At 36.6% G+C, this 144,179-nt stretch overlaps 6 protein-coding genes across 9 annotated transcripts; all 6 read right to left on the bottom strand.

The window, feature by feature from the left end:
• Nucleotides 1–2,771: 2,771 nt before the first annotated feature.
• On the bottom strand, nt 2,772–4,521 carry LOC145139519 (mitochondrial import inner membrane translocase subunit TIM10-like). The gene is made up of 6 exons (XM_079073316.1): nt 4,436–4,521; nt 3,677–3,757; nt 3,494–3,546; nt 3,286–3,324; nt 3,124–3,193; nt 2,772–3,019 (listed from the first exon to the last, which is right to left on the bottom strand). The coding sequence occupies exons 2-6, from the start codon at nt 3,719–3,721 to the stop codon at nt 2,969–2,971; spliced, it is 258 nt and encodes an 85-aa protein (XP_078929442.1). The 5' UTR covers nt 3,722–3,757; nt 4,436–4,521; the 3' UTR covers nt 2,772–2,968.
• Nucleotides 4,522–12,588: 8,067 nt separating this feature from the next.
• Nucleotides 12,589–23,967, bottom strand: LOC145139175 (uncharacterized). Its single transcript, XM_079073095.1, has 4 exons — nt 23,857–23,967; nt 13,265–13,818; nt 13,103–13,196; nt 12,589–12,763 (listed from the first exon to the last, which is right to left on the bottom strand). The coding sequence occupies exons 1-4, from the start codon at nt 23,965–23,967 to the stop codon at nt 12,704–12,706; spliced, it is 819 nt and encodes a 272-aa protein (XP_078929221.1). The 3' UTR covers nt 12,589–12,703.
• Nucleotides 23,968–40,061: 16,094 nt separating this feature from the next.
• On the bottom strand, nt 40,062–40,859 carry LOC145141238 (uncharacterized). The gene is made up of 3 exons (XM_079074544.1): nt 40,755–40,859; nt 40,351–40,677; nt 40,062–40,276 (listed from the first exon to the last, which is right to left on the bottom strand). Exons 1-3 carry the CDS (start codon nt 40,807–40,809, stop codon nt 40,092–40,094), a joined length of 567 nt encoding a protein of 188 aa, XP_078930670.1. The 5' UTR covers nt 40,810–40,859; the 3' UTR covers nt 40,062–40,091.
• A 13,224-nt stretch (nt 40,860–54,083) lies between these two features.
• Nucleotides 54,084–55,306, bottom strand: LOC145136083 (uncharacterized). Its single transcript, XM_079070277.1, has 3 exons — nt 54,968–55,306; nt 54,675–54,717; nt 54,084–54,431 (listed from the first exon to the last, which is right to left on the bottom strand). Exons 1-3 carry the CDS (start codon nt 55,235–55,237, stop codon nt 54,289–54,291), a joined length of 456 nt encoding a protein of 151 aa, XP_078926403.1. The 5' UTR covers nt 55,238–55,306; the 3' UTR covers nt 54,084–54,288.
• Nucleotides 55,307–60,639: 5,333 nt separating this feature from the next.
• Nucleotides 60,640–62,850, bottom strand: LOC145138059 (tubulin beta-1 chain-like). The gene is made up of 3 exons (XM_079072208.1): nt 62,351–62,850; nt 61,581–61,850; nt 60,640–61,506 (listed from the first exon to the last, which is right to left on the bottom strand). Exons 1-3 carry the CDS (start codon nt 62,742–62,744, stop codon nt 60,830–60,832), a joined length of 1,341 nt encoding a protein of 446 aa, XP_078928334.1. The 5' UTR covers nt 62,745–62,850; the 3' UTR covers nt 60,640–60,829.
• Nucleotides 62,851–112,967: 50,117 nt separating this feature from the next.
• On the bottom strand, nt 112,968–121,673 carry LOC145138846 (uncharacterized). Of its 4 annotated transcripts, none has more exons than XM_079072861.1 (8): nt 121,494–121,672; nt 120,243–120,517; nt 119,942–120,163; nt 116,815–119,859; nt 116,542–116,726; nt 116,316–116,458; nt 115,540–115,629; nt 112,968–113,176 (listed from the first exon to the last, which is right to left on the bottom strand). In XM_079072861.1, exons 2-6 carry the CDS (start codon nt 120,447–120,449, stop codon nt 116,380–116,382), a joined length of 3,738 nt encoding a protein of 1,245 aa, XP_078928987.1. In that variant the 5' UTR covers nt 120,450–120,517; nt 121,494–121,672; the 3' UTR covers nt 112,968–113,176; nt 115,540–115,629; nt 116,316–116,379. The 4 variants fall into 4 exon arrangements, with proteins under 4 accessions (XP_078928987.1, XP_078928986.1, XP_078928988.1 ...); XM_079072860.1 differs by having other exon boundaries at nt 112,968–115,366; XM_079072862.1 differs by lacking the exon at nt 112,968–113,176 and having other exon boundaries at nt 115,399–115,591; nt 121,494–121,673.
• Between the last annotated feature and the right edge of the window lie 22,506 nt (nt 121,674–144,179).

Here is a 144,179-nt window from a genome sequence, read left to right on the forward strand (position 1 = left end):
GAAAAAAAATGTCAAGTTCATAAGTTTTATCGAGTCTAGATTTGTCTTGTCCCGTCAAGTATCACCAAGGCAGCATTGGACAACCACAATTGCCATGTATTCAAAGTACTAGAGAGCACACAAATCAGTGAACGACTAAAAAAGGTTCTTTAAGTGGTGCCAGTTTGGGTATTTTTTCAAAAATCATTGGAGCGAGAAAAAAAATTAAAAATTTAAAAAAAAAAAAAAAAGAACTTAAAATAAGTTTAAAAAAAATTAAAGGAATTACCAGTGTAAAAAAGTGTTGACCAGAGGCTAGTTTGATACCAAAGAAAAGGATCAAAAATATGAGGGACCCCAAATGTAAACCTTTGAAACTTAAACGGATGGAGAGGTGAATGTAATTCCCTTAAAGTAAAAGGGTCCAATTTATAAATTCTAAGAAATTGAGAAAATGGGATCGTGACTGATTTAACGACAAGTTGGAGCCATAGTAACGTTTGTTAGTTGTTACTTTAGTCGACAAATTAGGCAAAATTTTATAAAGTTTTCTAAGATGTAGACAAAAAATGCAAGCTACGATTGTTAGGAAAAGGCTTAAGGAGTGATTCGTTCATCCTTTTTGACAGGCCACCAGTGGGAACCGGAATGGGGACACCGGACACATACATCGATTCTCCAAAATTAAAGGAAAAAAAATATGATTACGGGAAAGATTTGTAATGAATTTGAAAATGATTCCAGATGAATTGGTAGAAAAATGAGAATGATTTCAAATGTACCCAAAAAAAAAAAGATCGAATGTTTTTGTCTAAATCTATGTATCTCACGTTTTTTATAATGACATATATCCATGTAACCAAGTGAAATAGTAGCAGGATAGAGTACTAGCATGGAAGCTTGAAATAAAGATACATGTGCTATGCTTATGTTTATCGTACGGGGAAAATGACTTAAAAAGAAGTTTCAAAAATGTACAAAAAAGACCATTGTTTTTTTAAGTATACAAAATACCATTAAAAAATATTTTTTATACACAAAATACCAATGAAGTATACATGTGTTCAAATAAAGTCTTGTGGGTAACCTGTTACTGCAGGTAACAGAAAAATGTCTTAAAAAGGTAACAAACTTTCAAATTTGTTCAAAAAATACCATTATTTTTTTAGTATAAAAAATATCATTGAAATTTCCAAAATGTTAAAAAAAATCATTGTTGTTTTTTCAGAGCACCTTTTGTTAACTTCGTTGTTTCCGGATTATATAGAACATAGTCATCGGAGATTAGTCACCGTCGTACCAGTTCACACCAGTTGTGTCTAAATCCATATTTAGGAATTCTCATGACATAACGTCACACTCGTTTCTCCTTTGTGTCTCTCTTGTACCGCAACACTAATGAACGGCTAACCTTGATGTATAATATGTGCATCTATATAACGTATATATGTTTTAGGTTTGAGTCAATCGGGAAGCAAGAATGTTTAACTAATGTTATTACCCACTTACTTCTCTTGTTACCACAAGAACGATCGAGTGAAGGAATGAAAGAGATTTGCACAATTGTTGTGAACTGATATGACGGTTCATGATCCCCGGTAATTGTGTTCTATATAATCTGACAACAACACAGTTAACAAAAAGTGTGATATTTTTTAAACATTTTGCAACTTCGTTACACTTTTAAGTCATTTTCTCATTTACCTGAAGTACCTGGTTACCACAATGTTTTAGTTGAACATATGTGTACTTCGTTGGAATTCTGTGTACAAATAGTAACATTAATGGTATTTTTTGTACTAAAAAAACAACAATGGTATTTTTTGAACACTTGGAAACCGGGTAACCTACAATAGCCGGTAAAATGGTATTTTGTGTACTAAAAAAAAACAATGGTCTTTTTTGTACATTTTTGAAACTTCGTTACCTTTTTAAGTCATTTTCCCTATCGTTTGTAACCCATGTTTTTAGTATTATGAATGTAAAATAATGTGTATTCAAACTTGGGCATTTGTAAGTTATGAAATAAGATCGTAACAATGTTTTATTAAATACATAAATTTGTACTGTAAAAATATCATCTGTCGGGTTTTTTTCGCCTTTAAAAAAAACATATGTTATTTGTTTGATTTTATAATTATATAAAAACTATAAGTTAATGTGTAAATATTTAAGTGAGACTCATTTATAAACATGGAAAATGTTTATAAAATATAAAAGTTTATAAATTGCTGATATGACATGAGAAATGATAGCTTGACAATATTTTGGACCTTTAAACATCATTGGAGATGTTGTGGTCATTTTTATGAATATCCCACCCAAATGAAAACACTTACGATGAGAGATAACATAAACTAAAACATTGCAATTTGTAAGCATACAAAAAATACTTTAGAGTTCTTACAAAACTGTAGCTTTTGTCTCTAAATTATTGTCAAGGGTAAACTTTGAGAATTTATATTTAAAGTTTTAATTTCTAGTCGCTACATGACCTACTTTGCATGTTTTATCTTTCTCTTAAGATTATGTTTTGAAAACTAGCTTAAAATTTAGTTTTTAGTTTATAAGCAAACTTATCAATAAACTGGTCAAGCTAACATATCAATAAACTATCTTATAAGCTACTTTATAAACTACATTACAATAAACTGCTTTTATAGTTTTATCAAACACTACATTACAATAATTCATATATCAAATTTTAACAAATATATCTACCTCCCACAAAAATTTCTAAGAAACATTTGTTCCTTAAAAGTTAAAAGCATTAGATGTGAAAGAAAATGAAGCATATAAAATTCATGGCATTGGTTCACTCAGAAATATTCTGAAAATACTCCAAAATTATTTCAGGGTTTTGAACAACTTAGTTTATCTATATGATTTCATCAATCATCAAAACAAAAATTCTGGTCCTTTGAGTTTGACTACAAATCTAAAGAATCCTTGACTATTATAATTATTATTAAAAAACAAAGTTGAAGATTCACATTGGTGGTCTCCCAGAACCAAGTAGTTGGCCTACAAGATTTGTGACCTGAAGATAAATGAGAGAGCATGTTACACATTCACATATGTTTAAAATATATTTGTTTGCATTATGATTATAAATCTTGAATAAAATGTTTGAAGAAATGTTACCTGCCAATATTTTGAAACACAACGATCAATGCAGCTGTTTTCACCCATGTTTAACTCAGACTCTTTGTACCTAAAACAAAACAATTAAGCTATTCAAAATCACATCTTTGAAACACCATATTTTGAATTAATCTTGATTGTTGTGAAGAGAAGAGATGATACCTTTTCTCAACACATTTAGCAAAACATGTATGAGTTAGCCTGCATCAAATCATACATATGTGTTAAATATAAAACTTGCATAACATGGGAAATGGAAGAGATACATTATAGAGTGTTGTTTAATTAATAGAAAGGTCTAAAATCTTGATGTCAAGGCATGATGAATTTTAAACACATTACAAAATAATCCAAAAATGAAGGTTCTTACTTGTTAAACAATTCAACCCTGTACTCCATCTCCTTCTCTGCCATTCCAAAGATCTATACATCAAGAAAAACAAAATAAGGTAATTACAACCTAATCTTTAGAGACAAGAAAACAAATGGAGATGCAATGTATTTTTTTCTTTCAGACCAATGAATTACTAAAAACAAATCAAATGGAGTTTACCTGTTCCTTGTCTAATGCAACGGGCATCTCATTATTTGCAGCCATTGTAGGTTGAGTGGAGATGAAGAAACTAACAATAACCTGCAAAATTTAAAATACAGATTATAAGTGTTTGAAAAGTATCAGACCAATTAGCAAGTATTTTCACATAAGAAAATGAAACCACAACATAATTTCTGTTCTATGGATTCAGAAAAATGTTATTAGCAACCATACTTGATACAATGCATTAGACAAATAAGTGTGTATGATCAACAACTCCCTAAATCAGTATTTAAACTATGACAAACTTGGAAGATTTACAAAAAGGGATACTTCTGGTAAGGGTAAACATCAGACTACTTTTTGTTATGTCAAATAATCCAATTATGCATATTAACCAATCAATCACGATCAAGAGCAAGAACAAAGTGAGAATTCAATCACTTCTCACTATCTCATTGGTAAGTATGGTTCAGATCCATTCAGAACCAAAAAAGACTCGATTCTTTCCAACAAAAAAGCATCCCGAAATCACATCCACTATAAATCAAGTTCGACTAATAAAACTATTGAAGAGAAAGAAAGGGATTTTTTTTCAGATTCTGATATCATGATATCAGAGAGGTCACAATAGCGATTGAAGAATAAAAAAAAAACCCTCCAGCGATGTCACGGTAGCTCTGTTTGGGGTCGACTTCAGAGGGGGTTGTTTAGTTCGAATGTATAAAATGCGATTAAAGAGAGATGGAGATAGAGATAGAGGTAGAGAGATATTACCTGCGATGAAACTCCTTGAACAACCCTGTGACGAAGTGGAGAAGACGCAATGGAGAGGTTGTCGGCTGAACGAGAATGAGAGGATGTCTAGGTTTACCTGATGAAGCGTATGGTAATATTTAGTGAGGGCAAAATCGTAATTGCCATTTTCCATTTTCCATATCAAGGAATTAATTTCAGTAGGACAGTGAAGGAATGAATTTTCCTTCGTTTGAAGGAAAAATATTTAATTTAGGACCTTCTCTTAAATTCCATTCCATTCCTACCAAAAAAGCAAGATTCATTTTCTCTTGAATTTCATTCCATTCCTGCCAAACAAACAACCCACGGAATTAGAATCCTTTTCCCTTAATTTCATTTCATTCTTGCCCAAACAAACAACCCTTAGGGTTTTAGTAAGGGAAAAGAATACCCAACTGTTTTCCTTTTGGTTTTTGATACTAGGCACAATAGTTTTCTTTTCAACAATATTGTCATAGTTCTTTCCGTTTTTTGCAATTCGGTCATTTTTAGATTTTTACATTTGTACTCGTACTATGGGCATTAGTACTTTAGTAGTGTAAATCTAGGCTCCAAATCAGGCTTGAAAGTTGAAATCGGTCCTTTCTCGTAAAGCAACCGATAAAAGTAGTGAGCTTTGATTAAACGAGGCTAACCTTTGAATAGGTCTTGCCCAAATAAACTGAATTGTAAATAATAATTGGGCCTAGAAACCGATCTCAAGCAGGGGCCAAAAAAATACATTTAGTTTTTATTTATAAAAATTAACTTGGACTGTTGATGTATTATTTTTTTCACTTGGACAATCTTATGTATATAAAATGATTTTTTTTACCCTTAATAATTATTTCTTTTAAATTTCTTTTATTTTGTTTATCTTTTAGATTAAAAAAATAAAATATGTATCACCCTCTTCCATTTCTCTTTCCCCATTTTCCTTCTACCTTCCTTGTAAACCAAAATACACTACATCATCGGTGATTGGAAACCACAATACATTATATTACCGACAAAAACCCAAGTATCAACATTGGTATTATCCCCATCGCTCTCATCCTTCTTTCTCCGACAAGACCAACCACTGCCCTAGCCACTATACAATGTGGTCAACTCCTAACCCTAGCAGCCGCTACCCACCGAACGATTAGATTTCGTCGGGATTCCGTTCGGGGAGTTACAAATCAAGAAGGCGACGAAGTATAGTACTTAGGTGAGGGGTTTCTTGAAGCTCGCAGGGAACGACATATATGGTATGAATGGGACAATAATGATGGTTTGAACGGGGCGACGATCTCCACTCTGTCATCGTGATATCCCTCTGTCTCTCTTGCCATCTTTCTCGGTATTGCATATGTACACGTACATGTGTGTGTGTTTTGTGATTCTTTTTTCTTTCTGATTAGTCAACATGAAGGTTTGAAATTAAAGGGGTGGGGAAAGTAAAAAGGAGGGTAGAGTAGTGGGCATGAAAAATAATAATAATAACATTAAACTAATTGCAAAATAAAAACACAATGGTATTATGGTCATTTCAGTTTTGGCATGAACTAAGTTCACAACAAAATCGTCTATCAGGGATGAAGCGTACAAGTTTAAACCAAAAGGGGGATAGTCCGAGTTAATTTTTGAAAGTAGAGACTAAACGTGTTTTTTTGGGCTTGCACGATGGATGATTCGTGTAATTTACTCTAGTTTTTGGGATTTGCAAATATAGGATTAGCTCACTTGGTAGATATTTTACCTCTCAGATTGGAGGTCCTTGGTTTTAATCTGGGCGTTTGTGGTTTCTACTAACTTGATAGTATTAACTTTTTATCATTAACTAGTCGTTCAAAAAAATAGTTTTTAGGATTTTGTTATAGATTTTGTTGTATGGTCTGCATTTTATACATAGATATTGGACATATATAATCCTATATAGTTTTGGAGTTTCGAACATATAATGAAATCCATGATTTTTGTAACATCCCAAAAATACGGTCCAAAAATTTTATTTTCAATTATTAAATAAACCATAGTTATCAAATCATCACATAAAATCATAAACCATTGTATCTCAAAACATCAAAATCATCTGTCAAATATATATTAGAGTGAAACATCCCAGGCTAAAAACATGGTGTGTGCACTGCAGTCATCCCGAGCTCTTCCCCCTTGCTACCGGAAGTACCTAAAACCAAAACTGAAAACTGTAAGCACGAAGCTTAGTGAGTCTCTCCAACATACCATACACATAATCATGCTACTTGGAGATACGGGCCTCGCCCACACTCAAGGAGATATGGGCCCCGCCCACACTCAACTAACTAGGAGATACATGCCCCGCCCACACTCAGCTGACTACGAGATACGGGCCCCGTCCACATTCGACTAAATACGTGATACGGGCCCCGCCCACACTCAGCTACTAAGCATACATAGAAGTATCACACAGACAACAAGTATAATCAAATATATCAATCAATCATATATCCATACTCAAATAATGCTTATGAGATACGGGCCTCTCCCACACTCAGCTATATATGAGATACGGTCCCCGCCCACACTCAGCTACTAATCATTACACATAACATATACGGGTCGGCCTTGGTGCCTTCGACCCGTCCAAACCAGGAGGAAACTCACCTCACAAAGCTGATTACGGAATCTCGCGGTAAGGAATCTCTAACCGTTGATCTAACGACTCCCCGACTATCATTATCACAATAACCGTTAGTCAAAATCCAATAATCCTTCTTAGGGTAAAATGACCATTTTACCCCTGGTCAAAGTTAACATTCTGGTCAAAGTCAACATTTTGGGTTAACTCAACTCGTCGAGTTCCATAAATCAGAAACCCTGAAATCGCGATCCAACTCGTCGAGTTTCTCCTATCAACAGAACCAGGACTTTCCAACTCCACCCGTCGAGTCCGTCCTAAACTCGTCGAGTTTTTCCTTCTACATGGTCGGGGCATTTCGACCCAACTCGTTGAGTTCCTTTATGAACTCGTCGAGTTCTTCAGTCTGATAAGCTATCTTAATAGATTAGGCTTCTATCCTTCATATTTAAGCTCCATACTTCATATACATACTGAAAATGTCCTCTTAAAGGTAAAGTTTCCAACTTTACCCGTTAATACCCTTCCTTAATGGGTTTAGCTCAAACCCTAACTCTTTAAGACCTAGATCTTGATCCAAAAGCCATTAATACTTCAAGCTAAGGCATATAAACTGAGATCTCGACCCTAGACACTACATGAACACGTAAAGTCTCTGACTTTCTCTCCATGCATGGCCTTTTGGAGCTTAAAAGGCCAAAATGACATCCTAAAGCTTGCATGGTGCTTCAATGGCCATAAAGTTTGCACCTTTATGCCATGAAAGCCCTTTAAGGTCCTAGATCTGGAAGTATACTCACTTGGGACGTCCATTTCCCTGAACCAAAAACCCAATAAAAGTGAAAATGAAGAGATCTAAGAAATCATTAAGAAAGTTTGAGACTTGCTTACCAAAAAGTGACGAGGATGGGGTGAAGTTTCTGGATCTACTCCCTCCTTCTTGAGTCCTCAAGCTTCTTCTTCTTCCACAAGCTTCAAATACACAAGTTTTCTCTCAAAAATGACTCGCAAGCTCACACAAGGCATTAGGGTTTCGAGATTTAGGGTTTGGGATATGGAGGTTGTAAATGAGGCCAACGTTTGGAGGTTAAGGTGTTTAAATAGGGTGCAAAACCCTGAAAATTAGGGTTTCACTCTGCCAGTCCTACTCGTCGAGTTGAGGCTCTCAACTTGTCGAGTAGACGTTACAACCCGCGTCCAATTCCATTCCTACTCGACGAGTTTGGGGCCTCTAACTCGTCGAGTTTAGATACAAAAGCAAATAAATCTTTAATTAAATACATGCCAGGAACTAGTCGTTACAATTTTGTCACAACTTCACCACTCGAATCCATGGTTGATCATATTAAGAAAGCACATAGTTTGAATTACCATTCATCTTTCTCTTGATATAATTTCCTTGAAATCATGACATTTACATTAAGATAGGAATGTACTTTGATATACTTTAAAACTGGCTTTACAATATTTTCAAGCATTAAAACACCACTGTAAGGAATCTTCATTAAATTTATAAACATATGGATGTTAATCAAAAAGAGTCAAGTTCTTTGCAACGATATGAAATGGACATGTTAACATTGAAGATTTGAAGTATTTAGGTAAGAGTATTGTTTTAATACTTGGGTATAAGTACTTAATTAAAAAGGTCAAGGTGTTTATATATGTTCAAAGTAATTATATGCTCAAGTATAAAGTAATTATATGCTCAAGTATGAACACTATTGAGAGTGTATACATAGGCTATCATAGTATATTGAAATGAAAGTCTTGATAACAATCTTTAGGTTGATTGTATAATTGATTGCAAGTAGATTATGGTATATAATGGTAGCAAGAAGAGGAAGATGTTTGAAGGACCATTGGAAATGTTATGGTTGGTTTAATATGGAGGGTTGAAATAAAACGTTAAGTTAGGATACGAATAGATGAAATTCACATCTTTTCAAATTGTTATTCTCTAGCAGAGAACGGAACAACATGTTCTTTATGAATATGGTACATATCTACAAAAGACATAATGTTCATTTTAGTATTTCTAGTATTAACAATTTATAATTCTATCATCTTTGTGTTTATAAAACATCAATTTATTAAAGTTTAAAATTCACATTAAAACTTATTAACACATGCAGCTGATCATATATATATATATATATATATATATATATATATATATATATATATATATATATATATATATATATATATATATATATATATATTAAAAGAGAAACTTGATGACATCATCTTCAACAATTAGGGTCATTCATTCTGTTTTCTTGATTAATTTCAACCCATTGGATCATTATGATGATGTCATCCTAAAATTAAATTAAATTAAATTAATATTGATTAAATTTGAAAGCTTGACTAACTGATTTAATGTTAACGTCATTTATAAAAGGAATCTATTCAATTCATTTTAAGCCTCATCATAATTTTTTAAAGTAAATTTCGTTCCTTCCTAATTAAAATCACATTCTTAGGTGATGTGCATAATTAAAATCATATGCTTCTGTTAGTACATTATATTTTCTTCAGACCATTTGCAGCATCACGTTCGAACAACATCACCCTTTGCAACATCACGTTCGTCATCCACGTTCCTTCTTTAATATGATGTGCTTAATTTTTATTAATTGTATTCGATTTTTTGATTCTCATTAGTGTTGTAGTTGATTGTGATCTTTGAATGCATGAATAACTTGATTATAAATGTTGGTATTAGTTTTTCAATCTTTTACTTTTGTCTTTTTAACCTTGCATTTGATGTTGCACTCTACATGTTTGATAAAATGTCCATGAGAAAAGCACAATGACTTTTGATTAACTGTATATATATGTGTGTGTGTCTTACTTAATTAATTTTTTCTAAGATTCTTTGGATTGCACGGTAGTTGATGATTGAAAACTACCATTTACCCTTTAGTGTTTTTAATTATCAATATTATATTGTTATTAATTTGACACATTTGCCCATAATTCTTGGTTTTTAACAGATTTAGTTAATAGCAATGTACTTTGCCTTTAATCAATAATATTTTAAATTGCAATTTCTAAATTTCTTTTGAGTTGTTGTAACTGTGTTCAGTGGATACAAAGTGCATTGTAATTTCTATTTTGTTTTTAACATATTTAGTTAATAGCAATGTGTGTATGCGGTTTTTTTTTATTTAAAAAGTCAAAATTCTTATTTCAACATTTTTTCCTAATTTGTCCCTGTCTTTGAAATGTCATATCTCGGTCATGAAAAACCCTATGACTTTATTTGAATAAATGAAATATTTGTCAATATTAGTTTAAATTAAGTAACCTTATTATGGAAGGAACGTTTAATTAGAATGTTTATGCTTATATAACAATATAATTAAGTAGCATTTTTAAATAATTGAAAAACATATAATAATGACAAGTGGAAAATAATTAATTCAAAAATACCAAAAATTGTCATACGGCAAAATGAATGAGAAAATGGCATGTGACAAAATGATTCATATTTATTAGGATATATTTTTTATGTTGCTTTAACTTCTTCTTTTTATTGTGTCAGATTTTTATAACTTTAAATGTATTTTTTATATGTTCCCCCGTACTTAAAATTTTATATTTTGACGACTTACGCATTTCCTTTATCAAATTCAAATTTTCTAAAATCGGATTACAATCGTAACTTACCAATTTAATCATCATTAATTTCATCTATAATTTCATCCAATTTAATTAAGTATTTTCCTTATATAAAATTTTTAATGATCACAATTTTTTCCCTCCAAAAATATTTCAATCATTTATTTCTTACGCGTTCCTTTATCAAATTTAAATTTGTATTTTCCTTATATCCATAAAAAAATATTTTGATAACTTATGTGTTTCCTTTATCAAATTTAAACTTTCCAAAATCGGATTCAATCGTAAGCTACCAATTTAATCATCATTAATTTCATGTATAACTTTACCCAATTTAAATTTGTATATCTCATATATAAATTTTTTTAATAATCCCGGTTTTTTCACTCCAAAAATATTTCAAGCATTTATTTTTAGATAATGTTGTCTAATTATAATTATTATTTTTCTCATATAAAATAATAAAATTTACCTATATATATATATATATATATATATATATATATATATATATATATATATATTGATTTTATAAGCAACATTAACACTAAAACAAAGTGATTAAATTTTTTTTTGTTAAACATACCAACCTACTTTGTTTTATCTTTATATAGTAACAATAAAATTTATAAATTTTCACAACAAATATACATATTTCGAATTTTGTCATAGCATTATACCTTACAAAATACAATTCCCTCCAAAATAATATTCGTCACATAATTTCATCCATAATTTCACTCAATCTAAATTTGTATTCTCCTTATATAAATTTTTTTAGTGATCCCGATTTTTTGCCTCCAAAAATATTTCAAACATTTATTTCTTAGATAATGTTTCCACATTATAATTATTACTTTCCTCATATAAAATAATAAAACTTACCAATATGCTTATATATTTATATTTAACTTTTATAAGAAACATTAACACTAAAATAAAGTTATGGATTCAAGTGACGATTCATCTTCTTCAAGAAAAAAAGTTAAATGTATTGTCCTTAATGTTTTACCCATCAATATTTCGTCAAATTACAATAATGTAATTATCTATGATTTTAAAGGTACTTGTATGTGACGGACAATGTCATTCAACTAATAAAATAAAAAATTGTTTACAAAGAGGTCCTTCAATGATTATAGATATTTATTGATTTCAATGTATCTTCTACAAATTTCAATAATATTAATAACCTTAATTTTTTTTAATAATTATTATGCAATATCTATAGACATTTGTATGTTTTTTTATGGGTTCTCTCGTGTTTAACACGGATTATAATCTAATATATATATATATATATATATATATATATATATATATATATATATATATATATATATATATATATAAAAGTTTGGAATGTAAAAGGTACCAATTGCATTACTAGTTTTACAAATTTTTATGATACTTGGGAAAATTAGTTTTTAGTTGGCGTGTTAAAAGGGTGTTTAGAAATGTTTATATTAATTGATAAACACTTTTTAAGTTATTAGTTTATGGTATGAAAATGAAGTTTTTTAAAAAATAAAAGAATTTTGGATTAGTTTATGCCGTGTCAAAAAGTTGATAAATATTTTTTTTGGCAAAATAACAAAACATTTAAAAAAAAAAAAAAAAGGTTCCTAAAGGTGTGGCTAAGAAGCTCATTTTTTTAACTATATATTTTATATTATTTGTATAAATGGCGTCAACATCTCATCCTCACATCGCCTAATAAAACCACAATCCAAACATCATTTTTTAACCATTAGAAAACTTCAAAGAAAGCAACGCAACGCAGTTCCCTATGACCAACTACTCCACAACTATTCTGGGTTGATCCAAGAAGCTGAATTCAATGCAACACGTTGAAGTGAAAGAGCCAGGAGATTACAAAGCCGAAAGTCATGCAACCTAGCATCACATTCACAATCCTTCGTCCATGCATAGAAGTAGAACTTCCATTTTCAGGATCAACGACTGAGGCTGATGATTCGGGAGGCTGAACTTCATCCTGATCACCATTGTTCCCTACCTGCACTATCGCCTCATAATCAACATTCTGCACCAAGGCACCGACATTGTGCACTATGGAGCCACAGATTTCGCATTTCCTGAATCATATATATTTAAAGTAACTCTATGTCAGCTTGAAAGATGAAGAAAAGCCGCATTTAGACTTCATTTTGTAACAGTTTTTGTCTCAATTTTTACTTCGCCAAAAAATTGGTTTTGACCATTTGTGGTCAAACGGTTTATTTAAATTCAAGATTTTTGAGTTAGACGTATATACTAAAATTTTCATTAAGAAAAACAAAGTAATTCTCCCTTGAATTATCTTGAAATCAAATGCAAAATATGATGAAAAAAATTTAAGATTTGACTGGAAAACTCAAAGTTCAGTCATGTGCTTGTACGGCACAATCTTAACTGCAGAGGTAGTTGTACCGTACAAGTCTTAATAGCAAATCAATAACACATATGATAGGATCTCGAAGAGCCCATGCTTTAGCCACATGCACACATGAATCAGACTCCATAAAATTCCTGAAAGAACACAACAGAAAAACACTGAATTTACTAAGAACGGAAGATAGAAAGATCTGAAAACTCACAAGTCTGCTTTGATCAGAAACCATGTCAGTGCACATTTTTTGTGAGCAGTAGCCAGATCGCCTTTGCAATCACACCCCAATTCCAAAGCCTCGCCGTTATCCTCCCCCACCTCTTCATCATCGCCACCTTCGAACTTCAGATGACAAATTCGGCATTGTTTTCCATCATTTTCAGATAAAACCAATTCACCACTCTCCAAATCAACTTCTTCGGAAATGGGTAGACTAGGGGTGTGATCGTACGAATAGATTCCGCAAGAGTACCCCACGGAGGAATGGAAATGCACCGGAGAATAGTCGTCGAAGGCAGTGAATGACAGGCTGCTAATGTAGTCGTTGAAGGCAGCTTCGTTTGTAACTTCAATTGGGATGCGACACTGGCGGTTGGAGCGACGACCTCTACGACGGCGATCCCAACCAACACCAACAAAACTACCTTCAACGCCGGCGCCGGTTATCTCCATGCCAGCCAAACTACCTATAGTTGGCATTTTCTCGATACGGATTTTGTACTCGGAAACAGCTTTTTCTCTCAATAAGGCGTGCCTGTGTGGCTGTGTGTAAATTTATAATTTTATATGGTGGGGTTGAAAATGGTGTCAGGTTCTTATCAGTGTTAGAAATGCATAGAACTCTTGTAGTCTAGTAGAAAAGGAAAAAAGAGATGTGGGCCCGAATTCTAACTTTTTGTTTTTTATATTATTATCATTATTTTAACTTTTCTCTTTAAATTTTTATTTTATATATATATATTTTTTCAGAAAACTACAATAAGTTTCAAAAACCGATAATCGTATTTAATTTAATCTTTTAACCGGTCAACAGGTTATCTAACTTTCAAAAATTATATTTTTTGCCCTGATTTCAAAATTTATTACAAATTTAGCTCAAAATTTACACTTTTGGCCCATATTTGGTCCAAAACTTATCCTTTTGCCCGAATTTTAAAATTTTGTTATGAATTCATCCTAACTTTAGTTTTTTTACAACTTTTTTTCTCAAAAAAAAAAATCCAAATATGTTTTTTCTTTATAAAATCATATTTATACAAAAAAAGAAACATAGTTTCACATAAAAAAAATCTTATATTTTCTATATAAAAACTTTTTAAAAAAAAAATCTTTTTTGTTTACGAAATACCTATTTATAAAAATAGATATTTACTAAGTACATAAATGTATCCAAATCTGTTTAATATATATATATATATATATATATATATATATATATATATATATATATATATGTACTTTACAAAAAAAAAATGTATGCATATCCATATTCCTGGGCACAAAACAAATTCTTTTATAAATACATTTGTATGCAAAACACATATTTATAAAAAAAAATGTATACAAACACCTATTTCATAATAAACATATACATTTTTTTTGTAAAAACATATTTATATACATCGAAATAAGTGTTTGTATACATTTCTTTGAAGGGTTTTGAGCAATTCTAACACTCTTAAGTGTACATGCAACCCTAGAAAACCTTGGATCTATGTTTGTCTAAGATACATGCAAAATACTTTTTTCCAAGGTTCATAAACCTATCTAGCATACATGGGAACATTATAATATAAAATATAGCTATAAATACATACCTTGTTGTTGTTATGATTCCTTGAAACCTTGAGAGCCTAGCACCCCAAGTGTGATGCCTCAAATGCTTCACACAACACCAAATGCTTTTGGAGTAGACTTGAGAGAAGTTGAACACTTGCAAAAATCGGCCTAGCCCTCTTTCTTTCTTGTGTAGCCGATTTTGGTGGATAGTATGTTCTTTATATAGTGTTGACACATCTAGGGTTACACCATGTAAACCCTAATGTGTCATGACTCTTCATTTCCATGACCCATGGGTTTGTAACTCCCATGGAGCCTCCATGTAGCATCCAATGGGTTTAACCCAACTTGATTATCCATGGAGCCTTTTAGCCCACTATATGAGTTATGGATGATTTACAAAATCAACCCATATATTTAATTAGTCACCATTTGATCACTTAATTAATTCTAGATTAATTCTTGATCAATACTAATTAAATAATACTATTAATATATTAGAACTTATAATATATTATTAAACCACAAGTGTAATATTTCTCTTATTTAGTCTATCCAATTGCATGGTGCCATGCAACCCAAATGGACCATGCCGGGTCGGGTCAAGTACATACCAGAAATAGTTATGGACTTAGACACCTTATCCAACAGTCTCCCACTTGGATAAGTCTAATAACTATAACTGCAAGTATGACTTCAGGAACCGATCGGCAATCGTAGCTCTTTTCAAGGTTTCTCGGAACTGAGAAGATGATGGTACGCCATTTCAGATAAGTGATCATATAATCCTCTGTTCTTGATATCAGCCGGACAAATACATGGAACAATGTCTTACTTTTGTCCAGCAGTTTGTTTCCCGATTTCCGATTTGTTTGACATAGAACTTAATTGAACACGTCAACTTAGTTCTGACCGGGCCCGGTACATGGGTCAAAACAAGATCATCGAGGGGCCCAGATATCGCTTCTAATCCAAGAAGGAACAGATAAACTGCGACTCATATGCTTGTTCTACTACTTGTTAAATTACACACAAACGCACGTTTTATAACATCGAGTTACCAATGCGTTTTCGCACGATCAATGCATAACTAACTCATAGTTAACAAGTCATATCTCTAGGTTTGAAGACTTATATGATATTACCGTCTCGCGATCACTTGAGATAAATTCCATGAAGTGATACCAGCGAGCGTGGGTTGAATCCAATACTCAGAACTTATGAGCACTCATGAGTGTTGAGGCCATGTCCAACACCTTAGACCTCTACAACCAACTCATTACAGTCTTAATTCATATCTACTTCCGATATATGACCGACTGTGGATAATTTGAATAATATGTAACAACATAAATATTCAGGAAGTCAAAACATGCAAAAGAAACAATAGTAAACGATCGACACAAGATAGCAACACTTTACTCATAAATAAAACACACCTCTTATTCATCATCAAATGTCACTTACACTTTACATATTTCAGAATTATCTAACTACTAAAACTAATATCATCCTTCAGACCTATGCTCCTTGCATGTTGGAGATGCTTAACCCTACCCAGTCCCTTCGTGAGGGGATCTGCCGGGTTCTCATCCGATGATACCCTCTTTGCCACGAGGAGTCCTTCTTCTATCCGATGTCTGATGAAATGGTATTTTCTGTCAATGTGTCTGGATCTCCCGTGATCCCTAGGTTCCTTTGCTAAGGCAACTGCACTTTCACTATCACAGAAAATCTATATGGGCTCCGTTATAGCTGGTACATCTCCAAGGTCTCCAATGAAGTTCTTTAGCCATATAGCCTCCTTTGCCGCCTCGCTTGCCGCTATATACTCTGATTCGCAAGTTGACTCAGCCACTGTCTCCTGCTTGGAACTTTTCCAAGAGATTGCTCCTCCATTTAAGGTAAAGACCCAGCCCGACTGAGAGCGAAAATTATCCCTATCAGTCTGGAAACTGGCATCACTATACCCTGCAACTCTCAAGTCATCACTCCCACCAAGGGTAAGGACCCAGTCCTTAGTCCTCTGCAGGTACTTGAGAATATTCTTTACCGCTGTCCAGTGAGCCTTACCAGGATTCCCCTGATACCTGCTAACCATGCTTAAAGCAAAGGCTACATCAGGACGAGTGCAAGTCATAGCATACATGATCGAGCCTACTGCAGAAGCATAAGGTACTCGACTCATTTCTGCTATCTCAACCTCTGTACTCGGGCTCTGAGTCTTACTCAGTCTAGTGTTACTCTGGATGGGTAACTCTCCTTTCTTGGAATCTTGCATGCTGAATCTCTTCAGCACCTTCTCCAAGTATGTACTCTGACTAAGCCCAATTAGTCTTTTACTCCGGTCTCTCAGAATCCTTATCCCTAGAATATAGGCAACTTCTCCAAGGTCCTTCATAGCGAAACACTTCCCAAGCCAGGACTTAACTTCCTGCAGAGTTGGGATGTCATTTCCTATGAGTAGTATGTCATCCACATACAGTACCAAAAAGCTAACTATACTCCCACTAGCCTTGACATATACACAGGATTCATCTTCACTCCTCGAAAAGCCAAACTCTTTGACTTTCTCATCAAAGCAAAGATTCCATCTGCGAGGTGCTTGCTTTAATCCATAAATGGATTTCTCAAGCTTACACACTCTATTAGGGTACTCTGTGCTGACAAAACCCTCTGGCTGATTCATGTAAACATCTTCAGCCAACTTTCCATTAAGGAAAGCGGTTTTGACATCCATTTGCCATATTTCATAGTCATGAAATGCAGCAATGGCTAACAATACCCTAATAGACTTAATCTTGGCTACTGGTGAAAAAGTCTCATCATAGTCAACTCCTTGAGTTTGAGAAAAGCCCTTTGCAACCAGTCGTGCCTTATAAGTGTGTACATTACCATCCATGTCGGTCTTCTTCTTGAAGATCCATTTGCACCCAACTGTCTTACGACCTGGCACATTGTCAACCAAATCCCAGACCTGATTGTCATACATGGATTGTATCTCGCTATCCATTGCCTCTTTCCATTTAGCAGACTCGAGGCCTGCCATGGCTTCCGCATAGCTGTTAGGTTCATCTAGACTTACCAGTGTCCCATCACTGATAAGTGTCTCACCTTCCGCAGTAATATGGAAACCATAGTAATGCTCAGGTGCATTCCTAACCCTTGTGGAACGCCTCAGAGGTACATATGGAGGTATAATTGGATCAACAGGAGTTTCCTCCTCAAGTTGACTGCTAGGGTTTGAGGTTCCTTCACCACTTGACTCTTGAAGTTCTTCAAGGTCAATTAGCCTCCCACTGTTTCCTTGGCTTATGAATTCTCTCTCTCGAAAGACAGCCCTCCTTGCTACAAAGACCACATTCTCACTAGGTCTGTAGAAGAGGTAACCAAAGGATTTTTGTGGGTAGCCGATGAAAATACACCTCTCACTTCGAGGTTCGAGCTTGTCGTGAGTCTCGCGTCTCACAAAAGCCTCGCAACCCCAAATCTTGATGTGGGCTAGACTAGGAACTTTTCCAATCCACATCTCGTGAGGTGTTTTTGCAACCTTCTTTGTAGGGACCAGATTAAGGATATGGGCGGCAGTCTCTAAGGCATACCCCTAAAATGAGATTGGTAGCGTAGCTCGACTCATCATGGAACGAACCATGTCCAACAGGGTTCGATTACGCCTCTCAGCTACACCATTCAACTGTGGTGTCCTGGGAGGTGTCAATTGTGAGACAACCCCACATTCCCTTAGATAGTCGAGGAACTTAGTACTAAGATACTCACCACCACAATCGGATCGAAGCATCTTAATGTTCCTGGCCAATTGATTCTCGACTTCCTGTTTAAACTCTTTAAACCTTTCAAAAGTCTCTGACTTATGCTTGATTAAGTAGACATATCCATATCTACTGTAATCATCAGTAAAAGTCAAATAATAACGATTAGCATCCCTTGTGGCATGTTTGAAGGGTCCACACACATCTGTGTGTATAAGATCCAACAAACCTTCACCCCTCTCACAAGAACCAGTGAAGGGTAACTCTGTCATTTTTCCAAGTAAGCATGATTCACAACTATCATCTTACTTTAAGTCAAATGATTCCAAAACTCCATCCTTTTGGAGTTGGCCTATGAGTTTCTTGCTTATATGTCCAAGACGACAATGCCATAATGATGCTTTATCCAAGTTATTATCATTAGAATCAATACACAACACATTATTTCCTAAATTATCTACAACAGACACAGCTTCATACACACCATCACAAGGTAATGCTTTAAAATAAAACACATTATTAAAGAAAGCATTTATTCCACCAATTTCATTATCAAAAGAAAAGGTAAAACCTTGTTTATACAAAGCATGAAAGGAAATAACATTTCTTGCCATTTCTGGCGAATAACAACATTTATTCAAATCTAAAGTAAACCCACTACTAAGCAACAAAGTATAAACTCCAATCTTGGTGACAGGTGAAACTTTCCTATTCCCCATGATCAAGTTTATCTTTCCATGCTCCACATTCTCACTTCTTCTTAGTCCCTGCAGTTCAGAACAAATATGAATACTGCAACCGGTATCAAGGACCCAAGAGTTAGAATATAGTGAATTATTAGATGAAATAGTGTAAATACCTGCATGGTTGGGTTTCACTTTCCCATCCTTCAAATCTTGTTGGTACTTTGGACAGTTACGCTTCCAGTGCGCCTTTTCGTGGCAGTAGAAGTATTCAGCCTCTTTGGGATCAGAAGAAGGTGTAACGAAACTTTTCTTGGTTCGGCTAGAAGAGGAGCCATCAAGAGTCTTACCCTTGGTACCCTTCGAAGGGGTCTTCCTCTTCTTACCTTTCCCTTTCCCGATTGCCAGGACAGTTGCGGAGTTTGGAGTAGGAGTAGAAGTGGTAACAACCGACTTACCTTTAAGACCTGATTCAGCGGTCTTAAGGAGTCCCTGAAGTTTGCTGAGGGTGACTTCTTCCTTGTTCATGTGGTATGTCATGCGGAATTGATCATAACACCATGGTAAGGAGTGCAAAATGATATCTATTGCTAACTCCTCTAGGAAGTTCACATTCAACTTCATCAGACGGTCCACATACCTTTGCATTTTCTGCATGTGGCCTGTGATGGGTTCACCATCTTTCATTCGGGTTGTTATCATGAAGGATATGATTTCATATCGCTCTTGACGAGCACTCTGATGGTAGCGGTCCATCAAATCCTGGTGCATCTCAAAAGGATAGTAGTCCTCATAGGACTTTTGGAGCTCAGCTGTCATGGTGGCCATCATGATGCATGCCACTTTTGTAGCATCTCTTTCATGTACCTCATATTCAGCAAGCTCTTCAGGAGTAGCAGTTGGCTCAGGCACCTTGAGCTCCTTGTCCAGAACATATTCCTTGTTCTCGTAACGAGTGACCATCCTGATGTTTCTGATCCAGTCAGTAAAGTTGGATCCATCAAAGATGACTCTCCCACAAAGGTTCATGAGAGAGAAGGAGCCAGTAGGGTTTGAGCCAGGAGTAGCATTGTTGGAAGACATCTGAAAAGAAGAAAACAAGTTTAGTTTAGAAATAGGGATAGTCCTTAACAAAACACCCAAACGTAATATTAAGGCTAGGATCCAATCACAATATATTATAGCTTAGAAGAGGGATGCCGTAATCCGAGCTATAACATATTTGAAAGGTAGGTGAATGACGATTCACCAATTTCCACCATGAAAACGAAATATAAATTATTAGGTTTTTATTTGGTTTTAGAAACTCCTAGATTCTTTGAGATTCACTGAACTTTTCAATGGCATGTTTCAATCTCGAGTGTGCCCTTCATGTTTTGTGACTGGGATACCGAGGATCACAAAACAAGGTGTGAAGTAACCATGCAAATTACTTGGTACCCTTAATGTTTTTTCACTTAATCGTTGTGCCGGTAAACCACACGCGCTCCTTCCGACCTCATGAAAAACCTTAAGTCACCTTTTGCCTACCTTGTTAAGTCCAACTTAGTGTGCCGGTAAACCACACACGCTCCACCAACGACTTAAACAAGGTGCAAAGTGTAATTTCATGGATTAGCACCTTATTCACATTTTTCCTAAAGTAACTAAGATTGGAAATTAAAGAAAAACATTTAGTTACTTTATAATAGTCATTATACTTTTAATGAGAATTTTAAGTCATTGTCCTACCCGTTCGGCTAACGACCCTCCACCAGTCAAGGAAGCGGTGGGTGAGAGTGGACACCCATTAAGCTGCCGTTTTATAGGCAACAACCTTATACCCCCCTTATAGACCAGCTTCGTGAATGAGGCCTACTTGCGGTAAAACGACTTGATCTTATATATATATATATATATATATATATATTATTAAACTTATAATATCATAAGTATAAGGGTTGAATTTTAACTTTTTAAAATTCTAGGGGTTGGAACTAAAGTTTATTAAGATGGCTTTACATGTTCCAAAACATGAGGGCAAGTTTTGTAACCTTACAAAACCTTTCAATTCATAACCTATGAGTTATTAAATGAAGACTCTTCATTTTTGTAACTTGTGTGTTCTTTTAATGGTATTAACACAAAGAGACTTTTGGTTATCCATAACTTGAGGACAAGTTATGGACTCCATTAAAACACATAAAGATCATGAATTCAGCATTAAACAAATTTAACATGTAATTCCTATGATCTATCAAGAACTCATAAGAACATGAATTAATCATATCAAAATTTCAAGAACATATGAACACATATAATCATGTAATTTTGATATTAGCCATTGTAAATGGATTAGAACAAACATTACACCATCTTAAACAAGTTTAATAACACCAAAACAGTTCAGGGTAATGTTTCTAGTCCATTTCCAGCAGCAAAAGTCGAAAAACTGCATTCTGAGGCTCCTACTCGTCGAGTGCACGAACCTACTCGACGAGTAGGATGAATTTGGTAATGAACTCGGCGAGTCCCCCCATGGACTCGGCGAGTTCATCATGCAGACAGCAAAAATTCGACTTTTTTTCACTATTTTGCATCAAGTATCAAACAAGCAAACCTGGCTCTGATACCACTGAAGGGTTTTAAGCAATTCTAACACTCCTAAGTGTACATGCAACCCTAGAAAACCTTGGATCTATGTTTGTCTAAGATACATGCAAAATACTTTTTTCCAAGGTTCATAAACCTATCTAGCATACATGGGAACATTATAATATAAAAGATAGCTAGAAATACATACCTTGTTGTTGTTATGATTCCTTGAAACCTTGAGAGCCTAGCACCCCAAGTGTGATGCCTCAAATGCTTCACACAACACCAAATGCTTTTGGAGTAGACTTGAGAGAAGTTGAACACTTGCAAAAATCGGCCTAGCCCTCTTTCTTTCTTGTGTAGCCGATTTTGGTGGATAGTATGTTCTTTATATAGTGTTGACACGTCTAGGGTTACACCATGTAAACCCTAATGTGTCATGACTCTTCATTTCCATGACCCATGGGTTTGTAACTCCCATGGAGCCTCCATGTAGCATCCAATGGGTTTAACCCAACTTGATTATCCATGGAGCCTTTTAGCCCACTATATGAGTTATGGATGATTTACAAAATCAACCCATACATTTAATTAGTCACCATTTGATCACTTAATTAATTCTAGATTAATTCTTGATCAATACTAATTAAATAATACTATTAATATATTAGAACTTATAATATATTATTAAACCACAAGTGTAATATTTCTCTTATTTAGTCTATCCAATTGCATGGTGTCATGTAACCCAAATGGACCATGCCGGGTCGGGTCAAGTACATACCAAAAATAGTTATGGACTTAGACACCTTATCCAACATTCTTTTGTAAAAACATATATATATATATATATATATATATATATATATATATATATTATATATATATATATATATATATATATATATATATATACATATATATATATATATATATATATATATATAGACACACACACGCATAATAAATGCATTTGTATTCAAACAAATGTGAAACTATATATATAATAAATGCATTTATATATATATATATATATATATATATATATATCTTTATACCTTAATAAGCATTTACAAGATTTTGCTTAATTTTAAGAGGTACACACCCAATTGCAATATGTACAAACCTGTTATGCAATAAACTGGTCAACAAAAATAAAATCGAGATCAAAGTTAAAACTGGATTGCTCTTGACCCGGTCCTGATTCCCTATCCCGTCCAACAACATCCAAATTATGTCGTCATTTTTTTAGCATGTTCGCCATTTATATAACCCTCCCCACCTCCTTCTTCTCCATTTCAAGATTTAAACCAAATTACATTCTCCTATCTCATCCAACCCCTCTTTATCCAACGAAACACCAGTCTAAAATCACAACCACTTTTCCTCTCTTCCTCGCACCCCACCACCGTTACCACGACCACCATTAAGCACCATTGGCACCAAATCAGCGACACCCACTATATCGCGACCATCACACTCCAGCATCGTCCTCCGCTAACCTGATTCTTTATCACTGTGATCGATTCCATGGAAAATGCATGATGTCTGCTTCTTTGAGGTCACAGTGAACATAAAAAGGGGTAACTTTGGAATTCTCCTCTCTCTCTCTCTCTCAATTGACTGATTCTATCTGTTTTCTAAATAAAGGCTCTTTTTTATGACAATACCTTAGGGTTTTGGTTTTCTACTTCAAATTTATGGAGACGGAGGTGGGATTTGACAGATTCATATTGATTTCCTCAACAAAACACCGATAGGGTTTGCAATCCCCACTGCCACAGTCTATTTCATCAAACGCCATACTAGATCGATTGTTTTTCAGGTAAGTCATATGCCACCATTATCTCTTTTGCGTTCTGGTTTGGCATCGACTTGCTTTTCTTCTTGTTGTGTTCAGTTTACTTGGATTGACCAAGGTACTCCTTAATGTTCATATTTGGGAACACTTTTCTATTATAGAATGAAGTTTGTTGTGTTTTTTTTGTGTTTACATGTCCCGAATATCGACTCCCACACATCGCATACGCTCTCTGGTTCCAACCTCCAGCCACTTCAGTGAGTTCCTCTTCTACTTCAAGAAATTCCTCTACAAGAGCCACCATTTCATCGCTTTCCTATGGCAGCAGCGCCGCCGGTAATTTATTAACCATCGCTCCAACCAGACTCCACGACACCATCATACCAGGTAGAGTATTATGCCTTAACTCCTTTGTGTTTAATTATTTTACATGGAACCTACTTTTGAGGCTTAATGCAATGATTTCAAGAAAGAAGATGGTTATTCTCCTAGCTATTCTCACGCTAATCTTTCTGAACTCAAGATTTTTTGTGAATGTATTTATGACTTTGGTGGTTTTGATCGTCAATTTAAGGTTTATGCATGTTAGGAAACTTTGATTACTGATTGAATATTGAATTAACACATTGTATTCTTTAATCTCCATCGAAACTGGCAGTTAGATCGGTACGATTTTGATTTTCCTCAAATACTTATTGCGAACAACTCTTATTTCTTCCGTTTTTCTTTAATTTATTTCATATCCTTTCAAAAAGGTTTGTGCGACCTAGAAAGGTCAGCAATTCTGCTAAACTCAATTGTCTCTTAATGGATGTATTATCAATTTTCAAATATGACTTCTTCTATAACAATCATTCAAGATTTCACACTTAATTGATTCAGGAATACAACTAAAGGATATGATTTGGAATGATCGGCTTCTCAAAATTCTTTATTTAGAACTTGAAGCGACTGATTGTGAGAAGACTTCCAAACTGGACGTTGGTGATTGATTGTTGGTAATATCATTTTGTTTTCAAATTAACCATTATCAATGTAATCTGGAGGAGATATTTTTTTACCAAAAATAATTCATTTTTATTAAGTTTGAATTTGAAACTCACCACCCATGTAGTGAAATCAATATTAATAAGCCTTGAAATTGGTGATGGCTTGGTTTTTATGGTCAATGTTCTTTGGTTTTGTAAAGGTAAACTACACATACAAACTGTTTGTTTAAGTGTGTGTGTGTGTGTGTGTGAAATATTTGCATTTGTTGTTTCTTGTAACACCCAAAATCAGAAAGGCCAAGAAAGGAAAGAAAACCCTAAGTCAAAGGGTCAACTCGTCGAGTCCATGGGTGAACTCGGCGAGTTGGAGCGGGACCCGTGTCGGGGTTTAAGTGACCAACTCGGCGAGTCAGGTCTGGGTTGGAAAACCCTAAATCTGGGACTTTGTGCACTATTTAAGCGTCTTATTCTCTCCATTAGGGTTCCTTGGAGCCTCTCTCATCCAGAAACTAAAACCCTCAGCCTCCATTGTTGCATATTCAAGTCTTTTGCCATTTTTGGGTGATTTGAAGGAGAAGGAAGGAAGGAATCTTTGGGGCTTCAAGGATTGGATTTAGATCCAGAGTTTGGGTCACCTTTCAGAGTTATTGAAGGTATCAAGTCGTTATTCTCACCCTTCTTCATCTAGTTTTCCCTTTGTTATGAGATTTGGGGCTTTTATGCCATGTCCTTGAACCATTTCGAGTTGGAGCCCAAATCTGAAGTTGCTACTTCAGATCTAAGTGTATTTTGGCCTAGAGAGTCATAAAGTATCAGTCTTGGGGGTGTAGGTGATGCATGGTTGTCTTAAACCCGAGTTTGGAGTGTTTTGGGCCTAGATCTCCTTAGCTACACGTAAAGTTTGCACCTTTACGTGAGGGATGGACTTTGGGAGTATGGATCTATGATTGGGAGCCCCTGCATGGCTCGAAAAGCCACTGAATGGATTAAGAACTGGAGCGACTCGGCGAGTCACATGGGTGGACTCGGCGAGTTGGATGAAGATAGGCAGGAACTCGACGAGTTGGAAGAACAACTCGGCGAGTCTGTTGAAGATGGTCTTGGACTCGGCGAGTCTGTTCTTGGACTCGGCGAGTCAAGTCGCAAAACCCCAAACCCTTCGAGTTAAGACTCGGATCAGTGAGTTGAGTGGGGACTCAGTGAGTTGGACAGGACAGAACTCGGAAATCGGTAGACTCGGCGAGTCAGGGGTTGACTCGGCGAGTCGAGTCGTGAATGAAAGGATTCTGAGCGCATGGACTCGGCGAGTCAGTAGGCAGACTCGGCGAGTAGGGTTGACCTGGAAGGTTGAATTTGACCAGGACTTTGACTTTGACCAGAGTAGACTTAGTTGACTTTCGGAGGACAGTTAGACTAAGTGTTATATTGATATTGGTAGCTCGGGGAGCTAGTGGAGCAGCAGTTCAGAGAGAGTGGACAGATAGCAGCCAGAGGGTTATCAGCAGCTTCAGCAACTTGAGGTGAGTTTCCCTTTGTGTGGATGGGTCTACGACCACAATGTCGGCCCATGTAGTTATGAGTAGGAAGACCCGGGGGTTAGCCCTAGGCACTGTTTGCTAGTATGATATTTGGGACCAAGGTCCATTGATAGCGGGCGGGAGCCTAGGAATGGTTTGCATGATAGAGTATACTTGTTGTCTGTGTGATACTTGTATGAGCCTGGTAGGGAGGTGAGTACGGGCGAGGTCCCGTATCTCACCAACAGCAGAGTGTGGACGGGGTTCCATATCTCATTAGTAGCAGAGCAGGGGCGAGGCCCAAGTTAGGAAAAGAGTGAGTGTGGGCTAGGCCCGTATCTCACTATCAGTAAGAGTGCGGACGGGGTTCCACGACTCATCAGTAGCGGGACAAGGGCGAGGCCCAAGATAGGCGAGGCCTTGGAATAGGATTCAGTAATATATGTTCAGTTATGTGTTGTGATATCTTTATGTGTTAGTATATGTTAGCGGGCGGGGCCCAGAGATAAGCAGGGCCTAAAAGAAACAGATCTGTATCCGAGCGGGGCTCGAAGCCAGGCGGGGCCTGTTGTAGCGGGTGAGGCCCGAGGTAGTGGGCGAGGCCCGAAGTAGCGGGCGTGGCCCAGTATTTGCAGTATGTGATTATTCAGGGTATGTGGTAGGTTGGGGAACTCACTAAGCTTCGTGCTTACGGTTTTCAGTTTTGGTTTCAGGTACTTCCGGTAGCGGAAGGAAGAGCTCGGGGTGATCGCATGACACACACCATAGATTAGACAGCTTGGGAATGTTTTACTCTGATAATGAAAATATGTTTTGAAATTAATACTCTGACTATGTTATGGATTGATAAATGTGTTTTAAGTAATGTTTTATCAAAGAAATTTTTAGCCTTGAAAATTGGGACGTTACATTTCTCTTTTGCAATCCTTGGCTATAATATATTTTACTTATTGTTCTTGTGTTATTCTTTATTTTAATTAATTAATGCTTATATTCTTGGACCAGGTTTGTGTGTGATTCCAATTATCCTATTTAGGTTAGTAACATATCCGTACTTGTGAATTCGTGGATTTAATTTATATTGTCTTTTGCTCCTAAATTAATAGATGACAATGATGATTTTCCAACGTATCTACAATTTAAGATTGTCGGTTGAGAAAAGGTATTCTAGGAATTGCGAATTCACCCTACCATGGAGTTGAAGAAGAGATTCTTTGAGGTGAAACTGTGGCTACTAATAGTGATTTTAACTAGAATTTTTTTTGGAAGTGGGATTCTTTATTGAACAACTAAAAGAATGTGGAATGCTATAAATTGTAAATTCTTTCCATTTTGCTTTATAATGTGATTCTTATATGTTTTTTTACACTTTTTGTGAAGGCCAAAAACGAGATTGTTATTGTAAGATATTGTAGTTGTTGGTGAATGTGTGTTTACCACAATGCTCAAACAGTTTTCTCAAACTAGAAAAAATATGCCAAAATACCACATACACCCTCTGTAAGTCAATACCAATCAATAAGAAATAAAAAAAAAAGATCTTTATGAAATATGTCATTTTAATTGAATGACAGCAACATACTTTAACTTATTTGAACATAATAACATTCTACTTTCACTCCTTTTTGTCACATTTTACTTTTATTTCTCCTTTGTTGGGATTATCCGTTGGAAAATTCACCAATTATAAATTATACAAATTAGCAACTACTTTTAAAAAATAATAATTTATAATTTGGTTTCAGGTGTTTTTTTGAAAATCAAGTACAAGAGATGAAATACATTGTTCTCTTTAATGAAAAAAAGGAGCAGCTTCCGGTAATATTTTTTTGGGTGTGTTTTTATCATTGAAGTTGGTTTGCATGTAAACCCCCCCCCCCCCCTTTCAACTTACATTTTTCATTTTTTTTGACATTTTTTTCCAATATGTTAAAATGTAGCACCAAATGAAAGAAATAGCAATGTAAATTCATTTTTTGTGTCTGCATATGTGTGTGATCAGATCTCTATGTGTGTGAGAGACCTTATCTTTATGTGCATGTGAACTGATTTGGGCAAGTATTATGAAGGTGTTTCATCTTATAATTTTTGACATGAACATTAATGTTATATTTTTTCGTATACGATGGCCTCATAACAAACTAATAATGAAATGCTTCACAATTTTCATATTTTAGGATATTTTTTTTGTAAAAACATAAGCTTATTATGGTTAACCAACATTTATAATTAACCAAAAACAACTATATATTTCAATTCCAAACCGAAACAAAAAACTTTTGTAAGTTGCATCACCTACCTTTCCTTAACACACGTAATACATTGTTCATCGGAAAATAATACATTTTTCGTCAGAATATATTGTGTCTTATTTTTAATATGACATGTTTCTTAAAAAAAACTAAATGTTGAATTGAAACTAATCATTGTTCTCCGGACTAATCGTCTCTAGAAACTAATTTATGAAAAAACTATTCACACCCGTCGTTTGGCGCGAATCCGATTACGTTTCGCGATGATAATCAATAAAGCTTAAAGACAAACAATTCCAAATATAGGAGTTTATCTTCCAGAACCGGTTTTCTCGCACGGCCAATTTTATGTGGCATTATCCAGAAGGATATTACGTGCAAATATGAAAGTATTTGTGATCACTGATGAACAATTAAACGGTAGTGAAGTCTGCAATGTAAGTGTGGTATATAAACAAGTATTGCATGATTAATAATGCACAATCAATCATGTTTTCATGTGCATTTGTAAAGAATCTCAACTTTTCATGCATTTTTAATTCTTATTGATTTCACTAGGATGACTCTTATTAATAATTGTTTATATGTAGTAAGCTATTTGCATAAAAGAACTAATCGTCTCTATAAACTTATTTGTAAAAACAATATGCACACCCGACGCTTGGCGCGGGTAAACGGCTAGTATATATATATATATATATATATATATATATATATATATATATATATATATATAAACATCTATTTATAATGTATGCATTTGTATTCAAACACGTTTTTATAAAAGAAACTAGGCGAATGCCTGTGCGTTGCGCAGAAACACCGGTATACTTGAAATCTTTACAAATATATGTTTTTTCTAAATACAACAATAACGTTGTTGTTAAATTTGATATAATAACTCGTATACTAAATTGATATAATATATTGATTATTTTGAATTACATGATAATATATACATTTATTATAACTGCATAATCTCAATCGTTTGAATGATTTCTATCTGCGAGTTACGCATAAATAAAATTAAATATAACATATGGTTTAATGTTATTTATAGTTGTTGTTATTGTTAATTAATTTTTAAAAAATTATTTGCTTAAAGTTTTAATTTCTATCATTATAATTATTTAAAACATCAAACACTGTTTTTTGATTTTAAAGATAACAATATAATCATTTATATAGAGTTATTTTTAACTATTGTTATTGTAAGTTATTTTAAGCTACTTATTTGAAAACTTTTAACGATTATAAAAATATACTTAGGAAATATTTTAGTTAAATTGATATTACAATTTAGTTTTTGCATTTTACTTTAACTATTCATAAAATATTCTTTGGGTTTTTTAAGTGTAAATGAAATTTATATTTGAGTTTACACTGTAATGTTATATTTAAATTAACAATTTAAGTATTTTGTCCAAACTGTTCAAAAGTTGTAGCTTTAAACTGATAATGGTTTACATACAACAACATATTAAATCTAATAAATTAAGTATTAATATGTTAGAAGTTAAAGACATAATTTTATAAGTATAAGTAAATATACTATTTTAATATTGAAATTTAGTTTATTTATGATTACACTTTAGGTTTAATATTTATTTAACTTTATTAACCAACTTATAATCATTATTAGAAAGACACTACAATTTATCACTTTTAACTATTTACAAAATATTATTTAGGTTGTATAAGTTAAACTAAAATTTATATTTAAGTTGACCATGTAATGTTATATTTAAAATAATAATTTAAGTATTTTATATAAATTGTTCAAAAGTTGTAGCTTTAAAATGATAATGGTAAACATTCAACAATATATTAAAACCAATAAATTATGTATAATATGTTAAAAGTTTAAAAACATAACTTTATAAGTAGAAGTAAAGATATTCTTTTAATATTGAAATTTAGTTTATATATGATTACACTTTAGGTTTGATATTTATTTAACCTTATTAACCAACTTATACTCATTATTAGAAATAAAATGAAAAGTCATGGGAGTTTCAAATGAATGTCGTGAAAGGAAAAATATTTCCTTTATAATATTAACTAGTAAGGTTGCATGGATCGGAAGGATTAATGTTAGTGATGGAAAATTACAAAACATACTATTATAAGTTTCATAAGAATTTTCATGAAACTTATTCAGCTTTATAGACCATTTTTTGACAACGAAAGGCATTCTCATAAAATCACAAATTCATCAAAAAAAATTTACAAAATCAATTTACCATGAAAAAATATCTCAAAAATATAATTTACTCTTGTTGTTTATTGCAGATTGACTCCTTGCTAAGAAATCATCCCAACTGAGTTGCCTCGGTTCGTTCTTTTCTTCAACAGTGAACTCAAAGTTTGGTTCCCTCCCACATATGAAAGCAGCTTTGCAAGAAACAAATATAAACAAATCGAATGTAAAAATGACAAAATTGCCCTTAACGATTGCTAAAATCAATGATTACCTGTCATACAAGCGAGCAGGGGCAGATGTTTATTAGGGTGAGAAGTAGTCCATATACTTTAATTTTATACAAGCGAATGTAAAAACAGCCCCCCCCCCCTTGATTTTTTGGTTAGAAGTAGGTACTATACATTAATTTAATACATATTAGGCCCAAAAATATAAAATTTTGGTTGTGGCCGCCCCTGCTCACCGATTTTTATACATATTATATTTTTGCCCCCCCCCCCAATCAATTGTTGAAGCTCCGCCCCTGCAAGCGAGCAGCTTCTTCTTGGGAGCTGACTGTGCCTAAATGGATTTGTTCCTTCATGAACTCCACCAAAAACATAAATGTCAAAATCATCAGAAAAAATTCCTTTTGCGTCTGTTTCAGATCATGTAAAGTGTTAAACTTCTTATATAATGCTTAAAAGATTCAATTTATACATAAGACTTTGTAAAAAAATTAAAAAAAAAAAAAAAAACTTGTCTGTAACAAAGATTGCTTTGACATTATGTCTTCATAAGCCTTGGTCAAAAGAGTACCGGAAATAAAGAGATTGGAGAATTTTAATATAATTAACAGATAATAAGATAGTGATGAAAATGCATGAATCACATTATGGTCAAAAGCCATGACAGTATTCTCATGTATCAACAAATCACCTATCATGTGGATAAGTTTAGCCATAGAAAATGCTTTCTGGAAACTTGATTGCACATACTCGTCTACTTTTCCCAGATTATCCTATGTTTGTATATATTTGTCTCTCTATTTAATCTACCAATGGAATTGCAATAGAAAAGAATGATCAAAATTATCATATTACTTGCGATTAAGGATATAAGAAGCATAACTTAAACATTAAAATTGAAAAAAAAAATCAGTTATATGTTTCTAAAAGCTGCAAACAACCTCTAAAATGAAATTTTGAATACAGAGAGCAATCAATGTTCCTAAATTTCTCTCTACAAATAATAAAACCTAATAAAATGAAGAGAAAATACTTACCAGATTCTCGATCAAACTGACACCATGGTTTGGCACGAAATTCAAGATTTGCAACTCCAATCCTACAAAAATGAAAATATATGAGTAAAAACATATAAACTTGACACAACCAGAATGCATATTCTATAAACAAATTTGGTTATCTATAACTTGCATACAAATGATTCATGAAGTATAGAGACCTTCATATGAGAATAATTAGTCATCTACACAAGAATCATAAAGTCAATAAATGTGTTAATTTGACGAAATCATGAACTGAATAAACCAACCCGCGTGTTTTAATGATTCGGAAATTTTAAAATTCAAGATTGTAAAAAGCGTAATTTCAAAAGAAAAATGAAGATGAAAATCAAGCTCTTGAAATCACTAAATTGTCACCTCTTTATCCATTCTTTTCAACAAAGAGTTGGTTTAATTAGGGAGAAGGTGGAAGAAGGGTACCAATAAGAGAAACATCATATAAAAGCAAATCAAAATTATTAACTTGGTTGTAGCAAACCCTCCATCGATATCGACTGATATATTCAGTTTACGTACCTGCAATTTGAAATTAGAAGAATAATTGAGCCTAAAACCCTCCAATAGCAAGTCACATGATAAAAAAGTTCCAATCAACTGCCTTTTTCTTTGCCTTAAAATCATACCCAAATCCGATCATTCTTAATTGGCAATCCTTGCAATCATGTTCTTGGGCATGACAGAGGAACATTAGTTGGCCCAGATATTTATCCCACGGTGAAGAAGGCGTGTGACCAAACCACCAACATCGATTAATCCCAATTTTGAAAACAAAAAACCATCAAATTAGAAAATTCCAACCCAAATAACACCTAAAACTGATTTCTTAGATATAACCTGCAATTTAAGTGGGAATAATCTTTTAGACCAACTTTTTATACACAATTTGCAAGAAATAGCAATTCATATAATCCACTGTGTAATTAGCCTAAGATCTCATAGGTTTGTTAATAAAATCTTATGCCTTGAAAGTTGAAACCCACATACTGCCTTTCTTAATCTTCACTTCTATTTGAACCACCGACGTGGTGAAGATGATCGAAGGAGGTCTTAATGTCGACCCCTTCCTTCAACTCAATGATTAAAATTAGGGGTAGAAATCGTACAAATCCAAGATAGAGAGTAAGGTTTAGAGAATGAAATCGAAAAACAAACCTATTTCAAGAGACACAACTGACTGAGTTAATAATATAACCGGTGGAACATAACTGTGACAACCCGAAATTTCTATCTTGTAAAGTCATTCAATTCAATCAAAAGTCAGACTTGTTTCTGCTATCTTTTAGCATTATTAAGAGTCTGTTTGACTGTTCTAAGCCCTAGTACATTCAAGGATTGGGTGTTAGGAAGTATCTACTAGAGTTCATTGTGCATCATTCAAGCCGGAAAACTCCACCACATGGAGTTTACGGCCGTAAACTAGAGCTTCCGGCCGTAAGCTCTTGTTTGGCCGTGAACTAGCCTCCTAAGTATGATTTTACTTCATTTTTCTTCACTTCTCACATCTTCAAGTCAAGAACACTCAATTCTCTCTCAAGTATCATCAAGAACACTTCCAATTCTCGTCAAATTTGTAAGTGATTCTTTCATTTATAAGTTGATATCCTTCTTGATCTAGTAAAACCCCATGATTTCATCCGTGAATTCATCTCTTTTAGGTTAGATCTTCAAGAACACCAAGAACACACACTAGTTCTTTGGGCCGTGAACACCCCTTTTAGCTTCCAAATCGTAAGTATCCTTTCCATATACTTGATATTCATTAGAAGCTCATGTTTAGCATACAAGAAACAACCATTTTAGCAAGAACATCAAGAGTTTACGGCCGTAAACCCTTGCATGGCCGTAAACCCTTCTCATGATCTCCCTTGGCGGTGAACATCTTTGGTCGTGAACATCTTTGGCCGTAAACATCTTTGGCCGTAAACATCATGGATCGTAAACACCTTTGGCCGTAAACACTTAAAGTGTGGCCGTGAACTCCCTTAACCCAATCATATGTGATTGATACACTCCATTGTGAGTGATTCCTAGTTCCTAGGGATGTTTCCAATACATGATCAGTTGTTATATACACTAATTATATATATATATATATATATATATATATATATGTCATTATATGCTTATTAGGATATGTTTGTGCTCGGGACTTCACTTGATACTTAGCATTCTATATCGATCTTACATTCGAAGCACTCACTACAGGTGAGTTCATACCCCTAACTTATCTTTTAAATGATTTTATGATGGGGGGGGGGAATACAAGTAGAAAACATTATAGTTATTGTATCAATCACATGTGATTAATAACTATAAAACAAGTAGATTTATTATGCCTCAAAACTGTGTTATCAAACAAACTATTTCAAAACATTTTATAAACTGACATCAAGTCATCTATAACCATTCAAATGGTTAAAACTCTTTCATATGATAAACTCTTTATCAAACTCTTTTAAACTTATATATTGTCAAAATCATGTCTATATAGATATAGTTATATAAATAAGGTTGAAAGGGCTTAGGACTGATAACTCGCTTTATTTCTTGTTCCTTGTTTGGTTGTGGACTTAGAGTATCGGTTGTTTGTCCGAGTGTCGTTTGAATCTTAGTTATATATTATGTATATGTGTATAGATATAAAAGTTCTTCCATCAGTTCAATACCTTTGGGTAGCAAAGGTGTACAAACATGATCAGTCATTCAAACAACATTACTAGTAAACTATAATAGGTATAGTTTAGAGGATTACTACTCACTATTTCTAGAACAATGAAACATACAAGAGACAGTTCATACATGAGTCAGTTCAAACATACTATAACGAGAAACAGAAAGAACATACTATACACTAGAACAGAGAGAACATACTATACACTAGAACAGAGAGAACATACTATACACTAGAACAGAGAGAACAAACTATACACTAGAACAGAGAGAACAAACTACAAAAATACAAGAACACTATAACATTAATGTGAGCCACTACTTCATGGCACGGCAATGTACTGATGTGTCACGTTTTGTAACCAGAGTCTCCTGGAGGGAGAGCGTGAATTTGTGTATAGATCTATACGGGATTGACCATCCTACACTTTGCTGCTAGATACAGTGGGACCTGCAGGTCTACGGGTGACGAATGTCATACCATTTCGACGTCTTTGATTGTCGTGTTTTACTAGTCAATCAAGTATGGTTATAATCTCATCACATTTTACCTTAATTAAATAATTGGTTTAAGGTAGTTAGTACATCTGTAGTCACTATATACAATACTATTGTACATCGTCATTTTCCCATTACATTCATATTGTGATCTTCTCACATAAACGGTAATGTAAATTATTTTCTGGTAATAATAGTCATTCTTGGGAAAAACACTCACTTTTACAAAAGAACAAACATACAGAACAGTCGGGTCTTGGTAGAAGACTACTTTAGTAGAAAATATAGGATTTTCTAGGAAGTATACAAACATTTACAACAAACACTTACAAACATTTACATCAAACATTTACAAACTCTTTCATCAAACTTATACAAACATTTGACACTAAAATACTTATGAACTCACCAGCTTAAATGCTGATCTACGCTTTCAAAATAACTTGTATTCTCAGGTCACCAGTAGACAGGTACTGATGACCAGGTTCTGAGAAGACAGAGCATATTCAAGACTCGTCTTTTATTTTGATATATATACTTTTGGTGTCTTACAAATACATTCATAACACACTTGTATTAAATTATATTATTAATGCAATGAATGATGTTGTTGCTTGTTTTACTATTGTGAATTGTTATGATACTGAACATGACGTCCTCCGCCCCCGAACGTTTCCGCCGTTCTGGTTTGGGGGTGTGACAATAACACAGAAAAGAAAGTCGATTGAGGGTTTGAAGCTTTAGAGGATAGCAAGCACGTGAAGTTCTTGAGCCTTCAGATCCTTAAAGCGACCTTGTCGGCGAATTTTCTTCTGGTTTCAATCCGTCTTCGCCATGGACCACCTTTCAGAGCAACGGAATAGAAGCGAGGGTAAGGATCCAGTGAGTTTAGGTTTGCAAAGAACGGAAAACTGAGGGTGAAGGATCTTTTGTAAGGGGAGATTATAGAGCGGGTAGGTTCCTAATTAAGGGGGACGGTGTTGCAGTGTTTTGTAACCGGTGGCGATCACACGTAGCAATTGATTTCAGATGAGTCGATGATTAACCTACAACTAACCTGATGAACAGTACCCAGGCTAAGGTATTGTTCATAAGAATGTTATGCTTTTATTATATATGTTAATAATAATAGTAATAATAATGATGAAAAGTTTCTCATTGCTTGATCAAAGGTTAAATGCATGCAAAACTTTCTCATTATTTGTAGTACAATGGACCACACAACAACCACCACAATGCACATGGAGTGGTGTGCACGATGGTTGTGGGTATGCATGGTGGCCATGAAAGGGTGGTGGATATGTATACAAGATGGTCTAAGATATCCAACTTTCAGTTTTATTATTTTAACAGATTATTGTTGTCGAAAAAATGATCAATCACCCAAACGGAAAAGACAATAAGTTTTTTTTAGTTAAATGTTTTCAAGTAGCTTAGTACTTATAAGAATTGACAAAAAAAAATTTTGATTTAAGATAAATATTTATTTTTAATCATGTTAATTTAATAATTTAAATATATTAAATTTCTTTACTTTTTTTAGTTTTAAAATCAAGTATTCAACTTCCAATATGATAGATCTAATTTATCGATTATATATGGTGTTAAACTAAAAAAAATCCAAATATTTGTAAAACATAAGTTATTTTTTATCAATATAATATAACTATAAAATATAGAATAAAATATCATATATTTAAATATCATTTTTTATATAACTAGAAAATGCTTCTTCCCGTTTCGCAGGGGACGTAGGCCTGAAGTCTACTTATGCCTGCTTTGTAGGTGTAATCTATAAATTTTCTATTAGACAGAGACCATTTTGCTAATGTTTTTAAAAACATGGACCAAAGAATAAACTATTTTAAAAAATTGACCATTTTTGTAATAAAAAAAATGTGTAATGACCTTTTCTGTAAGTTACAAGGTGAGATTTTGTAATTTATTTTCTATACATGGACCAAACTTGCCAACATACGAAAGTATTATGATCAAAGTCTAAATCCAAACGTAAAAAAAATGCACAATGACATTTTCTATAAAAAAAAATGCAGAATCACATTTACAACTACAATGACATCTTTTATAATTTATTTTCTACATAAAGACCAAATCTGTCAACATACAAAACTATTATGGGGAAAGTCTAAAACTAAAAAATATGTTATTCATAACGAAAATATTGTGGTCAAAGTCTAAAACCCTAACGTAAAAAAAAATACACAGAGACATTTTCTATAAATTACAAAGACAATTTTTATAATTTATTTTTCACACATTGACCAAACATGTCACCAAATGGCTCCTAACCTAGCATTATCAGATGTTGCCATCATTCCTTGAGGTTGAGCATTCAAGTCTCATCGTAGACATATACGAAATTAAAGAGTAGTTTAAGAATAAATTAGATTTGTCGTTAAAAAAAAATCAAACCTGTCAATATATGAAATTCTTATAGCCAAAGTCTAAAACCCAACAATATACTATTCATAGATCAATTGCTTTTTACTATATATAATAATAACCAAATATTGTCCAAAATTATTAGTTTATAACTAAATTAATATTAATGACAATTAAAAAAGCAAAAATTATATTTAACAAATATTTACATATAATTAAAAGTTTAGTTACTTAGTTGTACTCGGAAAAGTGAACTAAAAATAACTAAACTAATAGTTTTAAATCAGTTAATTTTAATAATAGTTAAAAATAACATTTAATAAGCGCTTACATTGTTTTATTCACGCACAATCTATACGTTTAGGGAATTGAGATTATTTAGTTCGAGATAAATATTTATCTTGAACCATGAGAATTTAACTTCTTTTATGGTGAATTACACTAATATAATTTGAGATAATGGTAATGTTTATATGAGATCATCATATTTTGGGAGATATGGGGACACAATCATAGTCAATCATTTTGGAGATAAAAAAAATATATTTTTAAAATGCAAAATAAATGAAAATTTTTGATTTTTTTTAAATATTATTTTCGTCATTTATATTATCAAAAATAAATAAAAATAAAAATGCCGTTTTTTTCAAAATATATGTGATATATTCTAAATTAATATTATACTGTAAATATTCAAATCGAATTTTTATAATGTTAGAATATTCTACTAGAATATTAAACTATTAATATTTAAAAAATTCTAATAGAATATTAGAATATTCTAACAAATCTAACAATTCTAGTTGAATATTAGAATATTTTAACATATCTATCAATTTTAGTAGAATATTAAAACATTCTAACATTCTAAAACTTCGATTTGATTATTTACAGTGTAATATTTTATTAGAATATTTCACGTATATTTCAAAAAAACAATAATTTTTTTTGGGATAAATTAAATAACGAAAATAATATTTTAAAAAAAGAATTTTCGGATTTTTCCTTTTATTTTGCATTTTACAATTTTTATTTTTACATTTTTTGATCTCCAAGGTGAGTAACTAAGATCGCGTCCTCATATCTCATAAAATTTACATGGTTTCAAATAAACCTATATATATATATATATATATATATATATATATATATATATATATATATATATATATATATATATATATAACACAAACGTTCACATACTTTGTAACACTTTCATACGATAAACATTTATAAAAAAAATTAATGGAGACAACCATACTTGCTAGTCTTAAACAGTGGCAAAGTTTTGCGAGCTATAAGTCTGTTACACGTAATATAACAAACCATTTCATTTTAGTAAGTGCGCTTATCAAAAACTTAATTTTGTTAGGCTAGTCGGTATTAGTACCAACAGAATGGAGGAGGTTGAGGGGGGCACCTCCTCCACGTCATGGTCATTCCAGTTAACATCACCCCGCCTAAACGTTGCATTAAATGGTGTGGAAATGGCAACGTGAAGGAATGCATGATGAAGGAATAATGTTACGATGGATATATAACTTTTAATGCAAAAGGTTCAACTTGACATAAAAATTAAAGTGGTGTGGTGGAGTGGTAGATATTTCCTAATAATTATAGAATGGTATGGAGATGACATAAAATGTGATATGACAAACAAAATGACATGAAATGTATGACTCATACTCATCAACCTTAGGACCATATAAAATTCAATTACAATCTCTTTAAAAGTCATCTAATATGCTTAGAATGACTATCATAGTACCTTTAATTAATTTTATTTTTTGTTTAAAAAATATATAATGAATGTTTTGGCAAATTGTGGATGTTAGGGTAATCTATGTATATTTTGACACACGAGTTCAACTCAAAACCCATGGGTAAGAATTTTTCAGTTATTGTATATATGTTCATCACATAAGTTGATGTTTTTTTACTAGGATTGGTATTATACGATCATAAAATATAATTATCGATAATATGAACAATCATTTAAGTATGTAAATAAACATTAATGTGAATCATACTATAATTAATACCATATATACCCGAGGTTGGTGGTTAAATCTTATTTCATATTGTCATATGGTGTCATGTTAAATATTTTTTTAAATCACAAGCTGCCATAAAATATTTGTTTTTTCATATATAACTTCATAAGCTGCCGCAATAGATGACTAATAATATATTCTCTATGGCAAACAAAAAAGTTATAAGTTCAAGTAATATATTGTAACAACAAATAATGCATGGCCTATAGTGAGATCACGTTATATACGTTTTCATATGGAACGCATGTCCTTTTAATCTCTTATTGGTTCTATTAAAGCTAGTTCAATAACCCATCAAAACACAACCCAAATGGAAAAAGATGTCAATGTGGTTCGATATTGCAAAATTGTTGCCCAAAACCCGACCCTCTTAATTATATGAAAAACATTATATATTTTAAAATAATAATAATAATAATAATAATAATAATAATAACTTCAAAAAACATGTAATTTATATAATCAAATATCTATATATGAAAGTTTTTGTTTGTACATACTATACAACCATTTCGTAAGCCAAAAGAAATTCATGACATAAATCAACAACACATTCATATGGAAGTAGGAGAATATGCGGCAGAATCAAATTTTTCATCAGAGGATGGAGCTTCTGCCATAGAGATCAAACCATCTACACAAGAAACGGGACCCGAGGCTGCTCCAGAACTTAGAAGTTGACTCATTGCACGACGAGGCATCTTCCTATGAACTTCACACAGGTTTTCGAGAAACACACCTGTAAATAATTAAGATCAATTAATAAGCTAATTCCTTGAGAAAAGTTTATGTAAAGGGAATTCAAAGACTTACCTTCTCCAATGGCCAAGTTGTGATATAGATCAACAATGTTGGCGCAGTTATCATAGCATGAACGTGAGCAAAGCCTGGCAATGAAACGAGGCTCAAGGAGGGAGTCAGAGGAGATTCCTACAGATTTCCTGTCAACTCCACATGCATTCGTGCACTCATCACTCTCGATCCAGTTGTTCATGTTCTTGACAACGATCTCTGAGGTCTTGCACTGGTATTCCATGTTTTCGTTGTGATTTATGTAATTCTCCAATATGCATCGTTTTCCTGAAGAAGCGATAGAGAAGGTGCACAATCCAACAGGTAATTCCTCGCAGATGATTTCACCTAATGAAAAGAAGATTCCATTAAGAAACGATTTGGAAATGATTGTCAGAAATAAATTAAGATGATAGTGGTTTTACCTAGAGCTCCCTGGAGAAGGAGTGGCGATAAAAGGAAGAGAATGATCAACGCCATTTAATTTATCTTTTCTTCTTATTTTTCCTTCGAAGAAAGTATTGAAAGTGTATGTGTTTGAATGACTTGATGAGTTATTGTAGGCTATAATATATACATGTACACATTGCAAAAAGATAACGGAGTCTTCTTGAGCTGATTTAGTGGTAAAAGAAACCCAAACATACAATTAATGGTTGATCCTTTTCATATTTACAAATACATTCAAACAGTAAATTAACGAGTAAAACGACAATGGAGACGTCTTTAAAGTTGATACGTAAATTGTTCTATTAAAGAGGTTGAATTATTATGTAATATAGTTTTTCTAATGATGCTTTTTGTATATTCATTATTTATAAAATTCAACAAATGAAAAAAAAAATACTTGTTGCTCAACCCCGACATTTTGATATTATTTATCCAATCTAATCTATTTTGTCACCTCAAAAGTATAATGCATGTGTTTTCATTTTTTTCGTGTTTATAACTTACTAATATATGTTAAACTAATTTCTAACTTGTTAATAACTTAATATCATAAAAAAAAAATTACGATAATTATCTATTTAGAATATTTCAGTAGCATGCATTTTTTTTATAACCACGTACCCATTATTCAACTATTTAATCTATATTTGTTTGTATCCTGTGATACTTTGTAGTCCACTACAAGAATAACAACGTTTAGAGACGACATCTATCCAGACGACATATGTCGTGGGCAAAAGTCGAGCTATACCGACGACGTGTCGTCGGGACAGCGTTTTCAAACATTGACCATATGTCTTTGATCAGAAAAGCTATGTCGACGACAAGTCGTCTGCATAGACTCAGCGGGAAGTGGCAAAAATATTAGCGGTATATCGAATATGTATGCCGACGACATGTCGTCAGGACGAGTAATTAAAAAAATATGTTCGATTTAATTATATTCCTTGTCGCAGAAAATCAAGACGTCATCGTTTTCGTCAACCTATGCCAACGACATGTGGTCGGTATAGGGTGTTTAAAAATTAATTTCGATTATTTTTTATCTGTGTTGCAGAAATGGAAGACGATGTCGTTTCGTCACCCTATGCCGACGACATGTCGTCTGAAAAAGGTGGGACCGATCCGCGTGAAAACCCTTTTTTAATTTTATTTTATTTTTTAATGACGTAAAGTGGAACGACGGCGTTTTCGTTTACCTATACCGATGACTTGTCGTCGGTATAGGGTTTCCCTGTAACAAAACAGGCATTCAGCGTTCATTTTGCAGTCGCCTGCAATTCCTTTTCCCTCTCAACCTTCGGTGACGCAGGGCGGTTTCCGGCCATTCCACTTCATCGGCGAGCTAAGTGTAAGGTTCTTAGTCCTTGATTTCTTCTTAATTTGTAATAGCTTGAGTTTTTACTCCGATTTTGGGAGATTTATTTCTGGTTGTTAGGGCCCTAAATCACAGTCTTCATCACCGCCGGTCGGCAACAACGTTCACCGCCGCCGTAGAAAACGATTTTCGGTGATTGAGCTATCTTTACCACCGATTTTGAGGTAAGTTTTTTGATTTTTTTCCTGCTTAAGACCACAGTTACGTGAACGCAGTTTATGATTTTTTTTTTTTCTTTTTTTTCTCTATTCAATACACCATGATATATACTTTTTCAGATTTTTTTTGGTTGATTGCTTATATATATATATATATATATATATATATATATATATATATATATATATATATATATATATGCATTTTGAGGTATGAAAGTGTATTTTGGCATGACAATGAAAATGAAGTTAGGCATGATTTGTTTATGCTCATTGTGGTGTATTGGCATGAAAATGAAATTAAGAATGATGTTTGATTTTGTATTTAGATGTATACATTTGTATGAAATTGAAATTTGATGTCTAAAATGTAAGGTGCTATAAGGTATGATTGTATGAAATTGGATGAAAATTGGGATTGTATGTTTGATTTTGATTTTGTATTTAGATGTCACTACAAATAAAATGACATTTAGTAGCACAGAAAAAGTGTCATTAAAAACCAAAAAAGTGCCACTAAAGCCTCCTAGACAATCAGCGGCACAAAAAAAATGCAACTAGAAGCGCTGTCACTAAAGGCCTTTAGTGGCACTTTTTGACCTTATTGGGTTTTAGTTGCACTATTTTTATGCCACTATTTAACTTCCAAAATAAATATTGTTTTTATGATTTCATAAACATTTTGTAACAAAAAATATTTTAATAAATTAGGTCCGATTTTTTTTTAATTTTAATGATATTATAAAATAATAATAAGATAACTAAGATAATAAATGAAAACATAATATCATTACATCATTTTAAACTTGTCTAAGAACAATATTCTCAATATATTTAAAATACAAGCGTTTTCTCAAAACTTTAATAAGTCTAAATGTTGTGCTAGTACTTAAACCATAATACTATAAAACTTGATATGTGTTGGGGAAGAAACATGAAACTTGATTGACCTCGAACTTTGTATAATTGCTCCTCTTGTTTATCAAACTTCTGATTTTACCTATCATATTAACCATAATACATCATATAAAAGAATATAGAAATATCACCGATAAACATAACATAAAAAGAAGTGTAGATCTTTTACATGAAATAGAAACAAGACATGCAAATACTAAAAGCCAAAAAAAATGAAACCATTATCTCCGATTCATAATTTAATAATAACAAATCGTTCACATACAAAAAATTTCCTCATTTTTGTAATTTTTTTTTATTTGATGTAGATGAAATTCTTAGTTTGGTGTTCTCTTTTGAACTTGTTATTTTTGCACTTTTACAGTATAGCTAAAAATACTTGTAATTTATGTCCTTGCAACATCTATGCTTCAAGCTCATCGAACGAACATGCAAATTATATATAAAAAAACTAAAAACAATTAAAACAATATTCATGGAGTGAAATTTGATGGCAAAAAAATACAAACCTTTGCCATCATTTTTAGCAAAAGCCTCTGCAGATTTCCTGTTTTGCCCTCCCACTGCCATCCGATATTCAAACATATGAAAATCAAATAAAACAAAAGAAATAGAAAGAAATACATAATTACCCCTCCTTACAACAAGTTGTCATACGATCAACATAACCACAACATTCGAGGATGAGTATAAATTCATAAATCGTTAATTTCTTTACATGAATTAGTATTCTAACTAAGAATATACATACATCAGGTGAGCAACATAAAAAGTAAATAAAATAAAGCATAACCAACATAAATTCAAACAAGTTCCACTACAAAAAAATCAACATCATTTCAAACATGTCCCATTAACAAAGAGTGCATCATTGAACTATTTAAACCTTTAATAATCAACAAAATTGGAACATTCCAAGCTTATATGTTTGTCAACTGGTATTAGAGCACCTACTAGACAGTCTCTTAGGATATTAGATTTTTTGAATAATAAGTTAACTAAGGGAAGCATATGTGGTATCGGAACCTAAATCTATAAGAACTATTGAAATCATATGACATATAACTTCAGAAGCTCAATAAGAAGTAATCAGGAAGCAGTTGATTTATAATCATATGACATATAACCTCAGAAGCTCGACACAACTACAATGACATATAATCAAGTTGATTGATTCCCACAACAAACAAGTAACTCAAATACGTTGCTTCATTCTCGTATGTAGGATCCAATTTTCAAAAAGAATACTCAAAATTGAACAGTAATTTGCTTCATAGAACTTGGAAGCACATCCCAAAAGCTGAAAGATTGAATGGTGCTACCTAATCTACAACATAAATCCTACATTAAAAAATAATGTAAGAAGCTAGAACTTAAATTCAGAATAAAAGGAGTATCTTATGGAATTATAGGGGATAAAACTTGAAACAAGATGCTAGTACCTTGTTATCAGAGGCGTAAACGAGAGTTGAAATAAGAAGCTAGTAACTTAAATCACGAGATCTCTACATAAAATCAAAATTGGAAGCATAGTAACAGACCCATATTCGCTTGTTTGGTTTCAATGAAACTAGAATAATCGAACAGATGACGGTCGATAGACGGGAAACTGATTGAACAATCGAACGACAACTTGGTTTTAGGCGGATGGATTGACAGACGCAGATTAGAGTGGACAACTTGGTTCAGTCGAACTAGAACAGTGGGGAGAAGCTGGATGCAGGGGAAGAGATGATAAACAATTGAACAAATGAAGTAGAATCGTGTATGATTATTGATTGTACTTGTGTTCTTTCTCTTAAGGCTTAGACTACCCCTAGCTCAATAGGAAAGGGGAGGCGTCATTTAGGGTTTAACAATTTGGAAAATGGGAAAAGCGGGAAATGAAAAAAAAAACGGAGGGAGGGAAAGGAGGTAAACGAAATTTTGGAAAAAAAATAGTATATTTGAAAAAGAAAAATAGAAAGATATGAGCATTAAATATTAAGTGTGTATATATCTGTATGTGATTTTCTTTGGAGTGTGTATACATCTATATTGTATGTCTAAAATGAAATGAAAATTGGAGTTGAATGTATTGTATACATGTATGATTATGTGATATTTAGGTATTTTAGTTTAATAGTTTGAGTGTATATAAGATGAAGTGATAAAGTTCTTAATTGATAAGTTATAGTTTTTGTATTTGGATGCTATTGTTTGTATTGTAAAGTGCTTAATATGGTTTCAAAGTGCTTAATTTTGTTAGTGACTTAATGTTGGTCATTACAACTTTAGAAAAATTAGGTTATTAATAGCAACGTACTTTTAGTATGTAACATCCCGAAAATACAGTCTAAAAATTTCGTTTTAAATCATTAATAAAACCATAATTATCTTTCATCATAAGTCGTGTATCTCAAGATCATCATAACATCTGTCAAATATATCAGAAGCTCATATAAATTATCAGAGTAAACTCCTAGGATAAGAAAATTGTGGTGTGTGCCATGCGATCATCCCGAGCCCTTCTCTTTGCTAGCTATAGAACCTGAAACCAAAACTGAAACTGTAAGCATGAAGCTTAGTGAGCTCCCCCAAACTACCACGTACCATACACATATCATATCACACATAAAACAACTATAGGACACCGCCCAGCTGCATCGGGACGAACCCGGCATCGGACTCCTGTCAGGCATCGGGCTCACCCCGGCATCCGACCACATCGGGGATCGGGCTCACCCTGGCATCGGGCTTACCCCGGCACATACACAGCATAGCATACATCATAAACACATAACATCATCACATAACCTGCATCGGGCTTGCCCGGCATCGGACCGAAGCCCGGAACGCATAACATATAACATACATACTAGCATACATCGGGCTTGCCCCGGAACACATAACACGTAACATATAAACTAACATACATCGGGCTTGCCCCGGAACACATAACACATAGCATAACATAACATACATCGGGCTTGCCCCGGCATCGGCCCGAAGCCCGGAACACATAACACATAACATAGAACATGCATGAATCACAAAGACATCACACATACATAACTACTTCTCAGGACCACCCCGGCATCGGACTGAAGTCCGGAACTACTAACATCTAAACGGGTCGGCATTGTGGCCTTAGACCCGTTCCTACTGGAGAGAAACTCACCTCGCACTACTGAAATCTAGCTGATACACTTCTGACTGCTACTGGAAATTCCCTGGCTGCTGATCCTTCGGCTCTCCAAACTATCAATACCAAAATAACACCTAGATCGTATCAGCAATCCTTCTTAGGGTAAAATGACCATTTCACCCCCTAGTCCAACATGGTCCATCTCTAAGGCCCAAAACCATAATATAAAAAGGCCCAACACTAGGTAGGCTTTCCAAGCCCACTAGTGGCCCACTAATGGCCCAATTTGCTAAATTGGGCCCAACTCCTCAAATGGGCTTTCCCACCCAAGCCCAAACTAGTCATTGGACCCTTAACTGACTCCTGGTGGCCCCTCACGGCCCAACATCTGCCAAGCCCAAGGAATGGCCCAAACCGAGGCCCAAAAACGTAAAGTCCATATATGGTGAGTACGCTGGGTGTACTCCTATGTACGCTAAGCGTACAAGCTAAATGGTGCGTACGCTGGGCGTACCTGCATGTACGCTCAACGTACTCCCATGTTAAGCCACTTTCCCATTAAGTGCTTAATACCTTAATCCAGAAGCTACAATCACAGATCCAAATCCTTTTCAACGTCTTAATCCATAAAGTCACTGACTTGGTGACTTTGTATGACCTTATTAAACCCAAACTCCAAAATAACATTTCATTCTCATAGAAATTCTCTTAACTAATGCATGAACCCAATAAGACATTCAAGATGGCAACTTTCTGCCTTAAGGAGTCATTTTTAACTGAGAGTGGCAACTCTAAGTCTAGAAATCGGGTTTTAACCATAAAGTTCTTTACTTGGGATCAAAAAGGACATTAAACCACACTATACTAGATCTAAGCATTCTTGAGGAAAGTTATGAACTTTATACCTCCAAAGAGTCCCAAATGATGATGTTATCCCAGATCTATGAGCTCAAGCTACCCAAAGTCCTTCTTTGCCACTTCTCCTTTCTTCTTCTAAGCTTAAAAACCACCAAGATGAGCTTCCCAAGGTCAAGATTACACAAGAATGAGGGGATGAGGCGTTCTAGGGTTTTTCTGAGTTTGGGGAGGCTGATAAGGAGGCTAGGGTTTTAGTCATAATGTTCTTTATATAGTGCTTGACCCTAAAATTAGGGTTTAGTACCACTGAGCGTACGTTGGGCGTACGTCTCCAGCACCCACGACCATTTACCATTTCTACGCTGGGCGTACTCACCCGCTTGCCACCTTTGCATGCATGGTCCTTTCTTGCCATCTTTCTCCATCAAGGGCCAATATTGCCAATAACTTCAAAGTGCTATAACTCCTTCAGTCTAAATCCATTTCCGACGAACTTTATATCAACGAAAAGGTGGCGAGAAGCCCTACGCTCCTATCTCCATACTCGAGCCTTAAAACCTTTCGAATAAAACCCGAGACCCACAAAAGACCGAATCGCTTATACCCTGGGCCTCCGAGACCACCACCGAAGTACCTTTCAAAACGGGGTGTTACATAGTAATTTTAAATTAATTATAAAATAAAGTTGAATTAATTTAAAAAAATCAATAAAAAGAAAATATTAAATTAATTGTAAAATAAAATTAAATTAGTTTTAAAATCAAATTAATATTAATTTTAAAATAAAATCAAAATAATTATAAAATCAAATTAAATTAGTTTTAAAATCAAATTAATATTAATATTAAAATAAAATCAAATTAATTATAAAATCAAATTAAATTAATTTAAAAAAAAAAACTAATAACAAAAAAGAAAATATTAAATTAATTATAAAATCAAATTAAGTTAATTTTAAAATAAATTTAAATTAATTATTAAGTCAAATTAATATTAATATTAAAATAAAATAAAACTAATTATAATATCAAATCAAATTAATTTAAAAAAATTAGGATCATCCAAGTATCGGTGTTAATGAGATAGATGTGGTGAATGACACTCGATCAAGCAATGCGCAAAAGGTAAAGAAAGTAGGTCCAAACTTCCATTTACGAGTTCTCACGGAAGTAGAACATATGCAGACAGACGACTTGATGAGGTAATTAAATTTAGTTGTATTATATAAAATTTTTATTAACTCTTATATAAATATATTAATTGTTTTTGGCTTATTATAGAGAGAAAAAGGACAAGACCCGCAACATATAAATGGTTGGAGACAGATGCGATTTAAAGAAAGTCGGGGTTGGTGTACACCGCAAGCAGAAGTAGTTTGGGTAAGTAATAAACAAAGTTAATAAGTTATTTGATAAATATGTTATTATTATTATTATAATTAGTTTAAGGTATATTATTATTATTTTAGTGTATAAATTTAGTTATTTGTTTTAATTAATCTATTTTTATTGTTCTCTTTATTTTAGGAAAACATTCAACGAGAGAAGATATTGATGCAATCCGAGCTCGGGGAGAACGAAAAGTTAAATGAAGAACAGTGTCTCGCTCGTTCCCTCGGTGAGAGACGCGGGCATTTCGCGGAGTTGGAAGGAAACCAAGCACCAACAATAATTTATTAACAAATTAACATACCAAACGTTCCAAAGCTTCTACATCTCAATCTTCAGATAATCCCCAAGTTTAATCATAACACTTTCGCGTCTGTCATTCCTAACTTCCAACCACAATTTCAGTTTAATCCCAATATGTTTTCACAAAATAACCCTGAAACAACCAATGACCTCGAGGAGGAGGAGGAGAATGATGGGAAAATACCTGGTATAGACATTATTTGGGGTTGAATTCCAAAATATAGACACAAAAAATTGAATTTTCGGGTATAGACATGGATTCCACGGAGGTAGCTCTGCGGAGCTCCGCGGAATGGCAAAATCGTAAATAAATGAGGAAATTCAAAAAAAAAAAACTCAAGATTCATTCCGCGGAGCTACAGTGGATTCCGCGGAGCTCCGCGGAGGTAGCTCCGAGGAATGGTTCTTCAGAAAAAAAAAATCACCTCCAATAATTCTTTTATGTAAAGATCTCCAATTAAAAGACCAATTTTTTTCCACCTCACATTCAATCCAAACATTGTCAAGAAAAATTCATACTATCATAATCTTTTCTTGAAAATAATTAGTTGGGGAATGAATATAAACCCCGAAGAATCGATTTAAAAAAAAAATTGAAGATCCATTACTCAGAGCTACCTCCGCGGAATGAGTTCATTCCTCGGAGGTAGCTCCGCAGAATGGATCTTGAGTTTTTTTTTTAATTCCCTCATTTATTTACGATTTTGCCATTCCCCAGAGCTAAAGTGGATTCCGCGGAGCTACCTCCGCGGAATCCATGTCTATACCCGGAAATTCAATTTTTTGTGTCTATATTTTGAAATTCAACCCCAAATAATGTCTATACCCAGTATTTTCCCGAAAATGATGATGAGGATGAGGATGAGGAGGAGGAGAACTAGAATGATAATGAGAACAATGTTTGTTAAAAAACTTGTTTTTTTTTTTTGTTATTTTGTTATGTGGTAGAATTTGAACTTAAATTTTAATGGTATATTATGTTTTTAAGTGTTTGATATTATTCTGCAAATATCCTGTTTGGATTTATTTTAAAAAACGGATTTAGTATATAGAACAAAAACTGTGAAAAATATCAAAAAATAAAAAAAGGTTATACCGACAACATGTCGTCGGTATAGCCTTTTAACTGTAAAAACCATTTTACCAATCCAGACGATAAGCCGTCGGGACTATTAGAATGGAAGTTGGCTGCACCTACTTTTGCCGACGGCAAGTCGTCGGTATTGCTTAGCCTTTTCCCGATGACAAGTCGTCTGTATTGCCCAGCTTTTCCAGACGACAAGTCGTCGGTATAGGGTCCAAATAAAACTTTTTCTTATTTCCTCGAAAATCAATCATGACGACCATTTAACGACAATATGTCGTCTGGATTGGTAACTTTATACCAACGACACTTGTCCCAACGACATTTTCGACTTTTACCGACGGAGCTATGCCGACGACTTTTTATAGACGAAATTTCGTTTGTATATCATTTACCGACGACATGTTGTCGGTACAGTGTCCAGAATCGTCGTCTGCATAGGACTCGATCCTTGTAGTGGTCGTGATACTTGAACCCTCAACTTTTGGTTGAGATACACATATCTATCAACTCCCGATACCCGTAGGCTAAACCATTTGGTTCAATAATATGCTCTTAATGTTGTCATCGATAATTTTGGATGATTGGAATTTACATGATTACCAAGTGGGATTTTAAGTTATGCTCGGAGGTGGATCACACATAGCACGACTAGTTTGATTCCAAACATGATCACGAATATTGGAGTCAAGGGAAACGGCCAAAAACCCAAATAGGTTTTCAAACTACGAGTATAATGGAAAAGTTGGACATGAGTGGAAAAATCTAAATTGATATTGAGTTTAGATTATGTCATTTGAAATCAAAAGGTGGAGTTAGCTCGTTGGTCCAGAATAATTAAATCTTATGCAAAAATGTTTCCCGGCAACTATAAACTGTCATTCGTGATGATCATTACTGGTATATATACATATGACGTCCCAGATTTTCTACATGTGCATATGAGCTTGCAAACCCTACAAAGTAGTGTTTGACTTGGCAATGATGTCCATCATATAATACTTCGCTCTCTAATTGTGATTCATTTTGTTACCAAAGCCATATCTTCTGGAACATAAATATTTTCAATGCAACTTTTGTACTATAAATGATCTTTTTGTCCCATCCATGATGTCAATAGTCTAAACCTCATTTATACCATCATTTGTTTTCTTATAGTACTTAACTTAATGCAATTATTATCAGAGCATCCACAATTCATTGGTCTTTATAGAGTTTAATGAATTGTTGCATCATCCATGGACTTTACTTTTTAACAACCACAACCCATTAAACAAATATTCAATCATAATCACCATTTAATTATCTCTATTGAATCCTTATTGAACAGTTGAATGATCATTCAACTCCACTTCATGTCATCACCCACACTCCATTAAGTACTCATTCAATCCTAGTTATCCTCTTATTCAACTCCTATACAACTTGAATTGTAGATACCCTCACAGATTGTAAAATATAACCTGTAATCATTTGTCACTCTTAGTCAAAAACAAAAATTCGTAGGTTGTGCATGGATATAGTATTTCTCTCATTTGATTGGCAGACCATATTCCATTTCATCAATGGATTGTGATAATATTCAACTTATTATCTTCTAAATCAATCATATCAAAGCAATCCTTTTTATTTTTATCATGTAGACCATCCTTTTCAACCTTGTTTGCACAATGATCACATTCATCTCCCGACATTTGGGAGTCACATAATAGGTTCATAAAATTATGATTGGCGATATTGTTCATTGTTTCCTCTAACTCCCTCTCCAGTTCAAAATCTAATGAAACATCACTATCGTGGTCACTCTCATTATATGAAAGGTCAGTGCTCACTCTCAGCTAATATTCCATTTCTTTGAACAAGATCCCATATTTACGCCCTCTATATGTAACAATCTAATGGTTCAAGACACAAACACCATGCAATGTGTGTAAGAATCGACATGCATTAACATTCTAAAACATAAATTAGGAGGAAAGCATTAAGATTCCAAAAAAGAGTTTATAATTAATTGATTATGCGCATTCAATCGCACCTTGAATACATTCCTTGGTTCCTTTGAAACCCTTTCTTTTTTGAAATTTGTCTATTTACACATTCAATGTCTTAAAAGATGGTTCAAGTTCCATGTCATTTAGTGAAATTTTGTATAAGCCAAGAAAATCGGTTAAACTTAAACCTAGGATTATAAGTGATAACAATTAATTTGAAAAACATATCTGAAGAATTTACGATTTAATTAAAAAAGAGTAGCTATGGTTATACTAAGACTAATCCCTAAACCAAACTACAATGTTTTTTTGCAACTTGCCACCAATAAATGAAGATATGAATAAATGGAATTTGGAAGCAGCTGACTTGTTATTCACATTTGTTGGAAAATTGTATAAGAAAAAGTTAGATTTTTGGACATTTCAAATGAATTTAATTCTTGTTAAAGAAAACATAATTGCGCTCACGTATATTGCAATTTTGTAGTTTTCATAAACATCCTTAACAGAATTCTGCATTCCAACTTTGGAAAGAGACATTTAGGGACACTTGTCATTTCAAATTTCAACACACCCCCTCTTCTTGTCAATAAAAGTCAAATAAGCAGTTCACAATATGCTGATCAAGGTCCGAAACAACGTATGCACCCCTCTTTTTATCTTAAATATGTTATTTTATATTTCCATGCCCATGTAAATGACTAAATTCTACTCTTCAAATGTATATATAAAGATAAATCCCACAAACATCAAATATAAAATTTCAAAGTCACCACCAATCTTTGTCTGTGTTTAACAAAAGAAAGACAACACATTTTCTTAGTTCATTCACCACACCAAAAATGAAATTGGTCCTATTCCTTGTTTTCACTCTCTTCCTGCAAGGAGCTTTTGGTAATTTCATCTTTATTTTACTTGTCATTTTTCCGGTTTATATATATAAAACAAAAAAAATTAATAATTTTTGCTTGTATAGGTGAAATTATATGTGAGGAATTACCAGTGGGAATGTGTTCTTTCTCTATTTCATCTTCTGGGAAGCGTTGTGTCTTGGAGAATTACGAGTCCAACAATGGTGGAATTGATTTCCAGTGTAAGACATCTGAGATTGTTGTGAAAGGGATGTGGGAATTAATTGAGAGCGATGATTGCATCAATGCATGTGGGGTTGATAGAAAAACGATTGGAATATCTTCAGATTCCCTCCTTGACCTTAAGTTGACTACCAAGATTTGCTCCACCGAATGTCACCAAAATTGCCCCAACATTGTTGATCTTTACTATAACTTGGCATTAGGTGAAGGTAACAACTAACAAACATTTCCTCTATTTAACAAATGCGATAATTGGACTTTATTTTGTCAATCAAGACAACAATATAATAAGTGAAAGAAAAACAATGATTTGTAATTATTTGTTATATATGATTCTTTAAAATTCCAGGAGTTTATTTGCCGGAATTATGCAACGTACAAAGGACAATGGCACGACGTGTGATGATGTCACAAGTTTTAAGCTCTGGAGAAGCTTCATCTCCATCCACGTACTCAGCTGCCAATGGTCCAATCTCCAGTGAATCATCAGGTGTTGATCATGCTGAAGCTCCCATGTAATTAGATTGAGAGAAGGAAAATAGTTTGTTTATTAATTATGTGACAAAAATATACCTGTACTCTTGTGTATGAGATGAGTTTTTTATGTTGTTTGTATCTATCAGTATTATTGTGAGACATTTTCGTAGATTTAATGATCTTGTGTATGAGATGAGTTTTTTATGTTGTTTGTATCTATCAGTATTATTGTGAGACATTTTCGTAAATTTATCATTAAATCGGCAGTTTATGATAAGTTTAGATTGGGGGTGGTAATATTAAATATGAGAATGGATAGATAAAGGGTAGTGAGTCTACTTTTAATACTTCAAATTGAATTATTATTACTTTTAACAAGAAAGAAATGTTTTGAATTAAAATCCATAGGTTCTAGAAATCATCACTCAAAGAACAAACATTATAGTAAGTAGTAACAAACATCACAACTAGCATAGAGCATACGACTTAAAGCATATAGATGTAGTAAAGAAATTAAAAATGTTTCAATGCCATCAAAAGCAAAGCTTGAGACTTTGATAAATACCAAATGTAGGAACATGAAAAAGAGGTTTAACATGCAACCTCATTGGTAGCAAAAGATTAAAGATAAAAATAAGATTTTTCAAGAAAAGGAAACATCAATTGCATCTAAGCTTGTGTGATTTATCTAAGAAAATGATCCTCTAAGTTGGCATAATAGGGTAACTAATAATCATGTGGCTTGATTTTGAACTTGTGTTTCTGATTGAGATTGTGGTGTGATGATTTGTTGAGTTTTATTTGAGTTAGGAATGTACTTCCAACAACGCTTGTGAACACCACTGATTTTCTTTGGAGCATCAGCAGCTGCTATACCTGCATAATCACCAATGTTTTAGCACCATCACTATCCTTAACTTTTTCACATTCAATTCAAATTGATATGATCAAGCATGTGATAATCCTTCTGTTTGAGTATTCAATTCAAATGTGAAGAACATGTATTGCATCTCATCACTATCCTTAACTTTTTCACATTCAACAAACCATCAAAACCAAAAACTCTAGTGCAAACTAGGAAAAAATCTAACAGTTACCGAAAGAGAATTCAGAACTCACCGTCTTTGTGAACAATTCCCCAAGCCTTCCCATGCTTACCATCCTGTAAAAAGAACAAATTTACAAACAGTTTGCAGAATTTTCAGTGAGAATAGAATAACATTTGAAATGCAAGATAAATTATATCGATTCTGCACAAGTGGAAGTGTAGCTCGTTGTTTGGAAGTAACTAACAACTCAAAAACCCTCTCAAAAAAGAAACCCCCAATGCATCACAACATACCAATAAACCTAAAATAGACACGATTTGAATCTGTTAGCGAGAGATAAGCGGAGAGAGGGGGGAGACAGACCTTGTAGAGATTGATCTTGGTGATCTGATAAGCGACGCCAGACCAGTGCGTCTTAGCCATTTGATAACCGATTCCCCAATTAGGAAGAAACTGGGCCACCTCAAACAAGTTCTTCTTCTTCTTTCTTTTCGATTTTGAAACTGATGTACTAGGGTTTGAAGCAGAAGGCGATGCAGAAGCAGGCGTAGATGTGCTCAAGGTTCTTCTGGTTAAGTTAAAAGACAACTGCTTCCATGAACTACCAATCGAAGCGATTGATCTGCTCGCCATGTTCAGGTGCTGGTTGCGGCCCCTTCGTTCTTCCCGTTCGGCGATTTCCCTTTTGATACCTTCATTCTCAATTGTTTGTTATATCCCTTGAAGTTTCTGCTAGTTGCATATTATACCTACAACTTTAATACTTTTAGTAATTTGGATCCCAAATATTATCTTTGCTTATTTAAGTCCCTCAAGTTTACTGTTTTGGACGGGCATCATCTTTACCATCTACTTCATCGTTCATACTAGGGGTGTGCGCGGTGCGGTTTGGTGCGGTTTAAAGCCAAAACCGCAAACCGCACCGCGCATGCGGTTTGAGTTATTTAGAAACCGCACCACGAACGTTCAAAACCGCATTCTGCGGTGCGGTTTGGTGCGGGCGGTTTATGCGGTTTACATGCGGTTTTGCGGTTTGAGTAATTATTTACTTTAAATTTAATGACAATAATATCATTGTCGTCACTAACGACTCACTAAGTGGTAATTAAAAATTTTGGTGGTCATTGAATTGTGGTCATTAACTACTTATGAATATACATAAGTTAAGAAAATATAATGACCATAAAATAATGGTCACTGAATGTTAGCTGAAAATGAAATTGAGATAAAAAAATATGGTCATTCCATTAAATTTTGCATTAAATTTTGGATTAATTAAGATTACATTTCAAAAACTTAAGATAATGCCATTAATTTAGGACTTATCAAATTATTTTCGAATATATATATATATATATATATATATATATATATATATATATATATATAATCATTAATTAATTTTATCAATGCGATGCGGTTTAAACCGCAATTTTGTAATCGTAAACCGCAAACCGCACCGCATAATGCGGTTTAACAAAAATACAAACCGCAATCCGCACCGCAAGTGTTTCAAACCGCATTATGCGGTGCGGTTTGGTGCGGTGCGGGCGGTTTATACGGTTTGTGCGGTTTATTGCACACCCCTAGTTCATACGTATAATTTTGCAACAAATTGCTGGTTTTTCAAAAAAAAAGTTAAAATTGGAACAAGAACCGCTCTCAATCGGTACTATACTTTAGGAGCTAGAATATCAAATGATGTTTCTATAAAGAGTAATATATTATGTATACGTGATGATTTTTAAATAAGGTTAATACTATAAAATGATAACCAATAATACTCAATTTTCTCCTTAGGTCGTTTATATTTTAATTGTAGTAAATAACACTCTATTTTCTTGGGTCCACATAACGCCACTAGCTGCATTTTAATCGGAAAATCTTGCGATATTAAATATGACGGTGGACACAATGTCATATCCACAGACATAAATAAACAAACCATGCCATATTGAATTTCACAATAGATGTCATGTAAAATTTAATATTAATTAACCCGGCTGAAATTTATTCCAATGATCCACTGAGAAACCGAAAAAATTACAATTGTCTATTGAATACGATTAAAAGAAAAATGAAACAAACATGGTTTTTTTAAACGTAGAATTGAATTAAAAACTAACAAGGAACTAGAAAAGATATTACAAAGACCAAATGGTAGTAATTGGGTTTTGCAACCAAGCTACCCAGTTAATGATAAGCTTAGAGCTCATAAGAGAAATCCAAAAAAAAAAAAAACGATTGTGTTAAAATGTAATCAGATATAAGAGCGTTTAAAGGCTTAACATCGTCAAACATCTAGGTGTTCATATGCTTCCACAATACCCACATAGTAGAAATCAAAATAGCAACAAGAGATTTTCATTTCAACACGGTAAGGTTGCATTGCTCCTCACATGCAAAAAGATCCGATAAACTGTAAAGATTTGGTTTATCAATATTCTACCATCTAGCGATTTGGTTCCAAATAGAATTAGCCACCAAACACAAGAAAAAAAGATGTTGAAGATCATCTACATGTAAATCACATAGGACACACAAAAGATTATCCACTTCGATTCCTTTCTTGTCCAAATTGTCTTTTGTTGGAATTTTATTAACGTGCAAACGTCAACCTAACACATCCATCTTAACATGAATCCAAGTATTCCATCACATGCGCAATTATTCAAAAATCGAATAAACTGAGAACTCGCCTGAACCATCAAAACTCCATTACCATCTATCACTTTGAGTGCTTAACATGAATTTATTCAAAAGCTCTCAAATACGTAAGACTCCCATCCCCAGTGCGCACTTCCTCCCATAAATGAGTAAGCTCCAAAACTCACTTTGAATGCTTAGCATGACTTGATTCAAAAGCTCTCAAATGCGTAAGACTCCCATCCCAATTACGCACTTCCTCCCGGAAATAAGTAAGCTCCAACACGCGTAAACTCTCATATCCATACCTGATTATAGGAAATCGAGTTTTTAAATTTGTATCTCCAAACCACACTTCCTTTCTGAAACATTTAAGACTCCCATCCCCAACCTTTTTAACGTGAAACTTATCAAGATCAATACCTTGTCTTTGAGATTATTGACGATCTAAGAATACCGTCCCACAATATTGAAGCATTTCCTTGAAAAACACATCTATTTAAATATCTATCATCCTCGTAAATAACCTTGATCACACATACCTATAGAACAGAGGGAGTATTCAAGAAAAGTCATTTCCATTTATAGGGCAGACGTAGGATTTCATAGTAGGTGTTGTTGACAGCATATTTTTTTACTTAGTGGCACAATAGTAGAAAAAATAAAAAATCAAAAAAATCAAAAAAATTTACACTACGTCCGAAAAAACAGGGGTTGTCGGTGCCACTATGAGCACCATAGTGGAACTGCCTTTGTCCATTTAGATTAAAGTATTTTATTAAACGCGAAAAGGCTGACAATACCAAGTACATCATCTTGTCTACTCGCCATCATTTTTTCCATTTAATTCAAGTGAGTTTTTGTTCACTAATTTTACCACTCACATAGAATTGATTTATGAGAGATTCCAACTTATTAATTATTTTTTTCGGAACACAAAAAATAGATAGATAAGTATGAGTGTTATTAGTTTAGATCTAACGAATTTAATGAATTACTCCTAAAGGATCACATCAAACTAGCGCTAGTTGATACGAGTTACTTTGGGAAAAAAAGGACTAAAGTCAAATTCATTTGGGCATTCTCCCGATTCAAAAAAATCAATTGGACCAAGTATGAGTTGTCGATCAAAACATATATGGATAGAACCTATAACGGGGGCTCGAAAAACAAGTAGTTTTTGTTGGGCTGTTATCCTTTTTTAGGCTCATTGGGATTCTTGTTGGTTGAAATATAGAGTTATCTTGGTAGAAATTTGATATCTTTATTTCCGTCTCAGGAAATAGTTTTTTCCACAATGAATTGTGATGTCTTTCTACGGAATTGTGGGTCTTTTTATTAGCTCCTATTTATGGTGCACAATTTCGTGGAATGTAGGTAGTGGTTATGATCGATTTTATAGAAAAGACGAAATAGTGTGTATCTTTTGTTGGGGATTTCCTGGAAAAAAAATCGTCGGGTCTTCCTCTGATTTCTTATAAAATATATTAAATCTTTTAGAATAGATGTGAAAGCAGGTATTTATGCTCGTCGTGTCCTTTATATGGATATCAAAGGCCAGGGAGCCATTCCATTGACTCAGACTGATGAGAATTTTACTCCACGGGAAATGGAACAAAAAGAAGTTGAATTGGCCTATTTCTTGTGTGTACCAATTGAAGTATTTTAAGAAATGAGTCGGAATGCTTTCTCAGCAGGAATGCAAAAACGCAAGAATGTTTTTTTCCATAACATAACTTAATTGAGGTTTCATCAGTTGATTGATTCGATTCAAAGCAAACATATATGAAACAAGTATCAAAAAAAACTATTTTGGGGATCTTTTAGATGTATCGAAATATGCATAACTCAATTCAATAAAAAAAAATCAGATCGAAATATCTCATAATAACCATTTAGAAATAAAAAAATTCCATATTTTTAACTTGTTGTAATTGAGACTTTAGAGATCATATATTGTAATTTTTTCGAAGCTTTTTTTATACTTTTTGTGCTCTTTATTTGAATCTCTTATAATGAAAATTAGCAAATTTATGTCGTTTTTTACCATTCATTTTTTACAATATTCTTCAAAAATTTCTCTCAATTATTCTATCCCTAACTACGCATAGTAAGTTCATTTTTTTCGAAATATTAGAGATTTTGTGCATTCATCGAAAGGTAATATGTGCTTCAGATTTGACCAATTGAGATATAAGTAAACATTATTTTTTTTATTATTTATCCATTCCAATTTTTCGTCTATTTCTATATTTTTTTCTAAATTCATAGGTTCGATAACTTGTAATAGAACTGAGGCGTGAAAGAAATATTAGATTATATAGAGTCGACAGAGAAATATTAGATTATATAGAGTCGACGAATGTGATGGGTTCATTAACAATTCAAAGATGAAAAAATGGAAGGAAAAAAAATCATTAACGCATCTTTTATATTTTGCATCTATAGTATTTTTGCCTCGGTGGATTTCTCTCTCGTTTCAAAAAAGTATGGAATCTTGGGTTACTAATTTGTGGAATATTAGGCAATCGGAACCTTTTTTGAATGATATTGAAGAAAATATATCTTTATATTATAAATATAAAATATAAATAATAATAACATGTACAAATAGTAAATCGAGGTACTCGTTTTGGTGCCTTTAGCAGCCCTATTTCCAATCGCAATGGCTTCTTTATTTCTTCATGTTCAAAAAAACAAAATTGTTTAGAGCCGATAGCACAAAAACCCATCTACTTTTTTTTTTTTCAAAACTGACACTTGTATCATAACACAAATTTCCCGGAAGATGTCTTAAAGCATGGCATCCTTCCCCCAACCGACAACATTTAAACTTCCAATATGGCTTTAAGCATAATGTATAATAATGGTTCATTCAAATCAGTCTGACTTTTTAGTTTACACATCGATCCATCTCATGTTTTATGTTTTTTAGTAGAAATCTTGCTGCGGTGTTGCCGTATGTGTGACTAGCCTTACATGTTTACATGTCAATCTCATTTGTTTTTATGATAACAAACATAAAACCTAAATCTTGTTAACTCGTCATTAATGTTTCATAATTTCAAGATAAATCAAGACTCAAACTATACACTAGACAAATTATGCTTCAATTTATCAATTGGTTTTTGCCTCCGGAAGGATGTTGGGTTGCATCATTTTGCTTGAGTTTATTTGAAAACAAAATCAACATTTATTGTCCATGTGGCAATAAGATACGTTTTCATTGAAGATTCACCATGGTGGCAGGGAACCCTGCAAGAATGTACAATGATTATGGTTCTTTGGCACTAGGAAACGACCAGGATGTGCTAGTAGTGCTTAATCTATCAAAGAAACGAATTCACACTTACACGACACATGAAGGGAGCAGGTTGAAAGGCAAAAGCTTACGCAAACATAACTCAAACCATATTCAACAGTAACCCAAGATTCTTTAGGTGGAACAAAAATCACCCAGTAATTCATAGCATAAACATCTGCTTTCTTTTAAATTGTTTCCACAGCTAACAACTAGAAATATCATAAATGGTAGTTGAGATTACAACCACATAATACACATTACCCACATAATACAGATTACGCCTCCTCTTCATACTCCTCTTCCTCCTCATACTCCCCCTCTTCATCAGCAGTCGCATCTTGATACTGCTGATACTCCGACACCAAATCATTCATATTACTCTCAGCCTCAGTAAACTCCATCTCATCCATACCTTCACCAGTGTACCAATGCAAGAAAGCCTTCCTCCTAAACATAGCAGTAAACTGTTCACTCACACGCCTAAACATCTCCTGAATGGAAGTTGAATTCCCAATGAAAGTAGACGCCATTTTCAACCCTGTTGGAGGGATATCACAAACAGTTGACTTCACATTGTTTGGGATCCACTCCACAAAGTATGAAGAGTTCTTGTTTTGAACATTTAGCATTTGCTCATCGACTTCTTTGGTGCTCATTTTACCACGGTAGATGGCGGAGGCTGTGAGGTAGCGGCCATGGCGGGGGTCGGCGGCGCACATCATGTTTTTGGAGTCCCACATTTGTTGGGTGAGTTCCGGGACGGTTAGGGCACGGTATTGTTGGGACCCACGGGAGGTGAGAGGGGCGAATCCAACCATGAAGAAGTGGAGACGCGGGAATGGAATCAGATTCACAGCAAGTTTTCTTAGGTCGGAATTGAGTTGTCCTGGAAACCTTAGACAGCAGGTGACTCCGGACATGGTTGCAGAGATGAGATGATTAAGATCACCAACTGTTGGAAAAATTTTGGTTAGTTAGTTGATAAAACTAAAGGAAAAAAGAGGAAGAGGAACTGTAGGAACTTACAGCTTGGAGTTGTGAGTTTGAGTGTTCTGAAGCAGATATCGTAGAGTGCTTCGTTGTCAAGAACCATACACTCATCTGCATTTTCAACAAGCTGGTGGACAGACAATGTGGCATTGTAGGGCTCGACAACTGTATCAGAAACCTTGGGAGAAGGGAATACAGAGAAAGTCATCATCATTCTATCGGGATATTCTTCTCTGATCTTTGATATCAGAAGAGTTCCCATTCCTGATCCTGTTCCACCACCAAGGGAATGGCAAACTTGGAAACCTGCAGTCAATTTGATGATTAAATACTCTATCTTCTAAACCACTCATCAATCATCCAACGCACATGACAAATCAAAACAATGCGATAAACCAACCCCAAATTCCCATCCATTCATCATACAAGGTATAAAACCAACTCTAAAACAATTTGCTAACTGATTTCACACGATATCATAAAATATAGTTACTCTAAAGCGTATATACAAGACATTTAGACAGTAGATCTAGAGTTTCTACCATTGTAGATATACATAGAATTTCGAACTTCAAACCAACCATTTCTCATGATCCATCTAGACAAGTAAGAAAAAACGCCTTGAAGGTCGAGCCTTAGACATAGGAAAACAAATCTAAACCACATCGCTAAATGAATTCACAGAATCCAACATATGATACATACACGAAGCAGATCTATCATTTCAAAGAGCGATCTAAAACTTCAAAAAACATAACAGAAAACAAAGCAGAAACGAGCATAAACGTCCAGATTTGAATATATACCTTGCAAGCAATCACAGTTCTCAGCCTCCTTCCTAACCACGTCGAGAACCGAATCGATCAATTCAGCACCCTCGGTATAGTGTCCTTTCGCCCAATTGTTACCAGCGCCGGACTGGCCAAAAACGAAGTTATCAGGTCTGAAGATCTGTCCGTAAGCACCAGATCTGAGACTGTCCATGGTACCAGGCTCCAGATCCATGAGCACCGCGCGTGGAACAAACCTTCCGCCACTAGCCTCATTGTAATAAACGTTGATCCTCTCGAGCTGGAGTTCAGAGTCTCCGGTATACTTCCCGGTAACATCGATGCCGTGCTCTGCACACACGACCTCCCAAAACTTGGCACCAATCTGGTTACCACATTGGCCTCCTTGAATGTGAAGAATCTCACGCATTTTCAAATGGAAACGAAGGAACGAAAAAACTAGGGATAAGAGACAAAGTTGCAGAAGAGAGAGAGAGAGAGAGAGAGATTAGGGTTTGCAATAGAGAGTGAAACTGTAGTGAAGAAAAGGGTATTTATCAAGTCTTGGATGATAGGATAATACTTTTTCAAGAGCTAAAAGTATTGAATACAATGTACGCTCAACTTTGATGCATGACGTACAATTCGGTTTATTGTTTTGGGTTTGAAATTAGTGTTTTGTAATCTGGAAAAGTTAATTTTATGTCCCCTCACGGCTCTAGAAAATTTTTGATTTTGAAATTCAAATTGGTGCATGAAACAGTGGACGGGTAAATTTTGTTTGAACTTGTAAGATCCAACAGTTGCTGTGAAATATTATCTCGATAGTTTAAACAAAATTACAACGGATACAAAATAAAAAAGTATTTATATTTCACTAAAAGTATTTTTTAACAAAAAAGTTTACCTAAAATACTTTTTAAGTACCTTAAAATATTTTGTCTAAAATAATAATAATACATAAAATTATATTAAAAGCTGATATCTATATTTTTGTAGGAATAAAAATTAGACAAAACTGCAAAAATTGTCCCCATGGTATTCATTTTTTCTGACGTTTAGTCTAAACGTCAGCCTTTTTGGCTTCATTTAAACTAGTTTCGTTGTGGATTTGATTCCTCGGTAAACTGAAATGACTTTAATACAAATAGGGTATTTATTTTCTATTTTTCTTTAATGTATAAATGTTACTGTAGCTCAATCATCTTACAAGTTTTGGTTTAAATGGTCCCTATTTTTTATTTTTTTTGCATTTGAGAAGAACAAAGTCTTAAAAAAACCGATGCTTAAAGCCATTTTGTTCAAAGTGGAAGGGTGGAGCCGGTAAACCTTATCCTACTCACCATTATTGAAACACGCATCATCGAAATTAATCCACCTAAGCTGCCATGTCATCTTCTCGTTTAATGAGCTTGCCCTACAAAACATTTTATAAAAAACTCTCCGGCTGTCTTCTTCCCCCTTTTTGTCGTACTTTTTCTCTAAAAAGTCGTTCTCATGGCGGTTTACATGAGGATCGAACTTCACTTTGCTGGGTTTTTTACGAGATACCCCGGAATTAGTTATACGGATGGAGCGGAACAAAGGTTCGAAGATGTTGATTTTGCTGGAATGGACAGAAACGAGTTTGTTGAGTTTCTACAAAGATTTGCAAATGAAATGTGTGTAAATGTTTATTTTTGCATGCCTGAAATAGACTTTCCTGATGGATTGAGGATACTAGCTACTGAAATTGACTACCAAGACTTCATCGAATAGTGTAAATACCTGCCGAGGTTGGCTTGATCTTGCCATCCTTTATATCTTACAAGTACTTGAGGAAGCTTATCTTCCAATGCCATTTGTCATGGTAGTAGAAGCAGGCAGCCTCTTTTGGATCAGAGGAGGGGGCTTCAGAACTAGACTTGCCTTTAGGGTCATTACTTGACAACCCGACTTGAGACTTTCCCTTCCAGTTCTGCTTTGAGGGAGCTTTCCTCTTCTTCCCCTTCCCTTTCCCTTGCCCAATGGCCAAGACGGAAGTAGCAGTAGGAGTGGATTCAATACCTTTTTCCTTTCAATCCACTTTCAGCAGTTCTCAACAAGTTTTGAAGTTGACTCAACGTGACTTCCTCTTTGTTCAAATGATAAGTCATTTTGAACATATCATAACAAGAAGGCAATAAGTGCAAGACTATGTCAATAGCCAATCCCTCATCAAAGTTCACATTAAACTTCAAGAGACAATCCACATAGCGCTGCATGCGTTGCAGGTGGGTCGTGACGGACTCTCCGTCCTTCATCTTGGTGGTAATGAGTGACTTAACTATCTAATACCTTTCTTGACGTGCTCTTTGATGGTACTTCTCCATCAAGTCCTTGCACATCTCGTAAGGCCAATAGTCCTCATAAAACCGTTGTACCTCAGGAGACATATATGCCACCATGATACACGACACTTTGGTCGCGTCTTTGTAGTGGGCCCTATACTCGGCTATTTCTTCAGGAGTAGCTTTTGTTTCATCTATCTCATTCAACTCTTTGTCGAGGACATATTCCTTGTCTTCGAATCGCAAGGTCATCCTAATGTTGCGCATCCAATCATTAAAGTTGGAGCCATCGAATGTGACATTGGCACAGATCCTCAAGAACGAGAAGGTGCTCGAGGAGGAGGGACTGGAAGCGTTGTTGGAAGTTGACATCTACAAAAGAAGAAAGACAAAAAAATTTGATTAGATAACGAAATCCTTAATATAACACCCAAATGAAATATTAAGGCTAGGATCCAACTAAATAATTCACAATTCAGAAGAGGGATGTCGTAATCTAAAACAGCCCAAAAATACGACCCAAAAATTTTCGTTTAATTACTAATAAAATCATACACTGAATATCATATCATAGCAACCGTACGTCAAATATCTCAAACCATAGTAAAATATCATAATAAAACTGTATCAAACTGTATCATCTCATATCTAAATAAACTGATCAAACTCCCAGGACTAAACTGAAGCCGTGGTGTGTGCGATGCCATCATCCCGAGCTCTTCCCTTTACTTGCGGAAGTACCTAAAACCAAAACTGAAACTGTAAGCACAAAGCTTAGTGAGCTCCCCCAAACTACCACATACCATACAATAACATATACGCAACTACTGGGCCTTGCCCACTGCATCGGACCGAAGTCCGGAAACTGCATCGGACCGAAGTTCGGAAACTGCATCGGACCGAAGTCCGGAACTAACCAGGGCCTTGCCCTCTGCATCGGACCGAAGTCCGAAAACTGCATCGGACCGAAGTCCGGAACTAACCAGGGCCTTGCCCTCTGCATCGGACCGAAGTCCGGAAACTGCATCAGACCGAAGTCCGGAACTGCATCGGACCGAAGTCCGGAACTGACTGAACATAGCATAACATAATCACAACTATTTGCATAAAAACATATACTGCATACTGCATCGGGCCGTAGCCCGGAACACATAACACATAAATCATGTCTGAGCCACGAAGGCATCAAACATACTAGCTACTGCATCGGACCGAAGTCCGGAACTACTGCTAACTAAACGGGCCGGCATTGTGGCCGTAGACCCGTTCCTACTGGAAGGAAACTCACCTCGTGATGCTGACCTGAATAAAGTAATGAACTAAAAGTCAAAGACAAGTTAACTCTAGATTATTAAAAAAAAAAAAAAAAAAAAAAAGGGACGAAAGAGAAGAAACTGAACTCCTGAATGAGAAATCCCTGACTGCTGCTCCGGCTGCTTCCCGGCTATCAAGGGAAATAAAACACTAAATCAGAATAGGGATCCTCCTATGGGTAAAATGACCATTTTACCCCTGCTATGGCATGGGTCACAATATGGCCCAAACCCTCAATTCCTTCTAAGTCCATTAATGGCCCCACTATAGGCCCACTAAAGGCCCAATTTTCTATATTGGGCCCAAAACCTTTTATTGGGCCTTACTCAAGCCCAATACTAATCCTTGGACCCAAAGCAACTGAATTCTGATGGCCACTAAGGCCCAAAGACCCTAAGTCTAAAACTTAGCCCACACCGAGGCCCAAACACTCGAAGTCCAAACTGGCAGCGTACGCGGGGCGTACACCAAGGTACGCTGAGCGTACTGGCTGCTGGCTTGTACGCCCAGCGTACAGCCCCGTTAAGCCAAAAATCCCATTAAGTGCTTAATAATCCGATCCAGAAGCTACAAATCCAGATCCTAAGCTTGTTCCACGTCTTAAGCCATAAAGTTGCTTACTTGATGGCTTACAAGTCTCATAAAGGCTCAAACTTCCATAAATAACATTCTACTTCCATGGACTTAACTAGATCTCATGCATGGTTCCATATAAGCCACAAAGGTTGCAACTTTATTGCTAGGAAGATGTTTCTGAGCCTTAAGGATGGTAATCCAAGCTCCACAACCGACTTACAAGATCAAGACTCAACCTTTGGACCTAAAAAGGTCCAAACTTCCATAACCTAGATCTAGAAGGAAAGAGGAAGAAAGTTCAGAACTTTATACCTTCCTTTGCTGACAAAGAATGAGTCTAGACCAGATCTCTGAGCTCAAGCTCCTTCTCCAACTTTTGTTTTCCTTCTTTACCACTTCTTTCTCATAAAAACTCTCACAAAGAGCAAAATCACACAAAGAGAGGGTAAGAACGAGTTAGGGTTTTCTTGTGGGTGAGGAGGCTGATGAGAAACCAGGGAGGGAGGCTATAATGGGGTTTATATAGCTCTGAAACCCCGAAATTAGGGTTTAGTGTCTGACCGCGTACGTTGGGCGTACCTTATGGTACGCTGCGCGTACGCCTCCACAACCCGCGCATCCAATGCCACTACGCCCCGCGTACAACGGGTTACACCCCGCGTACGGCTTGTGGGCAGCCTACAACTCGGCCTAAAAGTCTAAAGGTCCAAACCAAGATGTCAATTTCAAACATAGCCCAACTATTCACTTAATAAAAATTAATTAATTAATACCTCGAAAGACGATCGTTACAAATCTCCCCCACTTGAATCAGACTTCGTCCTCGAAGTCCGCTGCTACTGAATCTGAGAACAACTCTGGGTAATGCTCCCGCATCTCCTCCTCGGACTCCCACGTCCACTCTGAACCCTTCCGGTGCTGCCACTGCACCTTCACTAACTGAACCACCTTGTTCCTCAAGGTCTTCTCCTTTCGATCTAAGATCGCAACTGGTCTCTCGATATAATTCAGGCTGCTATCAACCTGAATATCCTCCATGGGTACTACTGCTGACTCGTCCACCAAACACTCCCTCAACTGAGAAACATGGAAAGTGTTGTGGATCTGGCTAAGCTCTGCTGGAAGATCCAATCGATAGGCGACCCGACCCACCCGAGCCAAAACCCTAAAAGGACCAATGAACCTGGGGCCCAGCTTGCCCCTCTTTCGGAATCTGATGACACCTTTCCAGGGTGATACCTTCAGGAGGACCATGTCACCCACCTGAAACTCCAAGTCTAATCGCCTCCTGTCGGCGTAACTCTTCTGCCGACTCTGTGCAGTCTGCAGTCTACTACGAACCTGCTGGATCAACTCTGTCGTCTTGAGCACCACCTCGGTGCTCCCAATGACACGCTGACCGACCTCGCCCCAACAAATCGGGGTCCTGCACTTCCTCCCGTAGAGCATCTCGAAAGGAGGGCGGTCAATACTCGCATGGTAACTGTTGTTATACGAAAATTCCGCTAACGGAAGATACGTATCCCAACTGCCACCGAAATCTAGAACACATGCCCGGAGCATGTCCTCGAGAGTCTGAATCGTCCTCTCGCTCTGCCCGTCCATCTGAGGGTGGAAAGCGGTGCTGAAATGGAGACGAGTCCCCATCTCGTCGTGAAACCGCTTCCAGAATCTGGAAGTAAAACAGACGTCTCGGTCTGACACCACCGAAACAGGCACTCCATGTCGTGCCACAACCTCTCGCACATAAATATCAGCTAGCTTCTCCGCCGATATACTCTCCTGGATCGGTATAAAATGAGCACTCTTCGTCAACCGATCCACAATGACCCAAATCGAATCCACTCCATGTGCGGTCCTGGGAAGCTTAGTGATGAAATCCATGGTGATGTCTTCCCATTTCCACACTGGAATGTCTAACGGATGCATCTTGCCGTGAGGCCTCTGGTGCTCTGCCTTGACCTTCCTGCAGGTCAGGCACCTCTCCACATACCAGGCGACATCCCGCTTCATGCAGGGCCACCAATAATAGGGTCGAAGATCTCTATACATCTTCGTCGCCCCTGGATGGATGGAAAAACAAGACTTGTGGGCCTCATCCATCAGTACCTGCCGTACTCATCCCCAGTACGGTACCCAAACTCTCCCGTGAAGGGTCAACAGTCCTCGACTGTCATAGTCAAAGGAAGCTACTCGGCCCACGATCCTCTCACACTTCTGCCTCTCCTCCTTGAGGCCCTCGACCTGTGCCTCTCTGATCTGCTCCAACAATGGAGTAATCACTGTCATCCTCAGACATATATCCCTGATCGGGGCTACTGCCGCCTTGCGGCTCAGGGCGTCGGCCACCACATTGGCCTTCCCTGGGTGATAAAGGATCTCACAATCGTAATCCTTCAACACATCTAACCATCGCCTTTGCCTCATGTTCAGATTCGGCTGATCCATGAGGTACCTCAAACTCTTGTGATCCGTATAAATGGTACAACGGACCCCATAGAGGTAATGTCTCCAAATCTTGAGGGCAAACACCACTGCCCCCAACTCTAAGTCATGTGTAGGATAGTTAGCCTCGTGAGGCTTCAACTGTCTCGAGGCGTAAGCTATCACACGTCCTCGCTGCATCAATACTGCTCCCATACCTGTGATCGAAGCATCACAGTAGACTACAAAATCCTCTACTCCCTCTGGCAGGGTAAGAATCGGTGCCTCGCACAATCTCTGTCTAAGGGTCTCGAATGCTGTCTGCTGCTCAGGCCCCCAGCGAAACACCACCGACTTCTTAGTTAGTCGGGTGAGCGGTACAGCTATCTTGGAGAAATCCTGGATGAATCTCCTGTAGTACCTTGCCAAACCTAGGAAGCTCCGAATCTCAGATGGAGACTTCGGGACCTCCCACTGCATCACGACATCTATCTTGGCCGGATCTACTAGAATACCCTTCTGGTTGACGAGGTGACCAAGGAACTGCACCTCGCGCAACCAGAACTCGCACTTGGAGAACTTCGCAAAAAGTCTCTCCCTCCTTAAGGTCTCTAGCACCTCCCTCAGGTGCTCCTCGTGCTGCTCCTGAGTCTTGGAATAAACCAAGATATCATCAATGAACACTATCACAGACCGATCCAGCATCGGTCTGCATACGCGGTTCATGAGGTCCATGAACGCGGCTAGAGCGTTGGTGAGCCCGAACGGCATCACCACAAACTCATAATGACTATAACAGGTCCTGAAAGCAGTCTTCTGCACATCCTCATCTCTGACTCGCATCTGATGATACCCGGAGCGTAGATCGATCTTGGAAAACCAAGACGCTCCCTGTAGCTGATCAAACAAATCATTTATCCTCGGGAGTGGGTAACGGTTTTTTACCGTTACCTTATTCAACTCCCGGTAATCTATACACATACGGTGCGACCCGTCCTTCTTCTTTACAAACAAAATCGGCGCTCCCCAGGGCGAACTGCTCGGCCTGATAAAACCCTTGTCTAGCAGCTCTTGCAGCTGCGTAGACAACTCCTGCATCTCTGGGGGAGCCAACCGATACGGTGCCTTGGCTATCGGAGTCGCACCAGAGATCAGGTCAATCCTGAACTCGACCTGTCTCTCGGGAGGTATTCCAGGCAAATCCTCTGGAAATACATCCGGGTAGTCTCGCACTACCGGAACATCATCAACCGTCGTCTTGCCCTTCTCCCAGGCATCTAAAACATAGGCAATATAACCGGCGCAACCCTGCTGAAAGTAGCGCCTCGCGCTCGCTGCTGAACACAGAACTGGTCCGCGCTGAGGCTTCTCGCCCTGAATCACTAACTCTCCCCCACTGGGAGTGCGAACCCTCACTAACTGTAGCTCACAATCTATCACCGCCCCATTGGGGCTCATCCAATCCATGCCTACTATGACCTTATTCCCTCGCAGGGGAATAGGGACTAAGTCTACCGGAAACTGCTCATCGAACAACTGAAGGGAACATCCTCTGTGTACTCTCGCAACCCTAACGGTCCTGTTAGCTGCTATCTCAACCTCAAGTGGACAATCTAGCTCCCCTGGAGCTCTGCTAAAACCTCTTGCTAAGTGCAAGAGAGACGAATGATCGGGTAGCCCCCGAATCAAACAATATTGTGGCTGATATGCCGTTCACCGAGAACGACCCTATACAAAACATATAACCATAAGAAACAATCAATACTAAATGCAGAGATAGGGGAAAAATACATACCCGTCACCACGTCAGGAGTCGCTCGCGCCTCCTCTGCTGTCAACTGAAAAGCCCTACTCTTCGCCACCGGCGTCTCAACTCGGCCCTGACGGCCATCTGTAATCCTCAAAGTAGCAGGGGCAGGTGCTGACACCTTCCCTGCAGCAGCTAAACTCGGACACTGGGACTTTTTATGTCCCCTCTGATTGCACTGAAAGCAAATCAGATCTGATGCTGCAATGGCGGTAGTAGTGACCATACAATCTCTATTCATATGCCAGTCCGGCCGCACTTATAGCAGCCGGCACTCCCTGCCTTGCACGCCCCATCGTGCAATCTACCACACTTGCCACACCGACCGTGGCTCTGCTGACCTCTGGATCTGTGATCTGACACCTTGGGCTTTTTGCCCGAACTCCCTGTACCCGAAGCCGCCTCCGGCTTCCTCTTCCTCTCCATCTCAAGGTCAATCTTTCTCTCTCGAGCTCTGGCAATCATGTCATCCAGCGTTTTACAGCTGGACCGACTCACAAATTGACGGATATCACTCCGCAACATCTCATGATAACGGGCCTTCTTCATTTCCTCATCAGTTGCGTACTGAGGAACAAGAAGAGCCCTCTCCCTGAACTTGGCGGTAATCTCCGCCACTGTCTCTGTAGTCTGGGTGAGATCCTGGAACTCCCTGGCTAACTGTTGCACCTCAATAACTGGTGCAAACTCGGCTCTGAACCTGGTAGTAAAATCAGCCCAAGTCATGGCATCAAGCGCTGCGTCATCCCTGATGACATGCCCTACCTCCTCCCACCAATCTCGTGCCCTGTCCTTCAAAAGACAGGACGCCAATCTGACCTTGTCCCCCTCGGGACACCTGCTCGTGCGGAAAGCATTGGTCACATCCGCCAACCATCTAGTACTCGCTGTGGGGTCCCGCGCCCCGTGGTAATCTGGAGCTCCACATGCCTGGAACTCCCTGAAAGTAAGTGTACGCGACCCCATCATGGCCGCCACCTCAGCACGGAAGGTGCTTAATCTCTCGTCCATCAACTCTAAGATACCCTCCTTGATCGAACCGAAGATCACAGGAGTCTGCTCAAGTATGGTGTGAGTAATCTCTGAAGAGAGAAACTCCCTAGTCTGCTCATCCAACTGCCCGGCCTCCGGGCCTGATCCTGATCCCCCTCCGGCACCTGAACTGCCGACTGCTGGTCTAGGGCGTAAAACCACCATTTTGAAAACACATCATAATAAACGTCAGGAACACTGATATATCTCGAGGGATCACTACTACCATAAGTTTCTTGATCTCATCTCAGCTTTCCTTGATTTGAGTACGGATCCTCTGCTTTCAGTAGTACGGGCCCATACTACCTTCCACATCCATCCGTACTTTCCTCAAGTATTGCCTCGACTCCACCAAGTCACTACTACTGCTACTGATCTCTGCTACTCTCATCCTAGGCTTGCCCTATGGAAAATCTCTGACTCCACCCAATCCAGTCCTCAGCTGCTGAAGGCCTCCTTGTAATGCCAATTAGCCATCACCTGAATACCATCACATGTGACGAGGCTCAGATAATCCTTCGAGTAAAAGACTCGTCCCTACAACTGTTAGACTCAAACGAGAGCTGCGCAATAGGGCCAAATCCAGCACTCTGAGATTATTCAACCCTGATCACATGTGACGTGACGTATTTACCTAATGGCTAACTCCCATCACTCAGAGTCCCACAAAGCACAAAGCAAGCAGCATTCAGACACAGGAAACTACTCAAGCAAATCTATTCCCATAACGAGAAACTGTACTAGCACACAGTGCTAAGCTCATACTATCAGGCATAACTTAAACAGGCTATCCTACTACTGTCTACTCAATACTAGCATGCAATTCTTATCAAGCTGAAACACATAAAGCAGACACATAAGGCATCCTCCTAGATCCTTAGTCCTATACTAGCATGCTGTTCTACTGAAACTGAAACTGAACTGATCTGAAACTGAAACTGAAACTGATAACATAAACTTGTATGGGTAATTTGGGAGTACTTACTTGAGCTCGGCTGATCGCATGCACCACACCCTTTTCCTTTTCTCAAAACTCTTTCTTCTTTTTAGGTTTTCTTTTTCAAAAATCTTTTTGAAAACATTTTGAAAATCTTTCTACCATCTCCTCAGTTTGAGTCCAGTCACACTCGAGAGTGTGCCTGAATCCCTCAAACCAAGGCTCTGATACCAACTTGAAACAGCCCAAAAATACGACCCAAAAATTTTCGTTTAATTACTAATAAAATCATGCACTGAATATCATATCATAGCAACCGTACGTCAAATATCTCAAACCATAGTAAAATATCATAATAAAACTGTATCAAACTGTATCATCTCATATCTAAATAAACTGATCAAACTGGAAGGAAACTCACCTCGTGATGCTGACTGCTGAACTCTTGAATGAGAAATCCCTGACTGCTGCTCCGGCTGCTTCCCGGCTATCAAGGGAAATAAAACACTAAATCAGAATAGGGATCCTCCTATGGGTAAAATGACCATTTTACCCCTGCTATGGCATGGGTCACAATATTGCCCAAACCCTCAATTCCTTCTAAGTTCATTAATGGCCCCACTATAGGCCCACTAAAGGCCCAATTTTCTATATTGGGCCCAAAACCTTTTATTGGGCCTTACTCAAGCCCAATACTAATCCTTGGACCCAAAGCAACTGAATTCTGATGGTCACTAAGGCCCAAAGACCCTAAGTCTAAAACTTAGCCCACACCGAGGCCTAAACACTCGAAGTCCAAACTGGCAGCGTACGCGGGGCGTACACCAAGGTACGCTGAGCGTACTGGTTGTTGGCTTGTACGCGGCGCGTACCTCCTTGTACGCCCAGCGTACAGCCCTGTTAAGCCAAAAATCCCATTAAGTGCTTAATAATCCGATCCAGAAGCTACAAATCCAGATCCTAAGCTTGTTCCACGTCTTAAGCCATAAAGTTTCTTACTTGATGGCTTACAAGTCTCATAAAGGCTCAAAATTCCATAAATAACATTCTACTTCCATGGACTTAGCTAGATCTCATGCATGGTTCCATATAAGCCACAAAGGTTGCAACTTTATTGCTAGGAAGATGTTTCTGAGCCTTAAGGATGGCAATCCAAGCTCCACAACCGACTTACAAGATCAAGACTCAACCTTTGGACCTAAAAAGGTCCAAACTTCCATAACCTAGATCTAGAAGGAAAGAGGAAGAAAGTTCAGAACTTTATACCTTCCTTTGCTGACAAAGAATGAGTCTAGACCAGATCTCTGAGCTCAAGCTCCTTCTCCAACTTTTGCTTTCCTTCTTTACCACTTCTTTCTCACTAAAAACTCTCACAAAGAGCAAAATCACACAAAGAGAGGGTAAGAACGAGTTAGGGTTTTCTTGTGGGTGAGGAGGCTGATGAGAAACCAGTGAGGGAGGCTATAATGGGGTTTACATAGCTCTGAAACCCCGAAATTAGGGTTTAGTGTCTGACCGCGTACGCTGGGCGTACCTTATGGTACGCTGCGCGTACGCCTCCACAACCCGCGCATCCAATGCCACTACGCCCCGCGTACAACGGGTTACGCCCCGAGTACGGCTTATGGGCAGCCTACAACTCGGCCCAAAAGTCTAAAGGTCCAAACCAAGATGTCAATTTCAAACATATCCCAACTATTCACTTAAGAAAAATTAATTAATTAATACCTCGAAAGACGATCGTTACATAATCCAATTGCAAATTATTTAAAGGTAGGTAAATGACGATTTACCAATTTCACCACGAAAAACGACAAATGAATTAGATTTTTAAATGAAATTCTTAGATTTTTTGAGATTCATTGAAGTATTTAATGGCATGTTTAATCTCGATTATGTCATTTCCATTTGTGACTGGGATACCGAGGATCACAAACAAGATGTGAATAACCATACAAACTAGCTTGGTACTCTCGATGTCATTTACCACCTAATCAATGTGTTGGTTAACCACACACGCTCCATTGATCAATGATAATTTACGAGCAACCCATTGCCACCATTTATTAGTCCATATTAGTGTGTCGGTTAACCACACACGCTCCACTAACGACTTTTATAAAGTGTAATGTGCAATTTCATTGATTAGCATCAAATTCACATTTTCCTAAAGTAACTAAGATTGAGAATTTTTATGAAAACATTTAGTTACTTTATTTACTTCATTATACTTATTAATGAGAGTTTAATGTCCTATCAAACTCGTTCGGCTAATGACCCTCCATTAGTCAAGAGAACGGTGGGTAAGAACGGATACCCAATGGCGGTCATTTTATAGGCTGCTTCCTTAAACTCCCCTTATAGACCAACTTCGTGAGTCTTTCTCACTATTCAGAACAGTGGAGCTTTCGATCAAGATGTTCTCGCCTCCCTCGTTTGGGCTCTCGCTCCTATTGAATGGTGGCAGAGGGAGTGGAGGTCTAAAAGTCAGAAGAGAACACTGTGCAAATGAGACCTACTAACGATAAGACTGACTTTTTCTTATATATATATATATATATATATATATATATATATATATATATATATATATTAACTTTTAATCTTACAATATATATAAGGGTGTGTTTTAAACTTTTAAAATACTAGGGTTCTAGAATTTAAGATTTCAAAATTAAACTATTTAATAAAATTTTAAATTCCGAAACCAAAGGGTATTTTTAAAACTTTTCAAAAATACTAGGTTAAATTTTTAATAATTAAATTAACCATTAAGTTTATCTTTATCAAAATTAAACCAAATCATTAAATTTGATAAGGATATACAATTACCTTTAATAAAAATTCAATTTTAGGCAGAAAAACGAATTAAGGTAATAATTCTAATCAAGCCAAGATAACAATTATCAAAATCGAAAAAACTGGGATATGACAGGCCAACCCGTCGAGTCTGTGCAATGCACTCGTCAAGTTTGGCCAACTCGTCGAGTTCCAAATATGAACTCGTCGAGTTCAATGAACAGAATGACGATTATGCTCCCTTCTCCTTTGAACGATTCACAATTTCATCAAATTCAACTGAAAAACATCATAGGCCCTGATACCATTGATGGGTTATGAGCATAAAAACAAATTCTTATGTGTTCATGCAACCCTATTGCTTTGGATCTAGGTTTTCACTAGTTGAACATGCAAACTTGAATACAAAAGGAAAACCCTAATATGCATCTATATAATCGAAATTAACCTAATAATAGGGTTTAGATTTATACCTCAGTTGTTATGTAGTAATAACAATTAATCCTTGTAGATCTTGAACTCTTGAAAGCAAGTGCCTCAAATGTGACACCTCTAATGGCTTACAAACACTCTTTGCAAGAGGATGAGAAGGAGAAAGGAGGAGATGCCCCAGAAATTTGGCTCTTCTAGGGTTAGAAGCTAGTCGGACGAAATCCTTAGGGGTTGGGCTCCTTATATACTTAAGGTTGCTTAGTCTCAAAGCTAGGGTTTGTAGGTGGAAACCGTAAATTCCTGCTTAAGGCCTAAGCAGCCTATGGACTCCCCATTTAGAAGCCTTGGACAAAACTTATAGGGCCTCCCTATAATTTTCATCCATTCCTATCTAAGGAGTCCAAGAGCCCAGTTTCACAACTATCAATGATTTGCAAAACAACCCCTGTACTTTTAATTAATTCTCTAATCCCAAAATTAATTCCAAATCAATTTTTGATTAAATATTAATTAAATAACATGATTTCTAATTAATATATTATTTTCATAACATATTAATAAATCATTTATAACAATTTATTATTCTAAATAATAAATTCAACTTCTCTCCTAAAGTCATCCTGTCAAGTTGCAAAAGTGAAGGCAACCCAAAAGGATTATGCTACTATCAATTCAAGTTTATACAATTATAGTTATGGGCTTAAACACCTAATCCAACACTTCATTCATCCCGGGGCGACGAAGATGTATATGGATCTTCGTCTTGATATCGGTGGCCCTGCATGAAGCGGGATGTGGCATGGTATGTAGAGCAGTGCTTGACTTGTAGGAAAGCCAAGGACGAGCATCAGCGTCCTCACGGCAAGATGCAACCGTTGGAGATTCATGTATGGAAATGGGAGGAAATCATTATGGATTTTATCACGAAGCTTCCCAGGACTGCGCACGGTGTGGATTCGATTTGGGTCATCGTGGATCGTTTGACCAAGAGCATGCATTTCATTCCGATTCAGGAGAGTATTTCCGCAGAGAAGTTGGCTGAGATTTATATTCGGGAGGTTGTGGCATGTCATGGGGTGCCGGTATCACTGGTTTCCGATAGAGATGTCCGGTTCACTTCCAGGTTTTGGAAGAGGTTCCATGACGAGTTGGGTACTTGTCTCCATTTTAGCACAACTTTTCATCCGCAGACCGATGGTCACAATGATTGGACTATTCAGACCCTCGAGGATATGTTGCGAGCGTGTGTTCTGGAATTTGCTGGGAGTTGGGATACGTATCTTCCGTTAGCGGAATTTTCGTATAACAACAGTTATCACGTGAGCATCGATCGGCCTCCTTTCGAGATGCTCTATGGGAAGATGTGCAGGACCCCGATTTGTTGGGGCGAGGTCGACAGCGGGTTATGGGGAGTACCAAGGTGGTACTCAAGACCACTGAGTTGATTCAACAGGTTCGGAGCAGGCTCCAGACAGCTTAGAGTCGGAAGAAGAGTTATGTCGACAGTCGTCGGTCAGACTTAGAGTTCCAGGTGGGGGATATGGTTCTCCTGAAGGTGTCACCTTGGAAAGGCGTCATCCGATTAAGGAAGCGGGGCAAGCTGGGAACTCGATATATTGGCCCCTTCAGGTTTTTGGCTCGAGTGGGCCGGGTTGCGTATCGTTAAGATCTTTCAGCCGAGCTCAGTCAGATTCATAGCACGTTTCACGTCTCTCAGCTGCGGAAATGCTTAGTTGAAGATTTGTTGGATTAGGTGTCTAAGCCCATAACTATAATTGGTATGCGCTTGACCCGATAGTAGCATGGTCCTTTTGAGTTGCCTTCACCAGAGCAATTTGATAGGATGGAAATTTGAGAAAGAGGTTATTTGTGATTTATTAATATATTATAAGAATAATATATTAATTGAGAAATCATATTATTTAATTGGTATTGATCAGGAATTAATTTGGAATTAGTTTAGTGATCAAAAGAAACTGATTAAGTTAACGGGGACTAATTAGGTAAATCAGTAATACATATAGTTTGGGCTAATGATCCATGTTGATTAGGGATGGAATAAATCTATGTGAGAGTCCATGAAGATTTAGTCCAAAAGGCCTATCAAATGAGTTATTGGATTGCTTAAAGGCCTAAGTAAATGAATTAGGGTTTACAAGTTAAAACCTTAGGAATTCCACACTATAAATGTAACCCCTAGCACTCCTAAAATCGGCCAAGACTTCCAAGAAGAAACCCCAGCCGGTTTTTGGTGCCTCCTAGCCTCTCTCTCATAATCCTCCATTGTTCTTGGTGTTTGTGACTTATTTTAGGTATCACATTTGAGGTACTAAGCTCTTGAAAGGCCAAGTTCTATAAGCTACAACAAAGAGGTATTCATCTAACTTGTTTTATGTTGTAAATCTCAAAATTGTATGCTAGTTAGGGTTCATGCTTTGGATAAAAGAAAATTGCATGTATAACTTGTGAAAACTTAGATCCAAAGCATTAGGGTTGTATGTGCACCATAGGATTGTTATAGTGCTCAAAACTCGTCAATGGTATCAGAGCCTAGGATGTTTTCTGTTATATTGATACATTGGTTAATTGTTCAAAGCTGAAGCAAATCGAAATCTGCTCTCTACATGATGAACTCGATGAGTCCATAATGGGACTCGACGAGTTGAGCCAATTCGACGAGTCCATTCCCTGACTCGGCGAGTTGGATCATCTGTTGGCAGATTTTTGGGTTTTTTTGGCCAAAATTTGATTAGGATCATTACCATAAATTGTTTTGACTGATAAATTTTGTTTTTTATGGTACAGGTAATGATTATCCTCGTCTAATTGGAGGATAATTGTCAAATTTTAAGATAATCACTTGATTATGTGATAAATTAATTATTTGTAGAATTTGATTTGAATTATCTTTCTATATGAAATTAGATTAGGTCAAATTTTGTGATATAGATAAATTATATGATTAATTTAATTGTTTTCAAATTTGATCTAAGAGGTTTTGAAAAGTTTCAAAACTTGCCCTCAAGTTTTGGAATTTCAAATTTGATTAAAAAGTTTTGATTTTGAAATATTTAAATTCTAAACCCTAGAGTTTTAAAAAGTTTAAAATTCAACCTTTATACTATTATAATATTAATAACTTAATACTTATATATATATATATATATATATATATATATATATATATATATATATATATGTATAAGACAATCAATCTTACCGTTAGTAGGCCTCATTCACGAAGGTGGTCTATAAGGGGGGTATAAGGAAATTGTCTATAAAATGGCGATTGAATGGGTGTCCACTCTCACCCACCGCTTCCTTGACTAGTGGATGGTCGTTAGCCGAACGAGTATGATAGAAAATTAATTCTCATTAAAAAGTATAATGATAATTATAAAAAGTAACTAAATGCTTTTCTAAATTCTCAATCTTAGTTACTTTAGGAGAAATGTGAAAATGGTGTTATTCCATGAAATTGCATTTTGCACATTGCCAAGTCGTTAGTGGAGCATGTGTGGTTAACCGGCCCACTAATTTGGACTAACAAGGGTGGCGAGGTAGCTCGTGAATTATCATAGATCAATGGAGCGTGTGTGGCTAACCGGCACATTGATTAGGTGATGAATGACATTGAGAGTACCATGCATATTTGCATGGTTATCCACACCTTGTTTGTGATCCTCGGTATCCCAATCACAAACTTGAAGGGCATAATCGAGATTAAACATGTCATTGAAAGGTTCAATGAATCTCAAAGATCTATGAATTTCATAAAACTTAACTCTCTTAAATTTTAGTTTTGGGTGGTGAAAATTGGTAAATCGTCACTTACCTCCCTTAAAATAATTTGCAATTAGATTACGACATCCCTTTTCTAAGTTGTGAATTATTGTGTTTGGGTCCTAGCCTTAATATTTAATTTGGGTGTTATATTAAGGAATTTTTATCTAATGAACCTTGTCTTTCTTTTTCAGATGTCTACCTCAAACAACGCTTCAAACTCAAACTCTTCCGGCTCTTTCTCCCTCATGAACCTGTGTGGGAGGGTCATTTTCGATGGGTCGAACTTCAATGACCAGATTCGAAACATTCGCACGGCCATTCGATACGAGGAAAAGGAATATGTCCTCGACAAAGAGCTAAAGGAGATTGATGAAGAAACTGCTACTCCTGAGCAACTGGCTGAGTATAGGGCTCATGAGAAGGACACGACAAAGGTGTCGTGCATCATGCTAGCCACTATGACTTCTGAGATTTAGAAGTCCTACGAGGACTTTTGGCCTTTCGAGATGCACCAAGACTTGGTGGAAAGGTACCATCATAGTGCTTGACAAGAAAGGTATGAAATCATTGCCTCCATGATAACAACAAAAATGAATGATGGAGATTCCAACACGGCCCACTTGCAAAAGATGCAAAGATATGTGGACCGCTTGCTAAAGTTGAATGTCAATTTTGACGAAGAGTTGGCTATCTACATTATCCTACACTCTTTACCTCCTTGTTATGATCAGTTCAGGATGACGCATCATATGAACAAGGAGGAAGTCACTCTAACAAAGCTTCAAGGCCTTCTGAGAACTGCTGAAAGTAGTTTAAAAGGCAAGTCTGTTGCACCCACTTCTACTGCTGCTACCCCAGTCCTGACAATTGGACATGGGAAAGGGAAGAAAAGGAAAGCTCTTTCAAATAATCACAAGGGAAAGTCTCATGATGGATCCTCTTCAAGTGGGTCCAAAGGTGGTTTTGCTACTCCATCATCCAATCCAAAGGAAGCAGAGTGCTTCTATTGTCATGAAAAGGGGCATTAGAAATGAAGTTTCCCTAAATACTTGCAGGACATTAAGGATGGGAAGATAAAGCCCACCTTCGCAGGTATTTACACTATTCAATCTAAAAACTCATCACATACTAGTTCTTGGGTCCTTGATACAGGATGTGGTTTTCACATTTGTTCTGAATTGCAGGGTCTAAGAAGAAGTAGGGATGTGGAGCACGGGAAGATGAACTTGATCATGGGGAATAGGAAAGCGTCGCATGTCACCAAGATTGGAGTTTATTCTTAATTGCTTAGTAATGGGTTAGGATTAGATTTGAATGATTGTTGCTACTCGTCAGAGATGGCGAGAAACATTATTTCTTATCATGGTTTGTATAAACAAGGTTTTAAATTTTCATTTAACAATGAAATTGGTTCTATTAATGCTTTTTATAATGGTAAATTTTATTTTGAAGCATTACCTTGTAATGGTATATATGAAATTGTGATGATTGTATACAACTTAGGAAATAATGTATTGCATATTGATTCATCTAATGGTTTGGACAAGACATGCTTGTGGCATTGTTGTCTTGGACATGTCAACAAGAAGCGCATAGCCCAGCTCCAAAAGGATGGAGTGTTGGAGTCATTTGACTTAAAGTCGGATGACACGTGCGAATCTTGTTTGCTTGGAAAGATGACCAAGTCACCTTTCACTAGTACTTGTGAAAGAGGTGAGGGTTTGTTGGATCTCATACACACCGATGTGTGTGGACCCTTCAGATCCACCACAAGGGATGCTAACCGCTTCTATGTAACCTTTACCGACGATTATAACAGATATGGATATATCTACTTAATCAAGCACAAGTCGGAAACCTTTGAAAAGTTCAAAGAGTTTAAGCAAGAAGTGGAGAATCAATTGGGCAGGAAGATAAAGATGCTCCAATCCGATCGAGGTGGTGAGTATCTTAGTATTGAGTTCCACGACTATCTTAAAGAATGTAGAATTGTTTCACAATTGACGCTACCTAGGACACCGCAATTTAATGGTGTGGCAAAGAGGCGCTATCGAACCTTGTTATACATGGTTCGTTCCATGATGAGTCGAGCTTCGTTACCTATCTCATTATGGGGGTATGCCTTAGAGACTGCCGCCCATATCCTTAATCTAGTCCCAACTAAGAAGGTTGCCAAAACACCTCACGAAATGTGGACAGGGAAGGTTCCCTCGTTAGCGCATATCAAGGGTTGGGGTTACGAGGCTTTCGTAAGACGAGAGACTCACAACAAGCTCGAACCTCGTAGTGAGCATTGTATTTTCATCGGCTACCCACAGAAATCCTTTGGATATTTGTTCTATAGACCTAGTGAGAACGTGGTCTTCGTAGCGTGAATGGGTGTCTTTCGTGAAAGAGAACTCATATGCCAAGAGGATAGTGGGAGGCAAATTGACCTTGAAGAGCTTCAAGAGTTAAGCGATGAAGGAACCTCTAACACTAGTGCTCAACCTGAGGATGAGACTCCTGTTGAACCAGTTGACGAGTCCTTACCTTTGAGACGTTCCAGTAGAGTTAGTGTTCCACCTGTGTTGTATGGTTTTCATATAACAAGTGAAGGTGATACGTTTATCAGTGATAGCACACCGATAAATTTGGATGAACCTAACAACTACAAGGAAGCCATGGCGGGCCAAGAGTCTGCAAAGTGGAAAGAGGCAATGGACAACGAGATTCAGTCAATGTATGACAATCAAGTTTGGAACTTGGTTGAAAATGTACCAGGTCGTAAGACGGTCGGGTGCAAGTGGATCTTTAAGAAGAAGACCGAAATGGATGGGAAAGTACACACATATAAGTCACGATTGATTGCGAAGGGCTTTACTCAAACTCCTGAAGTTGACTATGACGATACCTTCTCACCAGTAGCGAATATCAAATCTATAAGGGATTAAGGGTTATGCTCGCCATAGCTGCGTTTCATGATTATGAAATATGGCAAATGGATGTCAAAACCGCTTTCCCTAATGGGAAGTTGGCTGAGGATGTTTACATGTGTCGGCCAGAGGGTTTTGTAGATGCGAAGTACCCTAATAGAGTGTGTAAGCTTGAGAAATCCATTTATGGACTAAAGCAAGCGTCTCGCAGATGGAATCTTTGTTTCGATGAGAAAGTCAAAGAGTTTTGTTTTTCGAGAAGCGATGATGATTCATGCGTATATGTCAAGGCTAGTGGGAGTATAGTTAGCTTTCTGGTGTTGTATGTGGATGACATATTACTCATAGGAAACGACGTTCCAACCTTACAGGAAGTTAAGTCCTGGCTTGGGAAGTGTTTCGCTATGAAGGACCTCGGGGAAGCTGCTTACATTATAGGGATAAGGATATTGAGAAATATGAGTAAAAGACTAATATGACTTAGTCAAAGTACCTACTTGGACGAGGTGTTGAAACGTTTCAACATGGAGCAAGAAAGGAGAATTGCCTATCCAGAGCAATATCAAACTGAGTAAGACTCAGAGTCCGGGTACCGATGCCGAAATAACAGAAATGAGTCGAGTACCGTATGCTTCTGCCGTTGGCTCGATCATGTATGTTATGACATGTACTCGCCCTGATGTGGCTTTTGCTTTGAGCATGGTTAGGGGTTGTTTGATAGTTGTTGACTGAGTCAGATCTGACTGAGTAAGGTCTGACTGGGTCTGAAGATCTGACTGCATGTGCCTCTGACCTGGACCATATTGTTTGATTACAGATCTGACTGACAATGCTGACTGGAAAAAATGACAATTTTACCCTTCTGTTTTTTTTGTGCTGAATAACATGTATATTTTTGATGAAATATTTAATTGAAATGTATGCAATATAAAGTCAATAAATCTTTACTTATAATATAGGGTTTAAAAATGGTTTTTAAAATTAGAACTTTTTATAAAATATATTAAAAAGAATTTAGAAACCAAGTATGTAAGAGGAAGATATTTGTATTAATCCAGAACCTCACCAGTTACTTACATGATCATCATAACTTTATATTAAATCTTTAATGAAAAAAACTTACAAATAACCTCACTTCTATCTTTAAAGAAAGGGCTAAAATCCTATGAGCATTGCACTTTCTTGCAACTTTATAGCCTCACCATTCACCAACAAATCATCTGTAGGCTTGAATTCTGTCTCTTCAAATAAATTTTGATCTCTATTGACTTTGTGTTCATTTGCTACAAGTGAACACCATCAAATTTAATAACTTTAAACTAATCATCTTCCTGGGATAATTGGAAAAATAAAACAAAAACAATTAAAATACAAGATATGCTAAACCTGATGCAAAAAGAACATAAAAAATGAAGATGCGATAGACATCTCAATCCCAAATCTAGAACATTAAAAAGTGCAGGAGGTACTAACTCCTAATTTCCTTAAAGTTCAAATACTTCATAATTTCTTGAGTTATGATTCAACAAAACCTGATTCAATTTACAACTAAAAGCAGCCAAAACAAATACTTTTTTTGTAAGCAACAATATGAGGAAAAGCACCTGCTCATTGTATACTCCTTTCAATTTACAACTAAAATCAGCCAAAACACATACGTAATTGATATAAATCTTGCACTAAACAATGAAATTGTACTCCATTTACACTTGATTTTTTTTTCTTCTGTCTAATTTAAACTCATCTCATCTCTTAATTTCACATCATGTCATTGAAGGATCAGTTCGTGAATGTTTAATGAACAGTTGTGTAAAAAAATACAGAATGTCAACAACAACAACGAATAAAAAAATCTCAGCTTATTGTCCTACTAATCGAAATATTCAAAACAACAATTCAGCAACAACAAAGCAACAATTCACAGTTAATCGAATTTTACAACTGTAATTGAACTCAACAATGAAAAATATGAGAAATCAAGATTCTTACAAGTTAATCGAAATCAAAGAAGCCGCCTGGGATATCTATAATCGAACTCAAAGAATCTTTTTTCGAGTTGTGGCTGTGGACGAAGTGGGATGTGGGAAACGATTTTAAGAAATCGACTTGAGGTCTCAGATTCGGCGGACGTGCTTGCTGCGGCGGAGATGGTGGGTCGGCGGATGTCGGCAGAGATGGTGGGTCGTTGGACGTCGGTAAAGGTGGAGGAGCACGGTGTGGCCTGAATGGAGGAAGGAGTGGCATGGGTGAGTTATAGTTTAGTGATTGAGGAAGAAGAAAGCGACGAGGGGCACAAAGGGGATTATCGTGTCACTGTTTCAGTCAGCCATATTTTTTTGATTGACCGAGTAAGCAGTTGGGTCGGCTATTGCAAACTGAGTCAGTAATTCTTGGGCTTTATCAAACGTACTGATTAGGACTGAGTCAGCCAAAATTGCTGACCGGACCCGTTCAGCTCGTTATCAAACGGACCCTTAGTCGATATCAAGGGAATCCTGGTAAAACTCACTAGATAGCAGTAAAGAACATTCTTAAGTACCTGCGGAGGACTAAGGACTGGGTCCTTACCCTCGGTGGGAGTGATGACTTGAGAGTGACAGGGTATAGTGACGCCATCTTTCAGACCGACAGAGATAATTTCCTCTCTCATTCGGGCCGGGTATTTACCCTAAATGGAGGAGCAGTAACATGGAAAAGTTCCAAACATGAGACTGTAGCTGATTCAACGTGCAAATCAGAGTACATAAAAGCAAGCGAAGCGTCGAAGGAGGCAATATGGCTAAAGAACTTCATCGGAGACGTTGGAGTTGTACCAGCTGTAAAGGAGCCTATGGAGATTTTATGTGACAACGAGGGTGCGGTCACCTTAACCAAGGAACCAAGGGATCATGGCAGATCCAGACACATCGACAGAAAATATCACTTCATAAGACATCGAGTAGAAGAGGGACTCCTCGTAGTGAAGAGGGTATCGTCAGAGGATAACCCAACTGATCCCCTTACGAAGGGACTGAGTAGGGTTAAGCATTTGCAACATGCTAAGAGCATTGGCCTAAGGGACGGTATTAGTTTTATGATTAGATAGGCAGTTTGAAACTTGTAATAAATAAATGTAATTGACATTTGATGATTAAATAATAAGGGTTTTATTTATAAGTAAAGTTTATTGTCTTCTGTCAATTGTTTATTTTATGTTTCACTTTTGCATGTTTTGACTTCCAGAATAATATGATTATTCGAACTATCCACATTCAATCATACTTTAGAAGTAGGTTATGAAGTTAGACTGTCATGAATTGGCTTGTAGATTGTCTAAGGTGTTTAGACGTTGCAAAAGTTTGCTACAACGTTCATGAGTGCTCCTGAAATAAGATTTGAGTATTGGATTCAACTCACGCTCACATGAATCACTTCATGGAATTCATCACGAGTGATTGTGAGACGATAATATTGTATAGTCTTTAAACCAAGATATATGAGTTGTTGATTACGAGTTGGTTGTGCATTGATAGTACAAAACTGCATCAATAACTTGATGTTATAAAACATGTTGTTGTGTATAATTTAATAAGTAATTAGTACAAGCATATAAGTCGAAGTTTATCTATTCCTTTTATCCTAACAGGATTAAAAGCGATATCATGGGCCCCTCGATGATTTTGTTTTGACTTATGTACCGGGCCCGGTCAGGACTCAATTGATGTGCTCAATTAGGTTCTATGTCAAACAAATCAGAAATCGGGAAACAAACAGTTGGACAATGATTATGACTTTATTCCATGTCTTTGTCCACACGATATCTTGAAGAACAGAGGATTATATGATCCTTTATCTAAAGGACGAGTCATTGACTAGATCAGAGTTGGAAAGCGGCTTTTGAGAGCTACGAATGCTGATCGGATTTTGAAGTTGCATTGGCAGTTATAGTTATTAGACTTATCCAAGTGGGAGACTGTTAAATTAAGTGTCTAAGCCCATAACTATAACTAGTATGTGCTTGACCCGATAGTGCCATGGTCCTTTTGGGTTGCCTTCATCAGAGCAATTTGATAGGATGAATATTTGAGAAAGAGGTTATTTGTGATTTATTAATATATTATAACAATAATATATTAATTGAGAAATCATATTATTTAATTGGTATTGATCAGGAATTAGTTTAGTGATCAAAAGAGACTGATTAAGTTAACGGGGACTGATTAGGTAAATCAGTAATACATATAATTTGGGCTAATGATCCATGTTGATTAGGGATGGACTAAATCTATGTGACAGTCCATGAAGATTTAGTCCAAAGGGCCTATCAAATGAGTTATTGGATTGCTTAAAGGCCTAAGTAAAAGAATTAGGGTTTACAAGTTAAAACCCTAGGAATTCCACACTATAAATGTAACCCCTAGCACTCCTAAAATCGGCCAAGACTTCCAAGAAGAAACCCCAGCCGGTTTTTGGTGCCTCCTAGCCTCTCTCTCATAATCCTCCATTGTTCTTGGTGTTTATGACTTATTTTAGGTATCACATTTGAGGTACTAAGCTCTTGAAAGACCAAGTTCTATAAGCTACAACAAAGAGGTATTCATCTAACTTGTTTTATGTTGTAAATCTCAAAATTGTATGCTAGTTAGGGTTCATGCTTTGGATAAAAGAAAATTGCATGTATAACTTGTGAAAACTTTGATCCAAAGCATTAGGGTTGTATGTGCACCATAGGATTGTTATAGTGCTCAAAACTCGTCAATGGTATCAGAGCCTAGGATGTTTTCTGTTATATTGATGCATTGGTTAATTGTTCAAAGCTAAAGCAAATCGAAATATGCTCTCTACATGATGAACTCGATGAGTCCATAATGGGACTCGACGAGTTGAGCCAATTCGACGAGTCCATTCCCAGACTCGACGAGTTGGATCATCTGTTGGCAGATTTTCGGGTTTTTTTTTGGCCAGAATTGGAATAGGATCATTACCATAAATTGTTTTGACTGATAAATTTTGTTTTTTTATGGTAAAGGTAATGATTATCCTCGTCCAATTGGAGGATAATTGTCAAATTTTAAGATAATCACTTGATTATGTGATAAATTAATTATTTGTAGAATTTGATTTGAATTATCTTTCTATATAAAATTAGATTAGGTCAAATTTTGTGATATAGATAAATTATATGATTAATTTAATTGTTTTCAAATTTGATCTAAGAGGTTTTGAAAAGTTTCAAAACTTGCCCTCAAGTTTTGGAATTTAAAATTTGATTAAAAAGTTTTGATTTTGAAATATTTAAATTCTAAACCCTAGAGTTTTAAAAAGTTTAAAATTCAACCTTATACTATTATAATATTAATAACTTAATACTTATATATATATATATATATATATATATATATATATATATATATATATATGTATAAGACAGTCAGTCTTACCGTTAGTAGGCCTCATTCACGAAGGTGGTCTATAAGGGGGGTATAAGGAAATTGTCTATAAAATGGCGATTGAATGGGTGTCTACTCTCACCCACCGCTTCCTTGACTAGTGGAGGGTTGGTAGCCGAACGAGTAGGATAGGAAATTAATTCTCATTAAAAAGTATAATGATAATTATAAAAAGTAACTAAATGCTTTTCTAAATTCCCAATCTTAGTTACTTTAGGAAAAATGTGAAAATGGTGCTATTCCATGAAATTGCATTTTGCACCTTGCCAAATCGTTAGTGGAGTGTGTGTGGTTAACCGGCCCACTAATTTGGACTAACAAGGGTGGCGAGGTAGCTCGTGAATTATCATAGATCAATGGAGCGTGTGTGGCTAACCGGCCCACTAATTTGGACTAACAAGGGTGGCGAAGGGCCCGCCGATTATTCAATATGCTATTACTTGATATGTAGTATGAAGAGTATGTGAACGGGGACCGTTATGCGAGTTAGGGTGGGGCCTGGTATACTCATTGGGCGGGGCCTGTTATGAGAGTTAGGGTGGGGCCCGTTATGCGAGTTAGGGCAAGTCCCGTTATAGTCTTTAGGTAGGGCTCGTTATGTGTTATATGCTTGGTATAAGGTATCTTGGGGAACTCACTAAGCTTTGTGCTTACGGTTTTCAGTTTATGTTTCAACTACTTCCAGTTCCAAGGGGAAGGGTCCGGGATGATTGCAGAGCACACACCACCTCGTTCCGCCTTTTGTGTTTGACTCTGATTGTTATAATGTTGACACATTGTTTTGTTTGGTTTGTATGGATGATGTTTTGAAAATACTAGTTTTACTAAATTAAAAATGAAATTTTCGGGTCTTATTTTTGGGAGTGTACATATATATATTCAATGATATTTAATTTTTAGAAAAAAAAAACAAAAAAAATAACATGAGTTAGCAGATGTTAGGTTTAGGTTGTTCGACATAATTTGAGTTTTTAATAAATATGAATTTTTAAGAGGTTCTGAAATTTTAAGATCTGAAATTTTAAGAGATCAGAAAAGGTATTGAAAAGGAATGGAGAAGCGGTCGTGTGAAAGAGAAAAATAATAAGGAAAAGGTTTTGTTAAAAGGCTGTCAAACGCTTTGAATCTTAAAAGTTAAGAGGTTGTCTTTTAATTGAAAAGTTAAAAGACTACCAAACAACCCTTAGAATCTTGTAAACTAACTTTGGTTATTCAAAAACATTAGCAATCAACAAATCTCATGTTTATATTGGTTATGCATCTTAGAGGGTGTTTAAGATTTCATTTAAAAACAAGTTATTTTGTCACACCCCCAAACCAGAACGGCGGAAACATTTGGGGGTGGATGACTTCATGTACAGTATTATAACAAATGAATAATAGTGATCAAAGCCATACAACCATTGTATTGATAATTAAGATGTTTACATTGTACACAATACATTGTTTACTTGATGTTAAATACATATGCCAAAAGTAAATAACGTGACGCGGCAACGTCCCATTCCTCAGAATCCTTTTGATTACCTGTTTACTGATTTCCTTAGAATACAAATGATTTTGAAAAGTGTCAAAAATTAAGTTGGTGAGTTCATAAGATGTTTTGTATGAGAGAAATCGGTAACTTTTTCTTGTAAAATGATAGAGTACGCTTTCAAAAAAATCCAATATTTTCTTTGATAATGAACTGTAAGTCTTAAACCCAAGACTAAAAATGTAAGTGGTGTTGTACTAGAAAATAGTATTATGAAGTTTTATCTTTATATAAAACTATTTAAATGTGTGTTATCCCCGTAAACCAAATGTAATGTTAATACCCCATGTGAGTTATCATAACCATGCTAGCGACTAGTTGGCCTGTTACGACGTTCTTCAGGCGTCGGAATGTTAGATATTTGTCATCCCAGACCTGCCGGTCTAACTGTAGCTAACAGTTTAGGTGCGAGATTGTTAGTCTCGTATAGATCTATACACAAGTATCACACTCTCCCTACAAGAGACTCTGGTTATAATACATGACTTTTGTAAGTACCCTCATTGGTACGTGAAGACAATGTCTCACAAAAATTGTATTAACGGTTTACGTGTAGTGTATTGAAAACCCTTTTGTGAGTGGAAAATATTATCTTTCCATAGAAATTCCATAATGTAAAATAATTATACCTTTAAATAATTATTTGTTCATCTCAAAAATGGTAAAATAGTGATTATGCCCCATAAACTATACTTATTATAGTTTATTGTAAATGTGTTGTTGTGTCCATTATATATATATATATATATATATATATATATATATATATATATATATATGTATAAGATAGCATGTTTAGATGTTTTAAAGGTTTACATCATATAATTTACATCTACATAGGTATAAGAACTTTTGGTATGATAAAACCATATTTTTCCTAGTTTTTTGCCTTTTTAACGACAATAACCAGTAATAGTGAGAAATAACTTAGTATAAACTTATTTTCACATTTTTGAGATATTTAAATAGAGTTCTTTATATGTTTTAAACAACATATTTTTGGTCAAAACCCACAAAAATGGTGCCATAACTTAGTTATGACCATTTTTGCTAGAAAAACATATTGTGTTCACAAAAATCCTTGTTTTTATAGTTTGTGTTTATAACCTCAAGAAAACCTGACATGTTTATACTTGATTTGTATAGTTTTGTACTTCAAACTATCATAACACATATAAAGGTTCAAATAACTAGTAGTAACCATATTTCATGTAAATAATATTTTGCACATAACAAATAGATGAAGCATGTATAATAACTTGAATTATTATACAAGATTTATTTGTATTCCCCCCCCCCCCCCCCAAAACATGAAAATCTAGAAAATAAGGGGTATGAACTTACCTTGAGTGTGGTTGTGGTTGGATAAAGAGATGATTGTGAAGATCTTCAAGCCTAGAACACTTGAAGGTGGTTGAAGAACTCTTTGAAGGTGGTCTTATCCTAAGAGTTTTTAAAACATGATAATGTGTGTAAATGAGATGAAACTAGCATAAAAGTGTGTAGAAACACTAGATTATGAAGAAAACACTTACCAAAATGTCAAGAATCACTTGGAAAGTTGGAATAATTTAGCTTAATGAGGAGGAACTTGTTCTTGAGAGAATATGGAGTAAACAAAAGGAAAAATGGAGATGGTGGGGGTTTGTGGATGTTTTCGGTCGTTGTTAAAGAGAGAGGGGTGAGGTGATATTTGCTTTGTTATTTGTTGGATAATTGCATTGATACACGCTGGGTAAAACTTTGTGTTGGAAATGATGAAACATCATGTCACGAAGTCAATTCTTTTCTTCTTCTTCCCATCGCAAACCCTATAGAACCACCGAAATCACATGTGATATCGGTCTAGCACCACCGCGATCACATGGTGATTTCGGTCCATGTACCAACCGAGATCACATGGTGATTTCGGTCCAAGTACTAACCGAAATCACAATGTTTTGGGGTCCTAGGCCGAGAACCCTAAAGGCAAGGGTTAAATCACGATTTACGTTCTAACTCGTTGCCTTTCGTTGACTTGTTTGACTTTTGGTGACCCAGAACTGCCAGCATATTTGTTTATTGTCTTTTTGAAAAGTCAAAAAGTCAAAAAAAAAATGTTTGACAATATAAAAATGTCTTTAAAATAATTTCTCATCAATCTTTCAAAAAGGAGATTTCAATAAGTTATGATTTTTAACTTTTCAAAACTCCTTATAACTTCTTAGGTTATAAAAGACAAATACATTTTAAAACAGGTGTAAGGGAGGTAGGAGTGGTTCCCCCGCAACCCACTTAACCAACTGTCACATCAGCTTTTCTTTATCTCCTATTTTTTTCCATCTTTTTCAACCCACATCACATGAAAATAACATATTTTCCAACCCACTAAATTAAAAACATACAAAACAACATAAGGTACAACTTTTTAAGCCTATGGTACAAGAGAAAAACGTTAAGAGAGATAATGATTATGTTCGGGTTCCTCAACTCGTTAAAGATAAGAAATGATTGGTACTGCACGGTGAGGTGTATTGCTCTTGGAGGTACCCCTAGTACCTCCAACCTAATCATTGTCTTCATGAGGAGTCGTTTGATAGTTGATAACTGAGTTATAGTTGACTGAGTTAGAGGTTTGGACCGGGTTAGAAGCAAAACGGGACACCAAACATGTGGACTAGGGACCGAGTCCAAGGGAGGGGTTGATCAGAAGCAAAATGAAGAGCAAATTGGTCCATGAGGGAAAACAATGGGGACCGAATCAACAAAAACAATGGGGACCGAGTCCAATGGTGCTGAAGGGAAACATACATGCTGACTCGAGACTGAGGACCGAGTCCTAGCTTCGGACCCGGTTAGAAGGGAAATCAAAAGACCCCTAAGTTAAGATAAACACTTTTAAAAAAACAACTTATTGATTTTTCTCATCAAAAGCTAATTCACACTTTTTAACAAACTCATTTTCTCACCATATGTCATTTTGTCTAAAAATGTTCAAAATGAAATTTCAAACAATGTGTATAGTCAACAGTTTCTAGCATTTTATTAAAAAAATGGGATGACTTTGAGTTATATCAAAACTGGTAAAACTAACAATGAAAAAAAATAGGGAAATCTCCAAAAAAAGTCCTAAAATTTTACCCTAATTTACGAAAAAGTCCCAAACTAAATTTTGTTTACGAAAAAGCATGAATTACCTGTAAAAATGACGATTTGACCCCTTTTTTCCGGTTTACCTGTTTTATTACTTACCTGTTTTATTACTTACATGTTTCATTAAAGTCCCATTATTTTACCCTAATTTGCGAATAAGTCCCAAAATAAAATTTACTGATGATTTTTTTTTTGAACCGGCAAGTACAAATATTATAATCTACTCCTAAACTAACACCCCATTCCACCTATGTCCACCACGGGACTTGAACCCTCAACCTCAAGGAGGGAGGACACCACCTGATACCGCTGGGCTAGAAGCCCTTTGGTCCGGCAAATTTACTGATGATTTGGTCATTTTCTCTATGTAACATACATATTACCGATTTCATTGTTGACTCGGACGCCTAGTTATTAAATGAGATAATGAGATGAATATGTTTAGTTATATAATGCTATGTTTAGCATAAAACTTGATATATAGATGTATTGTATATCTTTTTGGAACCTAAAATGCATCCAACGAAGACTACAATAATTACATAAACTAACAACAACTGCGTTATTTTTTACGTTTATAAGAAATATCAAATTGTCTATCTAATTTTATGTAACCCAATATATCCATCTCATCAGACATCAACTCATTTTCTACCATTTTTTCTTGGAAACACACATTTTATTGGTTTCATTGCTGACGTAGATACATAGTCATAAATGAGCCGATGACATGGGTATCACATTTTATAGTAAATGTGACTTCATATAACCCATTGTATTCATCTTATCAGTTAATTTAATGACCAGGTGTCTAAGTCAGCAATGAAACCGATAAAATGTATGTTACATAAAGAAAATGGCTAAATCATCGGTAAATTTTATTTTGGGACTTATTCGCAAATTAGGGTAAAATAATGAGACTTTAGTGAAACATGTAAGTAACAATACCGGTAAACCGGAAAAAAGGGGTCAAATCGCCATTTTTACCGGTAATTCATGCTTTTTCGTAAACAAATTTTAGTTTGAGACTTTTTCGTAAATTAGAGTAAAATTTTAGAACTTTTCTAAAGATTTCACAAAAAAATATGTCGCTAGTAACAAAAGAAATGAGATAAAATCAAAATGGTTGATCATTTACAACCTCCGCATTGACTTATTAAAAAAAACTTTTGAAAATGACGCGGATAAAAATTGATGCATCAGCTATAATGAAATGGACCCGTTTTAAATCATCACCTTTGTTACATTTATTTTACAATAAATTAAATAAATTGTTAATGTAGACATGTAGTCACAATATATAGATTTCGTCCCTATAAGTTTAAATTTATCACTTTTGTTACAATAATCTTTAAATTCGAATTGTCCCTATAAGTTTATTTTATTATGACTTTCGTGACAAAGATAAAATTAGTGAATTATTTTTATTTGGTTTTTAAAATGTTTTTAACAATTTTAATTAATATCTTTATTAATTAAATCAAGTGGACCCATGGGCGGTTCTATATGGGTATCAGTAGTAACACCGACAACACCTAATTTTTCTGTACGCAGTGTAAAAAATTTTGAAATTTTTTTTCTACTATTGTGCCACCACTTAAAAAAATGTATAACTATATAAAAAAATGTGTCACTACAAGCGGATTTTTTTTCATGCCATACCTAGTAGGAGATCCTGCATCCGCCTTTGAGTAGACCCAACATCTCAAAACCCTTGGTACCCTCTCATTGTATAACATCTTGTTTGAAATAGAGTAATTAAATAATAAACCCAGAACCCCAAGATGTAAATTTATAATTTATATTATTTTATAATGGCCCTAAAATCAATGATATTTAGCGGAAAGTTGGTTTCGGGGAGCCAAATGATATATTTTAGACTTTCGGGGGTTAAAGTGTAATTTCAGGATGTATTTTGTAAAGAATTTCAGAAGTTAGGGTGGAATCGATAGATTATGGACTTATTATGAAAGACTTTATGGAGGCAGGGGCTAAAATGTAAGTTTTGGAGTTAAATTGAAAATAATATTGTGGGGAGGGACTAATAATGGATAAATGAGTTGAAGTTTGAAAGGATACATAACTTAACCCGGTACCCTCCCCCACGTCGCATCCTAAAACCCTAAACCTAAGAGACCATCTTCATCAGCCGTATGCGTGAGTTCAGCCGCCACCACCGTTCTTGGAAGCTTTCTCAGCGTCGTCTGCAAGCAAGTACGACCGCCGCCACTGTGATGTCGTTGAAGGTCGCCAATGCAACATTTGCTGCCGGAAGCGTCGTGAACAGCCGGAAAATTGCCGAGAACCGGAGAAACCCACCGAGTCGTCGTTGTGCATGTCGTGAGCCACCGGGAATGCACAGTAAGTCGCCTCGACCTATCCTTCCTCTTCCTCTTTCGTTCTTTTGTGGGTGTGACGTCGGAATCGTCACTGCCACCGTCGGTGGCCATGAGGGACCACAGGTGCGTTTTTCCGGCGACGCCTGCCGCCTAGGCGGTGGCTGTATGTCGTATTATCGTGTGTACCTATCGGCTGTTGTTTCTGTGAGGGTTATATGTGCCTTAGTTAGCTGAAAACCCACCGCCACCACCTCATGGTGATGGCTGCCACCGTTTCTGCCACCCTTTGCCGCCACAGCCACCGTAGGAGGTGGCTGTGTGTGTGTGTTTATTAGGTGTGAAGTAATATGCGCGATTCTTAGGCAGGAACCACCATCACCACCATTGGAAATGGTGGTTGTCGCCGCCGCCGACCACCACTGCCCGAGGTGGCAGTGGATGGTGCTCGGCCTAGTAGAACCCTGTTGGACCTAAACACTTAATTTTGGACTGGGCTGGTTCATTGTTGGGCTTGAAAACCCTAATTAGGGTTTAGAAAACCCTAATTTTGGGTTTGTTGGTTTGGGCCATTTGGGACCCGCGTTTGGACCCGTGGACTGAAGTTATGACTCAAGTGTGATTTCATTGTATGTTTGGACTTAATGGATTAAGTCCTTTATGGGTTAAGTGGGAACACTTAACCCTAATATTCATTTCATGTGAAAAACCCTAATTGGATTTGGGTTTTTATTGGGCCATTTATTGGACTAAGCTGTTGTGGGCCTTTGTGGGCCAATTGGGAACATATTTATGGACTAAGGAAGTTATTGTGCCTTAGGATAAAGCCCATTGGAGATGCTTGGGCCCAATTTGGAAAATTGGGCCTTGAGGATTATTAGCTATTGGGCCATCAGAATGCCAATTGTTTGGATTAGAATAATTGGTTGGGCCTTAAAATAAGTCCATGTAGTGGTTTGGGCCCAATTTGGAAAATTAGGCCATATGTTGGGCCTTGGTTGACTATTGGGCTTTTGGGCCTTCAGGGTGTGAGTTTGGGCATTGGTTTTGAACCAAGCTAGGTTAGGGGTAAAATGGTCCATTTACCCCAAGTGTAGATTATGGTTGTGTATTGGAACCCAATTATTAATTGGGTGTCGTTTTGATGATTGACAGTTCGGGAACCTGTCAACCAGCAGCTAGAGTTTATCCGCGGGACTTCAGCAGTGCGAGGTGAGTCTCCTCACCATACCAATGGGTCTAAGGCACCAAGGCCGGTCTATTTATTTAGTTGTGATGATTAGTGTGAATGTGCTATCGATACATTATGTATTTATGTGAAGACCATGCGGGGGTTCCCATGGAAAATAGTTATATGTGTCGTGTGATATGCTAGCTATTATGTTGATATGATATTGGTATGGAAGACCCCGGGGGGTTCCCGAGGCAGTTGGATATAAGACCATGTGGGGGTTCCCATGGCATTCCAGGCTATGACCATGTGGGGGTTCCCATGGCAGTGAGTTAAGACCATGTGGGGGTTCCCATGGCATCTGGTGTAAGACCATGGAGGGTTTCCATGGCACCTTTATATGTTTGTTTGTATGGTTTATAGGGTTTTTATATGTGTACTGTTAATTGATTATGTGTTATGTTGATATGATATTGGTATGGAAGACCCCGGGGGGTTCCCGAGGCAGTTGGATATAAGACCATGTGGGGGTTCCCATGGCTTTCCTGGTTAAGACCATGTGGGGGTTCCCATGACAGTGGGCTAAGACCACGTGGGGGTTCTAGTGGCACCTGATGTAAGACCTTGGAGGGTTTCCATGGCTTCCCTATATGTTTATATGCATGGCTTGTGTAGTTGATATGATTTATGTGGTTATGTGAATAAGACCTTGGAGGGTTTCCATGGCATCTTCATATGTGTATATGCATGCTTATGTGATTGTTATGGTTTATGTAGCTGTTATAGCTGATATGGATTAGGTGGTTATGTGGATTATGTGGGGTATGCTCTGGGGAACTCACTAAGCTTCGTGCTTACGGTTTACAGTTTTGATTTCAGGTATCATTCATTTGGAAAGGAAGGGCTCGGATTGATCGCAGTGCACACACCTATAATTTCCGCAACGAATGATTTTGGGATGAACTCTGATAAATGTTTTACTTAATGATGATTTGAAATGTTTGAAATAAATGCTATCAATGTTTTAGCTATATTAAAAATGAAATTTTTACCCTTGATTTGGAGTGCTGCGCCATGTCTTGCTCTTTTTGTTGCTAATGAATAGCTTTTTGGGTCGTTACACATTGTCAATAAATATAACCATAAACCTAGATCCATCTTGCCATCTCTTTCTACCATCTTTTTCTACAACCACTTCATCCTCTTAATTTATTTGTCTATGTCGTTGTCATCTTGGGAATCAACACCAACAACCACCACCAGAAACAAAGCTAACTAATATCTATTTCTACCTCCGTCGGAATCAACCGTCCACAAAAGTTTGTCGTTGCATGCGTCTCAAATGTATCACCACCTCCTATATGCCTCAAAATAATTTTATGGGTTCATATCTCAACTTTATATACGGTTCTTTTGTAGTTTGTGTTAATTCTTCTAGCTTATTTTTTTCTTTTTCTTTTTTTTTTCAATTGCAAAATAGTTGAATTGAAAAGGAGCAAAGGAAACTATCCATATGCATAAACAAAAAGAGAAACAATGGAAATAGTTACAAGAGAACCTACATAAAGAACATTTTGAGGATTACGGTGGAGGGAGTCCATCCCTCCCTCCCACTTAAACCACATGCCATATAGGTGCCACACAATCATTTTTATCTCCTCTCACTTCCAACCTTTCCACCCGTAAACACTTGGAAATTCACATCTTTTAACCCGCACACTCTGGTACAATCATACATGCATAAGTTACAATTAAGTAATGCATAAGCTTTGAGGGTTGAATGAGTTTAGTAACTCGTAGAATCCACACATTTTTAAAGTGTCATAAGGGAGGGGATAATGTTCCTTTAGGTCTCGACAGTACCTAACGCATCCAACGTGTCGTTTTGTACCACTTTGTACACTTTTAGGGTGGAAAGAGTTCATCCCTCCTAACCCATATGCCATATAGGCGTCACATCAACATTTATCTCCTCTCGCTTCCACCTATCACACCCCTAAACACTTGGACATCCCTCCCACTTTCCTAAACCACATGTCATATAGGTGATACATCATCATTTCTCTCTCTTCTCACTTTCAACCCTCCCACCCGTAAACACTTGGAAATATACCCCTTTTAACCTACACACACTATGGTACAGTCATACAAGCATAAGTTACAACTAAGTAATGTATAAGTTTTGAGGGTTGAATGGGTTTAGTTACCCGCACAACCCATACATTTTTGTGGTACCATAAGGGAGTGGATTGTGTTCTTTTAGGTCTCGGCGATACCTAAGGCATCCAACATGTCTTTATGCACCACTATGTGTACTTTTAGGGTGAAGAGAGTCCATCCATCCTATTCTACATGCCATATATGCATCACATCAATATTTATCTCATATCACTTCCACCTATCCCACCCCTAAACACTTGGAAATCCATACCTTTTAACCCACACACTTTGATACAATCATACAAGCATAAGTTACAACTTAGCATACATAAGCTTTGAGGGTTAGACAGGTTTAATAAACTGCAAAATCCACACATTTTTGCGGTACCACTCTATGTACTAAACCAAACTAAAGCCTCTTCCCTTAAACAGATTCGCCGTCTGTTCGCAGGGTACAACAACCTTAGCAGTATTGTGTACTACCGGATATTACAACTTGCCTGAAAGAATCGCCGGAAGCAGGAGTACAGAGAAGGAGGAAGAAGAAGAGTATTTTCATTCGTGTGTTTGAATGAGACGGCAATGTCTTCTTTTATAGTTGAATTGTGTAATGGAAACAAATCACTAATTTATTGAGCGTTTAATTCCATTAATTACGCAATTAATGCATCCGTTACAAAATTCAAAAATAGCAAAAACGAGGGTAGCGCGCGCTCGAGTTTTCGAAGCTGCATTCATGTCCATGCACGAGTTCGGTGTTTTTGGTCTACGGAATCCAAGATTTGCACCCCCCTGCGCGCGGGTAGGAATTGTAGCATAACCATAGACACAAGCTTGTAAGCCTTTCATGCATTCAAGCTTATAAACCTTATTTGGTTTGGTCTTTCTACCTGTAACGATCGTCTTTCGAGGTATTAATTAATTAATTATTCTTAAGTGAATAGTTGGGCTATGTTTGAAATTGACATCTTGGTTTGGACCTTTAGACTTTTGGGCCGAGTTGTAGGCTGCCCATAAGCCGTACGCGGGGCGTAACCCGTTGTACGCGGGGCGTAGTGGCATTGGATGTGCGGGTTGTGGAGGCGTACGCGCAGCGTACCATAAGGTACGCCCAGCGTACGCGGTCAGACACTAAACCCTAATTCCGGGGTTTCAGAGCTATATAAACCCCATTATAGCCTCCCTCCCTGGTTTCTCATCAGCCTCCTCACCCACAAGAAAACCCTAACTCGTTCTTACCCTCTCTTTGTGTGATTTTGCTCTTTGTGAGAGTTTTTAGTGAGAAAGAAGTGGTAAAGAAGGAAAGCAAAAGTTGGAGAAGGAGCTTGAGCTCAGAGATCTGGTCTAGACTCATTCTTTGTCAGCAAAGGAAGGTATAAAGTTCTGAACTTTCTTCCTCTTTCCTTCTAGATCTAGGTTATGGAAGTTTGGACCTTTTTAGGTACAAAGGTTGAGTCTTGATCTTGTAAGTCGGTTGTGGAGCTTGGATTGCCATCCTTAAGGCTCAGAAACATCTTCCTAGCAATAAAGTTTCAACCTTTGTGGCTTATATGGAACCATGCATGAGATCTAGCTAAGTCCATGGAAGTAGAATGTTATTTATGGAAGTTTGAGCCTTTATGAGACTTGTAAGCCATCAAGTAAGCAACTTTGTGGCTTAAGACGTGGAACAAGCTTAGGATCTGGATTTGTAGCTTCTGGATCGGATTATTAAGCACTTAATGGGATTTTTGGCTTAACAGGGCTGTACGTTGGGCGTACAAGGAGGTACGCGTCGCGTACAAGCCAGCAGCCAGTACGCTCAGCGTACCTTGGTGTACGCCCTGCGTACGCTGCCAGTTTGGACTTCGAGTGTTTGGGCCTCGGTGTGGGCTAAGTTTTAGACTTAGGGTCTTTGGGCCTTAGTGGCCATCAGAATTCAGTTGCTTTGGGTCCAAGGATTAGTATTGGGCTTGATTAAGGCCCAATAAAAGGTTTTGGGCCCAATATAGAAAATTGGGCCTTTAGTGGGCCTATAGTGGGGCCATTAATGGACTTAGAAGGAATTGAGGGTTTGGGTCATATTGTGACCCATGCCATAGCAGGGGTAAAAGGGTCATTTTACCCATAGGAGGATCCCTATTATGATTTAGTGTTTTATTTCCCTTGATAGTCGGGAAGCAGCCGGAGCAGCAGTTAGGGATTTCTCATTCAGGAGTTCAGCAGTCAGCATCACGAGGTGAGTTTCCTTCCAGTAGGAACGGGTCTACGGCCACAATGTCGGCCCGTTTAGTTAGCAGTAGTACCGGACTTCGGTCCGATGCAGTAGCTAGTATGTTTGATGCCTTCGTGGCTCAGACAGGATTTATGTGTTATGTGTTCCGGGCTACGGCCCGATGCAGTATGCAGTATATGTTTTTATGCCACTAGTTGTGATTATGTTATGCTATGTTCAGTCAGTTCCGGACTTCGGTCCGATGTAGTTTCCGGACTTCGGTCCGATGCAGAGGGCAAGGCCCTGGTTAGTTCCGGACTTCGGTCCGATGCAGTTTCCGGACTTCGGTCCGATGCAGTGGGCAAGGCCCAGTAGTTGCGTATATGTTATTGTATGATATGTGGTAGTTTGGGGGAGCTCACTAAGCTTTGTGCTTACAGTTTCAGTTTTGGTTTCAGGTACTTCCGCAAGTAAAGGGAAGAGCTCGGGATGATGGCATCGCACACACCACAGCTTCCGTTTAGTCCTGGGAGTTTGATCAGTTTATTTAGATATGAGATGATACAGTTTTATTATGATATTTTACTATGGTTTGAGATATTTGACGTACGGTTGCTATGATATGATATTCAGTGCATGATTTTATTAGTAATTAAATGAAAATTTTTGGGTCGTATTTTTGGGCTGTTTCACTACCAATGTGGGAATCATTCCCACATTCCTCTCTTTTTGCTAAATTTATTCTCAAATACCCATCTTTGAGTATCGATATCTCATTCACATATACTCTATTTTGGACATATAATATATTGTTTTGAAGTCCTCGTGGAAGAGAACACAAACCCGCTTAGAGTTAGTTATATATACAACATATGTATATATTTATATATGTCCAAAGTTAGTAAAAATATAAATATTTATACTAAATTTTCCAACAATCCCCCACATGAATGGAGATCGATCTCTGCACATCCAATTTCCAAACGAAATTTTCAACAGTTGAATCCTGCATAGGATAGGTAGGTATTACCCTTTGAACCCTCCCTTAAAAAGTTACACTTAATCTCCTAGCAGTTAGTAGATCTCGATGTCTTTGAACTAAGCCGCCATTTATGTAGACGACAATGTAAATCTCACAGGATTCTCGCTGACAAGGTCATATCCTCATAGACGTGTTCGTTTTGGTCATGAACACTAGCCTGGTTCTGTAAGAGCTTTAGGAATTGTGCCCCTATAATTCCCCTCGAAGCGACCCCACTTCTCTCTCACATAGGTGATTCCAAGAATCATTAAAAACCATATGTTTAGCCTAATTTTGTCACTACATATAGGAATGGACTAGGAAGCAATGTTAACTCCCCCACAGTGACATGCCTCACTCATACAGTTAGGTTATCCTTTTGAACCCAAATCTTTGTAGAGATCGATTGATTGTAGAATGAGGGTAGTGCTTGTAAATTGTCCAAATAAAAAAATAAAGGCAAAGCAATTTTTGCTATTATAATTGGATACTTTTTCAAAGACTTTGATATCTATGCTCTTATTCTTTGTCATATGTTGGAACATGTTTATAATAGATAAAATAATTTTTTTTTGTCTAATTTAAAACGTTAATCTTTTTTTTATTTAGGGTGGATTGAGTGGAAATGAAAGTGGTATGGTGAAATTGGAAGTTTGGAACAGTCATTGAAAAATCTTGTCCAAAAGGGCTTTATCGTACATTATGTAATGTATATTAATTTAATGCCTTGAAATGTTCTTTTCAAATTTTATTTTGTTCTAAGAAATCAGCAATGTATCTAGTTGAAAATGTTTGAGGTTCTGCATAATGTACTACCTATTTCATGATGTCTCAAGAGATGAACTTTTGAGGTCAAATTTTATAACGCATTCCCTTCTTGAACAAAATGAATTTATATTATCAATGGCTTTCGATCCTTGCACAACTTTCTTCTCTTTTATATTCTTTTATGTCTATTATAACAATGTACTTTCATTCTTTTTCTTATTAAGGTACATACTTTAGAAAATCTTCCAAATTTGAGCATTATACTTCCCAACTCATTTTTATCAACACATTGTACTTTGGAATATCTACCCAATTTGAGCTTTGTACTTTCAATCTTTTTTTCGTCTGGAAATTTGTATAAAATGTTTAAAAATATCATTTTGATATCCCAAATCACATTGAACCCTATATATTATCTCCAAACTGAAATCTCTCAAGGATAATTGAAAATTTGAGGATGCAAATTTCTAAATATCGAAGTATCTAAGAATCAATTAAAGCTGAAAAGAATTAACAAGGAAAAACAAGAAAAAAAGGGTAAAAGTTCCCATTTCGATGATACTCACAGACTCCATTCGAATTTAGAATTTAGAAGACATGGATAAAATCAGAGCACTTGGATTTGATCCAGCGAATGCCGTTCCTGAAAGAAGCCTTCACCCTGCCTTCAATCGTATACACTTTGTAGTGGGCGATCCTCTTCCTCCTCTTGCTCTCCGGATCAGTCAACCCTCCCCACGGCTTCGACGACGACGTTGACGTTCTCGCCGGTGACCTAATAATACCTCCGCCGCCGTAAATCTGGTTTCCCTTCCCACTTACAATCTCCATCCTCCTGTCACTCTGGTACTGGAAGTTACTTGGCCTGTTGTAGCTTCCTTCCATTATCAATCAATCAATCAAGATTTCCAATCGGAGGAAGCACCAGTCTTCCGTTGGTCTCTGGGATTTCTTCCTTCGTTTTATAAAGAAAGATATTCCGGGATTGTACTCGATGTTATTGTTTTTACTCTCTTTTTTCTTTTTTAATTGCTTCCTGTTCATTAATCGATGCAAAATTCACCCGACGATCCTTAAATTAATGGTATCATGTCAGAAGAATAACATCGGATTCCCGTTTATCCTGGCCACCTTCATCACTACTCACCGTGACTACCGAGTACTGGCACAAGTCATTTTCATTTGGCGTCTTCTAATAAAAATCTTTCGTAAAAATATTATAGTAGAACTCCAAAACATTACGTATAATCAATAAATATACATAATTAGTTATAAATATGTCATTAGAATACATATATAATATTATAAAATCTATCATTAAAAACTTTCATCATAAAATTCAAACAAACAACCACAATCTCATGCAATAATTATACTATCACGTGTTCGTTCGGATTGATTGGTTTCATCTCATATAATTAAGTAAATCTAAATAGATTTCAGTTTTCAAAACATGGATCTGAATAGTCCAAACTAAATTTAAATCTGATCTGATTAAACCAAATTAAAATTCGGTTAGATCGGTTTTTACAATTCGTTTTTTAAGAGATGAAGCATTTTAAAATATATATAATTTAAATATTAACCAACATAAACTAAAATATATATTTAGTTATGAATTATAATTTAAAAATAACTACCAAAAAAATTTAAAAAAAATATATTATAGTTAATATTTCATTGAAAAAAACCTTTTGATAAGAAGTATATATTAATGTATTATATTGGATGAAAGTTTCTAATAATTAAAAAATTAATTTAGTAAAATGATAAATTATTAAAGAGATATATAAAAATAAATAATAAGTTGTTATTCGGTTTTTTTGGACTATTTAGTTCTTATTTTTTAAATCAAAACCAATTTAAAATAATAATTCGGTTTTGCTTGAAACCAATCTAAAAATCCAAATATTCAAACCAAATAGTCTAATTCAAATTGTCCAATTGGATAATTCGATTTTATCTAAATAATAAACAACCCTGGTATGAAGATACTAATTTAACTAGCATTATATATTGACAGTCCTAATATTATCAAGTTTGCTTTTATTAAATGTCATAATAATGAAAGTAATAGTATCAAGTTTGTTTTTAGTTATTTATCCTTTTATGATACTCACTAGGTAAATAAACGTTTTTACTTCTCGTTACAAGAATGAATTCCGACCGGATAATTTTGTTATATTAGATGTCACTATAATAAACTATGTCAGCAGACAACATCATATATACTTAAGTGAACGAATCATGTTATATTGGATGTCATATTCAATGTGATCAATGACACTAAACCTGATATCACAAGTTTCAAAGACCTCACTTAGTGTGTCATAGTTCAAGCAGTTGAGATCAAGGACTAACAAAATCTCATATTGTTTCTCGATGGAGTTATGTGCTTGGAGGAGTTAGCATCAATGGTCATGGTGGCTAATAAAGATATAGAGGCATCAATATAGAGGTGGAGGCCACATGAGTTAGAGGGAATATAAAAGGAAATAGGGCTAGGGTTCTAGCTTTCATACCACAAACAATATAATTTTACTATGAATCTTTCATTGCACTAATTCACACTGAATATACAAAAATACAATGTACCAAATGGTAATGAAACCTAGACCCAAAGTGGGTCGGATAGTTCCTATACATTCGTATAATACACTATAAACTAACACCAAACATCTCCAATCATTATTTTTAGGAAAAATTGAAACAATCTAGATGACTATTGTTTCAGTCTCATTTTATTTCAGTCTTTTATTTTATTTTTTTGTCCACATGGTCCTTAAACTTTTTTTTTGTACCGATGTGGTCTTTTTTACATGCTATAGCCGATGAAACCGGCTATATATAATTTTTTAAATAGTAAAATTCATACCGGCTATATATAATTTTCTAAATAGTAAATTTCATAAATGGTCCTATGGTTATTTCAAAATTGCAATCCTAGATCATACAATTTGTTGTGACAATTGAACCCTTATGTAAAATGGGCCACACACCGCCCCACATCCTTCTTTTTCTCCCCCCCCCCCCCCTCCAGGCCTCCAACCTTCTTTTACAAGCCTAGAGCCTTTGTGAGAATTATTTGGGATCATGATGAAAGAAGCGAGAAGGAGACGAGTTGTTTTTTATGTGTGTACGTCACAAGGAGAAAACAATTGGATGATGTATGGTGTTTTGGTGATCATTTGATTGTGTCAAGAAGAGAACCCGAAGGAAGAGTGTTGACAAGTTATAATTGTTTACATTACTTCTAATCTTATACTTGTTATTTGTTAACAACCATGGCAAAATCAAAAGAGTTAGTGCAAAAAAGCTGCAATTAACAATCAAAATATCGATGTCTAAAGGTTAATCAAACAAAAGAGTTCATGGCCGAGAAAATGACCAACTTGACTAGATCTCTAACATTTATTATCATATACAGGGCTTGGTGATAGATATTTTAATGGATGTGGTAAACATGTTTCTTCACCTAAACAAGATGTATCAAAGATCTTAACTTCGAACGCAAGGCACTTGGGCTGTGAGGCCAATATGATGTGTCGGCAAAACAATCCTACGAGTATCTCATCAATCATGTCCCATTGCTTCTCCTCATAACCATAATTTTTGTTGTCTTTAATCAAGCATTCAAACAAGACATGTGTTTTTGCTTTCTCTTTGTAACCATATCCATTCTTGTATTCTACTTGTTGAATAAGCCTCCAACCATCCACCTCATCAACTCCAAGTGTTTGGAACCACCATCAATACTTCATGTGACATGGGATCGTTTTGCAACCATTGTGAATAAGATAAAATAGAGGTCTTGGGGGCCACATTTAACAAAAATAAACGTTAAATAAAGACATTTTAGTCCATTTATATAGTTAAAAAAACTTAGACAAGCAAAAGAAACATATAAAGAGAGAGACTGTAACGACCCAAAAATCAAGGGTAAAAATTTCATTTTTAGTATAGCTAAAACATTGATACCATTTATTTCAAACATTTCAAATCATCATTAAGTAAAATATTTATCAGAGTTCATCCCAAAATCATTCCTTGCGGAAATCATAGGTGTGTACACTGCGATCAATCCGGACCCTTCTTTTTCCAAATCGATGATACCTGAAACCAAAACTGTAAACCGTAAGCACAAAGCTTAGTGAGTTCCCCAGAGCATACCCCACACAATCCACATAACCACATAATCCACATCTGCTGTAACAACTACATAAACCATATCAATCACATAACCATGCATATAAACATATACAGATGTCGTGGGCTCCCCCCAGGGTCTTACTCCAGGATGTCATGGGATCCCAACATGGTCTTACACCTAAGTACCATGGGATCCCCATGGTCTTCAATAGGAAATCCATGGGCTCTCCACATGGTCTTACATCCAAGTGTCATGGGCTCCCCCATGGTCTTTAATAGGAAAGCCATGGGCTCTCCACATGGTCTTACATCCGGGTGCCATGGGCTCCCCCTAAGGTCTTCCATGCAAGTATCACAAAGACAACTAGCATACCACATACCACATAGTCAATAGCATACCACATAATCACTAGCATACCACATAATCACTAGCATACCACATATACATGCATACTAGACATATCAGTAGTGAATCTACAATAAGCACTACAACTAACTGAATGGGTCGGCCTTGGTGCCTTAGACCCATTGGTATGGTAAGGAGACTCACCTGACACTGCTGAAGTCCCACGGATAAAACTCTAGCTGCTGGTTGACAGGTTCCCGAACTGTCAATCATCAAAACGACACCCAATTAATGATTGGGTTCCAATACATAACCATAAATCCACACTTGGGGTAAATGGGCCATTTTACCCCTAACCTAGCTTGGTTCAAAACCAAGGCCCAACATATGGCCCAATTTTTCCAAATTGGGCCCAAACCGTTACATGGTTTTATTCTAAGGCCCAACTACTTAGTCAAGTCCAAACATGTGGCATTTCTAATGGCCCAATATCTCATAATCATAAAGGCCCAATTATGGCCCAATTTTCCAAATTGGGCCTGAACCTCACATATGGGCCTCACCCTAAAGCCCATCCAAACGTTCTAGTCCATATGATTATTCTTGGATGGCCCACCAATAACCCAGTCATCAAGGCCCAATAAAAAGGCCCAACTCAAGGCCCAAGTGAAATTAGGGTTTTCACATAAAATGACGATTAGGGTTAAGTGTTTCTTACTTAACCCATTAAGGACTTAATCCATTAAGTCCATCAATCTATTGGGTAAATCATATAGTGTGATTAGGTGTAATTCACAATTCCATTCCAATGGCCCAAAATGCGGGTCCCGATAAGTCCAAACTAATATATCCAAAATTAGGGTTTTCTAAACCCTAATTAGGGTTTCCAACCCAATCATAGCCTAATAGGCCCAAAACTAAATCTTTAGATCAATTAGGGCTTTAATAGGCCCACTAGGGTTTCATTAGGCCTATTAGGGTTTCGCTAGTCGGGCACCACCCACTACCACCTCGGGTAGTGGTGGTCAACGGCGGCTCACGGCGGCGGCCACCACCTCACGGCGGTGGTTAGGGTTTCTAGTCCATTTTTGTCCAAGCATCCAAAAAGAAACTACACGTAAGCAAAAGCACACCGCCACCCAACACGACGGTTGGTGGCTGCAGGAGGCGGCAGCCACCACCTCACGGTGGTGGTTATGAGTTTCTTTTTATTATTCTAGTCACGGTTACATTTTTACAATGAAATTCCCAAATAACACACACACACACACACTCTAAGATAAACACGCACACAGCTACCCTAGTGGTGGTACATGGTGGCAGCCTCCACCTCACGGTGGTGGTGGTGGCCTTTTCTTGGTTTTCCGGCTAGACAAAACATACACAATCACACTCTCAAATGCACTCGTACACACTAGAACACACACACACACAGCTTCCACCACACAGTGGCTGGTGGTGGCTAAACAATTGATACTAGCTGGCAGCCACCATGGTTGGCCGCCATGGTGGTTCCCTCACGGTTCCGGCCGATAGAAACTCTCAAAATCACAATAAGCAACAACAATACTCGACTTTTACGCCTAAACGAATGTAACCACCCACATGGTGGCGCACGGTGACGGCAGTGGCAGCACTAGCGGCCATAGCGACGGCCGACGGCGATTAACAACAGCAACAGAAGCCTAGAGCCCGGCGGCACCCTTGTCTTCGTCGGAGACGGGCAGTGGCGACGCCAACGAGACTGAGACGTAACGCCGACGAAGAGACGTTGAACAGAAGAAGGATGGCAGCATCATGGCGGCGGCAGCTGTAACGCCCGTGTTTCAGGGCTAAGCATTTTAGATGATGTAATAGTCTAGGTCAACTATTGTAACTCTTTTGATGTAATAAAGATGAAATATTTGAGTATTATGTGAATTATGTGAATTTATATGCTTATTATTTATTTATAAATGTATAATTAATAAAGAATAAAAATAAACGTCAAAATTAAAGTGTGAGATAAGCCCGATATCTTTACATAAAGTTGTAGTGGTCGAAACAAGGATTCCGGGGATATAAAGAACGCCGAAATCCGAGTTATAACGAAGAAGTTATGACCCGTCGAAGTTTCGCAATGGAACCGACACGATACCGGGAAGCGTAAATAGTGAATTTACGATAGAGCGACTTTTAGCCTTAGCAATCTAAATGAAATTCGTAGAATATGTTAAACCGAGAGCGTTCATAAAAAGAACGCCCAAATCAGACTTCGTATGAGGAAGTTATGATTTTTCGAAGTTTCGGCTTAGCAGTGTACAGCCCGAAAACGGACGTCGGATGAAGAAGTTATGATTTTTTAACGGACCAATCCTGTCCCGGCTTGTTAAAAATATAACTTTTAAAATAAAGTCAAAATTAGCCGACGGAGTCTAAACGAAAGTTATAGAATGCGTTCCCGCCTACGCGTGGATATAAAGAACGTCGAAAACGGAGCTCGTATGCGAAAGTTATGAATTTTAGAAGTCGGGATGTGAATCTGCGAGATAAGATGACGTGGCATGATCCCAGCCTTCCCTTGCTCCCCACGGTCTCGCATCCGATGAACGCCACGTAGCCTCGCAAGTACGCCCCGCGTCCGAAGCCGGGTACGCCCGCCGTACTTGGCCTTATCCACTTCCGAGAGTAGGCGCGTGCGAAGCCAGCTGGAAGCGAGCTGGTGATCTTATCCGAGCCTTACGCCCAGCGTAGCCAAGGACTACGCCCAACGTACGTCCGATGCCTCATGGCTATAAATACCCTGTGAGGGCAGCCTCCATTTTCACACCAAATCCTTCTACTTTCTCTCTCTACTTTCTCTCACTACCCATTTTAACCCCCTAAAACCCTAGGAAACCCCCGTAGCACCCAAAGGAAGCCCCGAGGCTCCTGGAGTCCCGAGAAAAAGGGTCTTTCGGTTCGGAAACGCTGCTCCGAGCAAAGCCCGGTTTTTTAAGAAAACCCGCTGTAAGTGAGCTACACCTACGCAATTTTTAATATAACTTTTAAATAAGTATAGTAATGTTATTAGGTCCTTAAAATAATTATTTGGGCTATTATTATGAGTTATATTGAGTGTTATTTAACGCTTATATAATAGTAATAATAGCTAGACTATTAATTAGTCGCAGTTAACGTTAAAACTAAACTCTAGTGGTATTGATACTAGGTTTTGGTCAAGGAAAAATTGTTTTGAGATAACGAAGTGATGTTCGAGTACCGAGTCACCACCTAATCAGGTGAGTGCATAGTTACTTTCAGCTTACATATAGATATGAAGTATTTTATATAAATTACGTGCTACGTGTGCATATTATCTGTATACTTGCTATCTATGCTGGATGAACGATTTTATACACGTTTTAAATGATTTAAACTGTATATGTATTTTATATCTACAAAATGTGTTGGGTAAAACATGGGTAGATGTAATAGTTGTTGTGTGACAAAATAAAATAATGAGAGGCCTCGTTATAGATGTTATTGATGATCCGGTCATCTAGCGGAGTATAGATGACGACCACGGACTATTCTAGACAGTCCAGTGGAACGCTAGCAGGCTCGCAACCTGTAGGTGTTTATTTGAACTGTGTGTTTACCAGCAGTACTCCATCCCCCACATGGTTGCCTTACTTGACATGAATTGCTGAGGAATCCACGAAACATGTGTTGTCACCCCGATGAAAGTCCTTAGACTAGGTCCCTTGAGTTAGATGTTTTAGGGACGTAAAGTGAGGATAACGGGAACGGGTAATCGGGTTATTATTGATTGATGAAATTAATAAACTTATTTATTGTGGGTTGAAAACCCTATGTGCTCACCAGGCTCCCAAGCCTGACCCACTCAGTTTCATGTATTACAGGTAGTGGCGCTCGAGCATAGATGTGATGTTTTGGATGAGAGATTACGGATATAGGGCTGTAGATATGAAATAATGTAGTAAGGCTTATATTGTACTGTTTATGCTTTTGATCTGTATCGAACATGACATCCCGAGTCTTTTAATGAAATACATTCCTTTGGAAATGCTTTTGATAAATCTTTATCATATTTGGTTTTGGGACAAATTCCGCAACACTTTTATTTAAAATGTTACTCTGATTTTCAAACAAGCATAAACAAAATCGGTCTTTTCTGGCCGTGAAAATGAGGATGTCACAACAGCATCTCCGATCTCCAGCCGGTACAGCTTCGTTCGACCGTTCTCGATGGTTTTTCCTCGGTTACACACGTCGTTCGGCAGTGGCGATGGAATTCTGATGGCGAAGAGGCAGGTGGCGCAATGGCGGCGACTGAGAATAGTGAAGTAAGGTTAGGGTTTGGTCATGTAACGGGAGGGATAAGAATGCATCAGTTAAACCCCGTGTCCCATACAACTTCTTACAAAATTGACACTTCCAGTCCCTCCCACTCATAATCTTTTCAAATTAAGTCCATAAGTTACCATCCAACCCCTTATCCTCCAAAATCTATTCAATTAAATTCCTAATAATTACCATGCAGCCCCTGTCTTCAAAAATCTTTTCATATTAAACCCATAATTTACTAAACAACCCTCAACCATCAAAATTTTTTACAAATAAATCCGGAAATTACATTTTAACCCCCGGGAGTCTAAAATATATCATTTGGCTCCCCGAAACCAACTCTCCGCTAAATACTATTGATTTTAGGGCCATTATAAAATAATATAATTTATAAATTTACATCTTGGGTTTCTGGGTTTATTATTTAATTACTCTATTTCAAACAGGATGTTACAGAGACCATTGATGTAATTTTTTTTTTATAGTTATGTATAAAAAACCAGAAGAATGTAAAAGAAAACAAAATCACTTGGGACCAAACTCATAACAAATGACAAAGTTAAGGATATTATGTTTAGCAAACATTCATAATGATCATTTATGTAGTTTACTATTTCATTTGAGATATGTAGTATTGAAAGGGACCAAATCAAAACAATTAAAAATATATTATTTACGGACCATGTAGAAAAAAATGAAAGAAATGAGAATTGTAATAGTTAGTTGGCTTGATTATTTCAATTATTTTTGTCATTTTATCCATCACTTTTAATGTAATGATTTTGGATATAAATGACAATTAAGAAGGCCGAAACCGACATTTATAGTTTACTAGGCATTTACCTGAACGTTGCGCAGAATACAACTAAATAGTTAAAATCTTTACAAATATATGTTTTTAAATATAACAATGACATTGTTGTTAACTTTGATATAATAATTAATATATTAAGTTGATATAAAACATTGCTTATTTTAAATTATATAATAATATAGATATCTTTTAAGACTATACAATCTTCATCGTCTCAATAGTCTCTACCTACTGATTACTCATGAATAAAATTAAATATAATATATAGTTTAATGATATTTATACTTGTTATAATTAATTAATTGTTTATAAAAAGATTTTACTTAACATTTTAATTTATATTATTGTAATTATTTAAAACATCAAATGTTTTTTTTAATTATTCTAAAAATAGTTTTAGAATTTTTTTAGTTAATTTGAGATAGTTTAGGTTTTGCTTTTATTTACAACTTTTAACTATTTACAAAATAATCTTAGAATTTTTTTTAGGCTTAATTAAAATTTTGATTTAAATTTAACCCTTTAACATGATAATTATTATAAAAATAGTTTGAAGAAATTAACAACATATCAAACTAATAAGTTTAAACAAAATATCTTTAAAGTTAAAGACATAATTTTATAGGTATAAGTAAAAAATATTATTTCAGTATTAAAGTTTAGTTAATTTAGAATTATAATTTAATTTTGGCACTTGTTTATTATTATTAACCAATTTATAATTATTATTAGAAAGAAATTAAAAAATCACAAAAGTTTTAAATGAATATGTTGAAAGAAAATCTTTGATAATATAGTATAGAAAGATATAGATATAAATATAGATACATAAGATCATACTAACCGATAATATTAAATATGATTAAACATAAGTATCTAGTTTTTTAAACAGATTAAATTACTTAATGACGATAAATTATTGTGTTTTCATACAAAACATGAAATAAATAACAGAAGTGATGGGCTACAAACAAAAAAAAAACATATTCCATATGATTTGGTCTCAAAATATCTCTTATTACAAAGCTTTATACACAAATGATGATATTCGTTGAGGGAGGGAGAATAACAAGTGGACGACTTTGGTAGTAATTCCACATTTTTTGAGGGTCTGTCTGTCTGTGTGCACCAAACCACGAACAAGATTGCTTCACACACAACCAAAAGCAAAAGCAAAAGCAACACACTCGTTGTTGAATTAGATTAGATATTGTTATCACAAAGTTTAATAAAAAAAAAAAAAAAAAAAAAAAGGTTAAAGCTGAGCTCTACTACTACCAACTACTTACAAGGGCCCTTATGGTAAATAAATGCTGTCAGATCATTTGCTAGATGCTACATAACTTCCTTTTTCTTCTCTTTTTTGAACTTTGAATGGCAAATATTCTACTCCTTAATTCCATGTATGGACACGATATGACTTGAACCCTCAACCTTAAGGAAAGAGGACAACACCTGATAATGCGCGGGACTAGAAGCCCTTTGGTTGCTACATAACTATTTGTATTAAAATTTAGGTACAACTGTCACAAGATCAAATCCGCATATTTTACAGTTTAAATATATAAATGCTCTCTCTAATTACAGATTTTGTTTCAGAGCATGTGTAGAGTTTGAAAGGGAAGAGTGATAGATTATGAGGTGGAATTAGCACAATTTGAGCTTCCGTCTATGCAGTTGATCACTAAAACAGTATATCCCATAAACCCAGGAGATATGGAACATTTATCATATGTGTAGACTGTAGAGTGATGGGTCATTTATCCTCAAGAGAAATTAACATGAGTCACCAGGCTACCAGTGCAAAATTCTTGTCATCATCAAAAACTAGTAAGATCCTATTGGAGAGTTGAAATAGTCTCATTAGCACAACACTCTAGTCTACATGACAATTCACAAAGCAACTATCTCTACTCTCCTGTCATCTTATCTGAAATGTCTCCAACTTCATTCTACATCCTCCTCCTTTTGTAAACATACAAGCCATGAGACTATGGCCTAATTGAGCATCTCAATTACAATGACTTGAGATGCATTACAATTACAAATCATAATAAAAAACTGCAGCAGTTGAGACACTTGACCAAAACTATATCCGGAATCCAATTTAAGTTGTAAATCTGTATTATAAAAATTGGTAACTTTTTCTCTTTTCCTGCTTGTGTTGTGTAGTCTGACTCATCAAGAAACTGAGCCCAATATAAAATCATTTAATGCAGCACACTGGCCTAAATAGTGAGGGCTATGGCTATCAAGTAAAAGATGCCAAAGATGGATGAAGGAAGAATCCACATTTGCAAACATATCAAGTCGTTTTTCTAGTACTACTTGCTTGAGCTTGCATTAACTTGTCCACATATCTTATTCAAACATCCTGATCCTGCTGCTAACTGCTAAGTTTTCCATCTAAATTCATTATTTTTCACCTCACTCACATATATATATATATATATATATATATATATATATATATATTTATTACTCCAATTCTCAAGTATATAAACTCATCCTCAGCGATTAAAAACCTTCTAATAATGCAGCTTCCTTAGTGAAATCTGATTCTCTCCAAGTAGAAAATTATCTAAACACAGCCATGTATTGTAAACAAATCTAATGTATGTATTTGAGGGCAAAGAAAACATATTTATCTTAAAAATTCTTTTTCTTATATGATAATGCATAAACATCCACAATAAGATTCATAATTGTAATATTGTCAAGGTAGCTGCAAAAAAAAAGGTATAGATTGTAACAAGGCAGGGCATATATATTATATTATATTCATTGGAAAAGAGCATATCTACTCTAGTATGAGTATCCAATTGTTTGCTGTTTGCTTCTACCTACAATCATGAATCATCAAGAAGAACATATCTGCCTAGCCTAAGGTAACATTACATTACATTGGATAAGAATGAGATTACCAAATACCAAAAGCTTACCCTGGGCTCAAGAGATATAATATAGAGATTCAATCCTAAAGGATTTCCTGGGATTCAACTTTGTGTGTGTATACACTATACAAATGAATCCAAGTTCTGAATAATTCCCACAGGCCTGTTATTTTGTCACTATATATGTTGACTTGACTTTAAGGGATTCCTACCACCAAACCATTTATAATTATAAATGAGAATTTCCACAGGCCTGTAATTTTGTCACTATATATGTTGACTTGACTTGAAGGGATTCCTACATATCATGATCATCTCTCCTATTTCTCCAACAAGCAAACTTTCTTCTTTCACAAAAAGCTCTACTCTCCCATGCTCACACAAAGATACACACAAGCTTAAGAAAATAGCTCGGATCACACACCAAATGCATATGAAAAAACTCTGGTAAACATAAAAAAAAAAAAAAGGAGACATGTAAAAAGAAACTCTTTGAAAATTTTACCCCAAGGATTCATAGCATCCAACAAACTACTATGATAAACAACTTCGCAAAAGAAGATTACAAAATTAAAAACAAGTTTCACAATATCAGGCTGCATTTAACAAATCCTTACCAACAAAGATTGCAAGTAAGCCTCTCCACTGGACTTTCAGCCTTTTCGTTGTCTGCTTTGTGAAAAAAAAGGCAGGTTCAACAGGAAAGTCTATCACAAAAACATAAGACACCAATAAAAACTCGGATCCACTCAAAAGCTGACATAACTGAAAGTCTTGAGTTTTAATTTGATAATTTACACATTTACTTACAACTACAGAATAATCATTGATTTATTATCATCGTTCCAAAACACTGTGTACCATGGCAAAAAGCAAGGGGGAGAATTGAGAAAGGAACTAGAGAAGAGCAAGGAATGCAAATTATGTATGAGTGTGATAATCTTATTTTCCTATAGCTTGCTGTCCCTTTCTCTCTGGCAAAAGATAAACTGAGATCTATTTATTCCTATATCAGTAAAAGCTAGAAAAATGAAGTCTGCATCATAGCTCAAAATGTTAAAATACAGTCACCCATTAGTCCTTAAATTCCACACACCATGTAGTTTGACACAGCTATAGCCTATACTAGTAGGTCGTTGACATACTTCATTAGAATTGACTTATGTTGGAACATTTATGCAACTGGGCCATCAAAGATTCCTTCCATTTATCATTTATGTAACTAAAAAGCCTAAAACTGAAGTGCTCTCATGGATTGGCAAATACAACAATTACTTCCCAACAATTCCAAGCCTTGAGAACAAGTATAAGGATCATATCATACACCAAACCTAAAGTTATGCATTACAATATTAGCAGAATATTCAAGACTAAAGAAAGATAAAGCAGCAACCTGAAACATAAAACGAGCATAAACCATCCAAGAGATCATCTGAAGCTATTGTTTTGATCCATTCTCAATTCACACGAGCATGAACCTCTGTATTTCTCAACTTGCTTGGCTCCTCACGTGCAGAATGATCATTGGATGATGCTCTACGGCATGGAGAGAAATTAAAGGCTTAAAAAACAAGAAAAACAATTCAGTTATTGCATGGGAGAAGAAAATTAGTGCTTACTTATGTTTCTTAGCATTCTTTTGCTTAATGGTAATAACCATATCCATAGCCATCCTCTGGTGCTCACGCGTTTGACCATGCATATCCAGACCTTCCACACTTTCACAGTCAATTTTGCAAATTCGACACCACCCCATGCTATATGTCTTTCTCTTCCTTAACCCATCAAATGAATCAGGCCCACCCTGAAAATAAAAAGTACCCAATACAAAATATTTACATTATCATATCCGTGCCACATAAAGATATGGGATATTGAGATATAAGGCTTACTGAAAAAAATCCAGCATCACTTGGGAATCCTTTGCGAGAATAACTACTTCTAAAACCAGGCTCTCCCAGATGTGGACGAGCTGACTTGGCACCAAAAGGCGGTTTATGGGAGAAGCCCCCAGGCCCATTTGGTTCCCCATAATCTTGGAAAGAGCCACAATTCCTCAGCCCAAAAGGTTCATCACCCCTTGGGCCATCAAACTCCCCTCTATGCATGTGACCAGGAGGGCCAAATCTTTCACCAGCTGAATGTCTTTCCATCTCTCTGCCATCAACATCAAAGTTGTGTAACGAACGTCGACCAAAACCATGCATTGGTCTGTGAAAATCAGGCCCGAACCTTCCCCTATTATCATCATGATGAAGTGGTCTTCCACCAGAGTCGTTGGGATGATAAGGAGGCAAGTATCCTCCACTGCCAGGAGCATCAAATCCGTATCCATGGGGATCTTTATCAAAAAACCTTGATGGTCCATCCATTCCATAACCACCTAATGGCCTTGATGAGCGACTCCCATACTTGGGAGAATCCTCTAAGTGAGGAAACAGTCTGCCTTGCTCATGATGACCCATGGGAAAAGTATCAGGAGTTCTAAATTTTTCATCACGAGAGTCAAGAAGACCTGCTGGTGGTGGTGGGGCCCCCCCATTTATCCTCATTGAATTAGATTCACCACCAAAAGGATAAGGTCCCCTGTCTACATTTCCAGGTATATGAGAATCCAGTCGTCTACTGTTGAAATGAGATGGCCTCGGGTCATGGTATATATCAGATTCCATTGGACCAGGATGACGAGGGGCGTTTTGGCCATCAGGACCATGTGGCAGTGATGGTCCCAATGGCTCACCTTGAGACATCCTATTAAGCCTGCCATTGTATTGTGGTTCATATCCCCTGCTGCTGCTACTATTGTTAGGTGGTCCACCCAATGGAAAGTCATGATGGAAAGAAGCAGGTGGCTGGAAATGCTCGCCTGGATGAGGTCCATGAGGCAAATAACCATGCCCAGGAGGCCTTAAATGGCTTGGGGGATGCCCTGGTCCAGCAGGTCTCTGTTGCTGCCCAGATGGCGGATAAGGCACCTGAGGATGTGGAGATCTTCCCTGCTCGGTAAGAGGAACAGGGTTGCTTGGAAACCCACCTGACATGTCACCAATCTGGCCTTGAGGGGGAGTTTGGGATTGACTAAAGGTTCTCTCATGATGCCCCTGTTGGATACAACTTCCAGGAGGAACAGCAAGTGACCCATTATCGACTTCAGAAGAACTCTGTGCTTCCCCTTGTTTCATGGCAACTCCCCCGTCCTCTGCTTTGTTGTGATCTGAGACACCATCCTTGCTCTCTTCTTTCACTCTTTGTATAGTGCCAGAATCACGTGGAACCCCTTGGACCTGATGCAACTCAGAAACAGCATCCTTTTCATCTTTCATGTGGTCATCTTCACCACCATTTCCAGTTTTCAATTCATCGTTGATGTCTGTTTCAGGTTTTACTTCGTTGAAATTAACTCTAAATTCATCAGACTTCTTTAGTGAGGGTGATTTATCTTCTTGTTGTTCCACCCTTCTTTCAAATGGCTGATCACCTTTCCTGTCCACCAATGCACCACCCAAAGGTGGTGCATATTGGTTATGTTGCTGCTCTGGGTACACATGCGGTTGGTTTGTCATGTTTACATTACTCTGATTTACCAAAGGCTGGCTTGGACCATACTGTGGTGGTCTGGCATGAGGTGGAATACCTGGTACTCCAGAAGATTGGGGTTGAGTGAACTGGCCTCCCTGATTCAACATAGAAGGTCTTCCCATATAGCTTTGAGGTGGCAATGCAGTACCCTGCGATGGTTGAACAAAGCCATGACTAGGTTGCTGCATAGGCTGTGGTTGCACCTGAGCATGGTGTAGTTGTCCTGGAAATGCTTGTGGTTGCTGCACATATTGCTGAGGTGTTGGTTGCTGAACCTGATGCACAATAGGACGCGGATGAGCTGGTAGACCTGGTTGATTATGAGGATGGATGTGCTGCTGTGTGGGTGGGGCTTGTGAAGGCAACATATGAGAAGGTTGAGTAGGACGCATATGAGGAGGTGGTTGTGGAAACTGAGTAGGTGGTAAAGACCCAGGTGGTGGTTGCACTTGCATAGGTGGAGCATGCTGGATTGGTTGGTGTGGTTGTGAGGGATAAGAGGGATGACCAGCCACAGATTGAACTGGAGGATGCTGAGGATTCATAGGTTGGGACTGAGGTGGAGGAAGAGGAAGTGGTTGAAAAGGTGGATGTGCTTGAGGAGGCTGAGAATAGTGCATCTGTGAATGAGGTTGCTGATATTGAGGCACTTGCATTTGTGGTTGTGGTTGTGATTGGGTGTGACTTTGAACAGGATGTGGCTGAACTTGTTGGTATGACTGTGGAGGCATGTGCCCATGAGCAAGGGGATGATTCTGTGACTGAATCTGACCTCCTGGATGAACTTGCTGTTGTGGATTCACTTGAGCCTGATTTTGACTTGAGCCAACCACTGCAGCCGGAGAATAGAGAGGTTGAGGCTGTACATTAGATGGAATTTGTGGCTGAGCTTGAGAGTGCATCTGAAATTGTGGTGGACCTTGGGCCTGTGGCTGGGGTTGGGGTTGGATTTGTGGCTGAGGTTGTATAGGGGCTTGAATCTGAGGCTGAGATTGGGGTTGTGGCTGGACTGGAGGCTGGTTTTGTGGCTGTTGTTGATACGGGTAGTATTGTTGATAAGTCTGCTGCTGGTATGGATCATAACCAGGGTATTGTTGGTAATATTGCTGATACTGTTGTTGTTGTTGCTGTTGTTGATACCATTGTTCGGGTGCTGGCACAGCAGTTGCAGGTGCAACTTGGGGTAGAGGATTAGTTGGTGGAGTCACATTGGAAGGAGCAGTAGCAGTCTGAGGCTGAGCTGCCACTTGATGTGGTTGGGAAGCTGGTGCTGCTGTTTGATTAGCAATTTTGCTTTGATCAACTGATACAGCAGCATCCTGTGCAGTGTCAGACCCGTGTGGTTGACTATTTGTACCCTGTGGCGATCACATTAACACAGGTTATGAAAACAAAAGAGAGAAACCTTTCTTGAAGGCTAAAAAGAGAACGTCTCATTACATTGATATTACAGGTCTGAGCATGTTCCTGTACTTGACGATGCACAATTTGAAGCCTACATCGGTTGCATACAACTGGAGAATTGCCAAAGGCACATCCTGAACAGTGAGAAGTGCACTCAGATAAAGGACCTTGCCACACACAGCCACTCCTATGATAGAGGCAGTGTACATTGGTTTTCCCAATGGTTTCTGCCAATGCCTTGTTAGATTCCATGAGTGGCTGAAACAAGGATCAACATAAAATGTTATGACTTATGATCATAAGTCAATTAAGGCAAGAAGAATAACAAAAAGTTTACCTTTGAACCAGCTTCAGTTACCAAGTATCCATCATAAGGGCAAGCCTGAGTACTGCCTACAACATATGTCAGACAAGGCTTGCAGTATAGATGAGTGCATTGTGTCTGGAGTGCTTCATGCGGATACACGAGTGTTCGACAAACAGGACAAAAGTATTCGCCAGCAAGAGATTGGATGTTTAATATGCACTCATTGTCAAAACCCATGTTGCATCAGAATACTCTCGAAAGCATTCACAGTATATCAACACTAACCAGAAAATGAGCAATTTTTGCTGCACATAGAAAACCAACCAGTTAGATCGCTATATAGACGTAGGTCTGCTTTAGTTACCCTGCCTAAATCATTCAAAGCAAACCCATTACAGTTAAGGAAACATCCCACATTATATTTCTGCAAATTCTTTAGCTTTTGTGGAACAAGGTCAACTAATTTCTATGGAAAGTAAGAAATTGCATATTGAACTACAACAATACATGGACAGGATAACACTTCATCAAGTTCTATACCCCTACCCCATCTTAAATGACACCAACCAACACAATGCATGAAACACTAATATAACACCAAATTAACCCTAGAACATCATCAATTGTGAACCAAAATTAACAGACATAATATGCTTGTTTAATAATGCTTCTAATTCTTGGTAGAGTTATCAAATAACTTCCTTGCTTGGCTCAGCATCAAAGAGAACTAGTAACAAATCTTGATCCTCAAGAAAACAAAGTCAAATAAAATCAAAACAAGGCTTTGATATACATGAAAATAAAAACCCTGGCCACTCTACGCAGCACACTAGACATAAACCGAACCTAATGTATAAACGTTATCCTACTTTCACAATGTATTAAGCTTTGGTTTTTAGAATTGCATTTCATTCGGAGGGACCAAGACTTCACGCAACCATCAACGTACTTGGGTACATTTGGTCGAAGGAATTCATATACGGGTAAATGTCAATTTTATCTTCGATAGCTAACACAGAAAATGAAATGATCGAAGGAATAAAACCATCGGATTTAAGCAGTAAGGAAGAAAAACACTGATCATGATGGACGATCAGCGAGTGAACGGCTTCCAAAGCTTTCTGATAAATAAAAGCTTAACATAACCACCGCCAAACGAAGTACAACGAGGGCGGAACAAAGTGATATTTCCATCAAACTCAATTATACCGTATGAATAAAAGGAAAAAAGCGATAGTACGAAAACCAAACCCTAGGGTTTTGGCAACCAGAAAATCAAACCTTGATGACAATGAGGACGACCAGCTACGATCTCGACTGGCCTCGTTTATGAAATTCTGGGAGAGATTGATGTGCGACGGTGTCAACGTGATCAGTGAGAAGCGAAGAAAGGGTATATTGGTTATTTGGTGGCAGTGGGCGTTACTACTATAGATGCCCTAGCCCCCCTGAGTGCCAGATAAGTAGAGGGAGGAGGATGGTTTTGTAAATATATGGAAGTATGGGGTGATTTATGTAAGTCCTCGTGGCCGATGCCGTCATGCGCCTTGCCACCGGTCCGGACTCCGTGGGTTCGTTTTTTAGAAGAAAAAAAACAACATATTCATTGCGTTGTTTCGAAAAATAAGCATTAAAAAGTTTTCTAATTTTGTCACTAATTTTTATTTATATAAAAACTATTAATATATACTTATTTTAATAGTTAATTTTCTTAAAATATTTTTTAAAAATTAACTATTAATATATACTTATTTTAATAGTTCTTTTATATTAAGTTATAACTCGTGTACTACATGAGATTGACAACTTAAAATAGCAAAAAAATACACTATAAGTGAAACACCAAAATTTATGCAGATAAAACCAAAATGATAGTAGCAATTACTATGACATAAAAGAACTCGATAGCCAATACCATTATCATTTTGACATAAGCTCAAAACCATCTAAGATGCAAACATGTAATAGTGATAAACACGATTCTGCAAAGTGAAACAACTTTGAAACTTAATATAAGTAATACTAACTTGTAATAGATTTGCAAACAGTTATATTTTTAGAAATACACATGCACAAAAGAAATAGTTTTGTAATAAAAGAAGTTGATTCTATGACCCAACCGAAATCATGTTAAAGCAATGGATTGTGAAGCATCTGATCAATCCAAATTTGGTATTAAAAACTATTTATCTGATATAGACATATTCGTATATTCTGATATAGAGGTTAATAGAAAATTTAGAAAAATAAAAATAAACCTATCAAGAAGAAAATGAACATATTCATCCAACCATTAGAAAACTTTTTTATGGTCAATTTGTAATTATAAGTTTGTTTTATAAACATTTAAATGATTAACTAATTATATTAATTCACAGAAAATTAATTAACTTTTAAGATAAACAATCTCAAACGTACATAAAAGTATTAAAACGTTAGCAAAATAAAAATAAACCTATTTGAACACGGTCTCATGAATGGCGAAAAAATCAATATTTGGACTTTAATTTTTTCAAATTAATATTAGACATTTTTATCAATAATGTATGTAAACCATATTAGACACGAGAATTTTAATTATCCAACTAACTAAAAGATTAGTTGCTTAACATTTTATTTTTGATATTTATAGAGGATAATGAGATAAAAACTCTTAAGTTTAACTGAAATATACGAATTTACCCTTTTGCAAATTTTAGTTTCACTAGAACCTGATGTTTGCAAAAAAAAATGATCCTTTTGTTTATTTTTGATTCATTGAAGTCCTTACGTTTGGCAGCAATGTTCAAATTACCCTCTTTTATGGTTCATAAAAGCACTTAGTTTTATTTTCTGGTTCATTAAAGCCCTTAAGCTTGATTGGAATGTTAGGTTTTACCAGGTAAATATGCAAAAATGTTAAAATTGAAAAAAAAAATTACAAATCATCTAAAAGAATTTTTCTAATGATACAACTTATTATTATTTAAAAAAAATCCACTATTATTTGATACTATAATTTTTTAATCATATATAATTCTAATTATTCATAAAACTCATAAAAAGTTTTTGTCCAACATCTACAGGATTCAACTTGCTTGTGAATTGCTAACTATATACTGATGTTAACTTAATAATGATGAACACATTTTTGTATCATGATTTGCTCACTTCATCATCGGATTACTATTTTATTGTATAAAAACTTTTCTCACCAGCCAACCATTGTCAGGATGCTCCACACGGTCTTGAATATACATGATACAATTGACAAATCCCAAAAAAATTACCATTATACCCTTAGCTCTTCTTATTGCACCAGATCATTCAACCTATGTTGTTCCAAGAAAACTAAAACATATCAGTTTACAACCAAGGTTAAAGATACTACAATTAAAGTTCAACACAAAAGACCAAATTGCCCTTTGATTAGCTTTGCACTTCTTATCCTTTTAACTTTCTTTTTCCAGTGAGATTGTTGTGTGCGTAGATGACTGACCTGTTGAATTTCACCATACGAGTCCATAAAACAGAGTCTTTCCTCGTAAAACCAAAAGCGAACTAAAATTTGCAAATTTCTACCTCAAGATTTAGCATTTGTTCCATAGTAAAAAAAAAAATATGGATTATTGTTTTCTTTTTGTTTCTTGAACCGTAAGAGAAATCATTAAGAAAGAAAAATAGAGGCTTGCCTGGTATCTCCTCGGTCATCTAGTTGGAGCAACCCCGCTTGAAAGGAAGCCCGTTTCAATAGCATGACTAACAGAATAAACTGGAAATTTTCCATCAGACACCAATTTCCATAACACGTGTCATCAACACCATTTAAGGCCACCTGAAACACATAGTAGGATTCTATTTTGAAAAAATTAATAAATTTGGAAAAGGTGTCAAAAGCAACCTACTTTGAAATGGTACCGAAAAGCATAAGGCAAATTTTAACAACTCACCAGATGCTATTTTTAAAGAAATTTAAATTAGGATGCCTTTTTAAAAAATCTACCCAGTTACAACCATGTAGATTTTTCAAAGTACACTACTAAGTGATAAAATATTATGGAAAATCAACAAAATACTGAAAAATGGAAGGAATGAGAAAAGAACCAGTTCTAGATCTACTGTATTTTGCACCAAATGCCTACAAAAATGGACACAATTAAACAAAATTGGGAAAAATTAAAGATTAATTTACAATTTCAAGATCAAAGTTACATTGCCTCATGTCCAGACTCCATGGGTATTAAGAAAAAAACATGGTCTCATAGTTCCATCAATAGGCACTTGAACCTTACATGCCCATATTTCCTATGTGTGATTGCCACCTATCATAAAATGGCAATCAGGATCCACCCTGTATTTACATTTCATGTTATAAAGTCTATGTTTTTCGTTCTTTAATCATAAAGAAATAATATTGATTATATAGTACCCTGGTTTTCCATATAAATTCCAAAATGGTTGTCTGTCATATACATAAAAACACAAAATATTAGCAAGCAATATTGTTTTAAACAATTTAAACCACTAACTATCACTTATTACCTTTCAATGATCAACATGGCCCATGATGGTGAGAACCGGGGGGCTAGTTCAGTGTTTCTCATTTCAAGACCTGTAATATGTAAATAGACATGGGCACATGCACACAAAGTTAGATTTATTCTATAAAAAATGATCACAAAAGAATGAAGGATATTCTTTGGTTTGTTTTTAGATATAAGTGTTTTAAATTTAACTATTCAATGATCAAGATGTTAATTGAAAGGAAAAGTAAGTTAAGACTACGTTATCAAGTTGTTAATCGAAAGTAAATCAACCAGATCTTGTATAAAAACAAAACAAAATATGGAATGGAGTGTTTCATTTAACTTAAATGGAGCTGAAGAGTTACATACCTGAACTGCAATTGAAGCAACCATCATTTTTTTTCAATACAATAACAGTTTGAACATGACCGACTGTGCCCTAACTTCTTTCTGATTGTGAGTTTCCTATTCTCTGCATTTTACACAACTTAAAAATCAAAAACATTACACAAAGAATACAAAAAATGAGCAATGTATACACCTATGGTTTGCTTGCAAGAAATTAAAGTACGGTTCATAACCATCAAAACACAGTTGAACCAGGGTTCATCAACACAAAATGAAAAAAACAAACTTGTTTCGGTAAAATAAAATTGTTTATTCAATGCATTACCAGTCAAAAAGATAACTTTTACCTCATCTCTGCTCGTAGCTTGTTCAAATTTCTCCTTTAACCAAGTAATAACTATACCAGATAACCATAAAGGCAACAAAAAATAAATCATTGACGTCGCATTGAGCAGGAAACACTAAACTAATAAAACCCTAGCTTCACAAAGATGTCAAAGAACATAAGGAACAAATAAGCAATATTCTTTATGGGAGTTGGCTAAGAACATAGATGCAAGAAGCAAGACTGAACCCACGAAGAAAAACAAACTAATAAAATAAAAATGTGAAGATTTTACTAATAAAACCAGTTAAGTTAACTGGGGGAACGATATGCGACGTAACAAAGAACCGACCATTTTCTTGAGATTTGAATGGGGGTAAAAGAAAAACGAAAGAAATGCAATTGAATTAAAGCTTACTTGAGACAACAAATACGTTGACACGTGGATTGGAGATGGTGATCACAACAACACTATCAGATTCCACCTCAATTTTGACTTCAAACTTTGTCATATTTGTTGGATTATTCGAAATTTTGAGTGTTTCTCTGTGTCTTCTATTTGTTTTGCTCTTCTTTCAATTTGTATATGATGAAAGGGTGGAATCAGAGAGCCTGCAATCAAGTATTTATAAAGGAGAATCTCACATTCTCCATCGTCACTCAGGAACGTTCGTAAAAAAAAACCATAAACAAAGAGTCTGCGGTTTGGGGAGAATAATGGCTAACATGATAGAATTTTACGACGCATCCCTTCACGGTTACTTTAAGAGTTGTCTGATACGTGATAAGTTTCTTCAATAGATTATGGTGAGGGGTTAGAAGAGACGCTAATAGGGGCCAGAGAAACTATGCCGATCATCATAATCGGAGATATGGGAAGCGACAGAGATGTAGATGTAGGCGAATCATACTAAATAAATCCCTACAATATATGGCTCGTGATTGACGCAATTTTAGGCCAACATTTTGGTTCGTTTTGGATTTGAAACATGAATTTGAATGACAATGAAACGTGATAATCGTTTTCTGCAATTGTATAGAAGATAGGCGGGAAAAATTATATGTGAGGGCTTAGAAAAGTGTCACGTGCATTTAATAGATTTAGAAAAATCACAGGTGTCAATTTTAAAACTCTTAGATTTTATAAACTATTCTCATTTAACTTTAATTATTTTTTAAGTATATTTCGTATTTAAAAAAAAATATTAAGTTGAAATTAATATTTTAATAAATAAAAAAAAATAATTAAATAGTATTTTTATTGTAATGTTTACAATATTTAGTAAATTTATCATTTGAAAATTTTAATTTTTTTTATGATATGATTTTCAATAAAATATATTTAAATTTGTTTTTTATATGTATTCAAACATACTATGTAATAAAAAATAAAAAATTAATTACTATGTGTACTTCGTTAGGGTATAAATTTAATTGTTATTAAATAAAAATACTATAATGTCCGCGTTTTTTGCTAGATTAGTCATCGTCTATAATCAATTTGGTCAACAATTGTAATATTTTTATGAATGAATAAGAAAGAATTATTCATATATTTACGTGCTTATGTGTTTTATACGATATTTTATGCAAATTATATAGGTATTTAATAATGAAATAAATAAGATTAAAATAGGTGTCGAAAATAAAAGGTTATTTAGGACAAATAATCTTAACCAAGCTGTGGTATACATAATAAAGATTCCGGAGATATATGGAACGTTCGAATCCGACTTTAAACGAAGAAGTTATGCTTCTTCGAAGTTTCGCGGTTAAACCGACACGACTCTGCATATCGTAAAAAGTGAAGTTTGGATAAATTACTTTTTAGCCTAAGTAATCTAAACAAAAGTCATAGTAGTTGTTAAACCGAGAGCATGCATATAGAGAACGTCTAAATCTGATTACGTATAAGGAAGTTATGATTTTTCTAAGTTTCAGCGCAGCAGTGTACAACACTGATATCGAAATTTAGAACGGTTGATTGTTAGGAAAACAATCTAACAAGAATCGAACATCTCGTCTATACCTATCCGTCGATATAGAGACAGTTGAGAGCGAATATCGTATGAGATAGTTATGATTTTTACACGAACTTTAACAGTCTAAGTATGTAAAAATATAACTTTAAAAACAAAGTCAAACGTAGCCGACATAGTATAAATGAAAGTTGTAGATCTCATCGATAGCTACGCGTGGATATAAAACCCGTCGAAAATGGAGCTCATATGAGCAATTTATGAATTTTTTAAGAAATCGGGAAAATTCGCGTGCAGCCGCGCGCACCAACAAGGGGCGCGACACGCACCTGACACACCACCCAAATGACGACACGTGGCATCATAAGAAAGCAACACGTCACCACTTCCGAACAGATGCGTGACACACACCCGATCTATGTGTGGCGCGTATTTCAACAAGTCCTATAAATAGCTCCATTTTTGTATATGTTCCTCATATCTTACCCCCTACAACCCCTCTCTCTCATTTCTCCTTCCTGTAACCCATTCTCTTTAAGTTTTCTAGCATCCCGGCGAAGCCCTGTTATACCTGAAATACCTGACTAGTAGTAGTTATCGAGTAGAAGCTCTCGGTTCAGAGTTCTGCTCGCATAATCCCCGGTTCTCGCTAGATTACTCTGTAAGTTATGCTACGCTTATTTTGTTTTAAGTGTGACTTTCAATTATATTCATAGTCGTCATTATGAACATATATTTAATATTTGTTAGTTATTCCAACTCATTATATTGATTGATCTACTTACGGGAGTGATGTTTAGACTGAATTTAGTGAGGTGTTTAAAGTGGGATTTCCAAACAGTATACTCTGTATACCAAACGGACCATACCTCCGATATGATCCTACCTGGTTATTCCTTACTTGATGGATCTTGATGTTGATATTGGGATTGATGAGTAATCTAGACTATTAGTATATAGTCATAAAAGAATACGAAACTAGACTAAGACTTAGTGTAACACCCATAAATTTCAAGCCAAATTTAAACTTTTAAATAATTCAAAATACCAATAGTTATTACAAAAAGGTTTTCCAAAATATTTTAATATCAAAGTTCCCAGAAATCATAATCATAAACCGAGGAAGTGTACGGTCACGCCTTCGCCTTCCCGCGGTCAGCCGCTGTACCTGAAACAATGATCGATAAATATAAGCTCGAAGGCTTAGTGAGTTACCCCCAAAATACCAACCTCATATAACCATAATCATATCATATCAACAAATACAGAACAACCATGCATATCGAGTCTACAGTGTGACTGGTCCGCCCGCACCGGGCCTTCAGTCTCACCTGGTCCACTATCCGAGTCTACAGTATGACTGGTCCGCCCGCACCGGGCCTTCAGTCTATCTGGCCCACTCTCCGAGCCTGGGCACGTCTGGACCGCCCTCTCGGGGCCTTCAGCCTATCCGGACCGCTCGCCGAGCCTTCGGCCTGACTATGTGCCCTTCCCGGGTCTGCAGTCTATCCGGTCCGCCCTAGGTATGTTGGCCTACAGCACAAAGCAGGACCCGCCTCAACCCAACCCCCAATCAAACAACCATGTGCACATATAACAGATAATCACATAACAGTCTATAGACAACAAACCGATCTAACAGATCATATAGCATAACAACATCCTATAACCAGGATACTGACCTGAACCAGGTCACTAAACACAATACCGTCCTAACTACCAGGACGCAGATCTAACATATCAATAAACATATCATGCAAATACCCGGATACAAATCCGATAAAGGGTCGGCCTTGGTGTCGTAGACCCTGTTGATATAGTGAGGATAACTCGCCTTGCAACTGACGTCTGAAACTAGAAAGCTCAACTCTCGGATCTCCAACACGAACTCCACCACCTATGGTTACCATAAAACCTTTTTTTTCATAAATCTCCAAATTACCAGAATACCCTCAGCAGTCAACTGGTAAACTCTTTGTCAAAGTCAAAGTCCACAGTCAAAGTCAACAGTCCATGTTGACTCGACTCGTCGAGTGCAGTTCACCGACTCGTCGAGTCCTTCCTGAACTCGAGAAGTCGTGAAATCCATGATTGGCTCGTCGATTTCCCCTTTAACTCGCCGAGTTCATACGTGTCCAAGAATTGGGAGAAACCCTAGCCGACTCGCCGAGTTCAAGGCAATCTTCAACGGACTCGTCGAGTTGTTCATCAACTCGTCGAGTTCATGCCCATCTTCATATGACTCGCCGAGTCGACATTGCGACTCGCCGAGTCCCTTCAATCCTTCATCCATACAGATGCTTTTTAAGCCATGTTGAGGCTCCAAATTGTAGATCCAACTTCCCAATGCATGTTTATCACATAAAGTTGCAACCTTTACGTGCATGCAAGGCTCTATAGGCTTAGAATGTCAAACTCAAGCTTACAATGGGGTTTATCTCAACATGGAGGGCTCATGCTTGCTAAAGCTGGAGACTTTATGGCTTTAGAGTCCAAGATGAGCTCAGATCTGAAGTTGCAACTTCATATCCTAGCTCATACCCGAAAATGGTTATCATCCATGCTATAAAAGCCCTAATCTTCAACATGAAGAGATCTAGAAAGAACAAGGTCAAGGTAACAACTTGTTACCTTCAAATGATGCTAAACTGAGGTAGACTTCAGATCCACACAAGCTCCTTACTGCTAGCTAATTGTTCTCCAAGCTCCTCTCTCTAAGAATCTTCTTCCAAGACTTGAAACACCCAAATGGAGCACACACACATGTATTAGGGTTTGGTAAGCTCTCAAGGGACTGTAAAGAGGCTGAAGGTGGCTTGTGATTCTTTAAATAGGGTGCCAAACCCCGGAAATTAGGGTTTTACCTTCCAGCTCCTACTCGTCGAGTCCCTTCTTGGACTCGGCAAGTAGGTCACTTAAACTCGCGGACTGCCCCGCTGCTACTCGGCGAGTCAGGCCACCAACTCGTCGAGTAGACCTTGAAATCATGAGGATTTATAACCCCAAATTGATACTCGGGAATCGGGGAGTTACAATTCTCCCCCACTTAAATTAGACTTCGTCCTCGAAGTCTGCTGCGGTGATCAACCTCGGATAGTGCTCCCACATCGCTGCCTCCGACTCCCACGTCTACTCCGACTCTCTTTGGTGCTCCCACCGTACCGTTACCAAGGGTACCTCCTTGTTCCGTAGAACCTTCACCCTTCTTCCCAGTATAGCCACAGGCCTCTCCACCTAATCCAGGCGCTTACCGACCTGAATGTCATCCAACGATACTACCGCCTCCTGATCCATGACACACTTTCGCATCTGCGAAACATGAAAGATGATGCAAAACCCAACCGAACCTGTTAGAAAGGTCTAACCCACCAGCCACTTTGCCAACTGACAAAATCCTGATGATCCGACGCATCTGAATCCCAACTTCCCTCTCCCTTAAGCGAACCCTCTGAGCTGACAGGGTAATGCATCCTCCTGCTCTCAAAATATCATACATGCTCAGTCCACTAATAAATGCGAACACTCATGCCTGGCCCAATCAGCCTCGGGCTGGATTACCAAACACATCAAGTCCAATCAATCATAGGGTCCGGTCATCCTCATGATGGAATACCCTAGATTGGAATATCACTACATACATATGTTGGGTTTTGAGCATTCTAACACTTCCTAAGTGTACATGCAACCCTATTAAACCTTGGATCTATGTTTGTCTAAGATACATGCAAAATATTATTTTCCAAGGTTTATAACCTATCTAGCATAGCATGGGGTACTTTTAACCATAAAAGAACTAGATGAATTACATACCTTTTGTTGATTGTTGATTCCTTGGAGTTTGAGAGCCAAGCACCAATAATGTGAATGCCTCAAATGGAAATCACAAATCACCACAAACTTGGAAAATGTATGAGAGAGTATACTAACTCTTGATTTTGGCCACCACACTTACACACACACTAGTGTTTTTTCATGCAACATAAGCTTGTTTATATAGTGTACATGGTTAGGGTGAAACCCTAATAACCCATGTCTTTTCCTCTTCCAAGGATCCATGGGTAAAAGCTCCATGGATCATCCATGGACTTCCATATAAGCTTAGCCCATTCCCAAATGAGTGTTAGCCCACACTATATAAATATAATAGCCCATGATTTAATTAGTCTTCCTTTTAATCACTAAATTAATTCATAACTAATTCAAGATTAAAACTAATTAAGTAACATGACTTTATATTAATATATTATAACTTATAATATATTAATAAATCGTAAGTATACAACTCTCATAAAATTATCCATAACTAGTTTGGGTGAAGTGCAACCCAAATGGACCATGCCGGGTCGGGTCAAGTATATACCAAATAAGTTATGGACTTAGACATCTTATCCAACAGACTCCCACTTGGATAAGTCTAATAACTGTATTTGCCTATATTACTTCAGGAACCAACGGGCAATCGTAGCTCTCGAAAACTCTTGTGAACTATGAAGCGCCATTTTTAGATAAGTGATCATATAATCCTCTGCTCTCATGATATCAGCCGGACAAATACATGGAACAATGTCTTACTTATTGTCTAGCAGTTGTTTCTCGATTTCCGATTTGTTTGACAAAGAACTTAACCGAACACATCAATTTAGTTCTGACCGGGCCCGGTACATGGGTCAACACAAAATCATCGAGGGGCCCAGATATCGCTTCTATTTCTAGAAGGAACAGATAAACTTCGACTCATATGCTTGTTCTACTACTTATTGAATTGCACACAAAGGCACGTTTTATAACATCAAGTTACTGATGCGTTTACGTGCAATCAATGCACAACCAACTCATAGGTAACAACTCATATCTCTAGGTTTGAAGACTTATATGATATTACCGTCTCACGATCACTCGAGATAAATTCCATGAAGTGATACAAGTGAGCGTGGGTTTATTCCAATACTCATAACTTATGAGTACTCATGAATGTTGTAGCAACCATTGCTATGGCTAAACACCTTTAGTCATCTACAATCCCAATTCATGACAGTCTTGATTCATACCTACTTCCGACATATGACCGACTGTGGAGAGTTTGAATAAATTAATTATTCTGGAAGTCAAAACATGCAAAACTGAAACAATAGTAAATAATTGACAATGATAGCAACACTTTACTCATAAATAAATCACAAATTTTATTCATCATCAAACGTCGATTACATTTTACAAGTTTCAGAAAAAGGCTATCTAATCTGTAAAACTAATATCGTCCCTCGGCCTGATGCGCCTCGCATGCTGCAAATGCTTCACCCTCGTCAGTCCCTTCGTAAGGGGATCCGCAAGGTTCTCATCTGACGATACCCTCTTTGCCACGAGGAGTCCCTCTTCTATCTTGTGTCTAATGAAGTGATATTTTCTGTCAATGTGTCGGGATCTGCCATGATCTCTTGGTTCCTTGGCTAAGGCAACCGCACTATTGCTGTCACAGAAAATCTCCATAGGCTCCTTAATAGCTGGTACAACTCCAAGGTCTCCGATGAAGTTCCTCAGCCATATCGCCTCCTTTGCCGCTTCACTCGCTGCTATGTACTCTGATTCACAAGTCGAATCAGCTACAGTCTCCTGTTTGGAACTCTTCCAAGTGATTGCCCCTCCATTTAAGGTAAAGACCCAGCCCGACTGAGAGCGGAAGTTATCCCTATCAGTCTGAAAGCTAGCATCACTATACCCTACTACTCTCAAGTCATCACTCCCACCAAGGGTAAGGATCCAATCCTTAGTCCTCCGCAGGTACTTGAGAATATTCTTTACCGCAGTCCAATGAGCCTTGCCAGGGTTCCCCTGATATCTGCTGACCATGCTCAAAGCGAAGGCCACATCAGGACGAGTACAAGTCATAGCATACATGATCGAACCAACAGCGGAAGCATAAGGTAATCGACTCATCTCAGCTATCTCATCTTCTGTACTCGGGCTCTGAGCCTTGCTCAGTTTGGCATTGCTTTGGATCGGTAATTCTCCTTTCTTGGAATTCTGCATGTTGAACCTTTTCAACACCTTATCCAAGTAGATACTCTGACTAAGTCCAATTAGTCTTTTACTCCTTTCACTTAATATCCTTATCCCTAGGATATAGGTAGCTTCTCCAAGGTCCTTCATAGCAAAGCACTTCCCAAGCCAGGACTTAACCTCCTGCAAGGTTGGGATGTCATTTCCTATGAGTAGTATGTCATCCACATACAGTACCAAAAAACTAACTATACTCCCACTAGCTCTGACATACACGCAGGACTCATCTTCACTTCTTGAGAAACCAAACTCTTTGACCTTCTCATCGAAACAAAGATTCCAACTTCGAGATGCTTGTTTCAATCCATAAATGGATTTCTCAAGCTTGCACACTCTATTGGGGTACTCTGCACTGACAAAACCTTCTGGCTGATTCATGTAAACATCCTCAGCCAACTTTCCGTTAAGGAAAGCGGTTTTGACATCCGTTTGCCATATTTCATAATCATGAAATGCAGCAATGGCTAGTATAACCCTAATAGACTTAATCTTTGCTACTGGTGAAAAGGTTTCATCATAATCAATTCCTTGAGTCTGAGTAAACCCCTTCGCAACCAGTCGAGCCTTATAAGTGTGCACCTTCCCATCCATGTCGGTCTTCTTCTTGAAGATCCATTTGCACCCGACTGTCTTACGGCCTGGTACATTGTCAACCAAGTTCCAAACTTGATTGTCATACATGGACTGTATCTCGCTGTCCATAGCTTCCTTCCATTTAGCAGACTCTGGGCCTGCCATGGCTTCCTTAACACTGTTAGGTTCATCCAGATTTACCAGTGTACTGTCACTGATAAATGTATCACCTTCCGTAGTAATATGAAATCCATAATAAAACTCAGGTGTGTTCCTAACCCTTGTGGAACGCCTCGGAAGTATAGACTCGTCAGCTGGATCAACAGGAATTTCCTCCTCAAGTTGATTGCTAGTGTCTGAGGTTCCTTCACCAATCGAGTCTTGAATTTCTTCAAGGTCAATTTGCCTCCCACTGTCTCCTTGGCTTATAAATTCTCTCTCTCGAAAGACCCCTCTCCTAGCCACAAAGACCACGTTCTCACTGGGTCTGTAGAAGAGGTAACCAAAGTATTTTTGTGGGTAGCCGATGAAAATACACCTTTCACTTCGAGGTTCGAGCTTGTCATGAGTCTCGCGCCTCACGAAAGCCTCGCAACCCCAAATCTTGATGTGGTCCAAATTGGGAACTTTCCCAGTCCACATCTCATGAGGTGTTTTGGCAACCTTCTTTGTAGGGACTAGATTAAGGATGTGGGCGGCAGTCTCTAAGGCATACCCCCAAAAAGAGATTGGTAGCGAAGCTCGACTCATCATAGAGCGAACCATGTCCAACAAAGTTTGATTGCGCCTCTCAGCTACACCATTCAGCTGTGGTGTCCTGGGAGGTGTCAATTGTGAGACAATCCCACACTCCTTAAGATAGTCGAGGAACTCAGTACTAAGATACTCACCACCTCGATCGGATCGAAGCATCTTAATGTTCCTGCCCAATTGATTTTCTACTTCCTGTTTAAACTCTTTAAACCTTTCAAAAGTTTATGACTTATGTTTGATTAAGTAGACATAACCGTATCTACTAAAATCATCAATAAAAGTCACATAATAGCGATTAGCATCCCTTGTGGCGGTTTTGAATGGTCCACATACATCAGTATGTATAAGGTCCAACAAACCCTCACCCCTTGCACAAGTACTAGTGAAGGGTGATTTTGTCATTTTTCCAAGTAGACAAGACTCACAACTATCATCCGACTTGAGGTCGAACGACTCCAAGACTCCATCCTTTTGGAGCTGGCCTATGCGTTTCTTGCTTGCATGTCCAAGACGACAATGCCACAAAGATGATTTATCCAAGCTAGTAGAAGAATCAATATATAATACATTATTTCCTAAATTATCTACAACCGATACAGCTTCATACACACCATCACAAGGTAATGCTTTAAAATAAAGAACATTATTAAAGAAAGCATTCATACTACCAACTTCATTATCAAAAGAAAAGGTAAAACCTTGTTTGTACAAAGCATGAAAGGAAATAATATTCCTCGCCATTTCAGACGAGTACACACATTTATTCAAATCTAACTTTAACCCACTATCTACCAACAAAATATAAACTCCAATCTTGGTAACAGGTGCAACCTTCTTGTTCCCCATGATTAAGTTTATCTTTCCGTGCTCCACATCCTCACTTCTTCTTAGGCCCTGCAAGTCACAAAAGATGTGAATACCACAATCTGTATCAAGAACCCAAGAATTAGAATATGGTGAGTTATTAGACAATATAGTGTAAATACCTGCATGGGATGGTTTCACTTTCCCATCCTTGACATCCTGCAAGTACTTTGGGCAGTTTCGCTTCCAGTGCCCCTTATTTTGACAGTAGAAGCATTCAGCATCCTTAGGGATGGCAGAAGGAGTGATAGAACCACCTTTGGTTCCAGATGAGGAGCCTTCAAGGGACTTTCCCTTGGTACCCTTCGAAGGGTGCTTCCTCTTTTTCCCTTTGCCTTGCCCGATAGCCAAAACAGGGGTAGTAGTAGGAGTAGGAGTAGCAACCGACTTACTCTTAAGACCACTTTCGGCAGTCTTCAGAAGTCCTTGAAGCTTACTGAGTGTGACTTCCTCCTTGTTCATGTGGTATGTCATACGAAATTGATCATAACACAATGGCAAGGAGTGCAAAATGATATCAATTGCCAACTCCTCAGGGAAGTTCACATTCAGTTTCATTAGACGGTCCACATACCTTTGCATTTTCTGCATGTGGCTCGTGATTGGTTCGCTATCCTTCATACGGGTAGTGATCATGGAGGAGATTATTTCATACCGCTCTTGACGAGCACTCTGATGGTACCTTTCCATCAGATCCTGATGCATCTCAAAAGGGTAATAGTCCTCATAGGACTTTTGGAGTTCAGCTGTCATGGTGGCCTGATAGCTTCATTTTATTTACTTCTTTTTATAGTTTATTTTAGCATATTTCATTCACAATTTAGATAATTTCCATGCATATTTTCCTTTTTGTTATTTTATGACCACTTTCGGGTTCTTTCGAGTTTTGTGAGCTTAATTACAGATTTTAAGGAGACTAGCGGAGTAGGATCTTTTGGAAAGCAATTGGACTTGGAGGACAACGAGGATTTTAGGCTTGATGGCTATAGAGGTGATGCATGGAGTGGGATTGTCAATTATTTGAAGGGTTGGAAGAATTAAACTTTAAATTTGAAAGCCACGGGAGAATTCTTGAGTGTGCAAGATCGATGTTTAGGAATTTGCGGAAGTTTTGAGTGATGTGGAGAGACAAATTGGGCTCAAATTGAAGAAATATTGAAGAGAAATGGGCTAGAAGCAGATTGGATTCGAACTGGGCCAGTGGATTAGCTGTGGGGGCCCAAGACTTGAAGAAGCCCAAAAATTTCCGTCGAAGCCCGCGGCCCGCGTGGATTCCTGACAAGGGCAATTTCGGGATTTTACTTAGAGCTCTATATTGGGAAGGTTGGTGTGCCTCTTCAGCCTAATCTGAGAGGTCCGATTTTGATACTTTCTCTCTGGAGATTGGAGCATTTTTGAAGGCCAAGAACCCTCAAGAACTTCACCATTTCATCTCTTAATTCTTGCTAAATGTTTGGTACAATCTTAACTAACTTTGTTTCCTTGAGTTTAGTCATGCTTGGCTAAACTAATATTGGTTGACTTTTGTTGAATCCTTTGAACTTTTGTTGAATATTGAAGAATCCATGAATTTGTGTTTGAATCTTTATGAAAATGTTTTGTGTTTTAACATCTTATCATTACTTGCATGTTTTTATTCATGAGTTTAAATGTGTTTGTGGTGATTAGTTGGCTAATTTCTTGATTAAGTAAAGGATCTTCAAATTAGCAAGCAACAAGTGATTCTTGTGTTAGTTTTACTTCACACAATCATAAAAACATTTTCTCCAACATGGTGGTGAAAGCATTTGACCCCTCTTGGATTTGGTGACTTTTTGGTTCTTAATGCTAGTTGACTTTCACTAATTACATGCTTAATGGAAATTGTGACTTTGACTAAGGAAATTGTTATGAGCTTCTCTAACCATTTTAACAACTAAGAAAAGTCTAGGTAATCTCAAGCTTCTTGGATTACTATAGCCAAATTAAGGATTTAAAACAAGTATTGCACCATTTGATTCTAATGATATGTTCATCAAAAGTCAAAGTGAGGAAACTTTAAGTCAACCATCCTTCTCTTATTGATTTTACATCAAACTCTTATTTTTGTTGAAATTGTCTATTTAAATCTTAGTTAATTCTAGTTTGTTTCAAGTATTTCAAAATATCAAAACCCCCATTTTTATTTTATTGTCATTTTAGAAGTACTGTTGCAAAAAGATTTTCCATAGAGTTATAAATTGAACCAATCTCCGTGGATCGACCCCTTTACCACTATACACTATTTTAGTGTAAAAGATTTAGGGTTATTTATTTTTGTTGGCCTCGACAACCACCAAATTTTGGCGTCGTTGCCGGGGACTGGTTTATATTTAATCAGTTTGTTTCTCTATGCCTAGATCTCATTGTGCAGGTACTCTAGTTTAAAACTAAAAAAAATTGAAAAAAAATTATGGTTCAGAAATGAACATTCCTTGCATTGAAGATAAACTTTCTGAGCTAGCTCAGTTAGTTATGATGATTGAAAGTGACCAAAGTGTGCAACCCTCGCCTCTTCTTTGCGATAATTGCGCCCAAAATGGACATCATTCTGATATGTGTCCATATTCACAAGGAGAATGGGAAGAAGTGCAAGAGAAGGGAAGCTACTACTGGTCAAACCAATGGATTTATGATCAACCTCAACATGATCAATGGTGGGACAAGAACCAAGCTTGGGGATACAACCAATACCAAAGCCCATATCAAGCTTGGAGAAATGAAAAATACCAACCAACTCCACAATTCCAACATCCATATCCTCCACCTCCTCAACAACCTGAAATTCCAAGCATGTCCTTAGAGGACATTGTGAAGAGCATTGCCACATCTACCCAAATTTTCCAAGAAACAACCCAAGCTAGCCTCAAAAGCTTAGAGAAACAAATAACACAACTTGCTCAATCAATAAGTATAATGGAAGCTCAAGAGAAACTACCATCTGAAGAGAGCCCATGGCATAGCACATGTGCCATTCCTTTGAAAGATGAGAAAAGTTTTGATGGCCTAAGAGTGTTATATGAAGAACTGGAAGAAGGAGTAGAAATGGAAGAGGCTGTCAAAGAGGAAGAAGAAATTGAGAAAGATGTCAATGAAACTATAGAGGACGTGTTGGGGGTTAACGAAAGAGAGTTTGAGCCACCCACTACCATTGATAAACTAACTCCAGTGGTAGACAAACCACAAGAGCCGAAAACGATAAATCTGTCGAACCCTTTAAATGATACATATCCCGAGAAGGGACACACCCAACCGGTCACCAACTCGACCGCTATGTCGAATATGGAAGAGTTGGTCACCTTACTAAACAAGTACAAGAAAGAATATGGTTGGATTCTTTCTATTATCAAAGGTCTAAGTCAGGTATGGTTTTTCCGTAAAAAGAAAGTCAAATACAAGAAAAGAGTCCCAATGGAGATGTGGAAATTAAAAAATGTTGACACGGGGCAAGTTTTCAAGGTTAATGGACATTGGTTGAAGCCATTATATGAAGGTTTTGATTCAAATGTCCAAGATGTCGTCCATTTGGACGCCCCAAAGTGTTAAAGTGAAGTTTGGAGGCGTCTCGCCGAAGACGTTAAAGAAGGGCATTTTTGGGAAGCATTGTGCTTTCGTCTTTTATAAAGCGAATAAAATGATTTTGAAAATGTTCATTTTTGAAAAATTTCAAGCTTTATTCTCACCTTTCGTCCAAACTTTTGTTGTGTTTTTGAAACCCGGGATTTTGCGGGAATCATTTTGGCCAAAAATCAAGTTTTTAGAAAAATTTTAAATTTTGAAGTGCAGGAAGTCACGCGGCCCGCGTGAAATTCCACGCGGCCCGCGTAAGGTCTTGTGCGGCTTATGTGCGGCCCATTCCTTGCCCGCGTAGAAGAATCACCTCCAACCCTGTTCAGCATACGCGACCCGCGTAAGACTTTGTGCGGCCATCGTGCGGGTTCCACGCGGCCCGCGCAGATTTCCGATTCTTTGCCATTTTCAAGCTTCAGGTCCCGCGGCCTCCGTGCGACCAGCACGCGGCCCGCGTGAAAGGTCAGAAGAATCAGTGAGATTTCGAGAAAACTAGACGCGGTCAACATGCGGCCCGCGTCTTACCCGCGCTCCGTACAAAAACTCAATTTCCCGGAGATCTACCGGTCAGAATCCCGTGAGACCACCGCCATTCTTCACCATTTTTCCTCCTCTACAAACCCCTATGCTCTACCCGACCCTCCGATTTAGGTTATTTCCGCCCTTTCCTTAAGCATTGAGGACAATGCTTGTTCTTAAGCTTGGGGTGGGGCATTTCCCTTTTGCTTTTACTTTTTCATGCATTTTTTTTGTTAGGTTGCATTTCATTTTAGTTTTAAGCTAATTTGCATTCATTTTTTTTTATAAAATTCCAAAAAGATTTTATTTTCTTCTTTTCTACTTTCTATTTTTGCATAACATTTAGCTTAGGGCATTAGCATTCATGCATTTTTGTTGTCTGTTTATTCTCACCCCCCTTGGATGCCATGGAATAGGTTCATAGTTATTGTATCATTATTGGTCCAGGATCTTGTTGCTATCTCACCCATCGAACCGGGACCACTAGCTGCAGTTTGGGATTTCATACTTGGGATCAGATGCTGGAAGCTTAAAGGGGTAAGTGATCATGGCCATGTAGTTTTCATGAAGAATTATGCATGCAATACTAACAACTGTAGGATATACTATAGCAATGGATGTTCTTAGCCTTGCGGTCACTACCGCTGAGAGGATCACACTTGATCATGTTTGAACCGTTAAGATGAAGCACTGGTGCTTGTCCCCGAGTAGAATCCATATCCGGTCTCTTTACATCACCATATTTTTTTTGCGATTTTCTTAGGATCTTAGAGAGTCTTTTAGTCCGCATATGGACATTTTCATTATTTTTGAAAAATTGCAAGTTTGAAAAGGAGCTTACATTACATCTTTATGCTCCACACATGGTCATTTTCACATTTAGACCATTCGGATTATATTATTACCCTCTCGGTTCCACTTACATACTCTTGGGAACCAAATTTTGAGTCAAAATGTTTTGTGTGTAAAAAAAAATAATAAAAAAAAAATAATAAAAAAAAAAAAAAAAAATTCAAGCTGCAATAATCGTAGATAGGTGACCGGTTCAATTATTGAACAAATTTTCCTATATTTTGGTCACCCGGCGTTTGATATTCATTTATATAGAGTTGTTTTATTGTATATAGATCGAGTTGTTTTTTTTCGCAAATTGGTGATGTTAGGGAGACTGTCGAGTCGGATACTACAGGAGGTTTGGGCCAACACTAAGTGAACCGATTCCTACAACGGTGCCCGAGCGATTAAACCCAATTACACATGAGAGTAGCCGGCAGACGTGAGATCAGAGTGTACACTTAAAAGAAGAGCTCCACACGAGCCCATCCAGCTGCTTTCTCCCTACTACAGATGTTCTTCATTGTATGCATGTTCCATTGGGCTGCGACTGCTCATCCCTCCTTACTCACCTAAAGGAGTTGTCATGGCTGTGGTTTATGGTCCCATTGTCATAGGATGAAAAATTCGTGAGGTAATAGCAAGATCAATTCTGACCATGTTGACTAACGGTGATCAGGTTCCGCGGTTCTATCCATTCTTTTTATTTTCCATAGGATAGTTCATCCCGAGTTCATTTTAGTCTTGTCTTACTTGAGGACAAGTAAGGTTTAAGCTTGGGGTGATTTGATAGCTTCATTTTATTTACTTCTTTTTATAGTTTATTTTAGTATATTTCATTCACAATTTAGATAATTTCCATGCATATTTTCCTTTTTGTTATTTTATGACCACTTTCGGGTTCTTTCGAGTTTTGTGAGCTTAATTACAGATTTTAAGGAGACTAGTGGAGTGGGATCTTTTGGAAAGCAATTGGACTTGGAGGACAACGAGGATTTTAGGCTTGATGGCTATAGAGGTGATGCATGGAGTGGGATTGTCAATTATTTGAAGGGTTGGAAGAATTAAACTTTAAATTTGAAAGCCACGGGAGAATTCTTGAGTGTGCAAGATCGATGTTTAGGAATTTGCGGAAGTTTTGAGTGATGTGGAGAGACAAATTGGGCTCAAATTGAAGAAATATTGAAGAGAAATGGGCTAGAAGCAGATTGGATTCGAACTGGGCCAGTGGATTAGCTGTGGGGGCCCAAGACTTGAAGAAGCCCAAAAATTTCCGTCGAAGCCCGCGGCCCGCGTGGATTCCTGACAAGGGCAATTTCGGGATTTTACTTAGAGCTCTATATTGGGAAGGTTGGTGTGCCTCTTCAGCCTAATCTGAGAGGTCCGATTTTGATACTTTCTCTCTGGAGTTTGGAGCATTTTTGAAGGCCAAGAACCCTCAAGAACTTCACCATTTCATCTCTTAATTCTTGCTAAATGTTTGGTACAATCTTAACTAACTTTGTTTCCTTGAGTTTAGTCATGCTTGGCTAAACTAATCTTGGTTGACTTTTGTTGAATCCTTTGAACTTTTGTTGAATATTGAAGAATCCATGAATTTGTGTTTGAATCTTTATGAAAATGTTTTGTGTTTTAACATCTTATCATTACTTGCATGTTTTTATTCATGAGTTTAAATGTGTTTGTGGTGATTAGTTGGCTAATTTCTTGATTAAGTAAAGGATCTTCAAATTAGCAAGCAACAAGTGATTCTTGTGTTAGTTTTACTTCACACAATCATAAAAACATTTTCTCCAACATGGTGGTGAAAGCATTTGACCCCTATTGGATTTGGTGACTTTTTGGTTCTTAATGCTAGTTGACTTTCACTAATTACATGCTTAATGGAAATTGTGACTTTGACTAAGGAAATTGTTATGAGCTTCTCTAACCATTTTAACAACTAAGAAAAGTCTAGGTAATCTCAAGCTTCTTGGATTACTATAGCCAAATTAAGGATTTAAAACAAGTATTGCACCATTTGATTCTAATGATATGTTCATCAAAAGTCAAAGTGAGGAAACTTTAAGTCAACCATCCTTCTCTTATTGATTTTACATCAAACTCTTATTTTTGTTGAAATTGTCTATTTAAATCTTAGTTAATTCTAGTTTGTTTCAAGTATTTCAAAATATCAAAACCCCCATTTTTATTTTATTGTCATTTTAGAAGTACTGTTGCAAAAAGATTTTCCATAGAGTTATAAATTGAACCAATCTCCGTGGATCGACCCCTTTACCACTATACACTATTTTAGTGTAAAAGATTTAGGGTTATTTATTTTTGTTGGCCTCGACAACCACCATGTCCATCATGATGCATGCCACCTTGGTGGCATCTCTTTCATGTGCCTGATACTCAGCGACCTCCTCAGGAGTAGCAGTGGACTCATCAAGCTCCTTTATCTCCTTATCGAGGACATATTCCTTGTCCTCGTAACGAGTAACCATCCTGATGTTCCGGATCCAATCCATGAAGTTGGAACCATCAAAGATGACCCTCCCACAAAGGTTCATGAGGGAAAAGGAGCCAGTAGGGTTAGAGCCCGAAGCTTTATTGTTGGAAGACATCTGAAAAGAAGAAAACAAGTTTAGATTAGATATATCGAATCCTTAATAATACACCCAAATGTAATATTAAGGCTAGGATCCAACACAATATATTATAACTTAGAAGAGGGATGCTGTAATCTAAGCTATAATATATTTGAAGGTAGGTGAATGACGATTCACCAATTTCCACCATGAAAACGAAATGAATTATTAGGTTTAATTGGTTTTTGAAATTCCTAGATTCCTTTGAGATTTATTGAACTTTTCAATGGCATGCTTCAATCTCGATTGTGCCCTTCAAGTTTTGTGACTGGGATGCCGAGGATCACAAAACAAGGTGTGAATAACCATGCAAATTCACTTGGTACCCTTAATATTATCACCTAATCAATGTGCCGGTTAACCACACACGCTCCACCGATCTATGATAAACATTAAGTCACCCTTCGTGATCCTTACTAGTCCAAGTTAGTGTGTCGGTTAACCACACACGCTCCACCAACGACTTGGTAAGGTACAAAGTGTGAATTTCATGGGTTAGCACCATATTCACATTTTCCTAAAGTAACTAAGATTGGGAATTTATAAAAGGTTTAGTTACTTTATAATATTCATCATACTTTTAATGAGAATTTATAAGTCCTTGTCCTACCCGTTCGGCTAACGACCCTCCACCAGTCAAGCAAGCGGTGGGTGAGAGTGGACACCCATTAAGTTGCCATTTTATAGGCAACAACCTTATACCCACCTTATAGACTGGCTTCGTGAATGAGGCGTACTAGCGGTAAGACGACTTTGATCTTATACATATATATAATAATTAACCATTAATGTTATAAATAGTATAAGGGTTGAATTTTAACTTTTAAAACTCTAAGGGTTTGGAATTAAAGTATATTAAAGTGTGTGTAACTTTACAAATTCCAAAACTTGAGGACAAGTTTTGAAACTATTCAAAACTTTTCATTTCATAACTTATGAATTAAAGGTTCATAAAAATGAAGACTCTTCATTTCCATGTAACTTATGTG

The sequence above is a fragment of the Lactuca virosa genome, chromosome 9 (assembly GCF_052849685.1).
Source record: "Lactuca virosa cultivar CGN04683 chromosome 9, Lactuca_virosa_CGN04683_v6, whole genome shotgun sequence".
Lineage (NCBI taxonomy): Eukaryota > Viridiplantae > Streptophyta > Magnoliopsida > Asterales > Asteraceae > Lactuca > Lactuca virosa.

Excerpts from the sequence above, each read along its gene's own strand:
- LOC145139519 (XM_079073316.1), bottom strand. The coding sequence starts at position 3,721 with ATGGCTGCAAATAATGAGATGCCCGTTGCATTAGACAAGGAACAG. Across the intron at positions 3,325-3,493 it reads AGGGTTGAATTGTTTAACAA|GCTAACTCATACATGTTTTG; the intron begins GTAAGAACCTTC and ends GATTTGATGCAG. Across the intron at positions 3,194-3,285 it reads GCTAAATGTGTTGAGAAAAG|GTACAAAGAGTCTGAGTTAA; the intron begins GTATCATCTCTT and ends GTTTTGTTTTAG.
- LOC145139175 (XM_079073095.1), bottom strand. The coding sequence starts at position 23,967 with ATGGTGGCTCTTGTAGAGGAATTTCTTGAAGTAGAAGAGGAACTCACT. Across the intron at positions 13,819-23,856 it reads GGAGTCGATATTCGGGACAT|CCACACAGGCACGCCTTATT; the intron begins GTAAACACAAAA and ends ATTTACACACAG. Across the intron at positions 13,197-13,264 it reads TTTCTGATCAAAGCAGACTT|GAATTTTATGGAGTCTGATT; the intron begins GTGAGTTTTCAG and ends GTGTTCTTTCAG.
- LOC145141238 (XM_079074544.1), bottom strand. The coding sequence starts at position 40,809 with ATGGCGTTGATCATTCTCTTCCTTTTATCGCCACTCCTTCTCCAGGGA. Across the intron at positions 40,678-40,754 it reads CCTTCTCCAGGGAGCTCTAG|GTGAAATCATCTGCGAGGAA; the intron begins GTAAAACCACTA and ends TCTTTTCATTAG. Across the intron at positions 40,277-40,350 it reads CAACTTGGCCATTGGAGAAG|GTGTGTTTCTCGAAAACCTG; the intron begins GTAAGTCTTTGA and ends AATTATTTACAG.
- LOC145136083 (XM_079070277.1), bottom strand. The coding sequence starts at position 55,237 with ATGGCGAGCAGATCAATCGCTTCGATTGGTAGTTCATGGAAGCAGTTG. Across the intron at positions 54,718-54,967 it reads CCAAGATCAATCTCTACAAG|GATGGTAAGCATGGGAAGGC; the intron begins GTCTGTCTCCCC and ends TTCTTTTTACAG. Across the intron at positions 54,432-54,674 it reads GGGAATTGTTCACAAAGACG|GTATAGCAGCTGCTGATGCT; the intron begins GTGAGTTCTGAA and ends GTGATTATGCAG.
- LOC145138059 (XM_079072208.1), bottom strand. The coding sequence starts at position 62,744 with ATGCGTGAGATTCTTCACATTCAAGGAGGCCAATGTGGTAACCAGATT. Across the intron at positions 61,851-62,350 it reads GAACTGTGATTGCTTGCAAG|GTTTCCAAGTTTGCCATTCC; the intron begins GTATATATTCAA and ends AATTGACTGCAG. Across the intron at positions 61,507-61,580 it reads CAAACTCACAACTCCAAGCT|TTGGTGATCTTAATCATCTC; the intron begins GTAAGTTCCTAC and ends TTTTTCCAACAG.
- LOC145138846 (XM_079072861.1), bottom strand. The coding sequence starts at position 120,449 with ATGGGTTTTGACAATGAGTGCATATTAAACATCCAATCTCTTGCTGGC. Across the intron at positions 116,727-116,814 it reads GTGATGCTGGATTTTTTTCA|GGTGGGCCTGATTCATTTGA; the intron begins GTAAGCCTTATA and ends TTTTATTTTCAG. Across the intron at positions 116,459-116,541 it reads AAGAATGCTAAGAAACATAA|AGCATCATCCAATGATCATT; the intron begins GTAAGCACTAAT and ends TCCATGCCGTAG.